The sequence below is a fragment of the Dipodomys spectabilis genome, unplaced genomic scaffold, assembly GCF_019054845.1.
Source record: "Dipodomys spectabilis isolate Male_0828 unplaced genomic scaffold, ASM1905484v1 ptg000006l, whole genome shotgun sequence".
In the NCBI taxonomy this organism is placed as follows: domain Eukaryota; kingdom Metazoa; phylum Chordata; class Mammalia; order Rodentia; family Heteromyidae; genus Dipodomys; species Dipodomys spectabilis.
The window spans coordinates 15,764,896-15,876,587 of NW_024870683.1; the positions used below are offsets into that span (position 1 = coordinate 15,764,896).

Sequence of the window (111,692 nt, forward strand, 5' to 3'; positions counted from 1 at the left end):
ACATAGTTGTGCTGGTACTAGCTCTGCTTTTAAAGTCTTTTTTGAATTATTTTCCCTCATCTGATTTTTTTTCTTGCTTTTACTTATACCTGGCATTTTTCTTGTGGTAATATATTCAGTATATATCTAACATTATGGTTTTTATATATATCATAGCTTTTGTATGTATTTTGACATGAGGCGGGTTTAGTGTTCTATATAATAATTATGCAACTTCAGAAACATCAAATTAAAAAATTAAGGCCATTGCTGGAATTATTAGGAGAGTGCCAGAAAGATGAATCATTTCAGATTGCACAAGCACCAGTGCACATATTGAAATACTACATCTTTTCCAGAAACTAGAATGTGTTGCCTCTTCAGTTTATTTACTATAGATAAAAGTGATTTCATAGTGTGTTATAGATTATAATAGATTTAATAGTCTATTAAGTTTTTAATCTGGGAAAATTTAGACTGATTTATTTAGCATTTCAGGCTGTATTCTTGCTTTCTCTTTTTCTTCTTGTTAAAGGTGTTTTAAAAGTAGACCACTTCTAGATGTTGTACAGGTTAAATATCACTTATCTGAAATGTGTGGGACCTGAAGTGCCTTGGTTATTTCTTCAGGTTTTAGAATACTTGCAAATATATAATGAAATATCCTGAGATTTGGGACCCAAATCTAAACACAAAATCCTTTTTTTTTTTTCATAAGCAATTTGCGTATATCCTGAAGACAATTTTATATAGTGTTTTTGGTTATTGTGTGTTTTGAGTATGACTCATCACATGAAATCCAGTGTGGAATTTTGTACCTGAAGCATTGTGTCAGTTGTCAGAGTTACTCAGATTTCTGGATTAGAGGTGCTCAACCTGTATGCTTAGTCTTAAATTCATCCTTTGCATAAATATTTATTCACTGTAGAGGATATAGATGTTATGGAATTTGTAGGGATAAATACTGTCTTTGCCTTCAAGAAATTTGCTGTGATTCGTGTAGATGAGATATACACAATTAACAATAATGCTTGATGGACATTATCTATAGTTATGTCAGTGAGCTCAAAGGAAGAGAGATATTCAGAGCTGTTAGGTGTTGGGGTGGTTAGAACAGTGCTTCAAATTGATATTAACAGCTAAGCCTTTACTAATTTACTGTGATTAGATAGCCACAAAGGAAAGAGTTTACTCACTCCCACCAGTGTTCTTTATTTCTCAGCCAAATAGCATACAACACAGATCACAGAGGATTTTTCTCATTGCCAAAAGCTCCAAGGACTAGGAAGTGGAAAAGTACTAAGAAAAATTGGAGAAAAGTATTTCTAATATCCCCTGCTGCATAAGGAGGTCTCCATGAAGACAACTGAAAAGCATTTCAGCTTAGGGCATCCCTCCCAAAAGGGACCTCTGATTTAAGATGATTAGGACAGGAATGAAGATATGCCTGAGTTGGTGAGAGGGATAGAACTGCAGCTCTCTTTAAAACTCTAGGATACTAGGGGTGTTGCAAGTCTGTTATAAGCAAGGCAGTTCTCACCCAACTGAAAACCATTAAGGAAAACTTCCCTAACCTCTCTCAAGGCCTGTTAGGTAAAGCCTTTTTAATTGTCTCTGATGGTTTGTAAAAGATCACACAAAAGATTTTGGCCTGAAAGGAGACCCTTCAGATGAGTTATGTAGTGTGTGGCAAGATGTGGAAGGCTTTTTTTGTGTGTATTGGTCCTGGTATTTGAACTCAGGACCTTTTTTGGTAGTTAAGTGGAGATAAGAGTCTCACTGACTTTCCAGGCTGGCTTTGAACCACATTCCTCAAATCTCAGCCTCTTTAGTAGCTAGGATTATAGGCATTAGCTACCAGCACCCAGCTGGAAGGCAAATTTGTTACTGGGGTTTGAACTTAGGCCTAGCACTAACTAGGCAGGCTCACTCCTGTTCAGTCATGCTTTCAGACCTGTTTTTCAGTCATTATTTTTAGGATAGAGCTCACTTCCTACACACCTGAGCCATGCCTACTTTAGGTATGTGGACATTTCTGGGATCACTGCATATACCACTAGGTCCAGCATTCCTTCATGGATACAGAGTCCTTTTCCTCCCACCACTGGCCTTGCTCCATCATCCTCCCAATCATTTTTGGATAAAAGCTTTCAGATGACAAGCCTGTTAGACTTGGCAAAAGGGGGGTTTTAGGAACTTTGTGGTGCAAGGAACTGTGGTTCTTCAGTTCTCAGCCCTCCAAGTAGGTAAGATTATAGACATGAGCCAGCAGCACCCAGCAGGCCTTCATTCTTGGGAGGATGTGTTGTATTTGGACTTACATTAATGGGTGCAAGAAGAAAGATACTGAAGCAGATTCTGTAAGTATGAAGAACACTGGTACATTTAATTGTACAGTGCTTGCTAGGGCTTGGAAGTCCGATTAGGACTCAAATCAATAACCTCAGATGCCCAGCCAAGTGGATTGTGACAGTATTGAAGACATGATTTTAAAATACAGGAATCAGTCTTAGGTTTACTCTGTACTAGTGAACAAGGTGAGAAGTGGATATTAAAGAAATTAAGCTAGGTGCTGGTGACTCACCGCTGTAATCCTAGCTACTTAGGAGGCTGAGATCTGAGAATAGCTTTTGAAGCCAGACTAGGGAAGAAAGTCTGTTATTTCCAATTAACCACAGACAGACTGATGGGGAGAAGGAGAGAGAGAGAAAGAGCAAGAGGAGAGAGAATTTGAGGTAGCAAAGCCTGAATTAAGACAGTTAAATGGATAAAGTATCTTTTAAGAGAAACAAGTGGAAGGTGATCATGTTTTACATATGATAATAGTTGTTCTTGCAAAATGTACTTAAAGTTGGAAGTATGGAAGCTACAATGGAAGTGCTCCTTTTCTCTGAAACTAAATTGCCATTCTCAATAGATATTTCTGTTTTTCTTTTCTTCATGCTTCCCCTTATTTCTTTACTACTGGTAAGTTACACTCTTTTTTCTTTAAAAATTGATTTTGTGACTATCAGATGAGCTCTTAGCATATTTTGAAAAGATGCCAATGAAACGTCTTTATTTATATTGTATGACTTTCTTTTGCTTTTTATTCTAAATTACCTAGGATATATTTTTCAAACTGTATGTTTCTTCCTAACTCACAAATGTGCCTGCCAACAGAGGAAAAGAACAGTGTATTTATATTTATTATAAAATCCTAAAGCATTGTGTTTCTCCAATTTAGGAAGAATATGATTCAGCATTCCTTTTCATATCTTTCCAAAATTGCATCAAATATACTCTTCACACTTCTTTTGGTGCCAGTCCTGGGACTTGAACTCAGGGCCTAGGTGCTATTCCTGAGCTTTTGTGCTTAAGGCTAATGCTCTTCCACTTGAGCCACAGCTCTACTTGTGGTGGTTAATTGCAGATAAGAATCTCATGGAGTTTTCTGCTTGGACTGGTTTCTAACCACAATCCTCAGATCTTAGCTTCTTGAGTAGCTAAGATTACAGGTGTGAGCCACCAGCATCTGATTCACACTTAAGAAATAGAATGATTACTTCAAATGAAATATTTTCAGAAGTCTGATGTAAAAAGTGAAAGAAAGGACTCAGAGCTGGCCTCTTTCTACAGTCCCACAGAAGCCTCTGTGACCTCTGTAGATTTCTCTTGAGTTTAGGACATGATTTGAAAACACCAGTTTCAAATGCCTATCTGTCCTCAAACCACCAGGACAGTGAAAACAGAACTACAGTTCTTTTTGGGTGGGAAAATGCTTGAACTTAGGGCCTGAGTGTTGTCTCTTAGCTTTATTTGCTAAGGCTGGTGCTCTTCCACTTGAGCCCCACACTGCCACTTCCAGCTTTTTGGTGGTTAAGTGGAAATAAGACTTTCATTGATTTTCCTGCCAGGACTAGCTTTGAACCATGATCCTTAGATCTTAGCCTCCTGAGTAGCTAGGATTATAGATATGAGCCCCTGAGACCTAGTTTATTTTTTGTTCTTAGTTTGAGACCACTTTTGATCAGGTTATTAATATTCTTCATCAGCTTTTATAAAAAGAGTTTAAGCTGTGCACTGGTGGCCTGTAATCCTAGCTACTCAGGAGGCTTAAATATGAGGATTGCAATTCAAAGCCAGCCCATGCAGAAAAGTCTGTGAAACTCTTATCTTCAATAAACCACCAGAAAATCAGAAGTGGCACTGTGGCTCAAGTGGTAGAGCACTAGCCTTGAGCTGAAGAGCTGAGGGACAGCACCCAGGCCCAGAGTTCAAGCCCCATGATAGACAAAAAAAAAAAGGGAAAGAGTTTAAAATTGTAATGTAATGTAGAATTTTGTTTTGCTTTTTCTTCTTTTATACTTGTCATTAAGTTGGCTGTAGAATTTTATTTTCTTACTACTTGATGACCCATAAAATGTTGTATATTGTATTGCTTAGAAAACCTTTTAAACCAAATCTTAAAATAACTTTTAAAAAGATTCAAAATCATGAACATACATTTTTCTTCATTTTTACTTATTTTTATCCCCTATTTTGGAGAACGTCTCATAAAACACTTCTAGGTTTTTCCGTTATCACATTTTGTTCTGCTCTTTCCTGTCTGAACATAAATTTCACAGAAATTTTGATCTTCCTATCCTTATTTACCTTTGCTTATACTATCTGTTTAAGGGGAATCCTTAGCTACCTAAGTGTCATTTTAAAGCATTTTTTTCAAAAAGGACCTTTGGCATCCTTTGGAAAAAGATAAACTACATCATGTAAATACTGTAGCTGTGGAATTATATAGAATGGCTTGATATCACACTAGAAAGTGGAGCCTAAACAGTCCTTGAGTTTGTATTTTGAAACTGTCTAATAAATCTGCATGACAGTCTTTATCAGGAATTTTTCTAATATTAGTTGGTAGCTTATTACTAGCTATTAAATTGACCTTTTCTTAGGAAGAACAAGTTTAGTGCAACTATATTTGAGAAGTATTTTATTTCTAATTAGTGATGAGAATATACATAAGCATTATCATTTCTCTTAAGGATAATCTTAACTATAGGATAATCTTAACAAATATTCTTAATTTTTAATGCTCTAATTCAGTATAATTTGTTATTTTTTAAATATCTTCAATTTTCTTGTATTGAAAAGCTTAATATTATCCCCTTTACCATTTTTTTAAATTTTTTATTGTTGAAGTGATGTATAAAGGGGTTACAGTTACCCTTTACCATTTAAATAGTGCAAGTGCTTTATAATACTTCATAGAATCCTGTGTTTGGATATGAATAATTGCTGTTTCTCTTTTCAAGAGGAATGGTACAGGGCAAGAATAAAGTTGCTTAGTTTTGATTATGAGAAATCTAGTTTGCCTTGGCTTTGATGTAAATTTAATTCTAAAATGTAACCCCAAGTCTTCCTTGATTTTTTTTTCTCCTTCAGCAAGTCTGCCTCATTTTTCTATTGCTCCTTATTTTAACTCTGTGTTCTTTGTATAAACTTGCTTGATCTGCATGACATGTTTTCAGCCTGCTTTGCAATGGTAGCCTTCTACATTTGAGTGTTTACAATTGACACCTCTCTAATAATAGCTAAGATCAAGTGATGCTGTTTTTGCAACATAATTAGAAATCTTTCCATGGATTTGTTCTCTATTTGTAATTTTGTTTTATGAACATTCCCAACAAAGAAATAATTTGTTTTTCTTTTTCATTTTGTTTATATAGAAGTGGTACACCATCTCCCAAACGAGCATCCATAGGCTCCAGGCCACCATCAGTAAGAGGCAGCAGAGATCGTTTTACTGGGGAATCATACACAGTTTTAGGTAGGATAAAACACAATATTGTTCATGGCCTCAGATTAAAAGCATCACAGTTACACTGGTGGGGTTTTTAGTAATTCGGAACTAGAGTGGCTGCCTATCTTGAACGAATCTTTGCAGAACTTTCTCCAGATTGAAACCTAATAATTATGAAGTTTTTGTGATTGATTTATTCATACTTTTTAAAACTATTTTACTGATGCCTTACATATATATATATATAACTCTTGATGGAATAGTAGAAAAATAAGTTCTTAAGCATTTTCTATTCAGAAAAAATAAATACAAAAGTAAGATTACAGTAAATTCTTTGTGTTTAGTGTCTATGTTTTAACATAATGATTTTCATAGAAGGAGTAGTTGAATTAGCCAAACATGATGGCACAGACCTGCAATCTAAGCACTTAAGAAGCTAAAAAAGGAAGCTCAGCTTTGAAGTCAGCTTGGGTTATATACAGAGAGAGAAATTAGTCTTTTGTCTAAATAAGTAAATTAAAATGAAATAAATAATTAACTTGTAAAATATAGGTGAATTAAAGTTTGTGTGCTATTTGTAGAATAAATGATAAGTAAAAATTTGTATGATTCATAGGACAAAGTAAGTCTTTTTTTCTAATCTTCTATAGGGGACACTGCTATTGAAAGTGGACAGCATTATTGGGAAGTCAAGGCGCAGAAAGATTGCAAATCCTACAGTGTGGGAGTAGCATACAAAACTTTGGGAAAATTTGATCAGCTGGGAAAGACAAACACTAGTTGGTGTATTCATGTCAACAACTGGCTACAAAACACATTTGCAGCAAAACATAATAATAAAGTCAAAGCTTTGGATGTTTCTGTTCCTGAGAAAATAGGTGTGTTTTGTGATTTTGATGGGGGTAAGTTTACTTATTTTCTCACTAATCATTTCATCACAGTTGCTTATATTTCAGTACTTTTCATAGTTAATTTATATAAAATTTCCTTTAGTCTTGTATAAGAACACCTAGTCTAACTAGGTTTTGATCACAGGTGTAAGTTCAATTATATAATTGAATGGAAGAAAATAGGATATTTGCTTGAAGCTATGGAAAAGGAATCAATTATTATACAGCAAGTCTGGAAGATTTTGCTAATTTTAGATGTGGGCACTAAAATTTCTTCTGTTTTAATGCCTTTCTTATTATATTGTATTACCTACTTGTAAAGAATGGTAAAATCATATTTTTAAAGTGGAAATAGACCTCAGAAATTACCCAGTCTATTTGTTAAATTTAAAATTCTTTTTTGTGGGAGGGGAAAGTGGGTTTGATATCATGAGCCTGGATAGTGTCCCTGAGTTTTTTTGCTCAAGGCTAGCACTCTACCACTTGAGTCAGAGTTCTACATCTGGAGGTTAGAGTCTCCAGACTTTCCTGTCTGGGCTAGCTCCAAAATGCAATCCTCAGATCTCAGCCTCTTGAGTGGCTGGGATTACAGCTGGATTACTGGCACCTGGCTAAAACTGTTAAAGTGCTATCTTTGCAGATAATTTCCATTCATATATTGGAAGAACTTATATGAGGAGTGGGGTGGAGGTGGTACTAGGTACTAGAATTTGAATTCACTGCCTTGGTTGTCACATTCAGCAGGCACATGCTATGACACTCTACTACTAGAACCATATCTCTAGCCCTGCTTTTTGCTGTTTTGGGGCGATGGAGGGGGCAGTGATGAAGTCTTGCAGACATGCTACTCACACTGGCTTCAAAGTGCATTTCTCCAAATCTCATTATCATGAGTAGCCAGGATTACAAGCATGAGGTACTGGGGGCAGCATGGAAAGGCTTTTTAATATGAAATTTACTGTCTTAAAAGGCGTCCTACTTATTAGGCAGCTCTTGGTGAAGCTTTTCTAAAATGGACTCATTTATGTCCCTATAACTTAACAATGTTGCTCTTAAATTTTTCCATTTGAATAAACACAAATTATGGTCTCTAATCTACATTCACAGGATAAACTTCCTGTTAAAAACTACTTACGTTGCCTATCTTGATCTGTTGTTATGGACTATACATATTTTGTTACTAGTTGTTTCTTTTATAATTGAATTATTCTAAACACTTAAAATCATCTATGGTCATTTACTAGGCTAACATATTTCATAAAGATTGGTTCTTAGAGTAGAACACACAACTTTCCTGACTGGCATAAGAACAGTGACGTGGCAGCACTGTTTGTAGTAGTTTTTACTACACTGTTAAATAAATACCTTCTACCTATATTGCTCTTGTAGCCACCTAATCTATTAGATCTCTTCTTGCAGAGTTCCATCAGATTGTCTTTTCTTTCAACAGGAAGCTTAAGAGTTTCCTGAGTTACTATTTATGATTCAAGAAAAGAATTTGTTACTTTTTTAATAGATTTGACTAAACTTGTCCTGTTCAAATCATCTAAAAATTAACTTGATAATTTATCTTTTGAAAAAAGATCTTTAAGGTTTTAGAATTATTTAATAAATATTGTCTCTGAAATGAGAGCTAATCAACAATTATGAAGATCATATAATAATGAACTAAGGAACAAAAATATTTCCATACATGTTTCTAAGTTGACCCTTTAAGTAAATAATCCAAAAATTTATCATTTTAAGTAGCAAATTCTAGGAAGTATCAACTTAATATCAACTTAGTCACTGAAACAAAAAATAAGAAAAGAGTTGATTTATTTCTAGTGTGACACATTAGTTTTGGTGCATTTTTTATTTACCCACTTGGACCTAGATAAACTATTTTCCTTGAAATAAATGACCAATTTATATTCTTTTTTTTTTAACTACCAAGAGAGCAGTTGCTAATTTTCTTCTTTCTTCTCCCATACTCTGATTCCACAAAGAGAATAGGGAGAAGTGATTGGTAGCCTAAAGCAAAAAGAAAATAGTAGGAGAAGCTAATCTGTAGGAGATGAGAGTACACTTATCTTCAGTGGTAGAAAGTAGCTCTGTACATTTTAGAAAACCATAGCCATATTATGAGAATCCAGCATTAGAAATACTGGAGAGTAGCTAGGCACTAATAGCTTGCACCTACATTCCTAGCCACTTAGGAGACTTTGATCTGAGAATTGAGGTTTGAAGTCAGCATAGGCAAACGAAACCAAGAAATCCTCATCTCCAGTTAAACAGCAAAAAGCTGGAACTGGAGGCATGGCTTAAGTTGGAATTCCAGCCTTTAGCAAGAAAGCTGAGCAAAAGTATGAAGCCCAGAGTTCAAGCTTGAGTTCTGGAAAATAAGTATTAGAGTACATGCTTAAAGAGAAGTGACTTGGGTTGGGGAGATAGCGTAGCCTTTTTTGGAGGCAGTCTTTAAATAGCAGGACCATTTCTATTGTAACTACTGAAACTATATTACCTGATAAGTGTTTTTTACATAGGAATGCCTAGTGCTTTTGGGGTGATTGGTAGCAAGGACCTGAGCAGTGGAGAGTCAAGAGGAATGGATCTGTTCTTGTGAAAGTAGAACTTACAGTACTTAGTGACTAAAGATGGATTGTGGATAATAAACAAGAGTTGGAGATGATCCTATCCGTGTCAGAGGATGAAAGGGAGGATAGAGTCTAGGTGGATAGCAGCATAACCAACCATTGACATGCTTAGCAAGCCCTTTGGAGGGGAGCCGAGAGGGAAGGAGGGAGAGTGGGAGAAAAATGAGAGAGGGGTAACAGTGTTCTATAAGAAATGTACTCATTACCTTACTTATGTAACTAGACCTCACAATAAATAAAATAAAACAGTGTTTGACAAGAAATGTACTTACTACCTTACGTATGTAACTGTAACCCCTCTGGACATCACCTTTACAATAAAATTAGATTAAAAAATAAAAAATATAAAGAAAAGAAATTCAATGTTTGACCTCAGAAGTAGAACTGAAGCTATTTGTGATAGCATCATGAAGTGATATTTAAACATTACCGCTCTACAATTTACTTTGTAATCACACATAGGTTACTTAATATTTTAAAGTAATATATTCAAAGTCCTCAGCACTTTAATAGTATGCATAAATGCTAGGTTCTTTATGCTTGTTGTTGCTTTAATAAGTGCAGTGTGGAGAGAAAAAAAGAATTCTGGACAAAGAGGTAAGAACAGGTTTCTGCGGGGATAGGATTCAAATCAGAACAGTCAAGAAGAAACAGCAATTGCAAGGAATGCCATTGGTTGGACATTTACAAGGTCAGACAATTGTTTTAGGAAATGATATTGTTAAAATACAGACCAGAGTAGATTTTGGAAATTAAAAAGCTGGCAGTGATGACTGTACTGTGTGAGTGTGGTTTTAAGTAGTTAGAACACGAGTTAATGGAAGTAAATAAACCTTAGAAGGTGAAAGCATTTGGATAGAGCAGAAATGAGGAGGATGAGAAAACTTTGACTTTTACTAGGCTGATTAAACCTTTAGTTAAATGACGGTTAAACAGTTCAGGCCAGGCTCTGGTGGCTCACACCTGTAATTCTAGCTATTCAGGAGGCTGAGATCTGAGATCTTGGTTCAAAGCCAACCTGGGCAGGAAAGTCCGTGAGACTCTTATTTTCAATTGACCATCAGAAAACCGGAAGTGGCACTCTGGCTCAAGTGGTAGAGAGTTCACCTTGAGCTAAAGGGCTCAGTGACAGCCCCCAAGCCCAGAGTTCAAGCCCCACAACCGCTCCCAAAAAACCTCCACAAAACAACAACAAAAAACAGTTCATACGTGAATAGGTAAAATAGACAGATTATGGAATTCTTCCGGAAATCTTGAAAAAATAGGGAAGAAAATTGGACTTTGGCTTTTCTTTAAGCATGTTTATTGATTTTCAAGTACCAATTATTAAGTCCTTTTGTTTATAGGTTACAGCAAAAAGTAAATGTCAAAATATAATTTATTCTTAGTGGGGTTATATGTTGGGCTTAATTAGATGTTATAAATTTTGTATAATAAATTAGCTACTTTTCTTTCAGGTCAGCTTTCTTTTTATGATGCAAACTCAAAACAGTTGCTGTATTCCTTTAAGACAAAATTTACTCAGCCAGTACTACCTGGTTTCATGGTTAGTACCTAATTTATATTTTATTTGGTTTCATAACTAAGGAGAATAAATGATGCTATATTATTTGGAAAGGCAGAGCGTATTACTTTTTTGTTGTATTCATCTTCCTGTCCCCAAACCACCATCTCCAAAGTCTGTGCTTTCTATGTATTTTTAATATGTTTTATTGAAGCAGGTATTAATACATAAAAGTACGTAAGTCATAAAAGCATGAATTTTCGTAGATTGTACTTTCTTTTCTAATACCTAGAACAAGAAATGGAACCTTAATAGAACCTTAATTGTCTCTGTGCCTACTTCTTTTCTCCTGGCTACTTTCTTTAAGAGTAACTACTATTACAAATTGTAATTCACAAAATTCCTCATCTTCAACTTTATGTAAACAGAATCAGACAATGTTTTTAGCTCCGAATATTTTTGGGGGGAGGGTGGAGTGAAGGTGGAGAACATTACTGGGGCTTGAACTCTGGGCCTTATGTTTGTTAGATGCTCTGCTTGAGTCATGCCCCCAAATCTTTTTACGTTAGTTATAGGGTCTCATGTTTATGTCCAAGCCACATTGGACCATAATTCGCCTATTATACTTCCTGTGTTTCTGGGATTTCAGGCACATACCTCCAGGCCCAGCTGTTACTGGTTGAGGTGAGGTCTTAGGAGCTTTTTGTTTGGACTGACCTTAAACCACTGTCCTACTGAGCACCTAGGATTGTAGATGTAAACTATCCTCTTGAGCTTGGATCAACATTTTGTGAAATTTGTCTGCATTTTAAGTGGTTTTAGTTCATTCAGTTTCATAGGTGAATAGTTTCCCTTTACATGACTATATTGTAATTTGTCCATTCTATAGTTGGGCTTGTGGGTGATACCCATTTGGAGGTTGTATTTACACATGTATCATTCCAGACTCAAAGATTGATTTATATTAAAAAATTAGTTTCTTCACACAAAATGAGACATTTTTATGTAATTCATTTGAACAAAAGTTATTCTTAGCTGGCACTAGTGGTTCTCACCTGTAATACTAGCTTCTCAGGAGACTTATATCTGAGGATCATGTGTGAAGCCAGCCAAGGTAGGAAGTTCATGAGACTCTTGCCTCCAATTAGGCACCAGAAAAGCCAGAAGTGGGGCTCAAGTGGTAGAGCACTTAGCCTCGAGCACAAAAGCTCAAGGAGAGTGCCCAGGCCCTGAGTTCAAGTCCCATGGCTGGCATCAAAACAAAGTACCTTGATTATTGGCATTTCTCTATACCATTGGGCTGCTGTGGGGTGTTCTAGGATCTAGTTAAGGACATTATTCTGAGTAGAAGTTTCCATAATTTGGTACTTCTATAAATTAGGATGTTATATTTCAAATTTAGACTTGGTGGAATGTTTTGTATGTGTGTTTTCTATTATTATTGCTAAGTATAACTCCCCACTATGAAGAAAAAGTACATATGTTTAAAACACATATATTCTTTTAAAATTCACCAACAAAAATTTTCAATCTAGAAAATCTAAAATCTCGAGCATAGAGCAATGCTAATAAACAGTTCTAGTTCATTAAAAATAAAAGTGATGAAGCCAGGTACTGGTGGCTCATGCCTCTAATGCTAGCTACTCCGGGTTGAGATCTGAGTATTGTGGTTCAGAACTAGCCCCAGCAGGAAATTCTGTGAGACTCTTCTCTCCATTAACCACCAGAAAACCAGAAGTGGTGCCATGGCTCTAGAGGTAGAGCGCTAGCCTTGAGCTAAAGAGCTCAGAGACAGTGCCCAGGTCAGAGTTCAAGCCCCATGACCAACCAAAAACAAAATTAATTAAGTTTTGCTTGTTTCAGAATACACTATAAATAGAATTATTTAGCATTTGTCTTTAGATTGTATAGATTAATGCATTTAAATTCACCCATACTATTGTGTGTGCATTTTTTTCCTGGTGCTGGTACCAGGACTTGAACTCAGGACCTCATGCTTTCAGCTTTTTGCTCAGCTTTCTTGCTCATTTGCTCATGGCTGATGTTCCACTACTTGATCCATACTTTCAGTCTGGCCATTTTGCTGGTCAATTGGAGATGGAGTCTCATAGACTTTTCTGCCTTGGCTGATTCCAAACTAAAATCTTCTTAAGTCTCCTGAGTAGCTAGGATTATAGGCACGAATTACCAGTGCCTGGTTAATATTCCTTTTTCTGTTGCTGCATAGTATTTCCTATTTGCATGTACCATAGTTTGGTGGTTGTTTTTTGTTTTTGCTTTCTTAGTGTGCTTTGCAATACTCTGGTTAGAAACTGTGGCCTTATACAGGCAGTGCAAGTTCTCTAACATTGGCTTACATCCCCAGATCTTACTTGTTTGTTTTTTTTCTTTTAAAGACAGGGCTGTACTATGTAGCCCTGGCTGCCCTTGAACATGTATTTTTCCTGCATCCATCTTCAGAGTGCTGGGATTGCAGGTGTGTGCCACCACACCTATTTTATACCACAATTTATGTATGCATTCACCTGTTGAAGGATATTTTGGTCCTTTCTTGTTTGGAGCATTTATGAATAGTCATATTAATAATTATGCTATAAATATCCACATACGAGTTTCTTGTGAACATGTTTCACTTCTCTTGAAAAAATATATGAGTAATAGTGTTCCCAAAGTAGTGTTCATTTGGCTTTATAATAAACTACAAAAACATTTTCCAGAGTGGCTGTTTCTTTCTGCATACTCGCAGCAATCTATAAGCGTTTACACATCTTTCCTATTATTAGGTATATTGCCAGTTGTGCAGATTAGTATCAGAAATGATGGGCAATATCTTCTGCCTAGATTAATCCACTTAAAATTCTACAGTCCTGACTTGTCTTTTGTTGGGTGCAGCTTCAGTTGCTTCTAAAGTAATCCTGAATTGTTCTGTCCCTCCTCCCAGTACAAAAGTGAAGCTTGTTAGCTTGAGATGTTTTGTTATTCATACATATGAAATTTTGTCTTTTTAACAGAAATTTAAGAATCACTGGGGTTACAATTTGATTTGAAATCTGACTGGGACTTTGATTTTTGTCTTTTCTTAGGTTTGGTGTGGTGGACTTTCTTTGAGTACTGGGATGCAGGTTCCAAGTGCTGTGAGAACACTTCAGAAAAGTGAAAATGGAATGACTGGCTCAGCTAGCAGCCTGAACAATGCTACTACACAGTAATGCCTACTCAGACTATGTTTACCCTCCCTTTTGATTGGGTGGCCTTTCCTGTGCAGTAACTAACCACAGGAAGTTGTGAGTGATGGAATTCAGGTTTACTATGCCCTCCTTTAAGGCCTGGAATCTTTTAGCTTAAGCATCTACAACAAAGCATTCACAGTGTTCTGCTATGAAATATAGAGGCACAAGCAGTTATCCCCCCCCCCCAAAGACCAATGTCTTAAATAGTAAATGGGAAAAAGGCAGTGTTTAAGTATTTATTAGGAAATTCATTTTTATGGTTCTTAGATTACTTAGGTTCTTCTGTAGAGTTTTATTATATATTGTGACCCTAGTTGCTGGGCTGCAATGCTTTTAAAGCTTGCCCTTTTTCCTTTCATGTTCTTGTTTCTATTATATCCTGTTACTTAGTTCTTACACTGAAGCTTTAAAAATACACAGTCCCCCAACAATTCATAAAAATGGAAATCATTCATTGGGGATGACAAAAATGTTATCTTGTGGTTTATTTTCCATTTTTTTATAAATAAGTTGTTTGCTAAATTAACTTATTTATTGATTGCATATCATTTTCCTTTCTAATATACTGTGGTATTTCTCTTGTGTTTATAACTCAAAGTACAGTGGAATAAGGGAACACTTAAACAGCTTAAAATTACCCAGATTTCGGTGTTATGCCTTCTATACTAACATAATGGCAGAGGGATATATTTTACATTTTGCTCTGCTTAGATTAGGTAAAAATTTTACAATCTTTGTTTTCTGGTTTTGTTATCTAATTTAATTCTACCTTTAACCATTATCGTTGATAAAATTCACACTCAAATTGGGCACTAATTATAATTGTAACTGATTTTTAGCAGTTAAAGAGTGCCTATTTAGAAGTTAAAGTTATATAAAAGATACCCAACTTTTATCTAAGGAAAGATAGGTTATAAAAGGAGATGCCTAAAATGTTCTTTACTGGAAGAATTTATATCTTCATTGTAATATGAAGTTTAAAAAACTTGAAAAATACATATCTCTGACTTATTCAAGTTTTTCAATCTATTCAGAGGTTAACTTTTTCTGTTCGTTACTCATTTGCTTTCTAGAGGCATAATATACTTATTCCAAGACTTATTCCATAGACAATGTTGAACAATGAGTTAAAAAAAACTATTCCTAAAAAGCCAAGTATTTCAGTAATAATTGTAATTCAAGTTACAAGTTGAACCAAACTAAAAGTTGTAATTACAGTATTTTAAGAATTATTTGAACATTTTTATAAGAATTTCATGGGCTGGGAAGGTTGGCTCAGTAGTAGAGCGCTTGCCTTGCATGCATGAGGCCCTGGGTTCGATTCCTCAGTACCACATAAGCAGAAGAAAAAAAAAGCCGGAAGTGGCGCTCTGGCTCGAGTGGTAGAGCACTAGCCTTGAGCTGAAGAGCTGAGGGACGGTGCCCAGGCCCAGAGTTCAGGCCCCACGATCCGACCCCCCCCCCCCAAAAAAAAAGAATTTCCTTAATATTTGAAACTTAATTTCTCCTGTTGAGTTTCTTTCGTTCTTGTTTTTTAAATCTGCTGACACCTTCCCCCAAGAAGTGACTGGCTGCTTACATTTGAGTGGCTTTCTACATAAGGCCTGTGGAATAGTATATTCCCTCTTAACATTTCCTGTTTACTGATAGATCATTTTGTGCTACTGATAGAACAGATTTGACCTAGGGTATTGTTTATTTCTAGAAGACAAATAGCTGCATTGTGTGATAACATCTTGGTAATTTTAAAAACTATAAACAGTTTAGAGAAATAAGTATGTCACTAGTCAGTCTTTGGTAATCCAAACAAATATTTTGTTTTTGTTTCTCATGTTTTGAAAGAAATATTTGGATGTTCTGCTTCCTTTAGAAGGGCTATTCTAGGACCTTAGGAGACAAGAATGAATTTCTTTTCATAGGCTCAAACCTGAAAGCAGTGATTTAGTGGAATTGCTTTATGCAAGTAGCTACATGACACTAAAAAAAGCCAGATGTTCTTGTACAGAACTGTATTCTGTTATGTCTTACATAATTGTGTCTTCTCATTAAGCCAGTGCCTTTTCCTCTTAAGCATGCTCCTTGCTCCATGTCCAGTATCAACTGACAGTTAATCCAGACAGCATGACATGGCAGTGGTAAGGACCTTCTGTTGAAGGGGTATGGGGAAAGGAAATACTAATCAGGAGCTGGAGGAGTGTGTATGATTTCTTTCTAGTACTCCTACCACCATTTCAAAGTTTTCATAGAAAGTTTTCTAATATTGCTGGGAAGATGGCTCAGTGGTAGAGCGCTTGCCTTGCATGCTTGAGGCCCTGGGTTTGATTCCTTAGCACCACATAAGAAAAAAGAAAAAAGCCGGAAGTGGTGGTGTGGCTCAAGTGGTAGAGCGCTAGCCTTGAGCTGAAGAACTGAGGGACAGTGCCCAGGCCCAGAGTTCAGGCCCCACGACTGGACCCAAAAAAAAGAAAAGAAAAAAGGAAGTTTTCTAATATTAATTTGAAAAATACATTAACTTCACTAGGAAGAAGCTTTGTGGTAATAAATAAATAAATTCAATAAATCCAGAGTCCAAATTTCCTTTACAAGTAATACCTGGTATTGCATGATATGAATATTATGTCAGACTGGGAATTTGAGGGTTTTCTACTCTCTGCTTCTTCCTAAAGTTATCTAAAATTAAACAACCATATGGTATTTTTGTTTTAAGATTTTTAAATTTTATTTGTTAAACTAATCAGAAAGTTTGTTACCCTAATTTTTAACCTAAAAAATAATAAAATATAGTGCCTATTTTTAATAGTTTCAAAATAAGGTAGCCATTAACTTGATCATAATATATGACGTAAAAAATATTGAGCTCCTTTGCTCAACTTTAATGCATTGTGAAAATGTTAGTACATCTTTTTAAACCTTCTTTATTGCTTTATTTACCTTTTTTGGTGGGGAGGGGAGTGAGGTCAAACATGAGTGCTTCCTATAAAGGAACTGCATGAGAGGTTGACTAATGGATATAACACAGGTATAAAAATTATGTTTTATGAAACATGCATTGAGTATTACATTTCTTTTTAGCAAATGAATTCCAAACCAGTTTTATTAAACTGTATATAGAAATGAAGGAGCTGCCTTAAGCACTTTAGAACAAGAATTTAAAATTCATTTTAACTTTTCGGCTGACTATGTCACATGCATCTTTAACTTTTGATCTGTAGATGTATATCAAGCATTTAATCACTAATGCACATAGAAAAAGTGTCTTGTTGAATGTTCCAGGCATAGGTAAATGAATTAAAAGTATTAAGGGCATGTGTGTCTATATATGGGTTTAACTGATGGCATCTGAATTATTTTGACGGTGAACTACTATTACACAGCTAAACTTGGCCTACTTGCTCTGTTTTGCAAATAGTAATTTCCCCTTGTCATATAAGAAGAAATATTGGCTTGAACATACTTATTAACTTATGAAATCAGGGCATCAACAATATCATGCATATTTTTGAATTTTTGGAGCTGGCCATTGGTGGTATAAATATTTGTGATAAAAGCTTTTAATTAGGCTAATATATTCTATTTCATTACTTACCTAAAATGTTAGTTTCTCTCCATATTTTCTCATAAATTATTTATGTATTTTAATTATTTCCTTTAAAAATCATTGGAAAAGTTGCAAAAGGATATATACGTAAAATGAATATTCCAAAGAATATTAATAGTAAGACAGTGTAGACTTTCTACTATAAAATGTATGATTCTAGGCTAACTTTTCAAAACATAAATTCATTTTTACAGCATATTTGTTAGATGGGTGTGTGTTTATTGTCTATTCATATAAAAAAGTAGTTTTTGTGGTCTGGCAGTTAAGATTGAGATTATTTGTATTCACATTTCCAAAACTAGAACAGTTTATTATACACCTCATTCTGCTGCTCATTCTGCTGCTTTTAGGTCATGATAGAAACTGCATTTTTAAAAAAATGTTTTCAGTCAGAAATTTTTTAAAGGTATATTTATTATAGCTTGTAAGAAACACTCAAATTAACTGCATAGAGTAATGGTTTACTTTTTTATAATCACATAAAATAGGTCTGAAAATCTTCTTTCTTGATTTTATTTTTGCACTAACTATATTCTTTCAGAGAAGCATATGATCAGCATAAAATTGCTAAATATCCAGGTACCCATCAAGTTATTTTTAACCAAGATAATGTCATAATTCCAGCAGCACTAAAGTATTATAAGAAACCATAGATACTTCTGTAATCATCACAGCAATATTACCTCACGTTCAGTATGGTTTATTTTGGTTGTATCTGACAGTATTTACATTCTGCAGTCATTTGTGATTCTGATGTCAAATATGACAGCTTTCTTATCTGAGCTGTATGATTAACCTAAATAATTTTAAAGATTGTGATTTTGGAGTTTATGTGGATTGAATTTGGTATGTGTTGTTTTTATTGAAAGATATTTTTGGACAAGTATATACAAGTCATTGTTGGCTTAGTAAATAAATACCAGAAATTGCCATGGTACTTTCATCTTCAGACTACCTTAATTATTAAACTTAAAGAATATTTGTTATTTCTTGGCATAAAGCGCTAACTTACTTCATTATCATTTAAGCTATTTTAATTTAAACTAGTATGCTTTCTTAACATGGTACCCAGTCAAGTAAGCTGGTCCCTAGGAATGGACCGCGTTGAGGATTTTGCAGCATGTAGTGCAGACGGTAGGAGAATGTGTTTGCTTTGGTTAGTAGCTTAGGTTTAAAATAAGTCAGATTGTTATGTGACTGGCAAAACAGCTTCATTAATCCTGGAAAGCACAGGACTATGAGGAGAATATTTTTCAAAAAAAAATTTTTTTTAACATTTCCAATATCTCTAAGGTACCAAAGCAGAGTCTAAGTTCATCTTCTAAGAGAGATTCTTTAAAATCAAATTTGTGGTTAATTCATGCTATATAAGATATATAATACCTAAAGTTTCAAGTCATTTATATTAAGAGCCACTGGTCTTTAAATTTTTCTCTAGATGATATTAAAAAGTCTTGGAATCGTCTCTTCTAATCACCATAGCAGTGTCATATATTAGCTCTGTCACCTGTGTGTAAATCACCCATCACCTGTGGGCCTTTGTTGCCTTACTTGTTACACTTCTAACTTGTTCAGCCTACCTCACAGGGCTGTTGTGGGGGATAAAATGAAATGAACTATGTAATATTGCAGCTTGAACACAGTCAAGTCCTATGTAAATGGAAGGTATTTTTAGATAAGAATGGATTTAAGTGTTTGGATACTTCAAAATGCCGTTTACTTTGATAAAGCATGTTATTCAATGGTATTACCAGTGATTTCAAATGTGATTTTAAAAATAAAACTTCCTATTAAAATGCCCTTTAATATCATTTAGTTCGTGTGTGACTTGTGGTCTTTTTATAGTTTCTCATCTATTTCAAGGCTTTGTAGAGTTGTAACGTTCTCCCACAGCATTAGTGTGGTCATTGTAGAACAGTCATAAATACACAAATTCGGCTACTTTTCCACCCAGGAATTTGCACTTTCAATTTAGGGACTTCCTGTTGCCACATACAAAGAGTAAATTTGTTGTAAATGATAACGTAGTGTTTCCATTGGACATTTGATATCTTTGTCACGTTGAAATTAATAAGATGAACACTTCACAGCCTTGCTGAGTAACCTGCATATCATTTATATCTCCCCTGATTCCTTGTTTAGCTTTAAATGGGATGTTATATTGTTTACAAGTTTTCTTAATCTACAGATTTTAGTGTGTCTGTTATCTGAACATCATTTTGCTATTCAGCTGTGATAATAAAAATTTAATTCCTCAGGTTAACCCTTATACCATGGATTAAAACCATGAATAAACTCCTTAGGAAGGACTAAGTGCTGCAAAGTAGTATTTTCATGAGCACATTGCCTCATTCCCTTAGAAACAAGCGGGAGCTTTTCAAATGGTTTTCAACTTTGATCTAAGGTATCTAAAATAGGGTAATTTGTAAGCTGAGATAATTGTATGTTCTGTTTAGAATGTCCTGGTTAAGTTTTACAAAAATACCTGTATTCTTTCAACTAAAAATTAAACTTTTTCTGCTTTCTTTTGCCTCTGTGCTTTATTTCTTTCAACCTATTTAAAATGTGTGTTTTGGGGAATGAGAATGTCTTATAACATCGTAGTCTCTTTGCCCAAAACATTGTAGAACATTGCTGTTTAACTCCTTACATTTTTGGTGCTCCCAATACTAGTCTTGAACTCAGGGTCTGGTGCTCTTGCTTAGCTTTTTCACTCTACCACTTGAGCCACACCTCTGCATCTGGCTTTTTGCTGGTTAATTGGAGATAAGAGTCTCATGGACTTTTTTGTCCAGGCTGGCTTTGAACTGAGATCCTCAAATCTCAGCCTCCTGAGTAGCTAGGATTACATGCATGGTGCCTGGTTGTTAATTCCTTTTCTCTTGCTTACACTAAAAAATAAGCCAGAATTCACCATAGCATTATGACAGTAAAATATAAGCAATCTTAGTGCCATCTGACAAAAGGCAAATCTTGGTAGCTCTGATGACAAATGTCTTTTCCTGACTAGTCTAAGTTACCTAAACAAAAGAATATGCCACCAGAATTTTGAAGGCTCCTCTTGTCAACAAGTTCCATCAGCAAAACTACCATAATTATTCTACACCTCCCCTGAATAAATATAATATAGGATAAACATGGTCGCCCACACCTCTAATCTCAGCTTCTTGGAAGGCTGAGATCTAAAGAATCTCAATGAGTTCCAGGCTAGCCTATGCAAAAAGTTAATGGGACTCCCATCTAAAGCCAACCAAGCTAGGAAGTCAGGCATGGTAGCATGTACCTGTGTACCCACTGCATAGGAAGCATAGTATAGGTAGGAAGTTCAGGTCCTTGGCCAGGCAGGGCTGAGGGAGGTCGGGAATTGACAACATAGTTTAAAAGCAAAAAGGTTGGAGGTGTGGCTCAAGTACTTGCCCAGCTGGCATGAGGCACTGGATTCAAACCCTGGAATCTAGATACATAAACTATTAAACTTGTTGGCTTCCTTAACTTGAGGGTTTTTTTTTTTTTTTTTTTTTGATGTGCAGCCCATCATGGCAGACTGGGATCTTTGTACACTCTGTCTTGTCCATGTTTTTTCTTATCAGATCACATTCTATGAAACTACATTATACAAGGTCCCCACAAAGGGACTTAAAGTGCTAGCAAGTAACTTCACAGCTATAACATACACTGTTAATGGAAGATAGCTCTTCCATTTTGATAGCTCTTCAGCTAGTGAGACATTTTAAAATATGTCAAGACTGGTCTCCATTTGTAATTATCCCCAGAACTCACAATATGTTTGCATGGACATACCTGAGTAATTTTTGAAAGATGGATGTTTATTATAAGGGACTACTTTCACACATTCTTGTTTATACAGTTGTAATTCCAACTGTCTTAACAAAGGATATAGATTAGAGTGAACTGGTTGGTCCCACAGCTGACCCGCTAGTCACCAACTGACTTGTATTTGACTTTTATGTTTACCTTATTAGCTGTGTGTTTCAAAATGACCATTTGTACCAGTGGCAGACATCGTTAAATAATTCAAATGTATTAACTAATGGAAAGAATGTGTAAAGATACTTACAAGAAAAGCAGAAATGTTGAAGAGAATGAGCTTAGAAAGTTATTGAGAAGTCCAGGAAAATATAGATTTATAGACTTCTCTTTCAAAGTTCAGAATCCTGAATTTAAGTTCCTTCCCTTGTATGGCTAAATTTAGGCCCACTTTACTATTACAGAAATTAGGAAGTACAGATTATGCACTATGTGGTGTATGTAAGAAAAACTTTTTTACTTTTTTATTTTTTTTAATTTTTGCTTATGTGGTGCTGGGGAATCGAACCCAGGGCCTCATGCATGCAAGGCAAGCGCTCTACCACTGAGCCACCTTCCCAGCCCCAAGAAAAACTTTTTTGAGATCCATACTTAAAAATTTGGCAAGTGTAATTCTTCAACTTTTTTTTTCAACTACCTTTTTTAAAGATTAATGCAGGGGCTGGGAAGGTGGCTCAGTGGTCGGGAGCTTGCCTTCCATGCATGAGGCCTGGGTTGGTCCGATTCTTCAGCACCACAAAAACAGAAAAGGCCGGAAGTGGCGCTGTGCCTCAAGCGGTAGGGTGCTAGCCTTGCCTTGAGCTGAAGAGCTAAGGAGAGCGCTCAGGCCCAGAGTTCAAGCCCCATGACTGTCAAAAAAAAAAAAAAAAAGATTAATGCAAACCAAGATTTGCTGTATATTTGAAAAATATCCTAAGAATATTTTTGTACTTTTATAATTTTCTAACAAATGTAAATGATGATGAAAAGTAATTGTTGCTCATCACCAAGATTTATCATTTGCCTTATTTAAACATTTTTCGTATATATCTATATCTATATAGATAGGTTTATACCTATATAGAGACTGCAGTGTGCATAACTGACATTAACAGTCACAGGCACGTGTTTTCTCCCCCCATCTTTCCCCTCCAGCCTCTCCCTCTTTTTTTGGGGGGGGGGGGGGAGGGTTCGGTTGTGGGGCCTGAGCTACCACTTGAACCACAGCGCTACTTCCGGTTTTTTCTTTTTGCTTTTGTGGTGCTGGGGAATCGAACCCAGGGCCTCAGGCATGCAAGGCGAGTGCTCTACCACTGAGCCACCTTCCCAGCCCTCTCCCTCCTTTTTTTTACGGCTGTCTCTACTCACACTAGGATACGGACAAAGCCCAGCGTACAGTATTGGGCAGCCTCTGATCCTGCATCGGTACGCAGACAGAAGGACCACCTTCTGACTTTAGCTGACCGTTCCTCCATTCCCAGTGTTAGATCCAGAATGTCGATGAGCCGCGGCTGCTACGTCCCCCTCTACCGAACACCCCCCCCTCCCTCAGCACGTGCCCCTGGGCGAGGACCGGCCGGGGCCGGGTCTGGGCCGTGGGAACGGCCCCCACGCCCGGCGGGCGGTGCCGCGGCCCGGCGCTTGACGACGCCTTTTGCGGCAGTGGCGGTGAGTGCCGTAAAGCGGGGCTGCCGCCGCTGCGGAGTGAGGTAAGGTGTGGGCGCGCGCCGGGCGCAGCCGGGCGGCCGGGGTTCGAGCCGGCGTCTCGATAGCCCGGGTGCGCTCCGCGGGCGACTTCCTGCCTTGGGGGCACCGGCCTTCCCCTCCGCGGGGAGGAGGCCGAGCTCGGCCTCCGGCTGGCCGGGCTGGGGACGGTTCCGCCCGCCCCGCCCCCAGCATCCCGGGGCGGGCCTCTTCCTGCCCGTCCCCGCCCCGCTCGCGCGTGTCCGCGGGCCGCGACCCACGTGGGGCGCCGGGACCGCAGCGCCGAGCCGGGCCGGGCCGGAGGGCAGGGCCGGAGGGCAGGGCCGGGCCGGAGGGCAGGGCCGGAGGGCAGGGCCGGAGGGCCGGGCCGGAGGGCCGGGCCGGAGCCACCTCGGAGAGGCTTCCAGCAGGTTCCACCTGAAAAGCAAAACTGACATTGATGGAATTTGGTCTCTGTCTTCCTGTTTTGTTTTTGTTACGAAGGTGATGTACAGACGGGTAGCAGTTACGTGAGGCAAAGAATACACGTCTTTCTGCTCAGTGCCCCCCTCCCTCTCCCTCCTCCTCTCCTCCCCTCCTCCCCTCTCCTCCCCCTCCCCTCCCCTGCCCTGCCCTCCCCTTCCTCTCTCCTCCCTTTCCCCTCCCTTCCCCTCCTCCCCTCCCCTCCCCTCCTCCTCCCCTCCTCCTCCCCTCCCCTTTCCCTCCCCTCCCCTCCCTTTCCCCTTCCCCTGTCCTCCCCCTCCCTTATCCTCCCCTCCCTCTCCCCTCCCCTTCCCTCCCTCTCCCCTCCCTCTCCTCTCCCCTTCCCCCTCCCCTCCCCCTACCCTCCTCCTCCCCCCTCCTCCCCTCCCCCCTCCTCCCCTCCCCTCCCTTCCCCTTCCCTGTCCTCCCCCTCCCTTGTTCTCCCCTCCCTCTCCTCTCCCCTTCCCTCCCTCTCCTCTCCCCTTTCCCTCCTCTACCCCTCCCCTACCCCCCCCCCCCCTCGCTTTCAGAGGCAAACAGGAGTCTGTGCTCCGTGTTTTATTTATTCTCTACATGCACCAGAATTTCCTCAGTTAAACTCACTTTACCGAGCCTACCTCGGTTTGCGTGAATGAATTCTATCTTGAAGACCTTTGTTTTGTAGGCAGGCAGTGCCAAACAGTACTTTTGAGCTGGACCTTTAGACTCCGATAAATGAGTTCGTGTTTTCCAGGAGTCCTGTAACAGGTGTTGTATTTTTTCCTCCTCTATTCCCCAGTGTCTGTGTAAAAAGTGGGTTCTTGCCACATTGTTGTAAATGCATCAAATAAAGCATGAATTTGATTTTTTTTAAAAGAAAACTCAGTTTAAGAAATCATGAGTTAGAGACTCCTTCGGCTCACACCTATAATCCTAGTTCTCAGGAAGCTGAGACCTGAGAATCACAGTTCAAAAGCCCGCTCTCACAAGAAAATCTGTACACTCTTATCTACAATTAACCAGTGAAAATATGGAAGTGTGGCTGTGGCTCAAGTGGTAGGCACTAATCTTGAGTGGAAAAACTCAATATCCTCCCGAGTTTAAGCTTCAATACTGGAATGGGTGCACAGGCACCGCCCCCCAACTCCTCCCTACCCAACGGACAGACTTTTGAAAGTAAAAATGAAGGGGAAGGAGACTGTTGAATTGTAGTTCTAGAAACAAGTTCTAGAAATAGAGGCTTCACCGTTAGAAAAGCAGTCAAACATAACTAGGAAGCTTTGCTCGCAAGCAAGAAATCTTTATTCTCCAGTTTGAAAGAATACACAAAGACTAAGGAAGAAACTAATATGCAGTGATGGATAACATTACATAATGTAATTTAACAACTGAATTTCCAAAGGGAAGGAATGTATGTATGTTCAGCTGCTGGTACCTTAAAGTCATCCATCAGTGGTGAATCAGCTATAGTATCAAGGGATACTTACCATTACAAACCTATAAGTTGTTAGGGGAAATAAACTGTGACCTTGGAATCAAACTGTCAGTAAACAACTTTTTGAATAATGCAGAAATTCAAGGTAAGTTCTTTTTGATAAACTGCAGTAAGATGAAAATCAGTCTTCTAAAAATGAGACGGGATTAGCGGTAGAATTTGTAGGGAACATATCAAAGTACCAGATTCATAGTTAGGGGGTAGAATAGATAAAAGTAGAAATAACTAGAAAAAGAACTAAAAGGGGAGGGAAGGCAAAAGGTGTTATAAGTTTGCTGGTATTTTTTTTTTGGGGGGGGGGTTCAGTTGTGGAGCCTGATCTCTGGGCCTGGGTGCTGTCCCTCAGCTCTTCAGCTCAAGGCTACCGCTCTACCACTTGAGCCACAGCGCCACTTCCAGCTTTTTTCTTTTTGCTTATGTGGTGCTGGGGAATCGAACCCATGGCCTCAGGCATGCAAGGCAAGTGCTCTACCACTGAGCCACCTTCCCAGCCCCAGTTTGCTGGTATTTTATAGCTAGAGAACAAAAGATACTCAAAGCTTGGACATGAAATAGTAAAGGTTCTAGTACAAAGATAGAAAGGTAGATCCTAGAAGACTTAATATATTTAACCAAAATCAAATACTAGAGAAAAGAAGTATACCTATATTGTTTCTTATTCTCAACAAATAATCAGATAGGACCTAAGATTAAAAAAACAATGTTTATCATGGCATTCTTTACACTTGAACATATATAAGGGTATTTATAAAAACTGACCACTATTTAGATATCACACCCCCACCTCAAAAAACAAAGAGCTGTCATGTTCCTAGACCAAAAACTTGTGAAGTTTCTTTTGTGGAAATTGTTCTCAGCATAGTCAGAAGGAGGGTCACCTATGAACTTGTCAGACAGGCACCTTCAGAGGCTCCCCCCACCAAGTGTGCTGAATCAAACTTTGGAGAAAATCATCTCTCAATCTTCATAGGAATATTCTGAGAAACTTTAGATCACTTTTCATTTGCGCTATTGTACATTAGAATTTAAGAAGCCCTTTTTCTTCCTTTCCAGACGTATCTGTGTTCACAGAAAACATTTTTTTTTTAATCCAAAAAGATGAAAACAACCAGGCTTCTTTTAGAAGATAACCAAGTCAACACCCCATGAGTAGAATCAACAAGAACGTGATTTTGGCCCTGTTAACACTGACAAGTTCTGCATTTCTGTTGTTTCAGTTGTACTACTACAAGCACTATTTGTCAGCAAAGGTAATTTTCCTTATTATGAGACTTCATTTAGTTATTTTCTTAGTATATTTCTCCTTTGCCAACCCTGGGCAGGAAAGTTAGTGAAACTCTTGCCTCCAATTAACCACTAAAATGCTGATGTGGCTCTGGCTCAAGTGGTAGAACACTAGCCTTGAGCAAAACAGTTCAGGGACAGTGTTCATGCCCCAAGTTCAAGCCCTACTAGTAGCGTAAAACAAAACTTCTTAGCATTTGAAATTATGGTACACATTGGGAAAAGTACAAGTACAGGAAGTACAAATACTAATGCCTGTTTTTCAGAATTACGCTGTAGTTCATATGTGGACATTTAACACTGTACCTAACACTTGGGAGCCACTCAATAGATATTATTTTACCTTCTTACCATTTAGCCAAGATCTATAAACACTAATTCAGAATGTGAAAATAAATGTAGGTTAGAAATATGGAACTAAATGGACAAACTTAATTTCAGAGAGAGAAAGGAGAGTTTGCCATTCATTGGTATACATTAATAGATAGAGATATTGACTATATGAATATTACTGTTTAATAAGTAACTTACTGCTTTCCATCATTGTTTTTCATCTTGGGTTGTTGTATTTTGTATTACTATTTTGTATTACAAAAATTTTAGAGTTATTATCTGTGTGCAAATAAGAATTTAAACAATGTTTTTTAGTGACTATGAGCTAATTTTGTAATTTTCCTTTCATATTCACCCTAAATACTGTGTTGCATGCTGTGCTTTGAATTTACTAAAAAAAATTTTAATCTTCATAGAATGGAGCTGGTTTATCAAAATCCAAAGGAAGCAGAATTGGATTTGATAGCACACAGTGGGTATGTGCAGTAAACAAGAAATTTCAAGTTATAATGTGCATTTTTATGTTTGTATGCTCTTATATGTTTATGTGCTTTTAAGTGTTTGTGGAATGAAGGCCATGGCGATGGCTGTAGTGGAGATGAGGTAGATAGAGCAGAGGAGGGGGTCCATAGGTCAGGGTCTCATTTAGTACTTATAGTAACCTTAGAAGTCACTATATATTGTTATTCTCAACTTGCTTAGCAGAATTAAAGATAGTTAGCTAGTAAGTAACTGAGCCCAGATTCTGACAATCTGTTTCTGGAACTCTTATTCACTGAGCTATGATGTTTTCCAAATGAATAAATCTGAATCGAAATGAAACTGAATATAAGAGAAATCAGCAATCGGGGGAAAAAAAAAAATATATATATATATATATACTTACCATAGTATCTTTATAACCATTAATATAACATGTATATTGTATCCTTATTTTGTTTCACAAATATCAAAGCCTGCACATTTATAAAATATATTACTTTTTTTTTTTTTTTTTTGCCAGTCATGGGGCTTGAACTGGGCCTGTGCCCTGTCCCTGAGCTCTTCAGCTTAAGGCTAGTTCTACCACTTGAGCCATAGGGCCACTTTGGATTTTCTGGTGGTTAATTGCAGATAAGAGTATCAGGGACTTTCCTGCCTGGGCTGGCTTTGAATAGTGATTCTCAGATCTTAGCCTCCTGAGTAGCTAGGATTACAGGCGTGAGCCACCAGCACCTGGCTATATTACCTTTTTATAACTAAATTTAGAATGAGTTACTAAATAAAAATTACATTTATTCTGTTAGTATGGATTAAAGAAAATGACTAGTTATTTCTTATGAATACATTTTAATTTTTGGCTACTTTATAACCAGAAATGTAGAAAGCTTTAGATTACCATTTTTAGGTCACCAAGGAGTGGTTACTTTTTGGGGTTTTTTTTATTTGTTTTTTTATTGGTTGTGGGTCTTGAACTCTAGGCCGGGGTGCGGTCCCTCACCTCTTCAGCTCAAAGCTAGCACTCAACCACTTGAGCCACAACATCACTTCCGGTTTTCTGAGTGGATTGGAAATAAGAGTCCAGTCTCCTGAACTTTTCCTGCCTGGGCTGGCTTTGAACTTCTAGGAGTGGTTATTCTAAACTATTGTTTATACCAGTTGGATTTAAAAACAAAGTTTTTGTGGATGTAGTTTACATGCTTATAATCCCAGACATTCAGGAGGCAGAGATCAAGAAGACTGCAGTTTAAGACCAGTGTGGGCAAAAAGTTAGACTGCATCTCAATCAACAAGTGGAATATGGAATGCATGTTTTTCTGTGATTGAGGCTATTTTATTGTATCTCATCTGATTTAAGCTTTTTAAAAAATATTTTGAGTCACTGTACTTAGGCTGTCTCAAACTTGAGTGTGGCCTTTTTTTTTTTTTAACCAATTCTGTTTCTTTAATAGTATAGAATATTTCAATTTCCTGTCAACTTGTAGTTGTTTTTTTTTTATTGTGAAAATACTGTACAGAGGGGTTACAATTACATAGGCAAGATAATGAGTACATTTCTTATCAGAACTTGTAGTTTCGGTAAGTTCGATTTTTAAAGGAATACATACATTTCATCTAAGTTGTTGAATTTTTTTTTTGGTGTGAGGCAATTCTAATCAGTATTAACATAGCTGTCTCTCCTACTAAGAGATAATAAACTGCATATTATTTAGGAATGATCGAACAATATAGTTTGGTCTAAATCTTTTGCTTAGAAAGTGTTAAGCAGCATTATGACTATGAAGAAAAGTAGCATATACATTTCAGTCTTGAAAGGTTGACATTACTGATTTTTTGAAAGTTGAGAAGTCTGACAGTTATTCATTCACTTTGTCTTGAAAACATTTAGCTAAAACCATCAGAATAATTGGTAAGCTGGAACATTTCATCTCAAATGCCATTTCTCAGTGAAGATTTTTTTTTTAGATATTAATTAGTAGCTTACTGTAATATTACTTTTATTTTAGCATATTTCACACTTCTTGAAGGCAGGAACTATATTATTTGCTTTCTTCCTAATACAGAAGCAAGGTATCTATTATGTACACTGTGTATAGGTTTATAAAGTTAATGAAAAAAATTTAACAAATGTAGTTGTATTGATTTATTGGCATTAAGTATGTTCTCTTCCTTTCAAACAGCGTGCAGTTAAAAAGTTTATTATGCTAACATCTAGCCAAAGTGTACCAGTGTTCCTTATTGATCCTTTGATTCTGGAACTAATTAATAAGAACTATAAACAAGTGAATAATACTTCTCTTGGCTCTGCTTCGGAATGCAAGTTTTTCTGTGTTGCAAGAGACTTCACTGCATTTGCATTGCAGTATCATCTATGGAAGAATGAGGTAGGTCTGTTGCTTCTAGATCATGGAATGTGTCTCCTACAAAGCAGTAGGAATTAAACCAGTTCAAAATGTAAAAATATTTCACTTTTTCAAAGTTTGTACCCATTCAGACTTGATGTGTGTTTGATTCTAGGAAGGCTGGTTTCGCATAGCTGAGAACATGGGGTTTCAGTGCATAAAGATTGAGAGCAAAGATCCCCGGCTAGATGGGATAGACTCGCTGTCTGGAACTGAAGTCCCCCTGCACTACGTCTGCAGGTTGTCCTCTCATGCCATCCACTTGGTAGTCTTCCATGAGAGGAGTGGCAACTACCTCTGGCATGGCCATCTACGACTCAAGGGGCACATTGACAGGAAGTTTGTTCCTTTTCGAAAGCTACGGTTTGGCCGTTATCCTGGAGCTTTTGACAGGTAAATTTAGAGCCAAAAGGGGAAATGTGAAATGAATATTGTCCATTGTCCATAAATTCTTAAGATTTTTTTACTTTTTTTTTTGTCTGTTGTGGAGCCTGAACTCTGGGCTTGGGCGCTGTCCCTGAGCTCTTCAGTTCAAGGCTAGCTTTCTACCACTTAAGCCACAGTGCCACTTCCAGCTTTTTCTGCTTCTGTGGTGCTGAGGAATTGAACCCAGGGCCTCATGCATGCAAGGCAAGCACTCTACCACTGAGCCATCTTTCCAGCCCTGATTTTTTTACATTTTTAAGTGAATATGTGAATGTTAATAGTATTGTTTTTCATAATGCTTCCAAATTAAGAGCAATCCATATATTCTTCAAAAATAAAATGGCATATATGTATATCTTCATAGATATGTTCTCTCTCTATATCCTTTATGTCTTTTATATATATATATACATATATGTATCTATATGTCATATAGAGAGAATATGCATGCACAGAAAATGTAATTGAGCACACACAAACACATTAATGCAATGCAATATTATGCAGTAGGAAAATGAATGAATTGCAGAAAGAATACAGAAGAGTAACAAAGCAAAAAATAATTTAAAATATTATGATTATATGTATAAAAAGTTCAAATAAAAGTTAAATTATGTTTATAGATATACTGTGGAACAGTATAAAGTTAGAATAGAAAAATAAGTAAAAAACAAAAAACGATGTTTATTTCTAAGAGGATGAGGGATGAGCTATATACACAGAGAACTGTGAAGAGGCTGACAAGATTCAATTTCTGTGGTAGAGATATGGGTGTTTGTAACATAGTATTTTGTACCTTTGTATTTTGTGCACTTACACAACATAGACATACACACAAAATGTTTGGGCATTGTGACTCATGCTTGTAAAGAGGTTAAGGCAGGAGGATTATGAATTTAAGAGCCAGCATGGACTATATAGCAAGTTCTAGGTCAGTCTGGGAAACAGTGAGATTCTGCCTCAGAAAAATGAAACACAAGAAGAAAAAGAAATTTAAATAGGTAAATAAACTATGTGTAAAACTATAACCTTAACTCTCAACATAGTAAAAGTATTTCTTGCACAAAGCAATTATTTGAAGGAACTTTGTAAAATTAGCTACAACTTATATTAACAAGTGCAAGTTGAAAAAAAAATTGAAAATGGAGTCAGAACTTTCTAACCTAGTTGTACTTTTCTTCTCTTTTTGAAGCCATTTGTAATGGTGTTACATTCTACTTGAATTAGCACTGTCTGATGTAATGGTAGCAGCAAACGTTTGACTCTTGCCTTACAGTTTACTATCCTTGTAAAAGTGTCCATATTGGCTATGGTTCTTGGCAACTTCTAGAGAGACCATATCCATCTATTGCACTTTAGAACTACTGGAGTGTGCTTATTGTTGCCTTCCTATAGTACTTAAAAATTTAATATTTGAGAAACAATTTATAAAGGTAGTCAGTCCAGGCATTACTGGCTTAACACCTCTAATCTTTCCTACTCTAGAGGCTGAGATTTGAGGATTATGGTTCCAAGCCAATCCCAGCAAGAATTCTGTGGGATGCTTATCTCCAATTAACTACTATCCAAAACACACCAAAAAGCAACCAGAAGTGAAGGTAGGGCTCAATTGTTAGCCTTGAGCTAACATTTAGCCTTGAGCTCAATTTATAGCCTTGAGCTATAAAACTCAGAAACAAATAAGGTGCCAATGGCCCAGGCCTGTAATCCTAGCTACTTAGAGCTGAGGATCATGGTTCCGAGCCAGCCCTGGTAGAAAATGCTGTAAGACTCTTATCTCCAGTTAACCACCAAAAAGCTGAATGTAGAGCTCTGGCTCGAATAATAGAGCTCTTTGTTGTTGTTGTTTTGCTCCATCTTGGGGCTTGAACTTGGGACCCAGGCACTGTCCCTGAGCTATTTTGCTCAAGGCTAGTGCTCTACCACTTGAGTCACAGCTCCACTTCTGGTTTTCTGGTGGTTAATTTGGAGATAAAAGCCTCACAGAATTTCCTGCCCTAGCTGGCTTTGAACAACCATCCTCAGATCTCAGCCTCCTGAGTAGCTAGCATTACAGGTGTGAGCCACCAGTGCCTGGCTAGAGAAAAAAAAGCTACAGGACAGCAAAAGACCCTGAGTTCAAGCCCTAGTAAATACTGGCAAAATCATCAGTCCATCAATCAATAAAGCATTGAAAACTAGAATGGTCTATGTTTTTTGTATATATGAAGTCACACCTTTTCTAAACCAAACCCGGTTTTCAGGAATATAAATGATCAGAAAAGAACTGGTGGGGCTGTGGAAAAATAATGTGTTGTTAATATTGGTCCCTTTTATTATTTTAGTTAAAATCTTAAGCACTGTTCTATTTTTACCACTTTTATGCATATTTTTCTTATTCTGTTTCAAATAAGTTTTTTTTTCAGAAGGACATCCATTTTAAAGCCCTATCCATTTATTTCAAAGTTTAATAATTCAATTCAAAATGGTTAGTCAACAAATGGTTTTTAAGGATAATGTTTGCCATTAGATAGATAAAAGCTATATCTACAATTTATGATTTTATATAAAGAAGTCTAAAAAATTATCAATATTTATACAATAGATTCCAAGCATTTTGCTTGCTAATGAGACTCTTGGGCTATTGTAATTTATTCAGTGTTTCTTAAGTGTTAAAAGTATTTGCTTCTCCAGAAATGAGCATTTAAAATTAAGTCATTTAACTGTCCCTTCTGCTTAAAATACTAAATGTATATGAGCAAGTATAAAAATACTTTAAAACACAGTAACCAAATTCTTGAAATGTTCTCTGTTTGATGTCAGATTTTCAAGGTCTTGTTGAAATTACTAATTGAAAGACAATTGAAGAAAATATATTTGATATTGAGCTATTTTGTTAAAGTTTACTTATTTGAACAGGCTGCTGTTTTTCTGGATTAAGTCCTGTAACAAATCTTAACCTTTGCTTTCAGGCCAGAGTTACAGCAAGTTACTATTGATGGACTGGAAGTTCTCATTCCAAAAGATGTAGGACACTTTCTAGAAGAAATACCACACTCAAGGTTTATTGAGTGTAGGTATAAAGAAGCTCGAGCATTCTTTCAGGTTAGAGACATCCAGATCACATACTTTTTAAATGAAAGAGAATGTTATACAATATTTGAGGAGATAGATGGGAGAATGAAGGAGTGTAAAGCTAGCCAGCACAAAAGTTAGCAATACCTCCATCTCAACCAACAACTCAGACTAATTGGCTCATACCTGTATGACCCCAGCTATGCAGGATGCTCTTAGTAGGTCCAATCTGGCTCCAGAACAAAATAATGAGACTCTTATCTAAAAATTAATGTAAAAACAAAACAGCCTGAAGGTGTGGTACAAGTGGCAGAGTGCATGCTGGGTGCAAGGTCCTAAATTCAAGCCCAGTCTACCCAGTGCAATGGTACATGCCTATAATCTCAGAATTTGGGAGACTAAGGCAGGAAAATTGAATTCCAGGCCAGCCTGGGCTACATAGCAAGACATTATCTCAAAAAACTAAAAATAAAAATCAACTATTTTCTTCCCTAATTGAATATATTGGTATTATTTTTTAATAGAGTTTGATAATGTAAGTAGTTGTCTCTGCCTTCAGTTATGATAGCTTGTAATCTTTATAAAGTAAACTGAATTCTGTCTTTAAAGCAATCTAAGTAGAATAAAGTCCATGTAGAAAATGAGCCATGTAGATTTTGGAAACACTTAGGAAAAAAATGCTCAAAGGTTTGGTACGGAATTTGAATTTTTGCATTTGTGAAAGTTTTTGAAGACTAATGTCATACAAAGACAAAGTGCTTTTTGAACTTTATTTTGCTATTCTAGCTTTCAATTCAATGAACATTTATTGAATGACTTTTCTAGGCTTCTGACCATTGAGCGCTTGTCTTATTATGTAATAATGATTTTGAAGGGCATGAAAATTCAACTTTAAAATGACAAGGAAACAGATGCAGTGAAAACAAATAGACAGTGAGGTTTTGGTACCCTAATCTCAGTTGCTCTTTATTATCTGTGGTTCTCTGCCATAAAAACTTCACATATGAGGACAGGAATGGAATTCGAAAATAAAGTACCAGCTTTATTACTTACACCAAGTGCCCAAGACTCACATTTTACTGACAACCAAGACCTAATCCAAGTGTGCCTTCTTGGCCCTATTTCTTCAAACTTGTGATTGGAGTACTGTAAAGTCTACTGAACCTCATGGATGAGGAACTGGAAGATAGAGTGTGTGGATGGGCTTACTCTAGTAGGCAGTACTGCCTGCTATTTCCTCACCACACTGTAGTAGGAACAAGAGGAGGCGTTTGGTGCTTAAATTAACCCCTCACTCTTACTGCCTGAAGGGCTCTGCTCTGCTTGCTGCCTCTGTCATAACAGTTACGGCCAGTTGTGGATGACAGGCATTGTATTTTATGTTACCTTGTTACACCATTCTGTCACTCTAACTGGTACAAAGAAAAGATCTCATAAATATGGGTAAATTCATTAAGAATTAGGTATTCAAAATCAAATGATTTCTAGAACTACTGTAGCCTAGCAAGGTTGGGGCTATTCAACAAGCATTTCCCCAGATTCATTTGTTGTTCTTATTGTGAAAAGGAATTATTCATGTAAAATGCTTCAAAATGAACATGTATATTTTTAAATTCTATTTTTATTATCTTTGAGTAGTTGTACAAAAGGTTTACCATTCAACATGTCATTTTATGAACAGAATGTATTTTGATCAATATCACCACTTAAGAATATATTAATATTAAGGACAAGCACTTAATCAGTGCTTGAGTAAAGAATATGCACGAAACATGTTCAGAGTGCTAATCCATTTATAGCCTCATAGTTTGGGTGCAAAAAGCACCAGAAATAACAAGACTGTATTGTTCTGTGGAGATTGATATTCACAACATGATCAGGTAGAATTCTGTAATCATCCATCTTGTTTTTATGTATCTTTCACTGGCATTGAGCTAGGCATGGGATTCCTAATTTGTTTTTCTCTATTTCTAGTATATTGTTATTACTAGCATCAAGTGAGTAATACAGTTGATAATGCTTTTTTGTCCTTACTATCTTAATGTTTAATTATTTTATCATTTCATATGTTGGAACTATTTGATCAAAAATGCTCAATGGCTAATGCCTGCAATCCTAGCTACTCAGGAGGCTGAGATCTGAGGATCGAGGTTCAAAGCCAGCTGGAGAGTCCATGAGACTCTTATCTCCTATAAACCACCAGAAAACCAGAAGTGGCACCGTGGCTCAAGTGAAGAGCTGAGGGACAGCGCCCAGGCCCAGAGTTCAAGCCCCACAACCATCCAAAAAAAAAAAGCTAGGAAGGCTGGGCACCGGTGGTGGAAACTCTGTGAGACTCTTACCTCCAGTTAATCACTCAAAATCGGGAAATGGACAGGACCCAGGCCCTGAGTTCAAGTCCCAAGATTGGTAGGCCCCTCACCCCCCCAAAAAAAACCAGGTGGGAGGGCCTGTTTTTAAATTAAACTGAATATACATGTATTTGAACACTTGATGGCGCCAAAACATTTTAAATGCAATCCCTAGTGTAATGCAATGCACTAATAAGCGTGATAAAAGTGTTCTGTGTTTTTTCTTGTTTGTTTTTAATGAGAGTGAGTTTTCTGAGATAAGAACTCAATATGCAGCTCATTCTGGCCTGGAAGTCACTGTATAGGCAGGTTGGCCTTGAGATCATGATGCTTTTGCGGCAGCTTGCAGAGTGCTGGAATTAACACCTAGCAATAAAAAACAATTTCAGACTTAAGTCCTAAGTATAATACAAATGCATTTTTCCCCCAGAATCACTTGGGAGTAGGCTGTATAGCAGATATCCTACAGCCTCAAATAATTCAGTATTTTTTTATTGGGGGAGGGGGGTCCAGTCATGGGGCCTGAACTCTGGGCCTGGGCACTGTCCCTCAGCTCTTCAGCTCAAGGTTAGCGCTCTACCACTTGAGCCACAGTGCCACTTTCGGCTTTTTTTTTCTTTTTGCTTATGTGGTGCTGAGGAATTGAACCCAGGGCCTCATGCATGCAAGGCAAGCGCTCTACCACTGAGCCACCTTCCCAGTCCCCTAATTCAGTATTTTCTAAAATCAAGAACATTCTCTTTCATGTCTTAATACAAAAATTAGGAAATTAATATAATTCATAGGAAATGAGTACATTAATACAAGAAAAAGTATGGCTGAAGGTGTGGCTCCAGTGGAAAAGAACCAGCTAACCAAGCAAACCAAGTGAGTGTGAGGTCCTGCATATAAAATCTAGTACTGCCTAAGTATCTGGTATGAATTTATTTCTATATAAGTATTTTTTCATCATATTTTAGGAAATTCATGGTTCCTGCTTTATCTGATGGGTTGTAGTCTACTATTTTCCATATTTATTTTGATCTTCAGATTATTCCATATTAGTCAGTAGAAATCCCCTATTCAGGCTTTGGCCTTCCACATCAGGGTGGCTCTCATCCTGCTGCTTGGCTAGGCTGCCTATTCTAGACACCCCTTCCAAGTACATGCCTTCCTCATCTGCCCATGCTCTGACCTCATTTATCAGGTCACCCTTACATGCCTTTCTTACAATGCACTACCTAACAGCTCTTATACTGAGAGTTTAGGATGGAGGAAAAGAGTTGTATTCTGACTTTCTATTTGCTTTTACATTACACCTTTGGTACTGCTTCTCAGGACACCACCACTGAGGAAAAACTGAATGTTCCAATTCATAGAGTTCAGTACTAGCTAGGTAATGCACAGGTGGGAATTTAAATTTTGTTTTTGAAATTTCTTTTTTAAATAATGATTATTTATTTTGTCTGCACTTGGTCAGAACTGCAACCAAGAAGTTCAAATCAGAAGACTACACATTTTTCTGAATTTTTGTTTCAGAAAAAAATTCACAAAAATAAATGAGGCTCAGTTCATTGAATTCCAGTGAAAAGCCAGAAGAAAATATGGAAACATCTGGACACTTGGCAAAGGACTCTCTAGACATTTACATTCTTGTTTTCTGTCCCCTAATTCATTCTCTGAAGACTTGGGAAATTTTTGAGCTTTAGTTTTCTTATCTTAGAAAGAGTAGGTACCTTTTATGTTGGGAGACATTGTGTGATTTAGGAACTAGAATTCTTGTCTTATAGATAGTAAAGCATCACTGAAGAGTTTTATTCAGTCTTTCTCAGTTTCAGAATAAAAATGAAAACAAAAGCACGATGACTGGGAAATAATATTTGTATGAAACATTATACTTGGCAAGGCTTAACTCTTGTAGTCCAGCAAAGAGTTGTTATTCTAAATTTACAGATGAGAAGATATAGATCTGCAAGAGATATATTCTTTCATTCACTTATATATTTAACAAATATTGAAGTACCGTTCCAGGCACTAGAGCCGTCTGATAAGTAAAGCTAGGTCACTTGTTTTATAGAGCTTAAGTAGTGGGATATACCTAGGATGATGACTAGATCTAAATTTGAACATAGGTAATCGAAATCAAAACCTCAGCTTTTTTTTTTTTTTTACTGTACTACACAGTCTGTAAAGACTAATAGCATCAATGTGTGATGAAAAGATTTGTTTTATTTCAGCCATGCTTATAGCTCTGTAATTAGCCTTCTTTTCCTGTAACTGCCCAACCTGCTAAACCGTAATATGGAAGAGGAGGTTTATAAAAGTTTAAGTTCCTTTTGTCAGGAATCCTGTCATATTCCTTTTTTTTCAACTGATCTTTCCCAGAATCTATTTTTTAAAGAAGTGTGTGTGTGTGTGTGTGTGTGTGTGTGCGCGCGCAAGCAGTGTGCCCACATGCTTGTGTGCCAACTGGGGCCTGAATTCAGGGCTTCACAGTTGTCTTTAGCTTTTTCACTCCTAGCTGATGCCCTACTACTTGAGCCACTCTTCCACTTACTCCTCTTTGCTGGTGAATTGGAGAGAAAAGTGTCTTATGAATTTGTCTGCCTGTGCTGGCTCTGAACCATATTCTCAGATCTTATTGGGTAGGATTATAGTTATGAGTTGCTGTTGTCCACCTCCTAAAAATCTACTTTTATTTTAATGTGATGACAAGCAGAAAAAAACATATGTGGCTTTTTTTTTTCAAGTTAATTAAGATGTCACATGAATATGTCTAGTGGTTAAGAAATTGCTATAATAGCTTACTGTTTATTAAATCTGCAGCAGTACCTTGATGATAACACTGTGGAAGCCATGTCTTTTCGGAAGAGTGCAAAGGAGTTACTTCAGCTAGCAGCCAAAACTTTAAAGAAATTGGGAGTTCCATTTTGGCTGAGCAGTGGAACTTGTCTAGGTAAAATTCTTAGTGCTTTACATTGGCTTGTCATTTCATCCTTTTCAGCTTTAGGAATGAATGATTGCAGTAACAAAACATTAATGATATTAGAAGCATAACTTCTATATATAAAATAAACATTTGTAAATGAAGCAAGAATGTATTGATTTCTTCAGAGAAATGAACTGCATACATATAAAGTAGACTCTTAGAATGGTGATGTTTGTGATTACCCAAAACTACAAATAATGTGTATAAAACAGAACATCAACTAATTCTCAGATAATCTTTAAATTATCATTTTATTATTTCCATTATTAGCTTTTTAAAAGTTGTATTTTTTACATTTTTATACATTTCTAATGGACTTCATCATAACTCTGTTTCACTTATACACTACACAACCAAGTTGTGCTACACCAAAAATTCTGAAAGGAAGACTCAAAGATGAATCATGGGGGCTTCCACAAACCTTTTCCAGTTCACTGATAGTATCACTGACTGGGCATCAGTGTTCACCTGAGATGGGAAAGAAAAACATTTTGATAGTCCTTAAGCAAGTAGCTTGGAGAATATGAGAAGGATTTATGGACCTCCATCCATTGTTCATTAACTAGATGAAACTTACTTGGAATTTAGAATTATTTAGAATCTTAAATTTAGTTCTGTTTCAGTTTGTTCCCTCGATGATCATGGTAGTTTTTGCTGTTTCACTCTATTTATACAATAGTAAGGTCAGCTTTTATAAAGAGTTACATCCTATAATTTATTGTCTAGTTCAGAATATTATTAAGAGTGAAAGAAAATGTTCTTAATAGTTGAGTTGGTACAGCAAGCATAAACTGGGACCTGTAGTTATCCCAGGTAGCAGGTTATGGAAGATTATGTGCTAATCTACTCTTAGTAAGCTCCACTACGTTAAGGCCCTAAAGGAATTTACCTCACACACTTGTATATTATTTGCTTTAAGATTTAGCTGTTTTAGAGACAGGGTTGTTTATAGCATATCATCAAAAATACTTTTAATAATTTTCATGAATTATTTTGAGTTTTTTAACCTCATGTTTTAGTTCATTTAAATATATTTATGAACAGAGAGTTATTAGATGTTACTGCATTAAATAAGGAGTTTTCCACTTTTAGTCATTTATAATTATTTTATAAAATTATTTTAGAACTCTAATAGTTCCTTATAGTAGTGCCTATTAGGATAATTACAGATGTTAATTTACTTCAATAATCCTTAGTAACATTAGGGTAAAAATTTCTTTAGAATGATTCTGTAGTACCTGATCAAGAAGTAGATAAGTAGTAAATCAAATCTCCTCTTCCCCACCCTCACCCCCCCTACCCTCCCACCCTCAATTTGGATACTGTCCTAGAGCTTTTGTGCTTAAGGTAAATGCTCTACCATTGAACCAGAGCTCCACTTCTTGATTCTTGGTGGTTATATGGACATGAATCTCATGAACTTTTCCTGCCTAGGTTGGCTTTAAACTGCTCTCCTCAGATCTCAACCTCCTGAGTAGCTAGGATTACACGCGTGAGCTACTGTCATCTGACTCAAATCTTTTTTATATAATCCATCGGATGTGAGCTGTTCAGATCTGTTAAGTTCTATCAATTATTGATTCAGAAAAGATATATTAAGTTACATAATTAAATGTTTTAGCACATTTAACAAATACCTTATTACTAAATGTTAATGATTAAACATTTGAACAGCAACTTTTTAAAATGGATGACCCAGTTAATATTATTATTAAAGCAAATAATTTTTAAGAAATTAAAATGTATCATGAAAGTTTAAAGAAAGCAAAATGCTTAGCTCAGTAAAAAAAAAAAGTCAGAAATCACTAACTGCTCCGGAGACTGAGATCTGAAGATTGCGGTTTGAAGCCAAGTCCAGGCAATGAAGTCTGTGCTATCCATAGCTAAGATATAGAACCAACCCAGATGCTCCTCAGTAGATGAATAGATCAAGAAAAATGTGGCATATATATATATATACATATATACACACAAACAATGGAATTCTGTATCTCCATCAGAAAGAATGGCACCGCCCTATTTGTTAGGAAATGGTAAGACTTAAGTGAAGTAAGCCAAACCCAAAGAAACATAAGTCCCATGGTTTCCCTTATTTCCAATAGCTAGGATACATCTAGAATAATCTTACCAGACAAGCAGAAAAGGTCAAAAGCTATGTACATAAGACCACATAAGAGGATGCTAAGCAAAATGAACCCCAAGATATGGACACAAGAGGTCTTTTCTTTGTTGCTTTTGTTTTTAATAGTAGTATGTGATTTTTTTTTGTTTCTTTTGTATGTTCTTCCCTGTATGGTATAACCCCTTTTGTCACTGTATTTGATTCTAGTGCCCTGCATCATGTTTATACATTTTTCTAATTTGGGGAGGAGAAGGGAAATAACAAAATGCTGAAATAAGGATACAGGTTGACCCATTGTAACAATGGGTTGAACAAGACTCTAGGTTGAAAACAAATGAACTTCACAACTTTGGGGGAGGGTAGGGGTGGGAAGGGAAGAGCTAGTAGGGGAAAAACAAAGGAGGAGATAACAATACTCCATAGGAAATGTACTCATTGCCTTACTCATGTAACTATAACCCCTCCCCCATAGTATCTTTACAGTAAAAATATATTTAAAAAAAAAAAAAAGTAGAGCTGTAGCTCTACTTGAGCTCCAGAGCTCCAGGCTTGGGCAAAAAAGTTACGGGATAGTCCCCCGAGTTCAATCCCCAGAACTGGCACACACACACATAAAAAATGCATGCATGAGGCCCTGGGTTCAGTTCCTTAGCACCACATAAGCAAAAAGAAAAAACCCAGAAATGGCGCTGTGACTCAAGTGGTAGAGCACTAGGCTTGAGCTGAAGAGCTGAGGGACAGTGCCCAGGCCCAGAGTTCAGGCCCCATGACCGGACCCCCCCAAATAAAAAGAATCTCAAAAATATCAGGTAGGGGGGGCTGGGAAGGTGGCTCAGTGGTAGAGCACTTGCCTTGCATGCATGAGGCCCTGGGTTCAATTCCTCAGCACCACATAAGCAGAAAAAAAAAAAGCCAGAAGTGGTGCTATGGCTCAAGTGGTAGTGTGCTAGCCTTGAGCTGAAGAGCTGAGGGTCAGCGCCCAGGCCCAGCCAGAGTTCAGGCCCCACGACCAGACCCCTTAAAGATGTGACTGCTATAATCAAAACATTTAATTTGCTATTTGAATAAAAAAAAAATTTTGGTGATGCACCCTATATCTAATTCTGTGAAATAAAATCTATTGTTAAAAGATTATCCATTATGAATTTTTAAATTTTAATTTTTAATTTTATGTCTTTTTTTTAGGATGGTATCGACAGTGCAATATTATTCCTTATAGCAAAGATGTCGACATAGGTGTTTTTATACAAGATTACAAATCTGATATTGTTGTAGCATTTCAGGATGCAGGACTTGCACTCAAACACAAGTTTGGGAAGGTCAGTAACAAGAATCAGCTTAATTTTATAATTCTTGTCTCCAGTGTAAAGTTTACATTACTCAGATATAATTAAGAATGCTACAGGAAAGATGTGATGGTACATGCCTGTAATCCCAGCCCTAGGGAGTCTGAGACAAGAGGATTCCAAGCTGAAGACAGCTTGCACCATGTTGCACGTTCTAGGCTACCTAGGCTTGCACATAGGATGGTGCCTCAAAAACAAATAACAACAAAAATCCTTAGCAACAGTCATAAAAAGACCCCACTGCATACATCACTCAATATTGACTAGGCTGGTTTTAGCAGAAATTCATTACTCTTTATAATTTCTGTACTATTTAAGGAAAAGCTAAACAAAATTGGGTTTTTATTGAAGGTGAGAAAGAAGGATCTTAGTCTCTTGTAAGCAAATTTATTGCCATTATAGGAAATAATATGTAAAATTAATGTGGAATGTTCTAATAGTCATTTAATTCTGTTCATTCAAGAGTAGATGTTATAATTGTCAGCACAAAATTGCTAAGGGGTAGAAATACAAAATCATTTTAGAAATATAAAATCATTTTAAACAAATATGTCAATACTTTGTTTCTAACTTATCCTAAATTATAGAAGTTTTCTCAAAATCAGCTAGGCATAGGTCATTAAGACCTAGATGAAATCTTGCTCTGTGAACATTTGTATTCATATTTCCTAAGCCTGTGATTGCTTGTAATCATCTTGCTCTTAATTTGCTTGTTCCCAAAGAGGTATTCTTCAGTAATGCAAGGAAGACTATGTTTAGTCCCTGAGAACTTATTTCTTCAATCATAAATAATCATTGTAGTTAACTAAAAAAGATGAAAGTCAAAGCAAAGCTTTCAGTCTATTCAGCTAATATTCTCTGTGTATCTGGGCACTGTACTCTGTATCTGAAGCACAAGGATAAATAAATTATAAATTTTCCATCCCAAATAAATAGGAGGGAAAAAATTCACCTAAATTATTATGTGATTTGTGCTGGAACAAGCAGACACACTAAGTTCATTGGAAATGTTTTTAGTTGGATTTTTGTTAGGCAAATGCTCCCATTTTTTTCTGTACCTTAATTTTGTATTTCTTTTTTTTTTCATGTATATAAGATAATGATCTGTGCTATGTATTTCTTATGTATAATTTCATTTACTTATTGATTGATTATTGATTATGACGACTTCCTGAACGATTTTGGGGGGTTCTTAAAGGGAGTTTTTTGTGTGGTGAGTTTTTTTTTTGTTTTGTTTTTGTTTTTGTTTTTTTTGTCGGCCGTGGGGCTTGAACCCTGGGCTTGGGCGCTATCCTCTCAGCTCTTCAGCTCAAGGGGAGCACTCTACCACTTGAGCCACAGTGCCACTTCCAGTTTCTAGTGGTTTTATGGGGCTGAGGATCAAGTGGTAGAGCACTAGTCTACAGCTGAAGAGCTGAGGGACAGTGCCCAGGCCCAGAGTTCAAAAAAACAAAACAAAAAACAAAAAACACAACAGTCCTCTAGTGGTTAATTGGAGATAAGAGTCTCACAGACTTTCCTTCTCCGGCTGGCTTTGAACTGTGATCCTCAGATCTCAGCCTCCTGAGTAGCTAGGATTACAGGTGAGAGCCACTGGCGCCTGGCTCTTTTATTTTTTTATTTTTGTCTGTCATGGGGCTTGAACTCTGGGCTTGGGCGCTGTCCCTCAGCTTTTCAGCTCAAGGGAAGGGCTCTACCACTTGAGACACAGCGCCACTTCTGGTTTTCTAGTGGTTTATTGGAGATAAGAGCCTCACGGACTTTCCTGCCCAGGCGATCCTTAGATCTCAGCCTCCTGAGTAGCTAGGATTATAGGCATGAGCCACCGGTGCCCAGCTGTCTGGGTCTTAAAGGGAGTTAATTTTGTTTGGTTTCTTTCTTTAGTCAGAAAGATAATATGGAACAGAGTGTTTCTGTTTTCTCTGCAGAGTGCTGTTTGGATGTCCTTAAATCATTTGTTCTGAGTTGTCATCAATTGTAAAACACATTTTTTTCTTTTCTAGAGCTTATTATTTGTATTATATGAATTTTTTTACTTATTTATTTGTTGTTGTTGTAAAGGTGATGTACAGAGGGGTTGCAGTTACTAAGTCAGATAAGGAGTACATTTCTTTTTGAACAGTATCACTCCTTCCCTCACTCTCTCCCAGGTTTTCTTTCCTGTCTCCACCCACAAGTTGTATAATTCATTTTCAACATATAGTGTCTTGTGAGTATCACTGCCGCATTTGTGCACTCTTGGCCCACTATTTCTGTGCTCCCTATTACCTTTCCAAAGACAGATACATAAACTAGAGAAAAGGAAAAGAAAACAAAACAGCAACAATGGAAAAAGCCCTCTTATTTCCATTTTCTGGAGTTCATTTTATATAATCAGATGCACATAGGTATTATGCCTTTGTGATCCTTTCCTAAGAATATCCTCCTTTGGTCTCATGCCTACCTAGAAACTTGTGTAATGTATCAAGTTCCAATGTATTTTTTTTCTCTTGCCATCCAGTGTGTTTACTTGTATAAGGGAAACCATGCCACCTGTTTCTTTGGGTCTGGCTTACTTCTCTTAAATTTTTCCAAGTCTTTCTATTTCTTTATGAATGGTACAATATCATTCATTCTGATGGATGAATAGAATTCCATTGTGTGTGTATGTACCATTTTTATTAAGAGCAATAAGGCAAGAGCAAAACATAAAGAGGCTCCAAATAGGGAAAGAAGAAGTAAAACTATCCTATTTGCAGTTTACATAACCCTGTATATAAAGCACCCTATAGATTCTTCCCACAAGTTACCTAAGCTGATTCAAAACTTTGACAAAATCAGTAGCTTTTCTGTATGCCAACAATGAGAAGAGCAAGACTGAAATCAGAAAAGCAATCCATTTGTAATAGCCTGCCCTTCCCCCCCCCAATAAAATACCTAGGAATTAACCAAAGATGTGAGGGTCCTCTACTGTGAAAACTTTAAAAATCTGAAAAAAGAAATTGAAACAGATTTAAGGAAATGGAAAAACCTTTCATGCTCCTGTATTGGAAGAATTAACATTGTGAAAATGGCAGTACTGCCCAAGGAATTTTACACATTCAATACAGTACCCATCAAAATCCCAATAATATTCTTCAAGGAAAAAGTAAAAGCAAAAAATAATTTAGAAAAAAATTCCAGGGGCTGGGAAGGTGGCTCAGTGGTAGAGCGCTTGCCTTGCATGCATGAGACCCTGGGTTCGATTCCCCAGCACCATATAAGCAAAAACAAAAAACGCTGGAAGTGCCGCTGTGACTCAAGTGGTAAAGCGCTAGCCTTGAGCTGAAGAGCTGAGAGACAGCGCCCAGGCCCAGAGTTCAGGCCCCACGACCAGACCCAAAAAAAAAAAACCAAAAACAAATTCCAAAAATTCATATGGACTAATAAAAGACCCCAAAGAGCAAAAACAGTCCTTAGCAGGAAGAATAGTGTTGGCGAAATATCAATACCAAACTGTAAGCTCTATTACAAAGCCATAGTAATAAAAACAGTATTGTATTGGCTTAAGAATAGGACTGAGGACCAATGGAACAGAATAGAAGAACCAGAAATGAACCCATAGACCTATAGCCACCTAATATTCACTAAGGGAGCCAAAAACACAGGTTGGAAGAAAGACAGCCTCTTAACAAATGGTGCTGGCAAAATTGGCTGATCACATACAGAAAACTGAAGCTAGATCCTTATACATATAACCTTGCACAAGAATCCATTCAAAATGGATTTAAGACCTCTCTGTAAGGCTAAATATCATAAAAATATTATGGGAAGGGGTAGGGGAAACACTAGTGCTCCTAGGCATGAGTCAAAACTTCCTAAGATCTAGAATTACAACAAATCAAAGAAAGATGGATAAATGGGATTGCATCAAACGGAAGAGTTTCTGCATGACAAAGGACATAAGTAATAAAATAAATAGGAAGCCCACAGAATGAGATATTTTTCAAAAATATATTTAGAGCTCAAAGAAACATTATTTTATATGCATTTAAGAAAAATTGGTGGCTTTCTACAGATGAACTCCACGTTCAGCACTTTAACTTGAAAAAGTGTAAATCTTAGAATTAATATTCTATGTATATATAACATTAAAATGTTAGAATGTTTTCTTTCTTAAAAATTTTTTAAAGATGTTTATTGTTTGAATTGCTAAAATTTTTTCTTCCTTCTAGGTGGAAGACAGCTTGGAACTATCTTTCCAGGGAAAAGATGATATAAAACTTGACATTTTTTTCTTCTATGAAGAGATGGACCATATGTGGAATGGAGGCACTCAGGCTAAATCAGGAAAAAAGTTTAAGTATGTATCAGATAAGTACTTACTAACCGGTATTATAGAGAAAATTTCAGGAATAGAAATAAGGAAGCATCTGAAAGGGAAAAAATTACATGTCTAGGCTCATAATACTTTCTCAGCTTGCCATAGAGTCTAAAAGTGAGACCTGCCTATGAGGACAGTCTGTGAGGAGGGAGTGTCAATATGTTTGTCAGTCAAAGCAGTCATTATGATCAAGGCCCTTGAGTCATCAGAAAGAAAACATCAAAGCTAGGGACATAAAAATCAAACCGGAGCCTAAACCAGAAAATCAATTTGTCGTAGTCATAGGAGTTTGGTAATCATGAAGAATGGGGAAAGAATAGAAAGGAGATAGTCAAGGTGAGGTGAAGTTTAGATTAAAAAATAGGAATTGAATGGAATTGTGTCCATGAGTGCTGGGCAAGCTTTAGAAAGTGCCTTTAGTGCCGGGTGCTGGTGGCTCACGCCTGTTATCCTAGCTACTCAGGAGGCTGAGATCTGAGGATCGTGGTTCAAAGCCAGCCTGGGCAGGAGAGACCGTGAGACTCCTATCTCCAGTAACCACCAGAAAAACCGGAAGTGGCGCTGTAGCTCAAGTGGTAGAGTGCTCGCCTTGAGCTGAAGAGCTGAGGGACAGTGCCCAGGCCCAGAGTTCAAGCCCCACGGCGGACCATAAAAAAAAAAAAAAAGAAAGTGCCTTTAATGTAGACTAAATGATAATCCTTAAAGAACACATAGGCTTAACAACTACCATATTTATTAATGTAAGATGCACTATTATTTTATGTGCTACTTAGAAAGGAAAACTGTGGCCATTTATAAGACACATGACTCACAGAAGTGCCTCAGAATTGATGATATGTAATATGTTAGATTGATATTATTAACATCTAAAAAAAATTAGTGCTGCCCTATCTAAGAGTTTCACACACTTACATAGGAAAAGATGAAAGAGATCACAAGTATAATGTTCTAGATGATGTAGTTGACTTATCTTCACTTCCAAGAGAGAGAATGAGAATGGAAACCAAAAGAACATGAAGTTAAACACTATTCTTCCTGATAAGGACTGTTTTTGCTCCTTGGGGTCTTTTATTATTCCATATGAATTTTTGGAATTTGTTTTTGTTTTTTTTGGGGGGTCCGGTCGTGGGGCCTGAACTCTGGGCCTGGGCGCTGTCCCTCAGCTCTTCAGCTCAAGGCTAGCGCTCTACCACTTGAGCCACAGCGCCACTTCCGGCTTTTTTTCTTTTTGCTTATGTGGTGCTGAGGAATCGAACCCAGGGCCTCATGCACGCAAGGCAAGCGCTCTACCACTAAGCCACCTTCCCAGCCCCTGGAATTTTTTCTAAATTATTTTTTGCTTTTACTTTTTCCTTGAAGAATATTATTGGGATTTTGATGGGTACTGTATTGAATGTGTAAAATGCCTTGGGCAGTACTGCCATTTTCACAATTTTAATTCTTAGAAAGTAAATACTATTTTTTAAAACAAGTACTGATGCATGAACTCAGGGCTTTATTCTTGTTCATCTTGCTTGGCTAGCACTTTTCCACTTGAGCCTATGGTTTGGCTCTTTGTTGTGTATTTTGGAGATGTAGTCTTGCGGATTTTTCTGCCAGGAAGCTTCAAGCCACAGATCTCCAGATCTCAAACCTCCTGAGTAGCTACAATTACAAGCTTGAGCCATTAGTGTCTGACTAGAAGGTATTCTGTGAGACACTAAGAACTGACTATTTGGGGGCCAGAGTTATATATGTCTCATGCACTGTACCCAGAGTTCAAACTCCAGTACTTTAAAAAGGAAAAAAGTTGTGCAAGATCACACATAATGTAAGGGAAAGAACCAGACAGCAATCTAATCTCTAGAGTTCCTATTTTTTAGCCACAATTTGGTACAGTGCCCTAATAAATCTGAGAGTTTAAAGCACTTAGCATGATGCCTAGCACTTAGTGAGCTAGCAACATGTAAAAAATTATCATTGTTATTTAATATTGTTAGCATATTATTAATATGTGATTACTGTCATTATTGCCATTATTGTAGTCATGGGACCAGTGGTATAAATTTGAGCTGTTGAGCATAAATTGAGAGTGTTTTATAAGCACAGAAGAGGAATTACACACTCATACTTGTTTCTTGCGAGTTCATTGACCTATCCTAGTAGGATCTCTAAAACTTTACCTGAAGGCAAGGAGTCTGCATAAAACTAAATTTATTCTGGAAGGTTGAGAGTTGTCCAAACTTTTTTCTCAAAGGGTCACTGATCCCAGGGCGTGTTCTTTGAACTTTATTGTTTTGCTTTATGACAACAGATTTCCAAAGCTAATACTAGCTTTTTTTACTCTTAATTTTCCTTCTAAATGATGAATATTCCTTCTCACTCATGATCTTCAAGGCACAAACCAAAAAAACTGTTCATTTCCAATCATGACATTGCTGAATAGAGAAAGTGTCTTTTATTCAGCTTCTACTGCTCTTTATAGTAGCAGTGTTTGGGAAGTGTGAAGTGTTCTGACTATTTAACAAGAGAAATGAGCAGTGATCAAACTGCCTGGACAGATGGTGTGAGTCCCAGATTTTCTACCATGTTAGTGTGACCTTAAAAGGCAGAGAAAAGAACTAGCTGCGCAGAATCGCGTCTTTGGAATATTTCCTCAGCCATATGCCATTTTCATTCTTTTCAGCACTATTTACTTTAAGGAAATACAGTATTTTTAACACTGCTGTTCCTAGGGGGAAGGAAAAAGCTAAATCTTTAAAACTAGTGTAAAGTTTCATCTTTATAATACTCTGCTTTTTTTATTCATGTGTAATGCATGTTTAGAAAACATTTAAAATATAGGATAATTACCAATTTTTTTAAGTGGTGAAAGGAACTGAAGAAGAGAGAAGTATCTCTTTTTTCTAAACTATTCACCATGCCCACCAAATGATGTCTTTAACCCTAAGATTAATAATAATTTTAATAGAAATAGTAAGAAAAATAGTTACCACAGTGCCTACTGGCTATCAGGCACTGCTTTAAGTATTTAATGTATATAATTTTAGGTAATTTTTATGTTATCTCTATACGTTAGGTAGTCTCACACCAACTAGATATGAGAAACCTATTGCTCAGAGAAGTGGGAAACTATTCAAAGTCATTGTCCATTAACCTCATTTTACTCAAACTTTCTTCTTCTAAGTGTTAAGTAACTTAATACTTACACTGCATTTAGAACGGGAACCTGGGCCCATTGTAAATACTTTATTAGTACTAGCTGCTGCTGCTGCTGCTGTCATTACTGTGTTATTCCAATCTCTGTTGTTTTAACGATTGCACAAAGCATAGCATCTTCCATACATGTAGATGCGTCATCTTGTTAATTTTCATCACATCATTGTAAGGGAGTTTGTAACATTATTGCCTTTATTTTCTGAATGAGATTAAGGTAGAGTTAAGACTCCAATACTAGGTCTGTATCTCTTCAGAGTCCATGTTCCTGTCTGTATATTCTGTTAGATGTCACCATAGTCTTTTGTCATTGTTAGTAGTTACTTTATAAAAACTTTGTTGTGGTAGTAGACCTAACCTCTAATATGAAACCTTCTGTTCCTTAAGCTAGTATTGTGGTTCTTATACCTTCTTATATTTGCAATTGCTGCCCATTTGATAAACATCAGAGAATTTGATTATCCTCTGTGGACAACATACCCACTCAAGTGTGGAAAGTGTGACTGCTATGTAATTACTTAGTTATTGTTTTTTTTTTTTTTTTTTTTTTGCTAGTCCTGGGGCTTGAACTCAGGGCCTGGGTACTGTCCCTGTGCTACTTTTGCTCAAGGTAGCTCTCTACTACTTGAGCCACCGAGCCACTTCCAGCCTATTTTCTGTTTATGTGGATCTGAGGAATAGAGCCCAGGACTTCATGCATGCTGGGCAAGCACTCTACCACTAAGCCACCTTCCCAGCCCAATTTCTTAGTTTCTACAAAATTTAGTTCTGTTATGTACTAAGGATACTGATGTAGCCATAAATTAGTTTTTTTTGCCTCAAAGTTGTCATAATATAGACTACAAAAAGCAGATGTTAAAGATATAGTACTATCAGTACAGTTACTGAACTGTGCAAACCATAGTTGAGATACCAAATCAACCCTATCTAAAAACAACAGCAAGGAAGTATGGCTTAAAAACAGAGGTTGCTGGGTGCTGGTGGCTCACACCTGTAATCCTAGCTACTTAGGAGGCTGAGATCTGAGGATTGTGGTTTGAAGCCAGCCTGGGCAGGAAAGTCCATGAGACTATTATCTTCAATAAATTACAGGAAGGAAGGAAGGAAGGAAGGAAGGATGGATGGAAGGAAGGAAGGAAGGAAGGAGGGAAGGAAGGAGAGAGGGGGGGGGAGGGGGGGCGGGCAGGCTGGCAGAAGTGGAGCTGTGGCTCAAGTGGTAGAGCGTTAGCCTTGAGCAAAAAAAGCTCAGGGATAACACCCAGATCCCAAGTTCAAGCCCCAGGACTGGCAAAAAACAAAAAGCAGGTTGGTTTGTAGACTTACAAAGAATATGGCAAAAGACTTTGAACTCATTTTTTTAATTAAAAAATTTCAGGTAGCATCTTTACACATAAAATAAAAACTTCATTAGGAAATATTTCCTTGAGTATCTACATGCCCAGAGGTGGAATTATTGAATCAAAAGATGTGAGTGAAAGATATGTGTGTATGTGCATATGTACACACACACACACACACACACACACACATTCTACCTAGAAAGAATGACATCCTGTCATTTGCACCAAAATATATGAATCTAGATTAAGTAAAAGAAGCAGACACTGAAAGACAAGTACTATATGTTCTGTCTTATAAAAATTGACCTGAAACTGGGTGTTGCTAGGTGGAATCCTAGCTACTCAGGATGCTGAGCCAGCAGGTGCAGGAAAGTCCTTGGGACTCTTCTCTCCAATTAACCACCAGAAAACTGGAAATGGAGCTATGAGTCAAGAGTGCTAGCCTCAAATGGAAGAGCTCAGGGACAGTGCCCCCAGGCCCAGACTTCAAGCCCCATGACCAATAAAAAATAAATAATTTTTTTAAAGATTGACCTGAATATAGAATATAAAATAGGGATTGCAGTTTAGCAAGGTCAGGGGGAGGGGATAAGGGAATCCAGATGTAATATGGATGTGTTTGAACTAAACTCCATTAATATATACAATTAATTTAATAAAAACGAAAGAGAAATAAGACCAAGTTGGCTTCATATGGTCATTTTACCATACATAGAAATTTAACAGCCATATATCATTCAGATAACAAGCAATTATGTATTACATTTATTATATATCCTGAATTAAACCTCGTTCTTGACATATATCCATCAAATGAACAAATGAATTAATAACATGAATAAGTTGATATTTAATCATTTTTGTGTGTGTGCTGGTCCTGAGACTAGAACTCAGATCCTGGGCACTTTCTCTGAGTTTATGCTCAAGGCTAGTGCTGTACCACTTGAGCCACAACTCGACTTCTGGCCTTTTCTTTTTGACCAAGGTGGGGGGGAGGGTTGGGCAGGGTTGTTAGTTAATTGGAGATAAGTTTCACAGACTTTACTGCTAGAGCTAGTGTTCTATCACTTAAGCCACAGTTCAACTTCTAGTTTTTGGGGGAGTAAATGGTAGTTAATTGGAGAGAAGAGTTTCACAGGGACTTTCCTGCCCAGGCAGGCTTTGAACTGGGATCCTCAAGTCTTTGCCTCCTTAGTAGTTAGAATTATAAGCATACACTGGTACCTAGCTGATATTTAGTAATTCTGAAAAAGCAAAGATGTGATTCTTTGATTTTTCAGATGGACTTCCTAAAAGTTATGCAAATTTTATATAGCCACCAAGAGTGAGAGAACTACATGTTGCTGACATTTTAATTGTAGTTACTTACAGTCAGTCATGACTTCATGATAGTTCATCAACTCTTTTCCCACCTCTTTTAGTAACTTAGTATGTCTTGTATCATAAAACTGAATTATTGGGCTGGGAAGGTGGCTCAGTGGTAGAGCGCTTGCCTTGCATGCATGAGGCCCTGGGTTCAGTTCCTCAGCACCACATAAGCAAAAAGAAAAAAGCTGTAAGTGGTGCTCTGGCTCAAGTGGTAGAGTGCTAGCCTTGAGCTGAAGAGCTGAGGGACAGTGCCCAGGCCCAGAGTTCAGGCCCCGTGACTGGACCCCCCCCAAAAAAAATAAAATAAATAAAATAAAAATGAATTATTTATTGATGGCAAATTCCCAACTATTATCTATTATCTTTTCTTTTTTCTTTCTTTGTGTGTGTGTGTGTGTGTGTGTGTGTGTGTGTGTGTGTGTGTGTGTGTGTGTGTGTGTGTGTGTGTGTGTGTGTGTGTGTGTGTGTGTGTGTGTGTGTGTGTGTCTTGGGGCTTGGAATCTGTGCCTGGGCTCTGTCCCTGAGCCTCTCTGTGCTCAAGGCTAGTGCTCTACCACTTGAGCCACAGCACCACTTCTGGCTTTTTCTGAGTAGTTTATTGGGGATAAGAGTGTCAGGCTTCCAACTATGATCCTCGGATCTCAGCCTCCTGAATAACTAGAATTACAGGTGTGAGCCACTGGCACCTGTCTATTACTACCTTTCTGTCAACCATTCCAAACATACATTGGCTTCTAGTCCTACCAGACTCCTTCCCCCTACTTTCTAGTTTTCATTTTAAAATTCAACGTCATAGTGTTTTTAGTGTATCATTTCAAATACTTGCTAGAAACTATGTGTAAACTTCTATATCAAAACTTTGATAGAGGTATAGTTTTAGGAGAGTAAACTCAGGAATCAGAGAGCTCTGGCTGCAGATGTGCGTTCTGCTCTTTGTGTTACCTAATCATCTAGCTTCAAAATTCTTCTCCATAAAGAGAAAATAACACTACATCCTCACAACATATTAAATAGTATGAAATCATCTGGTTTACTCATTTGACCATAATAGATTCTCAACTGTTTGTTGATTCTAAATTAGGCATATAGTACGCAGAAGGCTATGGTATGTAGCAATTCAGAAAAGGATCACCTAATAGTGAATTAAAGTATGCTAGTTGTTCCAAGAATAAAACTTTATCTACATATAGTTGCAGAGATACAGATACAGGAACAAAAATAGAGTGCTGTAATAAGGTAGATCCAGCACAATTTGAATTAATGTTGTTGAATAGGGATTGCTATTAAAGTGGGTTCGATTGGCTCTAAGAAAGGAGTTTATTAACCTATTAATTGGCAGGAAATCTTGGTAGTATGCTGCAGAATTTTGGGTTTGACATAATAATTGATAGAGTCCCTCTTAGGGTTTTGGGCAGCAATGTAGTAGAACTTTGAAGCCACATTAAGTGATATTGTACAGTTGACGGAGAACCTCACATGAAAAGCTGTTATAGTGAGCGAGATTTGGATGCATGAGAACCTCAACTAAACAGTAGATAATTAGAAGAAGTAGTGAAAGGTTGTAACAACACATCTGGTATGAACAAGAGAGCCCTGGACCTGAATAGGGGTCCAAGAAAACCCTAAGGTCCAGTATAACTTAGTAGTTCATATTAGAACTGGAGAAAATTGAGAATTAGGGAATAATCATGTATATTTTTAAATTGAAATTTAACAGACATATAAATTACTGCTCCAAGAGTTGTCAAATGATCAAACATATAACCATCATCCCACAACCCTAAAACCTACATTTTTTGCCCTTAAAATCAAAGCTCCTCCTATAAAGTAACAACTACCCTGACTTCTACTATTACAGTTTAGTTATACCATTTTGCATAGATGGAGTCATGTCAGTGCTTTTTTTCCCCACATAACATATGAGAATCCATACGTTTGCTGTTTATGTTATAACTGTGTGGTCATTTTGCTGTACATCTATACCATAAATATTTATCAGGTCTACTTGTCATTGGCTCTTTTGGCTGTTTTCAGTTTGGGACTAATCTACATGATGCTGTAGTGAAGGTTCTGTACATGTCTTCTGGTGTCATGCACATATTTTTCCATTCAAGCTGCTATATTAAATAATAAAACAATAGAAATTGAGTGGCTTATGAACTATGGACGTTTGTTTCTCACAGTCCTGAAGGCTGGGAAGTCCAAAACCAAGATGCCAACCTGACTGGGTTCTAGTGAGGGTGTTCTTCCAGTTTGTACATTGTAGAAAAAGCGAACTTCCTGAGGTTCTTGTATTGTGCACTAATACCATTCATGAGGGCTGTATTCTCATGACCTGATCATCTTCCAAAGGCCTCACCTCTTAGCACAGTAGACTTGATATCAGGATTTCAGCATATGAATTTCAAGGAGGATAAAAACATTCTGATGATAGCAATAGTTTTCTGTTGAGTGTATACATAAAGGGTGGAATTATTTGGCCATACAATATAAGGTATACATTTTTTAACTTCAATATCTTGATTCTAAATAGTTTTCCAAAGATGACTTTACTGTCTTAATAATGTATTATAGGATTTTCTATTGCCTCATGTTCTCACCATCAATTGGTATTGTCAGACCTATGATTTTAACCATTTTGGTGGGTATGTAGTTTAATACATTCCTAATGACTAATGCTTTATTTTTCCTGACCATTCAGATAATCTCTTAAGAGCTGCTAATTGTTGAATGTTTTTTCTGAGTTGTCGATCCTTTTCTTACTATTTGTGGCTTTTATATATTGGAAAAAAAATTGCACTTTGTCATTTAAATTTTTCTCTTAACTTTTTTTTTTGGGGGGGGTCCGGTCGTGGGGCCTGGATTCTGGGCATGGGCACTGTCCCTCAGCTCTTCAGCTCAAGGCTAGCGCTCTACCACTTGAGCCACAATGCCACTTCTGGCTTTTTTCTTTTTGCTTATGTGGTGCTGAGGAATCAAACCCAGGGCCTCATGCATACAAGGCAAGCGCTGTACCACAGCCACCTTCCCAGCCCCTCTCTTAATTTTTTTAATGGTAAATTGTTCTTTAAAAGTTCTTACTTTAAATTGTGGCTCAGTATACCAATACTTTTGTTCAAGGATGGTGCTCTACCACTTAAGTCACTCCTATACTTCCTATGATTACTACTTTCACTGTTCTTTTTATCTTGAGATTGTGAAAGATACTCTAGAAACTTTATTGATTTGCATATAAAATATAAAATAAAGATAGAATTTAAACTCTAGATTGTATTTTGATTCACCTAGCTTGTCCATTAGTGTCCTTTTTCTGGTCCAAGATCCAGTACAATTATATTTAGACACCCTGGCTTTTGAAATTTGATTTTGGTCTAAGACTTTAAGAATATTGCTTGTAGGGGGCTGGGAAGGTGGCTCAGTGGTAGGGTGCTTGCCTTGCATGCCTGAGGCCCTGGGTTCTATCCCTCAGCACCACATAAGCAAAAAGAAAAAAGCCGGAAGTGGCGCTGTGTCTCAAGTGGTAGAGCGCTAGCCTTGAGCTGAAGAGCTGAGGGACAGCACCCAGGCCCAGAGTTCAGGCCCCACGACTGGACCCAAAAAAAAAAAAAATATTGCTTGTAATACTAGATTATCATCCATCATTGCCTGTCTTAGTTCTGTAGGATCAAGGGCATTAAATTATCTTCTCTCTGGAATCACTTCTTAGTTACCTCCATCTGGAAATAATCTCATCCTGTCAATTTCCATATTTTTTCTTAATTTCTTTTATACTTTATCAGAATATCTTAGCCAACTTGTCCTTTCTGAGTGATAGATAAAAATCAGACTTGGCTTGTCTGTTGGGCTGAGTGAGACTTGAAGCCTTTTTGAAATTAAAGCAGGTTCTCTTAATTGTAGTCTACATTGTTTAGTAAGGATGATAGAGATAACAGGTTCATGACTTGATCCAACCTGGCACCTTTTGAGAATTAAAGCCATAAAATTAAATCACTAATTATTTTAAATTACTGTTTCCCAAGAAGTAAAGAGTTTGGTTCAGAACCTTCCTCATGAACTCCCTCAGCATCATAGGTTGATACTACGCTCCTATAGTTGTAGCTCTGTAGAGACACATTTGTCTCTTTAGTACTTACAGCTGTGAAACTAAAAAGGCAAATTTGAATAATTTCTTTAAATGAGTGTATTGAAAACATTGACTTTTCTAAAATGATCTCACATTTCCTGTTCTATTTATGCATTCATATTTTACAACATATAGATTATGTCTTAGGTCTTCTTAATTATACTTCCAAACCATAGTGAGTAGCAGGTGTAAAATTGAGGGGTTGAGGAAAGAACTTTGAATATGTGTTACATGGGAACATTTATAATATAAACTAAAGAAACAGTTACTTAAATAGTAAGCCTTGCTTTTGTGGGGGGGAGTGTACTAGGGATTGAACTCAGGGCCTGTATTTCCTAAACAGGTGCTCTTTATGAGACACTCATCCAGCTGTGATTTTTGCTGGTTCTTTTTCAGATAGGATCTTATTTGATCCATCTGTGTTAGGCTTCCTGTTAGTTAGGATAACAGATGTTCCCCACCAAGTCCAGCCCCTCATTGAAAAGGGGTTGCCTGAAACTCCTGGAGTTCTTTTCTGCCTGGGCTGGCCTCAAATTGTAATCCTAAGGACCTCAGCCCACCCAAGTAGCTAGGATTATAGGCATAAGCCACCTGCACAGACTTGAGCTTTGTTTTGTTTTTTGTTTGTTTGTTTTTGTCAGTCATGGGGCCTGAACTCTGGGCTTGAGTGCTGTCCTTCAGTTCTTCAGCTCAAGGCTTCAGCTCTACCACTTGAGCCACGGCGCCACTTCTGGCTTTTTCTGCTTATGTGGTGCTGAGGAATCAAACCCAGGGCCTCATGCATGCAAGGCAAGCACTCTAGCACTGAGCCACCTTCCCAGCCCCTTGAGCTTTGTTTTTTAAAGACAAGATTCCTTCAGAATGAATAAATAGCAAATACTTTCTTTATGTAAAATAAAAGCTACTGTGTATTTTGTTCTTCCAACATAATTATGTTAGGTAATATCTCATGATAAAAACATATTTGCACTAAAAGACTTGCATACAAATGTTTGTAGTAGTTTTATTTATACTAGCCAAAAAATAAAAACAACTCTAATGCTCATCTTCTTGTGACTAGACATACAAATTATAATGTATACAAACAGTATATTATGCTGAAAAAAGAAGAGGAGTGATCCATTAGCATTCTAAGTAAAAAATGAGTCTGATAGGAAGAGTGCATACGTATTTACATTTATTTGAATTCTAGCACAGACCAAACCAAAGAAGGGTATAGTAAGATGCTTGTTTGCTGGAATCATGGTGGGTTACTCCATGACCAACACAGAGCACAGGGAACTTTGATTAATGTAGTCATTATATAAGTACATACATTTTTCCAAAATTCAGTATTTAAATTGGATGCATTTTGTAGTATGTAAATTATGCCTCAAAAATTGGGACTCAGGGACTGGGGTTGTGACTCAAGTGGTAGAGCATATGTCCAAAAGGCATGAAGCCTCCCTGAGTTCAAACCCCAGTAGAGAAAAGATCTAAGATTATACATTGGGACTGGAAACAATGCATTTAATCAGGGCAGATCTAATAGCAATAATAAAAGCTGACACTTTTGCAACTGATTAGACAAATTGAATAATCTGATATCAAAATAAAAGAAGGCTTTTGTATATAGGATGAAATTTGAAGTCATCATTTTAACCACTTTCAGAAATTAAGAGCTATCGGAAACAAAATAAGTAAGCACCTGATTTTCATTGATAAACTGTAGATCTATTTTTTAATTGCGTAGTAGAAATAAAAATGTCCCAAGACTTTGTTATCTGGCATTAAAGACCAATTTTATACTTTTTTTTTTTTTGTCAATTGTGGCACTAAATTCAAAGCCTGGTGCTGTCCCTGAGCTCGTTTGCTCAAGGTTAGAGCTCTACTACTTTGAACCACAGCAACACTTCCTGTTTTCTGGTGATTAATTGGAGAGAAGAGTCTTAAGCACTTTCCTGCCCAGGCTGGCTTTGAACTGTGATCCTCAGATCTCAGCCTCTTGAGTAACTAGCATTACATGTGTGAGCTACCACCACCTAGCCATATTTTTAATTGATAGCTTTCGATGTAGTTATGTTTGTACATTGTGGTATTAATTGTTATCCTTTTAGATTTTAATTTGTCTATTCATTCTATTCTCTTAAAAAAAAAAGATACAAATTTCAGCTGGGTGCCAGTGGATCATACCTGTAATCCTAGCTACTCAGGAGTCTGAGATCTGAGGATCACCATTTGAGGCCAGCCTGGGCAGGAAAGTCTGTGAGACTCTTATCTCCAATAAACTATTCAGAAAAAGCCAGAAGTTGTATAACGGCTCAAGTAGAATGCAAACCTTGAGCACAGAGAGGCTCAGGGATAAAGTCCAGGCTCTGAGTTCAAGCCCCAAGACTGGCAAAAAAAAAAAAAAGATATAAATTTCTTGGTATTCTTATGGCAAAGATGAGAGCTAGTATTCGAGTAGAGATCCCATGGGGATACAGTGGCAGAGTTCATCTATCAGTAGGTAGATGTGATCACTCAATGTGTCATTGAAAGTCAATGGGAAAATGCAGTTGACTATATAGAAGTTTTCTTTATGAAACGTCGTCTCTATCCCTCTTCCTCGCCTTTCCCCCCTTTCTCTGTATATACTTTTGTATATATGTATATGTGTGATATACATACATATGTAAGGACGAGATTAGAGAGTGGAATCATAAAGTTCTCAGCTACATAGTCAGCCTCTGCTCTGAAAAGTATATTAATAATTTCTGTATATCTTCTTTTGCTACTATAATGTCTGTGGTGTCATTGTGAAAGATTTACTGGGAAATACTATTTTATAAAAAGATTAGATTGCATAATGAAATGGTTTTCAAGAGTTGAATCTAATTCTTATATGACTCTTTAAGAGCAAGAGCAAGATTGATGGCTGGCAGTAGTGGTGCATGGGGCTGAGAGAATTGAATTGAGAATTCATGGCTAGCCGAGGCTACAATGTAAGGCCCTTTTTATTTGAAAAGAAAAAACAAGATTGGTGATGATGAGTTATAATTAATGTGACACAGTAGTACCTCCTTTTGTCATACTTGGCTCAGACAAAGCACTGAGGAACGTCTTAAAGGTGTATCTGAGCTAAAGAAATAGGATAAATGATGAAAAAGCTATTCTTAAAGATAATTTTCATTATTTAGACAGACAGGAAGAATCAGACAATAAATATGAAAGAAACCCAGTACCAAAACACATTGTTTGCAGACTACCAGAGAAAATAGATTGCTCACAAAGTGGCATTATGCATGCCTTAGTATCAATAGAAATCAGAAGATAATGTAGTAACAAACACTGAGGAGAAACACTTGTCAACTCACAATATATATAGTTAAAACTAACATTCAAGAAAAGGTAAAAATAATATCATTTACGTATATGTGAAGATTAAGAAAGAATATGCCTTACCTATCCTTAGCAACAGAACCCAGAGGGAAGATACGATACACATATGTGTGTATAAAATTGTTGTAAAAAAAGTGAATAAAAGTATATCTGTAAAGAGCTGGATATGGTGGCTTAAGTCTGTAATCCTAAGTATTTGGGAGGCAGAGGTTGAGGGATCTGGATTTGAGGCCAACCCAGCCATGGAAGTTCAGAAGACTATATCTCAGTCAGTGACTGAGCAAGGTGGAAAATGCCTGTTATTTCAGCTGTGGGGAAAGCACAATGGCTGCACCTAGTGGCTCTCGCCTGCCCCAGTGACACTGAGAAACACAAGTATGAGGATTGCAGCCCAGGACAATCCAGGGATAAAGTAAGGCCTTACCTTGAAAGTAACCAATGTAAAAAGGCTAGAGGCACGGCTTAAGTTGGTAGAGCACATTATGCCTAACAAGCATGATGCCCTGAGTTCAGTACACAGGCACAACCATACTCATACATAATATCTAAATTTGATAGTCATTGCCTTTTAAAGTCTGATAGTTAATGTATCAAAATGAGAAAGATCAAAGAGGAAAACTTGACAAAACTTGAGGAAGAAATGTTTGAAGAGTCACATATACTAGACTTCACGTGTAGAAAGATGGTAGAGGTTCTGTATAATTTAGTCATTAATAGAAAAATGTAACAGTGAAATAAGTGTGCTTTTTTAAAATGGTAGCTTAAAAGAAATATTACTTAAAATGAATCTTTTAAGAAGCCAAATAAAATAATCATTCTACACTAATACTCCCTCATTTTATAAATGGGTGAACTAACAAAGAAACTGGCTATGGTCATGCAATTAGTTTGGTGAATCAAACTGGAGTCTGGGCAGTGTGGCTCTACACTAGCTCTAAATAAGTCTAATTATTTTACTATCACAACAAATGTAAAAAGATTAAGCTAACCTTCAAAAAGTCAAAGGTTATCAAATAGGAAAACTTTAAAAATTTAACTTTCAAGAGGTACATCTAAAACCCATGGCAAGGTTTCCAAAATTATTAACCAAAGAAAACTGGTGCTTTAATATTAGACTCAGACAAAATAGAATTTGCAAGGGAAAAATGAATTCATTATCTTTCCAAGTAGTCCAAAAAGAAGCAATATGTAAGAACTTTTATGTCTACCAATGTGGCTTTTAAAAACATACCTAAGGGTTGGGAAGGTGGTTCAGTGCTAGAGCGCTTGCCTTGCATGCATGAGGGCCTGGGTTCAATTCCTCAGCACCACATAAGCAGAAAAAGCCAGAAGTGCCACTGTGGCTCAAGTGGTAGAGCACTAGTCTTGAGCTGAAGAGCTTAGGGACACAGACATACTCTCTCTTTCTCTCTCTCTCTCTCTCTCTTTCTCACTCTCTCTCTCTATCTCTCAAAATATTGCTGGTGATGTAGTTCAGGGCTAGGTCATTTGCCTAGCATGGACAAGTCTCTGGGTTCAATCTCCAGCACTAGACTGGAGATTGTTCCTTATAGCTAAAGAACTAAAAAAAAAAAAATTATTTAATAAATATTTGACATGTCCCCAGTTGTGGCAGGAGTTTTGGTATTTTAGTTTTAAAACTCTTGATTTAAGCAAAGAAGAAAATACTGATGATACAAACAAAATTAACATGCTTTCTTCCTTTATTTGGTGTATATATACATAAATATGCATGTGTATGTGTGTATATATTTACGTATATACACATGTATATGTATAGATATAATAACTATACTTACTTATCAACTATAGGGCATTTACAAAAGTTTATCATGTTCTACATCATAAAGGTAATTTTAGTAGATTTCAAAGCATTAATATAAATCTAAATCTTCCTCTATGTGTGAATATATGTATGTATGTAAGTATAATTCTCCACATAAATGAGTTAAAGGGAGAAAACGGTTATATGTCAACAGATGTCATTCTATGCCTACATGAAAATATGTTTAGAAATTGACAGTTAAAAGACATTTTTGTTTGTTTCTGCCATAATAGGGATTGAATGTAGAGCTTCTTGCATGCTAGGAAAGGGCTTAACCACTTGAACCATGTCCTTTATCCCTAAAAGATATCTTTTTTAATCTGTGAAATTTAAAATACCCTTTTTAATATTTAATGAGTTTAAAAGCATATTCTGTTAGAAATTATAAAAGACTAGGACTTAAAGATAATATGGGCACTAAATATTAAAATTTTCAGAATATAGTTGGAAGCATTTAAATAAATGTGTGGCCTTAAAAGTATGAAAAATTACATATTGAAACTTGAGCATTCACCTAAATATTTTTAAGGATAAGTGCAGTTGCTCTAAGAAAATAAAAAAAAGAAGCCAAAATAAGAAATAACAAATTGTCAAATGATAAATCTTTATTATTATATAAATGATAAAATAACACAGAGCCAGCAATTTCGAATGGTAGTTCTTTGAATGGTAGTTGTTTTGGATATTAGGCTTATACTCAAGGCCTCCTCACTCTGCTCTTTTGCTCATGGCTGTCACTCAAGCCATGCCTCCAGTTCCAGCTTTTTGTTCATTAATTGAAGATGAGTCTCTTGTCTGCTCAAGCTGGCATCCAGCAGAGATCCACAGATGTCAGTCTCCTGAGTATCTAGGAAGTACCTGACCCAAATGCTAGTTTAACTTAAACAGGGTTGAAGTGAATAAAATGAACAGACATTTAAAAGGACTGATCAAGGTAAGAAGAAAAAGTGAAGATAACATTCAGTACTCAAACCTAGAATGTCTGGCTCCCTGTGGTTTTAGCTGTGTTGTATTATCAGAAGAAAATACTGTGGAAACTTGAATTCAATCACTGTGCAAATGGGTAAAATGGAAATGATAAAATTTTCTAGGAAAATGTAAACTACAATCAAAGAAGATCCAGGCAGCCTGTAATCATTGAAGAAATTAAACTAGTAATCAGAAATCCTTTTGCTGTTTTTTTTAACACAAAACTTAGTTTACAGGAGCATCTGATCATGTCTGCAGATTACCTTTCTATGATATAACCTGTTTTTAAAAATAGAAAAGGGTGGATTGCTGGTGGCTCATGCCTGTAATCCTACCTACGTAGGAGGCTGAGATCTCAGGATCACAGTTTGAGGCTAAGGCAGGAAAGTCTGTGAGATTTTTATCTCTAATTAACAAAAAAACAAGTGGAGCTGTGGCTCAAGTAGTAGAATGAGAAGTAGAACAAAAAAATCTCAGGGAGGCTGGGAATATGGCTTAATGGTAGAGTGCTCGCCTAGCATGTGTGAAGCCCTGGGTGCAATTCCTCAGTACCACATAAACAAAAAAAGCTGGAAGTAGAGCTGTGGCTCAAGTAAGTGCTAGCCTTGAGAAAAGAATCTCAGAGATAGTGCTCAGGGTCCTGACTTCAAGACCAAAAACAAAAAATCTCAGGGAAAGTGCCCAGACCCTCAGTTCAAGACCCAGGACTGGGTGTGTGTGTGTGTGCGTGCACGAGCGTGTGTATACACACACACACACAGATACAAAAATATATAGAAAAGGGTTAGAGGCTTAGCAGTATAGCACCTGCCTAGCTAGTTAAGGCAAGGTGTTCAAACCACAGAAACACACATACACATACACACTAAGCAATTCTCTTTAAGAGAATAAGCAAAATTAGATGTAGCACTAGAAAATTTAAGAAATGAGTCTCAATGAGCAGATAATATAATTTTGTAGTTTACATGTATTAGAGTAACTCTCCACTTTGACATACAAGAAAAAAAAACGACAATTGTTTATTAAAAGATTTTGGTAAAGAAATAAAAAGACCTTTTAAGCAAATGTACATTAAAGGGGATCTGGAATTTCTTTACCCTTATAAAGGAAATATAACAAAATTCTATAGTAAGCAATCTTAATTGATGAGAAAATTTTAGAAGTCTTCCCATTAAAACCAGGGCAGGAAGGAAAGGAATGTATGCTAGGTCTTGCTTCTATTAAACATATGATACAGGGTTTAGGCACTTGGATAATGGAAGGAAAGACATCAGGAGTTAAAAGAAGAAATAAGATTGCTAGTAGGAATAAACCATGTGTGTTATTTTGCAGAAATTCCTGTGGAAATAAAATGGCCCTCGAGTTTATTGCTAACTTAAATTTTAAAAGTTCAGTTTTAGATGATGGAGTTTCTAATCTCTCTTAGCCTAGCTGATCATTAATAAGCACTGTTTTTCTAAGATGCTGGAAAGTCTTTTTCATTTAGCACGTATGTTCATAGATTGTTATGTACAGTTAAATGATGAAATTAACCACCATCAAGTAGCCCTATAGGTTGAAAGGATATCTTAATTCTAACTTACTTTTAATTACTATTTTAGGCAAAAATAAAATGAGTAAGGAAAAAAGTGGTATAAAGTAGAAATATATGAAGGAGTTTTTCTAATAGTAAAATCTCTGTAATCCTGATTTAGGGTTGCCACAGTCTAAATTTAAATTTGTTCTAGGGCTTTACAGTATATACCTCTCTGCCAAACTTAATCATAGCTTTAAAACCCAGGGTGACATTACAGACCTATAGTGTATTTTAGTCTAGTCATTATTTACTGGCAACCTGGACTTAATACATAAAATGTGCTTCTGTTATTCCCTTGCTCCCTTCCTCTCCACAGTCCTATTTTACAATCAGTTTTCACTTTTTATGGTTTGTTTATCCTTCTCTTTTCCTAGGAAGCTAGAACATTCTTTGTGCTAAAAGGACTAAAAAATAATTAGGGAAAAGAAAATCACAAACTTTAGGGATATTTCTGTTCAGGAAATATAAGTAACACTTGGGTTTAATTGTCTTTGAATTGTTTCACTGTGTGTGTGTGTATGTGTGTGTAGATGTTTGCTCATAAATCCTACACTCTTCAAAACATTTCTTTTGGAAAGTCTCTCTGATTCTTGTGTACCTTGTTTATCCTAGATTTATTCATTTTTCTCTTTCAGCTTTTTGATGAGACTATAATGGCCAATACTTAAAGAGAGAAGTTGCTTGGCCTGGAGTTCTAGATAGACAGTTATTTTTGCCTCAGTTCAGTTTCAGTGTGTCAACCTGATCGACTGAGACAGGTGGACATTCCATGACCAGCACTAGATTGAAGAGGGTGGAGGTGAATGATGGATGGATATGTCTAATGACAAATAAGCAATTCCATGAACATGAGTGTACAGAGTAAAATTAGAATCAGCAGGTGGTGGGCCTAAACTGTATCTTATTTCTTTCTCAACTACAAGATTTACTGTGACCATCTTTTCACAGAAGCCAGCTGGAATTGTCCATTAACTGCCAGCTCCCATTGGTTTTTGTGGCAGGCACTCGTTGCTTTCTTTAGAATTTGTTCAGCTTCTCATTTTCATGTATGGCATTATGTTCACTTGGTGGTAAAATGTGATACTAAAAAGAAGAATATGAGAACTGATCTTTCTGTGGAGAATGTTCCAGTTAGATCCATTCCTTTTAATCCTCTAGTGTTTTACATTCCTGTTTGATCTCTGCTATTGCCACTGCAGGATTGATTACTGAAATTTCTCCCCATGTTTGAAGAGAAGAAAAGTTTCTCTGAAGATACTTAACACAGAATACAGAGCTGTATATAACCTCAAATCAAGCATTCCTACTAGTTTTAGCTTCCCTTTTGAACTTATTTACCTGACCAAATCACCTTGAAAAAAATACATTTTCGTTTTAAATCTTGAAAGTTAACTACTAATCAATGTACTTCTTCAGTAGATGTACTAGATCCATTGTAACTAGTGCTCCTCAGGCCAGTTTGTATATGTTTTTAATATTTGAGTATTAGTATGATACTGGTAGGATCTTGTTAGGTATGGAGCTGAAAGAGAGGTCTGGGATGCAACTGGTAGTCATGCTTTTTCTTCGTCCTTGCAGATCTGGGTTGTTCAAGAAAAGGAAGTGATAAATTTCTCCATCTTTTTGTGACTATATTTGGGCATCTTTTCTTCCAGTAATCCCAACAGAAAAACCAGGGCTAACTGATTTGTATAATTTGAGCATGTTCTCATCTCTGAACTAACCACCAAAACTTATTAATCAAGCTTTGGTTTTTGTTGGTTGATTGGTTTGTTGGTTTCCAGAAGCTTAAATATAGGACTAGCTCCTCTTCAATCATATAGAATAAGAAAGAGGGAAGAGAATTGGGGTGGTGTTAACACTGGAAAAGGAAAAGAATTCTAGACAGTTTAAAGTGTCAGTGTCCACTCTGTTGAAAATTGTTTAGTGGGAAAGGGCTGTCCTACAGCCAAGAATGCTCTAGTAGCTGGATTTCTTAGTTAGACCTTCCACTGTCATAGCCTAATCTTTCCCCACATTGCCTTTATTTTGCTACAGATATCTTTTCCCCAAGTTTACACTCTGTTGGACTGAATTTGCAGACATGAAGGTCCATGTGCCCTGTGAAACAATTGAATACATTGAAGCCAACTATGGTAAGACCTGGAAGATTCCTGTAAAGACATGGGACTGGAAGAGCTCGCCCCCTAATGTGCAGCCCAATGGAATCTGGCCTATTTCTGAGTGGGATGAAGTCATCCAGTTATATTGAGATACTAGGGATAACTGCTTAAAAATCATGTCTTTTGTCACATTTAAGTGGGAGTCAAAGGGGAAAAACGATAAGTTCAAAGACAGAGAAAAGTCCTAAGTCTTGAGCCATCCACTTTAATTGTATCATTCAGTATTTTTTTAGGAGTCTCTACATGCCAGGTAAAATGCTAGGCTACAGTGAAGAAGCAGAGGTGAACTAGCAAATGCTTTCTCTCCTGTCCCTTTGGGAAACAGCAGTTTTTCTCCCCCACCATTTAAAGAGCTGAAGTAGAATGCGATGTATTTTGTAATCAATTTTTTAGATGTTATGTTTAGATTAGAAGAAAAGCTCACTGGGCAAAGCTAAGGAAGGATATACAAGTTAAAAAGAATAATCAGTTTTTGCCTGTCCTTAGCATTTAAGCTGCTGTGTTGTAACATTAAGATTTTGGAGTCTCAGTAAATATTCTAGTAATCAGACTTCAGGTAACATCAAGAAAAAGGTGGTAGCAGATTCAGTTTATAAGCAATCTGGTGTGGAATTGATTGTTCCTTATTCCATAAAAAAAGTGAGAACTTATTTCATACCTTGTCAAGATAAGAAAATTTCCATCTTACTGTTTCCATGTTTGAAGTGAAATGAAAGATGATGCTTAAATTTCCAACCATTGTGAGAATATTTTTACTGACCCCTAAACAATAATTGTTGGCAAATCATTCAAACAAGACCATAGCACCCAAAATGATTTGGAAGAGCTGTGATTTCACCAAATATATTTTTAAAAATTTTTTCTCCCCCACTCTTCTAGGTAAAAATATGAATGATTCATGGATATCTTTCTATCTTCTATTCTGTTGGTCTATATATTAATTTTAAAACCTATCTGTTCTTTTTCTCCCAATACTACTTAACATCTCCAAAATGGAAGGTAAATAGTGAACCTGACTGTTCCTAGATCATAGTGTTTATAAAGCTTCTGTTCATTTCTAGTTGTCCAATCTGCTGAATATTAATGAGGCAAGATTTTGGACTTTCCTACTTTATCAAGGCCCACCCACATTGGAACCCTTTTTTTTTTTTTTCAGTGCTGGTCTTGGGACTTGAACTCAGGGTCTGGATGCTCTTCCTGAGCTTTTGTGCTCAAGGCTAGTGCACTATCACTTGAACCACAGCCCTCCTTCATGCTTCTTGGTGGTTAATTGGAGATAAGATTCTCATAGACTTCTCTGTCCAGGCTGACTGCAAATTACAATCTTCAGATCTTAGCCTTCTAAGTAGCTAGGATTACAGACATGAGCCACCAACACCTGGCTTCCTTCAGTTTCTTTTTTTTTTTTTTTCTTTTTTTCCAGTCATGGTACCTAACTCTGGGCCTGGGCGCTGTCCCTCAGCTCTTCAGCTGAAGGCTCTACAACTTGAGCCACAGTGCCACTTCCGGCTTTTTTTGCTTATGTGGTGCTGAGGAATCGAACCCAGGTCCTCATGCATGTGAAGCAAGTACTCTACCACTGAGCCACCTTTCCAGCCTCCTTCAGTTTCTTTTTTCATCCTCAATATACTTTCCTAAGTGGGCTGAGATGGCTAGTCTTCTCTATTTCTTCATAAGTCATTTGGATAATATATTCTATGTGAGAGATATGGGAAATTCAGTTCTAGTAAGTACTTCTATCTCTTCCTGAGAAAGTTATCTGGATTTTCTGAGACAGCTTGTAGATCTTCCTCCAAAACTAGAGAATCCTCAGAACATCTGAGGAATAAGTTGACAGTAACCTACAATCACCAACCCTTTTAAATTTTGAAGTACTTCTTTTCATAAATAATAGAATCAAGTTTTTAGGGACCTTTACAGATTATTAGCAGACTTGTCACCAAATGACAGATCATTCAACAGTATCTTTTTCTTTGCTAGAAAATAAGCCCGTAGAATGTAAAGCCACATTTTAAATAGCTAACCCCTATTCATTGTTTATGCACCAGAACAATATAGCAGATAATCGTGTTTTTGGATAAAATCCATTCTGCTTGGAGTGGACCATTTGCTTGTGCTCAGCATCCAGAAGTACATACCAGTCATATTTCTGCCCCTGTTACTGTTGTCCAGGAAATCTGACCTACCCACACCTGATCCAAGTTACTTCTCAAATACCTTTCCTTGGAGTACAAAGTTTGAGAGTGTCCAAAATCGAAGATACCTTAACCCCAGTGATGAAGGTTCCAGACTCTTTCCAACGTAAACCACCAGCTGCTAAAATGCCTTTCTTGTTTTCCTTTTGTTTTATCCTGTTTCTGCTCTTGAGTTCCACCAGAATTTGTGGGAAATATAAAGTCTTTCCCCAGAATCTGAAGACTAGGCCTGGCTTTCATAATAACCAGCCGTATTTACTCTTAACTCTGCTCCTTAACATTTGAACTCTGAGTATGCAGAGAGCTTAGATTAGTTGTATATAACTCCAGTACCTTATTAGGTTACTTTTCTTTCACAAAAGTATTCCAACAAGCATTTTCCAAATCTGGCCAGTTTATCTGAAGACATTTTATATATTTTTAAATTATTGTTGCTTTAGTGGTGATATACAATGGGTTACCTTTCACATACATCAGGTAATAAGTACATTTCCTTCCTTTTGCATAGTATCATCTGTTCTCTCCTTCTCTCTCATTCCCTCCCTCCCATCTCTGCCCAGATGTTGTATGGTTCACTTTTATCAATGTCCAGGGCAGCCAGTGGGTCCGCTGCATTTTTTCACCTGTTTTCCACCTTCCTCCCCACCACTGTCCCTCAGATGTGCACATGTATACACCATAAATGAGGTAAAGAATACAAAATCATCAGAAAATGAAAAAACAAATTAAGAAAAGGTCCTTTGTTTCCTTATCTTTGGAGTTCATTTCAGTATGTATATTATTTTATATACATATGAAGAGATGCTTGGGTATTACACCTTGGTGATTTTCTCCTAAGACTATACTCTTTTGGTCTCACTGTACGTATGTAAGACCTTTTATATTAAAATTTGTTGGTCAGGCACCCATTAATATCTCCAGAGAGATCTTGAGTAGCAAAATCTTTCTCAGTTGATAGCCAGGTAGCCTCTCAGGTTTTCTCTACAGAGAAAACAGAGCATTTGTCCTTCATTGTGCTGCAGATTTTGACATTTGGCATTCTTTCCTAAAACAACCTGGGCAAGGGTAGCATGTTCCAATTCCCTAGCTACAAACCCTGAAATTTGACCACTAGGTGGCAGAATATCTGCCAGCATTCACCTCCTAAATAAGTTAACTTAAATCAGCCTATTCTTGAATCTTAAAGGTAGAAGAGGCTTTAACCCTCTTTTTTTATTTAAATTTTATTGCAAGGTGATATACAGAGGGGTTGCAGTTTCATAAGTAAGATGATGAGTATATTTCTTTCTGAACAGTGTTACCCTCTCCCTCATTTTAACCCTCTTAGTTAATAGCTAGTAAATATTTCCAACAAGATCACCTGAAGCTAAAACCTTGAATGTCATGACTTATTGTCCAGTGATTCTTTTATTATTCATATCACAGCACACCATCTTTAACCTTGTTGAGAAGTAAGACTATATTTCATTGTGCCAACCAACCAGCTAACTCCTCATTTCTAAAGACCCCCTTCCCTTTCCAAAGTAGTTTCTGTGAGTCTCTTTCTGCCTCACACTCTTTCCTCCCTGAAAGATCTTTACCTGGTAGTAATTGTCTATTTTACCAAAGAGAATAATAGATGTACCTGAAGTACTTTGTAGTTTTCAGCATTTTTATCTCTTGGCTGGAAAAGAGCTTGAAGAATGTAGTTTTAACCATTTGAGCTACTTTTAATTGTTTATAGTGATATTCTTGTTATGGATGCAAGTAGTTAACAGTACTTTAAATCTTTTTTCTTCAAATCATTGTTCTTTTCTATTCTATTCTACTCTATTCTATTCTATTCAATAAAGCTTGAAGTGACAAATAGCACAGGTAGAATAATGCACAAGTAATCAGGGGATATAGATTGGATACTAGATTTAAATCTGGACAGATCTTGGGAGTAAGCACTCACCTAAAAATCTCATCTAGTATGACAAGGCTAAGGCTTCAAATTTTTCTAAGTTTCTCTGAGTTTTGTCCTCTGGAAAATTAAGAGCTCTTTCATCCTAAATGTAATAAATCCCTAGGGGAAATCCTCCTCTCTGAAAAACATAGAAAAACGTCACATATAAGGAAGGGTGACCTTTTTTTCTGCCAAGGGCCATTTGGAGATTCATAACAACATTCAAGGGCTGTACAAAATTATTAATACGGGCAGATGCTATGGGCGGCCTGATACAGAGCATTTGTCTCCATCCAGTCATGTATCAGACTTTTCCCCACTGCTGTTCTAACATATAATCATAATGTTGCAATAGCTCTAAGACATAGAAAAATTTGTTATTAAGACCCTGAGTTCAAAATTCAGTACCAAAAGAAAAAAAATTCAATTACTGACAAGTCAAAACAGACGCCCCAGCCACTATTTCTACTCCATCCTTGTCTTCCTCTGTCATTAAGACCTGGGCTAGTTCACCTCTAAAATGTCACTTAGGAAAGATAACATGATGGCATAAAAAACACAAGTTTTTGAGGAAAACCTGGTTTGATTTCCAGTTTCATTGTGTAGGATTTATGGTAAGGCCTCTCAGGCTCAATTTCTATAGGAGTGAATTGGGATAATGATGCTTCCAAGGCACTTAGACGTTGGCCTAGGATTAAGTAGATAATCATTAAATATGCCATTTTCTAGTTTCATGTTTCTTTTCTACTTAATACTCAAATGGAATTACAGAAATTGTACTGTACTGCCTTACTCATGTTTTATGACTGAATTTACTTAAGGGGAAACATTTTTTATCAAAATAGTGTGATGTCAAATTGTGTAGTTTATGAATTCAGAGATACTACGACATTGCCTTCTCCAGATACAGCTTTTGTTTTCATTGTGTAGGTCAAGTGGTCCTAAAATTTCCTTATCTCCTCCTTTATTCCTTGGTTGTAAGCTGTTTACTTTCCTAAATGGGTGTCTGCTTTGACCTGGACTTGTTTTTTATATTGTAGTTTCTCCTAGAGGTGAACTCTTACTATACAATATCATTATTTAGACAGTAGAGGAAGTTGGAATCATTGGTTTTCTTTGTCTTTGCCTGCAAATTTGTGTTACTATCTCAGCTAAGAAAGAATCAGCAGGAAACATGATGCTGTTTTAATCTACTGCACATCAGACTGACTTACTAATTGTAGTTTGTAAGTCAAACAGACCAATCTAGTGCTGATGCTCTGGGTTCATGGCCAGTGCTAAATGTATGCAACTGTAAATTTCCTAATGAGAAATCTGTTTCTGTACCCTCAGAACTTCCAGACTAAAATTCTTTACCTCTGTAATTCCTGAACCAGCCATTTATCAACCAAACTTCTATACACTTACGAGTATCTATCAGGCTCACAGAAGAGTTGACAGGAGATATAAGGAAAATAAGTAGTATGTCTTATTGTATTAAGTGTGGTCCTGGATCACGCAGCTTTAAAAACTTATAAAATTTTACAGCCTTCTGGTGATTTCTTCAGCGCATAGAGAATAGTTCATGTATTTGTAAAATAAAAATCCTAAGTAGATCTTTCTGTATCCTTTCTATCTTATGACTAGAAAAACATATATATATATATACATATATATGAATTTTCCAGAAAAAAATAATAGTTTAAATACATTTCAGTGTATGCTTACCAAGTTTAGTATTTGAGTTTGTCTTCAGGTACAGATAGTTTGCGGTACTACTGAAAATACTGTAGTATTATTTTGGTCAAAAGTTTTAATATATTATCCACCTTGGGATCATGAATAAATTTGTTTCTAATCTCTTGTGATATTTTGTGTTTATTTCTAAACTTGAAGTTCAAATAACAGCCATTGACATTCACAATCTGATAAAAATAGTCATCTTTTCCCAGCACAGTATTTCTAGAAGGTCTAGAGGTCTGCACACATACTTGGGAAGCCAAAAATTCTCAGTGATAAAGCCTGTCAGCTAAAGACCATCAGGAAGACACTTATAACCATGAAAGTTTAGTTTACTAGTATTAGCACATAGCATCACACAGAATGCTCACCATGGAAAACTATATTTCAGTAAGAAAGAACTAGGAAGGTTTTTTTTAATAGTATTTGAGCTAAAGTCAGAATTGTGGTAGAGTGAAAATACCACAGGACATGGAATTTTAAAAATCCTAGTTTGGGCCAGGTGCCAGTGGCTCACGCCTATGAATCCTAGCTACTCAGGAGGCTGAGATCTGAGAATTAAGGTTTAAAGGCAGCCTGGGCAGAAAAGTCCTCATGAGACTATTAACTCCAATAAACCACTCAAAACCTAGAAGTGGTGCTATAGCTCAAGTGATAGAGCACTAGCCTCGAGTACAAAGAGGCTCAGAGACAGCGCCCAGGCACTGAGTTCAAGCCCACAACCAACAACAAAACAAAACAAAAAATCCTAGTTTGCATAAACCCAACAATGTCTGAAGAGGAATTATGCACCATAACCAGTGGTATTTATTCCAGATATCCTCTGCTAGTTTATGCTGAAAATCAACCACTGGAATAGAACCGTATCAGCAAACTAAAGAAGAAAATCATGAAAAAAACTGTGCATAAGATCATATACATAGAACAGTTTGACAAAAATCCAACATCCACTTCTAACAAAAGGAAAGAACGGAAGAAAGACTACCAGTTAGGAATACAAGGAAATTACCTCAGCTTCATATAGAAAATCTGTAACTAAGCATTTATTAACTTGATAAATATCTAATGATGAATGAATTTTTCTCTAAGATTAGGAACAAAGCAAGAATATCTGCTTTCACTAATCTTATTCAACTTAATTCTTGAAGTTATAGTAAAGCAAGAAAATGAAATGGATGAAATACAGATTTGGAAGACAGAAAATGTAACTGTACATATATATTATCTCCATCAATAATACCAAAGAGTCTAATGTTTAAAAAGTCACATCAAGATCACATTCTAAACACTCCAAAATTAGTTACATTTATGTAGTCTAACAGTAGCTTTAAAAACTGAAATGACAGGGCTGGGAAGGTGGCTCAGTGATAGAGTGCTTGCCTTGCATGCATGAGGCCCTGTGTTCGATTCCTCAGCACCACATAAACAGAAAAGGCCAGAAGTGGCGCTGTGGCTCAAGCGGTAGAGTACTTGCCTTGAGCTAAAGAGCTGAGAGACAGCACCTAGGCCCAGAGTTCAGGTCCACGACCGGCAAAAAAAAAAAAAACTGAAATGACAGTATAACCACACTGAAGAAAACCAATACAAAATCTACATGCTGAAAATGCTGAGGAAAGAAATCTAAGAGCAGGGTGTCAGTGGCTCTCATCTGTAATACTAGCTACTTTGGAGGTAGAGATTGGGAAAATCATGGTTTGGGGTTAGGCTAGCCATGATCATAAGACCCCCCCATCTCAACCAATAACTAGGTAAGAAGTTTGGAGCGGTACACTCAAATCCAGAATCTATCGTTTTCTAATTTTGTGATCTTAAAGTAGATATTTAACCTTTGAGGGTTTTTTTGTTCAACTAATGGGTCTAAAATTAATACCAATGTTTCAAAATTGCTATAGGAAACCTGCAGTATCCAATATACTGCTTGGTACTTAGTAGACATCAGTAAATGATGGCTTATTGTTAGTATGATTTCAGTCAACTTGCAGTTTCCACATGATCCATGTAGTAATTTTTCAGTAAAATTGGTCTTTCTGAGCAATGATGAGTCAAGGATTGGCAATAAGAAGTGACCCTGGTCTAATGGGCACAGGTATGAGGCTTGCCCTTTGGAGAAAAGACATGGGATTAAGACAATAAACAACATAGGCACAGGCACGAGAAAGCCTCAGGCAGCACAGAAGGCTATTTAAAATTTCAGGAGCTGGCCAATGGTGGCTCATTCCTGTAATCCTAGCTACTTTGGCTCAAAGCCAGCCTGGGTTAACCACCAGAAAACTGGAAGTGGAACTGTGGCTTAAAGTGGTAGAGTGTAGCCTTAGCTCAGGGACAGCGCCCAGACCCTGAGTTCACAACTAACAACAACAAAAAAAAAAAATCAGGAAAGCAGGCAGAAAAAGGCAACAAGGTTCACTTGAGTCTTAAGACTTGGAAAACAGAAATTTTGAATAAATGGAGAAAGGGAAGGAAGCTTTACCTGAAGAAATAGTGTATAAGACCTAACAAGGAGTAGACTATGGGTATACCAAATGGCCTGCTATGAAGTTTGAGTAAGATTGAAATCAGAACATGATACCTTTCAACTTGATTTCTATTCTGTGCCACTGAATGTCAGTGAATGTCCACAAAGCCCTTTCAAGGTCAGAGCCAGGATTTGGAAGAATTCAAGTTTACTGAGACTAACCATAAAAGAAAATTAGGTCACAAGTCCTGAGGAAGGCATGGGTGGCCTAGCTGGTAGAATCCAGACACACAAAAAGAGACATTGTTTCAGAACTTCTTGCCTCTACCACTCCCTAACCCATGCTAGTGTTTTGTTTTTTCTTTCTCCCTCCAACCCACCTTCTAGTTTCAATGACATTCCTAAGACCTGAAGGAGAGTGTTGCAGAAGGGGCCTGATTAGGAATTAAGAGCCAATCAAAACGTTGTGGGATCCACCCAATAAAGTGTTACCTTCTAAAACATGTAATAGGAACAACCAATGAGAGCATTGCCCAAGGTATAATAACCCTTAGATTCAGAGCCGCCACCAGTAGAGACAAGAGATTCAGTGCACTACCTGAAGAACAGAGGATGGACAACTGGCGGAGAGAACACAGAATAGACAGCAGTGGTGACAGCAGATACTTCAAAGTAGATCTTCCTGAGTACGTTCTTTGTCTGCACTCATTCTCCATTGCCTTGACTTTATTCTTTAAACTCCAGAAACACAAACCTGAGAAGGCAACAATGGCTCTGGAAGTAGAATTCCCAACACTGGCAGGCATTTTTAGTTGCAACACAAGACTAAGCAGGCACTGCCTGCTACGGAGTTGCAACCCTAGTGGTCTCTCCTGATTGCTAGCCAAACAGACTATGTGGGCTCTGCACCAACAGTAATAGCAAAAAAAAAAAAAAAAATATATATATATATATATATATATATATATATGGTTTATACCAGAGACTCCGGAATCCCCAGAGGTGCTCTGATAGGTGGACATTAGACCCAATATTTGGTGACTAGAATAAACTTAGTCCCAGGAATATCCCATCTATACCAACCCCAAGCAGAGAGCCCAAGGTTAGAAAGTACCAAAGTTGGCGCGGGGAAGGTGGCTCAGGGGTAGAGCGCTTGCCTTGCATGCCTGAGGCCCTGGGTACGATTCCTCAGCACCACATAAGCAAAAAGAAAAAAAAGCCAGAAGTGGTGTTGTGGCTCAAGTGGTAGAGTGCTAGCCTTGAGCTGAAGAGCTGAGGGACAGCGCCCAAGCCCAGAGTTCAGGCCCCATGACCGGACCCAAAAAAAAAAAAAAAAAAAGAAAGTACCAAAGTCTCAAGGTCAAAGTGAACAAGAGGCACTTTGTTGGTTTTCTGAAAAGTAGAGATCAATATCAGTGCTGCAATTTGCAAACAGCCAAGTTATGGAAAAAGCCCAGATGCAGTACATATGATGAAAGTATCAAGAAAATGTGGTTTATATACACAACAGCATATTATTCAGCTATAAAAAAAAAGGATGAAATTATGTTATTGTTAGGGAAATGGGTGGAGCTAGAAACCATCATACTCTATAAATGTACTCGTTAACATGAAACCCCCTAGCACAACTAACAGATGTTACTTTAAAAAGGGGGGAAAAATCAGTGCTGCAGGCCCCAAAGAGGAAGTATAATAGTTGAAGACCAGGTCTTGTCCAGAGAGTTTCAGGGAATTGAGACAGGCTTTGAAAGCCAAGGCAGCATCTTAGTTAGATGAATTAAAGCAAGAGAGCAAGTAGTGAAGTTCTAGGCTCTGGATAGGATGCAGAGCAATTTTTAGACTGTGAGAAAATGAAGAAGACAGGCATCTCAATGGTCTGTGCTAGTCCAGGGTACCACATAGAAGTCAATGTGAGATATGGAGGAGAGATAAGCTGTTTGTATGCCTGCTGCTTCAATTAGACATGACAGGATGAACTGTCTACATCGAAGTGCCATAGAGGTTTAACTGAGGAGACTGAATAGAGAAGACAAGGAAATGAGCCCAGTAGAGGTTTTAAGTTCTCTACTGTAACTTAGTCATTTCTCAATGGTCTGATCACCTCTGGTTGGTCTAGTTGTACCAGAAGGGGAGCTTGTGTTCACTACCAACCTCATTTCCTCTATCTTTCCTTGTACTCCACAAAAAGGCTGGGGACGTCACTGGCTTTCTGGGCCACAATAAATCATATAGGCCAAGTTCACTGTATTTTTACTGTAACTGTTCTACTAGCCAGAGATTCTTCTGCCTCAATCAGAGAGCCCAAGCAAGTATTGCTGGTAATGAGACTCTAGGCCAGCATAGAATGTCTACAGAGACCATAGGGCATTTGAGTGGACAGGAGGCAAGCACAGGCTATATCTTGTTAAATCAACCTTCTTCAGCTAGTTGGGAACTCAGAAAGGATCTGAATGCCCAGCTGGTAACCTATTTATTTCTGACAATTTGCAAAAAAGTGAAGCCACTGCTTGCTAGAAAGATGTATGCACTCTCAGGTAGTGCAGAAATAACTAGTGTTATAAAAAGCAAAGGTGAGAACGGTGGTGGGAATCAAAGATTCCCCTGTAGGTTTTTTACTGGCTGGATTTAAAGTAATACCCTCTAGTTTTCCTAAGGTTCTACCTGGGAATATTTGCTGGATTTGAAGGATAAGGAAGTGTGTCCTTCATCCCCTGGGGGAGGGGTCTTGGTTTGGGATTTGTCAGTCTGGGAAGCCAAGAGCTTAAGGCAGCCTGATCCTGGCAGATTTCCTCCCACCTGCCTGAAGTGCATCCCGGGGAAGCACAGCAACCCTCACCGCTGCCCCCCCTCCAGCCCCCAGTCCTATACCCCATCCCCATTCTTTGCCACTAGATCTGTGGCCTTTATTTTCAAGGCTGGTTCCCAGGAGGCTACTGTGGGGAATGAGAACAGCTGATAAAGCCTGGCCGTATTGACTCTATGGGGAGCCTTACTTTATGCTAGTAAGCTGCACTCTTATCTGCTGCCCACAGAGCCATCTAATTTCTCATCTAGGATTCAGTGATGAGTCATGTCCTTTAAACAAAGACCTGAGAATAAAGAGGAGAAAGTGGCTACACCCATCCCTTTTTTTTCTCTGGTACCCGATCCTGCCTTGCTTTCCTACTGTCCTTGTATTTATTGCCTGAAAATAGAAGCAATCGCAGCTCTTGGCCAACAGAGTCAAGGCCAAGCCAGCTTAGTCTTGAGAGGCCAGCAGCTGGTCACACCCAGGATTGTGTGTCCCTCTAGTTGGTAACTATGGTTAGCAAAACACACTCACTAGAGGCAGTTTATGTGCCCTGCTTTATGTGTTGATGGTCAACATTTGATCTGGATGGAAATACCCATCTGGCCTCAACAGCAAATGTCATAGAGATGAAATATGTGTGCCTGGATGTGAATTTGTGATAGTGATATCAAGGGAGTCTGGGCCTGAGTACTGGGGAGTGGAGTTACTTATAGGAGAAAGGTCTGATATTAAAAAGTAACTTTCCTTTTAGGCATCTTTCTCATCTGGTCTTGGCTCTATTTGTTCCAAATATTAGGAAGAAAGAAATGCTTCCTAACAGCATATGACCCAAAGAACTCAAAAGGATAGGTAGGAGCCAGGATACTGGACTCAACACATGAAAGATAATTCAATATGCTCTTTGCAGGAAACTGGAGGCATCTACTTAGAGCCACCATCTAGCTTTGGGGTAGGGTTTTCTGTAATAATAATAACTATTTGATAGTCTACTCCAACCATTTCTTAGCATTTTGTATACATTTTTTATACATTAACTCACTGAGTCTTCAGAATAACCCATGACACAACTTCCATTTGGCAGTTAAAATTTTATATCACTCAATCCATAATCAGTATTTATTTGTACTGTTTTATATGAGACAGATTCAAAACAATACCACTACCTGACCAGGGCCAACAGGCAGGCTGGAGGAAGCCTGGAGACAATAAATAGAGCTTTCTTCAACAAATGTCTTCTCAAGAGGTTTTTATGTGTAATGGAGAGAGTAAAAGGAATGCTTTGTAGGACCAAGAGTTACAAACACCCCAGCAAACTAACAGCAATTGAATGGACACATTTTAACTTGGAGAATACAAATTTTAAAACAAGGGGATTTTATGACAAAAAGGAATATAGAGCATCAGAAAATGGGAGGGAGAATGAATGGGTACACAACAGAAGAGCACTTGCACACAGTTATTTATCTAATAGATAAATAACCCCAATCACCCAAGAATATGGATATTAACGGATATGCATAAAACCTTTTTGCCTTTCAAACACGAAATATTCCTAGTACCTATGAAATATTTTAGAAAAGTTGGTTGTATGGTTTTATCAGAGAGAGCATCTCAATGAAAAATCCCAGAGCAGAAAGAATACCACGTACCTCTCTCATCACATTGCAATAAGACTAGAATTAATAGCAAATATTTTACCAAAAAAATCAGGAATTTTTTTTAAAAAAGCACTATCTAAAACAAAACAAAACGCCAAACTTGAGAAATTCTTGGTAAGTGGCTATTCTGGCACACATCTGTTATTCAATCGAGTAGATGCTGATGAAGAATAGTTGAGAGTTCAATGGCAGCGTGGGCTGCACAACAAGACTCCTGTCTCAAAATGAAACCAGTCGTTCTATTCATCTAAAATGTCAAAATTTATCTCAATGAAAAAGTTGACTTAAGAAGAGATGGAGCATATTAAAAAAATACCCAGGAGGAAGTACTATTAGAAACCAACTAATTCATATGATGACTATATTGATGGATATATGCAGAATGGGAGGAAGAAGGGCTGTATAAATGACTGGAGAAATGAAGAGATGTATAGATGCATTGGGGCCTCAATACACAGACTTGGGAACTGAGAAGGATTAAGATGGGAAGGGTGACAAAAGGACTTTTAAGACTGGATAAGGCTGGTGCTGACATAACCTCAGGAAAAATGACCTTGACCCACACCCAACCCACCTAGTTGGCCGAAAGCCCTCCAGAAATTCCCAGGTTTGGTCTTTCCTGATGCAGACAACCCCCTCCATGGGCTAGTATTCACAGGCTAATCCAGACAGATCAATTAAAGCAGCCAGACCCAGGGCCTGACAGCACCCAGGCTCCCCTAGTGAGTGACCTGCCCTTCACTCCCCAGCCTCCTGTTCCCTCCCCACGAGCTCTGCAGGTGCAGTTTCTCTAGGGGGCAGTGAGAGTCATGAATAGTAAGGGTTTTAGCTCAAGCACATAGAGGCATTTAGCCGCCCAAACCTAATCCCCATTAATCGGATTATGTAAATTCATACTTCAACCTCTTCCCCGGCTGGACCTAGCCCCCGAAAGCTCCATACTGAGAGGCTGGGATAGGAGCCAGTTGATCACTGCTAGTGGAATGATGCATCAAAACTGTTTTATAAAGAAGGATTTGAGGGAAAAAAGTAAATCTTGGATCCACTGTGAGGATCCAAGTGTGGCCAACTGTGCCACTTTCTGTGTAATCCTTGTCCTTTCTCTGAACTGTTGTCCACTTGCACAGATCTGATTTTAGTTGTTTCTTTTAGCATAGCACATTTCTGTTCTTGCTATATAGTTCCCACTGTTCTTTTCCCAACTTTAAGATATTCTATGGAGAAAGCCTATCACTTCACAGTTTATATTCTTGGTTTGAAATCTAACATGTACTCTCAGAATTTCAATATTATAGGGCAGGGTTGGAAAACAAAAGCACCATGAGGCAGTGATGCCCTTTTTACCGTACACAAAGAACAGAGAGGTCGAAAGAAGAACACATCAGGGAGGTTTTGATTCTATGCACAAATTGGCTAGCTCTGTCCAACCCACCATTTAATCTATTTTTCTATATTGCCACCAGAATGAATCTAAATGTATTACACTCGTGTTCAGTGCACACAGCTGTCTTCTTGTTCTTGTGTGTCATGTTTGTAATTCCTATCAAACTTTCCAAGTCTTTCCATCAAGCACCAGGCACTGGCCCTGGGTACTGTGCTTTAGATGACCCTGCTCTGGCCTCCTCCACTGTCTACCCCCTGCCCATGTCCTACCTTCTAAATCACAAGTCTGAGTGTCTGAGACCCCTGAATTTTGGTCCAAATGGTCCCAAGAATGTTTTCAAGGCACAGAAAGCCCTTCATAGAAAGGGAAAAAAAGATGGATGGGACGGGGTGAGTAAGGATGGGTTATGAGCCTCCATTTCCATTTATATTCCTGCCTTTGATCCCAAAAATGTCAGAGACAGCCTTGTTTCTGGTCTTCGTTAAATGCCATCCCTTCCAGAGTCATCCCTGGTCCTCCAGCCAGGCTCTTCTATCTTTCTCTTCTAACTCCAATTTCATGCTTTCTAGTGCCCAGGACTGTCTAATGTTTAGTCAACTTGTGTTCTCTTCCTTCCAAAGGCTGTGAGCTTTTTTTTTTTTGGGTCCGGTCATGGGGACTGAACTCTGGGCCTGGGCGCTGTCCCTCAGCTCTTCAGCTCAAGATTAGCACTCTACCACTTGAGCCACAGCGCCACTTCCGGCTTTTTTCTTTTTCTACTTATGTGGTGCTGAGGAATCGAACCCAGGGCCTCAGGCATGCAAGGCAAGCACCCTACCACTGAGCCACCTTCCCAGCCCCCAGGCTGTGAGCTTTTTTGAAGACAGATACATTGCTTTTTGTTTCCTCTTCATCTTCACAACCCTATCCCAGATGTTAGCAATTCAAGCAATACAGGTTTTTTTGGTTTTTTTTTGCTTGTTTTGTCAGTTGTAGGGCTTGAACTCTGGGCCTGGGTGTTATCCCTCAGCTCTTCAGCTTAAGGTGAGCACTCTACCACTTGAGCCACAGCACCACTTCCAGTTTTCTGAGTAGTTTTTTGGAGATAAAAGTCTCTTGAACTCTCCTGCCCAGGCTAGCTTTGAACCACAATCCTCAGATCTCAGCCTCCTGAGTAGCTAAGATTACTGGCATGAGCCACTGACACCCGGCTCAGTTTTTTTTTTTTTCTTTTTCTTTTTTTTTGGGGGGGGGGGGTCCGGTTGTGGGGCCTGAACTCTGGGCCTGGGTGCTGTCCCTCAGCTCTTCAGCTCAAGGCTAGCACTCTACCACTTGAGCCACAGCGCCACTTCTGGCTTTTTTCTTTTTGCTTATGTGGTGCTGAGGAATCGAACCCAGGGCCTCTGGCATGCAAGGCAAGCGCTTGACCACCAGCCACCTTCCCAGCCCTGTTTTGTTCTTTTTAATTGACTATGTGGGTGAGGAGGGACATTGTTATATCTCCACATATTTATACTGTATTTTACTCGATTTCACCCCTGTACCACATTCCCTACATCCTTCCCTTGTTCTGTTTTCAAAATTGGAAATAGTCTTATGTTGACTACAATTTTCTTTATCTTCCCCTCTAGGCACACGCCTTCTTCAGTAGTCTCCACCTGCCACAGAATGTTACATGGTTACTCACCCTCTCTTTCTCCATTCTCTCCTCTCCTCCTCAGTAGTAATCTCTTAGCTTCACTCATGCTCTAGGTTTAACCATCTAAGTAAGTACATGTGTGGATATTTATACTTATATACATGTCCATGAATATGGGTCATTTAGGTCTAGCCTCCACGTATTAGTGAAAGCACAATAGATTGTTTTTTAATCTAGACTTGTCTTGCTCAGTAGAAAGTCCTCTGGTTGTATCCTCTGGGTGATGCAGGAAAGCAGATGGCAGAATGGAAGTGCAGAATCAGATAATTAGGTGGCCCCTGAATTCCCTGCAGTACCCAAGCCTTGTGTTAGGAAAGGTGAAAATGACAACCCTCTTCTGAGATAATTAGGTGGCCCCTGAATTCCCTGCAGTACCCAAGCCTTGTGTTAGAAAAGGTGAAAATGACATCGCTCTTCTGCAGTGATCGTTAAATTTTGCTGTGCACTTCAATCTCTTGGGTTACTTAGTTAAAAACAAACAAAAAAACCCAAAACCAAAATCCTACGGAGATTATGCTTGGCACTGGTGACTCCTGCCTATAATCCTAGCTACTTAGGAGGCTGAGATCTGAGGATCACGGTTTGAAGCCAGCCCGGGCAGGAATGTCCATGGTAAGACTCTTATCTCCAATTAAACACCAAAAAATACAGCAGTGGAGCTGTGACTCAAGTGCTAGAGTGCTGGCCTTAAACACAAAAACTCAGGGACAGCACGCAGGCCCTGAGTTCAAGTCCCAGGACTTGCGCTAGAAACAAAAAAACCCAACAGATTGAGTCCACCCTTAGTCCACCTTTGATGGTGGGCTTTGAGGTTTGCCTTTCCACCCATGACTCTGAAGCTAGAGGTTCTTCTGCTACACACTCTAGTGCTTGAATACACCTGGGATGAATTAAGAAATAGGAGTTTAACTACAGTGGGGAAGGAGCTTGGTATGAGGAACTGTACTCTCGTCCCAAGCCTTAAAACACAGTGATGCCTGCCTTCCTCCCCAGTTTCCTTTCCAGGCTTCCTGGGAGGGCTGGTCCTGGGAAACTAGGGCGGGAAGTGGGGAGGGACTAGCGGGAATCCCCCCGGGAAGGAGCCCCAGGCCCAAACAAAAGGCGTTGTCCTATAAAGGCAGTGGCTGGGGCGTGCAGTCCAGGCGGGGGCGCACAAGGCCGGCCACTGCGTCCGAGACAGCACCGCAGGCTACAGGGAGAGTTCCAGGCTCTTACCAAGGAGAAGGTGTGTGGTCTCTGGGGTGGTGGGGATGTGGGTGGGTGCCTTTCCCCCGCACCCCCCCCCCCGGTTCGGCTCGTCGCCCTTCGGGTCTCTTAGTACCGCCTGACTCTGAGCCACTTTTGTCCTAGAGGGTATATAACGCGACTCTGGGAAGACCTGGGACTTTTCACCGGGCAGAGGCGGTGAGAGGGGACTGGGGCCACCCCCGCTCCCTGTGGTGTGCTGGCTTAGCCGCTTCTGCTTAATGTGTTAGTGTGAGACACAGGGGTACCCTGCCACACCCCAGTGAACCACCCCCACACACTGCAGATGCCACACTTCAACCTCCAGGTGCTTCCTGGACGTCTGAAAGACTTATTCTGTAGGCAAGGCACTTCTTTGCTAGGGGTAAGCAAAAGTTATATCAAAGAAAAGAGGAAAAGCCAGGAAGTAAAGTGGGCAAGGGGCAGCCAGCGGGCGGAAGGAGATGGACGTGCAGGTGTTGTCCACACCTTAGAATAGATGACCCACACCAGGCTCAGGACACGGTGGCAGGTGAAGCATGCCCACTGGCTGGCTTCCCCCAAGCAGTATTCAGTATGTGTGTGGGTTTAGTACATCATGTGGCATCGCCTACGAAAGAAAAGTAGCTTGCAAATAGTATGTATAGTGGTGTGTGTGTGTGTGTGTGTGTGTGTGTGTGTTCATGGAGTGTGCATACCAGACTGGCTGTGACTGGCGAGTGAGAGTAGTCAGGTAGATAGACAGGTGTGGAACCTTTTATGTCTTAACTTTCTGCACTTCTTTACTGCATGGTTTTATTTCTTAAATGAGTTCGTGCTATTTCCATAATACTCTCAAAAGGTAGTGCTGAACAATTTCTCCTTCCTTTCTATTTTCCTGGGGAGTGATTTTAGTTACCTTCTGGAGAAATATGAAAGAAGAAACAAATACACAAAACCCAGTGCAGGAAGAGAAATGGAAAGCCTTGTGAATAAAGCTGTGTGAATGTAAAGGCTGGGATTAGCCGCAGGAATGTGAGCCCTGTGTCCAGGCTGCTTGATTACAGGTCTGTGCCAGGATGGCCACTTACCAAGAATTTCTGAAGTTTGGTGGTTTGTTTTAGAAAGTGCCTTACATATATATATATATATGACCATATATGATCATATGCACATAGGCAGAAAAATATTCAAAGCTTGGCATTAATACTCCAGAACTCTCTTCACAGCCTAACCAGAGCAATTTAAAACAAAAATCATCACTCTGAAGTTTCCACAACTAATTTCTCCATGTGGGAGTGAGTTTTTTTGTGATTTTTCTCCTTGTAGGATTTTTTTTTTTTATCAAACTGTACTTGCTTTAGAGAGTTATGCGATCTCATTCTGATAGATCATAGACTCCATGAAGGCGTATCTATTGCTGCCTGTTTACAGTGCCTTTGAATGGACAATAATAGCAGCTTAAATGGTAAAAGAAAATAATAAACTCATGGGTATAGTGTGAATTATGTTCTCACTTCAGATTTTCAATATTAATGGTGACACAGTAGTGTTTTTTTGTGAATATACATATATATATATATATATACACACATATACACACAGAAAAGGGTGTGCACATTTCTATTTACTATGGTAGTACTATAGCTCATGCATTCTGTGTGTGTGTGTGTGTGTGCGCACGCGGGCACGTGTGTGTTTGAACTCAGGGTCTGGGGGCTTCCTGTAGCTTTTTTGTTAAAATTGGTGCTCTACCACCTGGGCCACAGCTCCACTTCTAGCTTTTGGATGATTAATTGAACATAAAAAATCTCATGGACTTTCTTGCCCATGCTGGCTTTGAACTGAGATCCTCAGATCTCAGCCTCCTGAGTTGCTAAGATTACAGGTATGAGCCATGGTGGCTGGCTCCAGTTATTCTTAAGCAGGATGTGCAACTCCTAGCCACCCAGAGATTTTGTAGATAGATGTTTTGTGAATTTGGATAGGGAAACTTTTTAAATTTTATTAACCTTTCATCTAAATGGAGCATGTCTTGTGTTTATAAATGTGGGTACTAATGTATAGTAGTATCATGCACAGTATAGTATAGTATAATGGTTTTAAATAAAGAGCCTTGGTTTCCTCAGAATAATGATTTTTAAATGCATAACTTAAATACAGAGACATAGAAAATAACCATATATACTTAATTATTAAAACATTGGAATTTAAAATGCTGTCCAGCATTACATGGAGATAATACTGTAGTGGCGAATTCATCACCAACTGAAGTCAAGGATGCTTGCATCTCACTTCATGTCACAGATCGTTTGAAAAATCATTTAAGTGTCACTTTCTGCAAATTGTGGCAATCAGGCTAATTATTAAAAACAATCCACATGCATTTCGATGTTGCATTTTTAATCTCATATTTCAGTAACTACAAGTATGATAGGTTACTTTATGAGTCCATGTGGTTTAAGTTATGCATTTGAAATCATTATGCTGAGGAGGGAATAAAGACTCTGTACTTGATACATTTAAAACCATTATTCTGAGAGGATTGTTAGGCTTCCTCAGACTGCCAAAAGGATTCATAGAACAACAGCAACAAAAAAAAAAAGGGTTATGAACCTTTCCTAGTGGAAGCCCTCAGTAGTGAAATACATACATAAATACCCAGAATTGGGATTCAGGCCCTGCCGCCAACTCCCTGGGTGACCCAAATGCTTCCCTCTTGTTTCCACATCTACCAAATGTGCTCTGATTCTGTGTCATCTGGGTGGCTTTATTTTTAAGCTCTTACATTACTCTGAAAATCAAGATTTTTTCAGCAATCAGTCCTTGCAACTGGAAAAACATTAAACGCAATTTCCTTTGATTTAAGAAGTACTTCAATAATTTTCCAGTGACCTCTACTTTGAGCTTTTCCAGCTTGTTAAATCGCTGATTTCTATTTCCCCCCATGGAGAAGGAGAGTAATACACTTGAAGATAAATCAACAAGTAATTACTAAGCACCCCTAGCATGGCAGGCTACATTTGCGAAGGTAGTCCTCAGTCTGCTCCGAGTACAATAGGCTCAAGCCCTCTTAGAAGAGAATACCACAGTCAGTTTATCCTGCCTAATCTTTTTTCCTCCCAGCTTGAAAAAGACCCCCCACGGGACCATAGTTGACTTAGTGAATGAGCTAAACCCTCTTTTAACAAGAGAACGTTGAAAGTAACTTTTCTCAGCCTGCTCTGGTGTGAACAAAACTGGATCGTTTTCTATCATCAAATTCTCTTGATTCAGGTTCAAACATTCCTACTTTGGCTAGTTTAGTTACGATACAATTCTAACAACTCATATATATATATATATTTGTAGAACCAAAGACCAGAATATCCACAACTCTTAGGGTAGACAAAAAAATAATGGGTAGGACATTGGGCATTTCCAAGTAGAAAGATGATTTCGGGATTGTCTGGTCTGCCCCCCCTCCCCCAGTCCCAGGTCTGGAAGGAGTCAGTCTGGTTAGGCCTACAGACTCTTACAGACTCTGTCTCCCTCTCCCATGTCAGCACATGTATCCAGTTTGTGGCAGATTCAGCAGCCAGCATGATACAGCTGTCCCCCAGTCTTACAATGAGATTATGTCCCAGTAAACCTACTATAAATAGAAAATGTCACAAACTGAAAATGCATTTTATGCCTAACCTGCCAGACACCATAACTTAGCCGATCCTGCCCTAAAGGTGCTCAGAATACTTACATTATCCTACAGTTGGGCAAAAATCATGTGATGCAAAGCTTACTATATAATAAAGTGTCAACTATTTCATTAACTTATTGAATAGCTGTATCCCAAACCACTGGCAACACGTGCTGTACACTGTAGGGTTTGAGCTGTTTCCCTTTTGCTTTTTGTTTTTTTTTTGGGTCCGGTCGTGAGGCCTGAACTCTGGGCCTGGGCGCTGTCCCTCAGCTCTTCAGCTCAAGGCTAGCGCTCTACCACTTGAGCCACAGCGCCACTTCCGGCTTTTTTTTTTCTTTTTGCTTATGTGGTACTGAGGAATCGAACCCAGGGCCTCAGGCATGCAAGGCAAGCACTCTACCACGGAGCCACCTTCCGAGCCCTGGGCTGTTTCCCCTTTTGTGATAGGAATTGTACCTCAGTGCTTTGTCCAGCATTTCCAGAGAGAGCTGTGCAGACTCACAGAGAAGCAGAACTTGATAGAAAAGGAGGAGCAGTCTGTTCTTTAAAGAACATGTAGAAAATTCAAGGAAAAGAAAATGGCCTGGGGAAAAGAGTAGTTAGCAGTACATATTATTCTTCAGAGGATCTTGGAGGGGCCCAGTGCTCAGAGGAGCTGAGGCTCGAGCAAACAACCATCTCATCTAGTGAACCAAGAACAACAAACTGCCCAAGGCTAGACTTCAGCTTATTTGCCAAGGCATCCTAAAGGTTTCCATTAATACACATTAATCCAAGCCACATGGGGAGGGGGGGTCCACATCTCTAAGAAAGATGACCAAATAAGACCGTGATATGCGATGATAAACAGCAGTTCTAGTATTAGAAAGGCTATCCAATGCAACCTCCAGGATGTCCAGGTGTCTCCTACAGCATCCATACTAAAATCTACCCCCCATTATTACCCTTTATCTTTGTCTTTGTCAGACACAATAGCCTACTTCTGTTCCATATACATCAGGCTGTTTAAAAGACCATTCCTTAGCCTGTTCATCCTCTTCCAGATGTGGTCCATGTAGACAAGTTTAGCTTTGCAGAGTAGAGCCTAGTGATCAAGGTAAGTCTTGTTATTAGGAGTTCAAACTTGAGATCATAACTTTTTTCTTCTTTAAAAAACATGTAACACAACTCCGATGTCTATACAGAGTTGGATGGATAAACAATATGTAAATATATATTTTTATATCCACATCCATTCAATCCTAATCAGTCAAGAGGAGTTGTGTTGAAGGACATAAAATAAGTACTAGGGTATGGCAGCCTTACAAATGAGAGCTTCAGATCTGCCTGGTGGAGATGGCTGAGGTCTTTGTTCTTACCCTTCCCTTTCATTGGCCACATTTTTTTCTGAAAAGGAAAGAGTTGGGGCTGGGAAGGTGGCTCAGTGGTACAGTACTTGCCTTTCATGCATGAAGCCCTGAGTTCGATTCCTCAGCACCACATAAGCAGAAAAAAGCCAGAACTGGTGCTGTGGCTTAGGAGATAGAGTGCTAGCCTTGAGATGAAGAGCTGAGGGACAGTGTCCAGGCCCAGAGTTCTGGCCCCACAACCGGTCAAAAAAAAAAGAAAAGAAAAGAAAAGAAAAAAAGGAAAGAGTCTAAAAACAAACAAACAAACAAAAAAGAGGGACTAGAGCTCCTAAATCTGCATTGAGAACACCTGACATACGGCAGGTTCTTGGCGAACATGATAGCAAGCAGGCTTCTAAGGTGCTGGCCTGCAAGGCCCTTTGTCTTTCTTTTTTTTTGTTTTGTTTTTTATTGTGAAAATACTGTACAAAGGGGTTACAGTTACATGAGCAAGGTAATGAGTACATTTCTTACCAAGCATTGTTGCCTCCTCTGTTTTTCCCCTACCATCCCTTCCCTCCCACCTCCTCAGCTACACTCCCCTCATCTCCACCCCCGCCTAAATTGTAAAGTTTGTTTTTCGACATAGCGTCTTGTGCATCTCATTGTTACAATGGGTCCATCTGTATCCCTATTTAAACATTTTGTTTTTTCCTTCCCCTCCCCAAATTATACCAACATCAAATGCAGTGAAAACAGGGGACAGACATACAAAGCAACCAAAACATCACATGGTACCTTATAATTATGTTAGAAACAATAGCAAGGAAGAAAAAACTACTTGTGTCCCTATCTTGGGGTTCATTTTGCTTATCATCATCTTATCTGACCTTTTCTGCTTGTCCCCCTTTGTCTTTCTCAGCAGCTTGGACATGACCAGGAAGATCTTCACAAATACCAGGGAGCGGTGGAGACAGCAGAATGTGAACAGCGCCTTTGCCAAGCTGAGGAAGCTCATCCCCACTCATCCTCCAGACAAAAAACTGAGCAAAAACGAAACACTTCGCCTAGCCATGAGGTATATCAACTTCTTGGTCAAGGTGTTAGGGGAGCAAAGCCTCCAGCAAACAACAGTGGCCGCTCAGGAGGATATCCTGGGGATCTTCCCCCAGGCTCCCCACCTGCCAGGCCTGGAGGACAGGACCCTACTCGATGGCTACCGTGTTTCTTCACCTGGCCCAAGTCACCATGTTCCGTAGTGTGGCTTTAGCTGTCATCCTCTAGGGCAGTTTGGGTTTAGAAGTCACCTGCTGTGGACAGACGGTTCATGTCTCAGCATTAGCCCGATGAATTTCTTGGGAGGCAGGATATAAGGACACTTTAGGGAGCTGCAAAGAGGCTTGGAGAGTTGTTGTCCTGGAGCCTACATTCCCCAAGATTTCAGGCAGAACTTCCTGCTTCTGATGGGTTTATGAATCCAAGTTCTGCAAAACTAGTTTGAATAAAAGCCTGAAAGTGTGAAAACCATCATTTTACTCAAAAGGTTTTCAGTAACAGGAGAGGGGGTTTTTGTATACCAAATCACAGATGAATAAACAGAATGTTTTTGTCAGAAGAAATTTAAAAGACATATTTGATCAAAAGCAGTAAACATTATTGATGATGAATGAAAAGGAGGAATGAAAAGTGATTGATGGGTGAAAAGATAACCTCTGCAGAAATCAACCCAGGAGACCTGTGGGAAAATCTGAGGAAGAAAGTCCCTCTGAAGGAGTAAGAATTACATGTGTGAGGAAGAGCTCTGTATCCTTGAAACTCTACAGAAGAATGAGGTGTTACTTGTGTTGAACCATTTATAATATCTCCAAAGCCAAATGGATTACACCTGTGAAAGATAGAGACTCGGTAATTTATGGAAGAGAGTTCATGGATTTCTTAGGAAAAGAAAGTCAATTAAAATAAGTTAGCAAACCTTTTAGTTTCACACATGTTAGGAATTAAAGCATTTAGCTCAGCCTGAGAACCTGCTGTCTTAAGACCTGTAAAATTCAATTACAATTATGAAAACCCAAACATTAGCATTTAACAACACATTTAGCAAAGAGCTTAGCTTAAACAAAACACTTAAGAGTAAACAATAGAAATGTAATACCAGACTCTAATGAGCTAATAAATTTGTTCTTTCCCTTCCCTGACATAGAGCATTAACTCAATCTTAAGCTGGGAGCAGAGGAATACCCAACAAGTCAGTGCAGTGGCATTTACATAGTACATCACCACATTCCATCATGATGATACTTGGACTCAGATACAAATCATCCAGAATACAATAAGGTCTTTTTATGTCTCCGGGCCATTTTATTTCTCCAAAGTTCTAGAGTATTACATGGGTTTTAAAATCTTCGGAGCTGTATGGTTAGGAATTTCTAGTGCATACCCGGAGGAATTTAAATCTCCTGCCACTCTAGAAGAATTTTATTTATGAGAGGTTGAAATGAGGCCCCTTGATTTTTGTGGTGAGAAGAAAGCCGGTCAAGTCTCTCACAATTTCACACACACTCCAATCCCATAGCCAGGTTTTCGTGTCATGGAGGTCTGTCCAGCCTTTGCATTTGTGACACGAGTTTATTTGAGCCAGCAAGCTTTCCTTCTAGGTTCTTTATTTAACCTGCATTCAATAAGCTTCTCCACGGAACCAGTAAAGTTCAGGAAAACATAGGCACAGAGACAAAGGGATTTATTTTTCCCCCAAATGTGCCTTTCTTTCTCACCAGCTTCTTTTCTCATCAGCCATCCTCCGAATTACTAGGTGATAGTTTATTTCAAAGTTTTGATGACAGTGGTCAATTGGGTAACATTACCCTCTCATCCAGCATTAAAACACCCTCGACAGTATTTTTATAGTAGCTGCAGTTGAACATGTTGCTGAGAAAAGCCCAGAACATCTATGTGCCTGAACATAGCATTCTGCTGCTCAACCAGAATGAGTTCATGCCCCCACTGCTGGTCTCTGTGCCCAAAGAGCATCTTCCCACACACATGTAACAGACCCTCAAAAGCCACAAGGTGACTGAGCTATCATCACCCTACATTAAAGGGACAATTGTTTAAAGAAATCCAGCAGTAAAACCTGTTTTAAATGAATACACCCTTACAATGTTACTCTAAGTTATTTACCTCTTAAGATATTTATTTTGTCATCTCGGACTTTTGTGTATCACGTATCAAATGAAAGTGACTGTCAAAAAAAAATTGTGGGGCTGGGAAGGTGACTCAGTGGTAGAGTGCTTGCCTTGCATGCCTGAGGCCCTGGGTTTGATTCCTCAGTACCACATAAGCAGAAAAAGTCAGAAGTAGCTCTGTGGCTCACTGGTAGAGCATTAGCCTTGAGCTGAAGAGCTGAGGGACAATGCCCAGGCCCAGAGTTCAGGCCCCATGACCAACAAAAAAAAAATTGTCATCACAGGTGAACTAAAACCTTGACAATGTATGTCTGAGACTGGAAGCTAATTCAAAAACTACTCTAACACCTTCTTTGGTATCTGTATTTAAGGCTCAGTGGTTACATTAGTAAGAATTTACAGTTCAAATGCATTATAATTCACTCGGTAGCACATCTGTTTATGGGTCATTTGAATCCAGCAGAAAAGTTTACACTAACTGTCTAGCCTGGTACTTGAACAGAAGTGAGTGATCTGTTACGGACAATAGTGGACATGATCAGAAAGCAGGAATAAACTTAACCATTGATGTATATTGATAATTTGCTTGGTTAGATCAACTCTTCTCATTGTTACAAAGGAGAGAACAGATCTAGAGGGTTTTGAAGTGGAAGCCCAGGTCACAGAGGCTAGGTCTCCTCACCCTAGATCCAGTCTTTCCACAGCTCTGATCAGCTGCCAAATATTTTGGAATTGAAAATGAACAAGCGTCTTATAATTTTGCTCTCACTTTTCCAAAAACTTTCAGTATTCTTCATATGGCTTTTTATTGAAATGGAATTTATTGTGCTGTGTAGAGCATGAGTAGATTGATCAGCCAAAGATTTTTATTTGTCCATGTGTTTTGTAAGTTTTTAACTACTGGTTATTATTGAATATTTAACATTAATTTATTACCAATAAATATTTAAGAAAAGAGATGGTTGTTTCTTTTTTATTTCTTCTTTCCTCCTTCCTTCCTTCCTTCCTTCCTTCCTTCCTTCCTTCCCTTCCTCCTTCCTTCCTTCCTTCCTTCCTTCCTTCCTTCCTTCCTTCCTTCCTTCCTTCCTTCCTTCCTTCCTTCCTTTCTTTCTTTCTTTCTTTCTTTCTTTCTTTCTTTCTTTCTTTCTTTCTTTCTTTCTTTCTTTCTTTCTTTCTTTTGTTTTTTGTTTATTGGTTGTGGGGCTTGAACTTAGGGCCTGCGTGCTGTCTCTGAGCTTTTTTGCTCAAGGTTAGCACTCTACCACTTTGAACCACAGTACCACTTCCATTTTTCTGGTGGTTTATTGGATAAGAGTCTCAGACTTTCCTGCCCTTGCTGGCTTTGAACCCTGCTCCTCAGATCTCAGCTTCCTGAGTGGCCTACTGGTAGCTACCGACATGAGCTGATTGTTTCTTTTTGAAGAATAATTTTATAAATTTACTGGACATATCTTCCTCCTCTAATTGTGTAGTTACTAATCTCTCATTCCCTGTTGTCCAGCGCTCTTAGCTTTTTCTCTTTCTCATTCCCACTGGCACACAGCTTCCTAATTGTCCTTCTAAAATCCCAGTTGTGGTCAAATCAATTCCCTGTCCTGAACCTCATCCACCAGACTGAGACAAGTACCATACTGCAACAACATAGGTTATCTGCAGCCAGGATCCAGGATCCAGCATACCTTTCTCTTTACCTTTCATAAGTCCTACCTGTATTGTCCCATGCCAAGAAAATTAGTTAGCTTGCTTATCCCCAAATGTACCCCTTTCCCTACTTCTGACTTTACTGTTATGTCCAAATGCTTGGGTAATATTTCCATTCTCACTTCTTTAACTTACCCTTCTACCTGTCCTAAATCATTCAGATACTTCATAGGTGATCTGAAACACACACACACACACACACACACACACACACACACACACACACACACACACACACACACACACACACGACTCTAGATGTCTACTCTTCAATCTATTCTTCTCTTCCTTAGATTCCCATATTGGTCTTATGACCCTATTTCTTCTACTACATGTTACAGATGTGTATGCATATTCTCTTCCTCCTGAAAAGCTCAAATTTACTTTGGGACAGGGATAGTTTCTAATGTAATTCCCACCACAGCCATGCAAATTGCTCCTGCTTCAAAATATACAAACTGTGCCAAGATTCTTTGTTAAGAATACTCTTTTGGCTTCCTCTAAAAAATGGCTAGTCATCCTGAATAGGCTGATTTTTCCTGAGAAACCAAAGCCCTGATGTTCTTCTTAAAAGCTTATTTCCCATAATTCTTATTCAAGAATACCCATTATAGGGCCTGCCTTATGAAATCCATCATCTAAGAATGGCTGAGATGGCCAAAATAGTACAAGTTATGCACAACTGCCCTTGTCAAAGGCAAAAGATGAAAGGGACTTGAGAGAATGGACAGCTTAACTGCTGACCTACAGGCCAAAGGTCAGTCAAAAGTCACATCCTTAGATAAAAAGGTCAAAGATAGGGAGGAGTCTGAAAGTCCAATGGCAATGCAAAGTGAGGGATTTAAAGCAGGTGTTAGGAGAAGGAAAGGAATGCCAAATAATCAAAGTCCCTAAAGGATTAGAGGAGGCAGAGGGGGTGGGCAAGTTCTGTGTGCATGTCTACTTCTGTGCCTGTTATTAAAAAGCAAGAAGACAGCATTTTATTTCCTTTTTATTGCAAATATATTACAAATTCTGAACAACACTAGTTTTTTGTGTAAAATTTATAACACCGATTTTAAGAATTCAATTTTTATTTATTTATTTACTTTTTGTCTGTCGTGGGGCCTGAACTCTGGGCCTGGGTGCTGTCCCTCAGCTCTTTAGCGCAAGGCTAGTGCTCTACCACTTGAGCCATAGCACCACTTCTGGCTTTTTCTGCATATGTAGTGCTGAAGAGTAGAACCCAGGGCCTCATGCATGCAAGGCAAATGCTCTACCACTGAGCCACCTTCCCAGCCCAAGAATTTAATTTTTCAAGCTCAACAATTCCCCGATAGACTAAAGAAGGAAACTAATGAATTGTCTTTTATTGATAAATTTACAAATGTTGTAGGATATAGTCAGTGGGATCTCATTCCTCTCAGGGATCTCATTCCTCTCAGGAATCTAACAGGAAGTAAGAATCAGAACGCCAAGTATGGTGGCTCATGCCTATAACCCCAGCTACTTGGGAGATGGGGATCAGAAGGGATCATGGTTTGAGATCAGCCTGGTGAGACTCCCAGTTCAACAAATAAGCCAGACATACAGGTATGTACCTGCAATCCCTGTAATATAGGAGTCCTTAGGTGAGGAGGATCACAGTTTGAGGCTGGTCCCTGGGCAAAAGGTGACACCCTATCTGAAAGATAGCTAAAGCCTAAAATGCTGAGGTTCTGGCTCAAGTGGTGTAGAGTGTCCTTAATCTTGGGGGAATGTCCTTAATGGACACTAAACTCCAATGAGACAAACCCCAGAGATGCCCTTTTCTCTTTGATGGACTAAGGATTGGTGACATTTTGGACAAGCCTGGATCCATGTCCAGCTTCTTCTTTCCTTGTCCTTTTTCTTTTTCTTTCTTTCTTTCCTTATATGTGGCAGTATTAAGATTTGAATTTATGTCCTTGGGCTTGCTAGGCTGGCGCTCTACCATTTGAGCCACACCTCAGCCCTACTTTTTGGTGGTGATTTTGGAGATGAAGTCTAGCTTTTCTGTCCAGTCTGGCCTTGATCCATATTGAGATTTTAAGCATTGTATGAGAGTATAACTCAAAGTGTTCTGATCTCCCTAGATGAGTGCATTTTACAAAGAGGAGGAAGAGAGTAGCTGAGGACAAACCATCAATCAGTGTTTGCCAAATTGGGACCAGAGTCTTTTAAAAACCAGTTCTTTTCTTTCTTTCCTGAGCCCTCTGTGCTTTCTGTATTTGTGCCCTGGGAAAATGTATTATACTTGAGTATAAAAATGCTTTCAGAAGACAGTCACGTTTATACTTGGTAAACGAGATTTTTGAACAAAACCTTAAAGATGTACAATGATGACAAGTGTAAATTGGTGTGATTCTAAAGTTACTTTCCAAGGAAAAATAATTGAGAAGTGATACTGGAATTCATTACAGTAGCATCTTTCTTTTAAAAATATTTGGAGAAAATTCAGAGAGAATCAAAATTCTATTGATTCTGCACATATTGAAGTCTTGCTGCAATCCTTTATCCATCCACCAAACCTTTACCCCTCCTCTCCAGTCTTTTTTGCAAATACAACTATGCATTCTAATTTTTTCCTCTTTCTTAAACTCCTTTTCTCTCTCTCTCTCTTACACACACACACACACACACACACACACACACACACACCTATACACACACATATACTATGGATGGAATTTATTGTCTTGAACCACTAGAGTCGGGCCTTTTGTATTTTTGTACTTGAGATAGGGTCTCCTTAACTATGTTTGGCCTCAAATTTATCATTCTCCTACCTCTGCTGCCAGAGTAGCTGAGATCATATGTGGACACCAATGTGCTCAGCTTTCTTCTTTTATTTTCTTAACATTATACCTAGAGACAGTCTTGAAATCTAGATTACTCTCTCGCTCTTTTTTACCACCTGCCTAACATCGGGTGAACGTGCCACACTTAGCCAGTCCTTCACCGAGAAGCACATAGTGTGTCTCCAGGTTTGCAGATGCTGATACCCTTGAGTTCCTGAGCTTAAAGCTACTGTACATAGGTAACTTGATGCATTCTTAGCAAAGAGGGCATTCTTATTTACACATGAATTTACCTACACAGTATGTTGACAATTGCTGGGATACTTTCCAGTCTGAGAAGTGACGATGTTATCTCACTGTGCTTTTTTTTTTTTTTGGTTGTGGGCTTGAACTCTGGGCCTGGGCACTGTCCCTCAGCTCTTCAGCTCAAGGCTAGTGCTCTACCACTTGGGCCACAGCGCCACTTCTGACTTTTTCTATTTATGTGGTGCTGAGGAATTGAACCCAGGGCCTCATGCATGCGAGGCAAGCACTCTACCACCGAGCCACCTTCTCAGCCCCCTCACTTTGTTTTTAATCTGCATTTTTCTTTTTATGTGTAAGATTGGCACTGTATATTTTTAGGTCATATGTATTTTAGTTTCTGCAGACTTAGCTGTCCTTAGATGTCCTTTGTCTTTTCCTCTGTTTGGTTGTTTGTCTTTTACTTCCTAATTTTCTAAAAGTCCTTCATATATGAAAGAGATTAACACTTTTTCTATAACATGAGTTATGACGTATTGCATTTGTCTTAGAGCTTTGTTTATAGTGCTCCTTTGCCATATATAATAATTTGATTTTAATGTATCAATTTAATGGTTCCATATTTTGAGCCAGAGTTAGAAAGCTTTCTTGCATTCTGAGGATTTTGTGCCTTTGGATTCATTTTAAAACCTTGTGAGACTCCATCCTTGAAGCAAAACCCTGGGGAAGGCCTGGTGCGGAATGTATTCTCCCCTTTAAGAAGAAGAGCTTATGGAGAAATGGAAAAATTAAATCTCTCTCTCACTAAACTCTAAATATGGCTCCACCTAGAGGCCTTTCAAACACATAACTCCCTGATGTTCCGACACAAGGAAGAGGGAAGACCCAGAGTCCACAAGGCCTGAGATAGATCCAGCTCTTCTCCGATCCTTCGCTTATCCAACTGACCTTCGCTTATCCAACTGACCTTCGCTTATCCAACTGACAAAATACACACTTCTGGACTAGATGAAAAAGAAACATCCTCAAAGGGAGGGAGACAACAAAAACAAACAAAATGTGTGTTCATTTCCATTGCTTTGACAAAATTCCTAAGATATTAGAAGAAGGAAGGATCTATTTTGGCAAATGGATTCTAGGGTGTCATTTTAAAGTGCTTTTAAAGACTGTGGTAAAACAGAATATCACCAGGAGCTCATGGCAGATGAAACTTTCTACCTCGTCATGACCAGGAAGCAAAAAAAGCAGGAGAAGACGGCATTAGAGCTCAACTTCCCTCCAAAAGCATGCCCCGCTGGCATGACTTAACCAGGCCCCCTTCGTAAATGGGAAGAGAAAGCCTCTGAATTGAGGTCTACATTCTGTCTTTAAGCGTAAAAACTTCCTAGCCAGGCAAGCAAGGGGTTACATACCTGGAGGTGAAGTGGGAGGATGAGTTGAAGCACACGACTTCAGGATCAACCTGAACCCCATGTTAAAATAGAAACTTCCTGTGAAAGAAATGCTGTAAACTGGGGCTGGGAAGGTGGCTCAGTGGTAGAGCGCTTGCCTTGCATGCATGAGGCCCTGGGTTCGATTCCTTAGCACCACATAAGCAGAAAGAAGAAAGCTGGAAGTGGCGCTGTGGCTCAAGTGGTAGAGTGCTAGTCTTGAGCTGAAGAGCTGAGGGACAGCGCCCAGGCCCAGAGTTCAGGCCCCACGACCAGATCCCCCCCAACACACACACACAAAAGAAATACGGTAAACTGGCACTGGTTGAAAGATTTTTTTTTGTTTGTTTTAAGGAAATAATAAAATAACAAAAACTTCTTTACTTTGGTGGGTGATCTAGATTTTTCTATCAGAAGAATATTTTATTTTTGTGTATGTGTCAGTCTGAGGGTTTGAACTCAGGGCCCAGCATTCTTGTTATGCTTTTTCAGTCAAGGCTGACACTGTGCCACTGGAGCCATACCTCCACTTCCAGCTTTTTGAGGGTTAATTGGGGATGAGTCTCACAGACTTTTCCTAACTGGGCTGGCTTTGAACTTTCTCAGCTTCCAGACTCCTGAGTAATTAGGATTGTAAGCATGAGCTATCAGCACCTGGGTCTATCAGAATAATTTTAGGTGAAAAAAACATTTTCCAGAAGCGATGAGGTTCCCCAGCACTCAGGGTTTAAATTACACTGACAGGCACTCAGGAAGTTATCTCTACAGCAAAGAGCCTTCTCCATATGGAGGTGATTCCTTCTCTTTTGCTCCTGATCTTAACTGCCAATCATGTGATACGCCAGGCACATTTGGATTGCTGTCTAAGAATCATACAAACTGGTGCAGGTGGTGCTCAGCCACCAACAAGTATGTCTCCAAACTCCTCTGAATTTGTAAGAGGAAAAACCTTTCTTCCACTAAGAGGTTTAAAAAAAAAAAAATCAGTTGTGGCTGGGGAGGTGGCTTAGTGGTAGAGTGCTTGATTTGCATGCATGATGCCCTGGGTTGGATTCCTCTGGTCATATGAACAGAAAAGGCTGGAAGTGGTGCTGTGGCTCCAGTGGTAGAGCGCTAGCCTTGAGCAAAAGAAGCTCAGGAACATAGTGCCCAGGCCCTGAATTCAAGCACCAGGACTGGCCAAAAGAAACAAACAAACAAAAAAGATTCATTGAAAAAAATCAGTTGCTTGAAATGTAACATTTATTCACATACACATGCAGTGTATATTAGCAACCCTGAGGAGCAGTCTCGGTGGCTCACACCTGCAATCCTTAAGAGAGCCCACCCTCCTCCAAAGGTTTGCGTGGGGAAGGCTTGGTCCCCCGCTGGTAGCATGACTGGGAGGTGGTAGACGTTTTACGAAGGGGGCCTGGTTGAAATATTGAGCTCTAACTCCATCTTCTCTTGCTTTTTTCTTCCTGGTCCCAGCAACGTGTAAGGTTTCCTCTGCCATGAGCTCCTGGTGATATTCTGTCTTACCACATTTATTCACATATAAGCTCTCACTTATATGAGGCTCGAAGCTGAGAATGGCAGTTCAAAGCCAGCTCAGTCAGGAAAAGTCTGTGAGACTCATCTCCAATTAACCATCAAAAAGCTGGAAGTGGAGGTGTGGTTTCAGTGGTACAGGTCAGCCTTGAGTGCATTACTTTTTCAATATAATGCAAACTGCAATTATACTAACTATGTTAAATTCACACTCCATCAAAAAATTCCCTGTCCTTCCTCTATTACATTGTCATTGTCTTTTGTGGTTGTAAGTACAAATTACCTGAAGGCCTAAAACAAACACCACTACCTAGCTGTATGTGTGCTTGTGTGTGTGTGTGTGTGTGTGTGTGTGTGTGTGTTTTCCAGAAATAAAGAAAACACACAAAAGTTCAATTCAGAAAGTCCTGAAGTCAAACATCCAATGGACTTTGTTCTCTACAAGCAAACCCCTTATCAGTCTCTTGCAGAGATTCGAAGACCTTATCTCAATAGTCCAGATTATGAGGCTGACCACTCTCAATGCTGAGTAGGAATCAAATGGACATTCTCTACTGTCAGCCAGCCCTGCTTTGCCAATCCAGATAAATCAATTAATGGGATGCAGAGCTGCTGTTTTGCCTTTCTCTTCCCCATGCTTACCTCCCTGAGCTCTCCCAGACCCCTTACTCCCCTGTTTAATACCATCTAAGAGTCCTTATTTATAAGAGGGCTACGCAGGTGCAGGCATTCAGGCCTGGGTAGCACAGGGGCACTGGTCCACCCCCCTCCTATCCTCCAGGCTCCTCTCTTTTGTGAGACACTTTTCTTCTCTCTGCCTTTCAGACCAAAGATGCCCCTCAGCAGCTTCATCTAATCGGATTATGCTAATTTGTACTTCATGAACCTAAACAGCATAACCAGATCTGCAGAGGGCTAAGGCCAGGAAGAGAGGGACAATGATTTTGTCACTAAACCTACCCCCCAAAAGTGAAGAAAAGAATGTAGATCCTGTGTTCAGCCGCACAAAGCTGCTCCTCTGGGAAGTCCACAGAGCTCTTGACAATTTAGAGTGCCCAGGAGCGCCTGTGTTTGGATAAACAGGGCAGAGCAAGGACCACAGTGAGGGCACTGTTTCTCCACCTAGTGAAATAAGACTCCTTGTCATCCTCCTTCCCAATTTGTTTGTATTGGCTCTCTTAGCTAATCAGTACATAACATTTGGAACCAGAAGCTATGTGGTAAAAGTCCACTAATAGTATTTTTGGCAACTATTGAAGCAGGATAGCTAGGAGAAAGTGACAGAGGAATTAGAAAATATATCAGAGATGAAGCTGTATTCAGGTGCTGTGACAGAACCAGAAAATGAGGCCAAAAAATCACTAGAACAGGTAGGAATTGAATCAACTGCACAAGAACGAAACAACCTTCCCTTTTCCCCATCATCCTCTCCTCTCTCACGTTAGATGAGATGCAATGTCCCTGGATAAATAATTGGGTCCCAAACCAGGAAGGTTTGCACATCTGTCACCAGGAAGAGGACCTTAAAAGGACCACAAAGAACAGACACCATGTCACAGGACCCTTGGATTGTAAGGTCAGTTCAGACCCATTCACTCCCAGCTTGGGTGTGGTATTAAATCAGGTTAATTGAAAAGGTCCTAGGCGACCATGCATCCAGGTGACCACTTTTGAACTAGAAATCCCTAATCCTCATAGGGAACATAAACATCCTTGGATAAAGACCGCGCCCACTGCTTCTACCTTCTGATTGCTGGTCAGAAGATTCTCCCCTTCTCTCTGTTAGGGAACTGAGTCATGAGGGTATTAGAATGAAAAAAGAGCAGAAAACAAGTTCAACAGACCAGATCACCTTTACTGGAAAGTTGAAGAGGGACGCCATGGTGACCTGAGGGGAGTGGGGAGTGCTGAGGGTCAGGGGTGAAGGTGGCAGGAGGGTACAGAAAGTTTCAGGATAGGCGTTGCACATGAGTGGTTTGGGCCTGAAGCACTGTACACAGGCCTAGTTCCTGGAGCCTGTTGGGCAAACCCACGGAGCAGGTCCCAGGTCAGCCAAGTGTGGCCCTCCTCAGGGAACTCAGGCCCCTGTGACCTGCGGGGAGGGGAGACGGAGAGGGAGTGGACATTTGGGAGGATTACAGATGACTATTACTCTCTGTCTTTCCTTTCTCCTCCTCTGTCTTCCTAATCTAACTAGGAATGGGACTTTGTGTGCTTCTTCATGGATTATTTTGAAATGCATTTTGCTATTATTCCAAGTTCCTGAGGAGCTGAAATTTGAGTTGAGTTTTTTTCTATTCTATTGGAGAAAGCCCTTTTTGGAATACCCTCTGGATGACATTGCTATCCAACAAGGATGACACTAGCTGCTCTGGATGGGTGAGGTTGTCTAGATGAGTTCATTGTTGACCCTCAGAACATATATTCTGGTCAGAAAAAAAAACTTCCAGGTGCAGAAATTAGAAAACAGATCAATGAGGTGATTATAATTCCTCTCTTCCATGTTGGTTGACTCTGCTAGTCAACTTCCACAACCTCCCATAGATTTTGGAAAGATGATAATTTTTGTACATATAAAGCTTTACATTTGACCAGAATACACAGCATAAGTAAATAACTTATTTTTTTTGGGGGGGGGGTCAGGTTGTGGGGTCTGAACTCTGGGCCTGGCGCTGTCCCTCAGCTCTTCAGCTCAAGGCTAGTGCTCTACCACTTGAGCCACAGCGCCACTTCTGGCTTTTTTCTTTTTTCTTATGTGGTGCTGAGGAATCGAACCCAGGGCCTCATGCATGCAAGGCAAGCGCTCTATCACTGAGCCACCTTCCCAGCCCCATAACTTTTTCTTTTTTTTTTTTTTTTTTAATAACAGACTGTGTTATAAAACTGGTAGGTTGTGTTTTCACTGTATTTGATTCTGGTGCCCTGCATTGTATATATACATTTTTCTAATTTGAGGAAGGGAAATAACAAAATGCTGAAATAAGGATACAGGTTGACCCATTGTAGCAATGAGATGTACAAGACACTGCTGAAAACAAACTTTACAACTTGGAAGGGGGGGGGAGGAGTTGGAGAGGTGGGGAGGGAAGGGATGCTAAGGGAAAAAACAAAGGAAATGTACTCATTACTTTACTTGTGTAACTGCACCCCCTCTGTACAGTATTTTTACAATAAAAATATATATACACAAAAACCCTGACAGGTTGAGGATGTAGCTCAGGGGGAAAGTATATCCTCAGCATGCATGAAGCTCTAGGTTCAGCACCCAGCACCTCAATGAAGTAAAATAAAACTGGTGTTTTCAAGCCTGTATTTTCAAGTATTGAAACAGACTCAAGATGTCACAAAGCTCATCCAAGGAGAATACTGCAGTTACTAACAGAGCTTCTGATTCTAAATCCCTTGCTCCCAACACACTCACAGTATGCTCCTCACATAAGGCTAGAAGGGACCTTAGGTCAGCAAACCTGCCCCTCACATTTGAAAGGACCATACACAAAATTTTATATATATATATAAATATATATATATATATATATATATATATATTACTTTAACAGCCTTTTACAAGGTTTTTATGCATTCATATGAAATTGGGAAAACTAATTTGAATTGCCAAATATGTAACTGAAATTGTTCAGCTGGAATGATGTAGACAAGTCTTTGATAAACCTCAGCTCATATTTAGCCTGGAAATTTCCACATGGTTATACCAATTAATGTTTCATCTCTTGGTCAAGACATTAATAAACACTCTGAATTGATGTCTCCCACTCATCCTGCTGTCTGTCCCTCCTCCCCTTTACTGCTTTGGCTGATTGGCACTCAGCGTTTTGCTAATTAGATTCTAAGCTGGTTTTCCCCTGGGGTGATAAAGCCTCAGCAGTTGGAGATACCTTCCCTGGAGACTGCTACACACCTGTCCCTGTCACAGCTCACAGAGGAACTCGTTTCTCCTTTTCCAGAGCTCTCATTCCCTCAGGGATCTTTCACTGAGTTCCTGTGTCTGATCTGAGAGACCCTTGTAATTCACAGTTCATTTACAGAGCTGAAAAGACTAACTATCTGGAAATTAATGAATGATGGAGGCCTTCTCAGTCACTGCACCCTCATTGAACACAGACGCCTCCTCCACAGCTCCCCTCCCCCGAACAGGATAAATACAGAATAGCAGTCTTGCAATGACAGTCCCATGGTGAGAAGAAAAGTGTATTTCATTTCTGCTCTTATTCTTTTCCTCACCCCTCTTTTTAAAGCTTAAAAACATTCTTGTAATTTTATACCTTCAGATTCTGGTTGAAATGAGGACTGGAATTGCAGAGGGTCAAAGATGTAAGATTTCAAATGATCCTACATAAATCCCTACCATAAGCCTGGCCTCTTCAACTTACAGTTGATGGGGGAGAGGTCTATATATAAAATGTTTCCACTTGTAGCTTAGTTTCCTTAGATGGTTGACCACTTTAGGTCAAATTCAGACTTTGTTTTTTGCTACTAGTCTAAGATACAGCAATCTAAACAATAGTAAGCATTTAAAGAGCTTGAACTGGGCTGGGAAGGTGGCTCAGTGGTAGAGCGTTTGCCTTGCATGCATGAGGCCCTGGGTTCGATTCTTCAGCACCACATAAGCAAAAAGAAAAAAGCCAGAAGTGGCGCTGTGGCTCAAGTGGTAGAGTGCTAGCCTTGAGCTGAAGAGCTGAGGGACAGCGCCCAGGCCCAGAGTTCAAAGCCCCACAACCGGACCCCCCCCCCAAAAAAAGAACTTGAACTCATTGTTGGTTTTGCTGTGGATCCTTTTTTTTGCTGTTGTAATGTTACCCCACCAGCTCTGAGCGCTCCCTCCACTTCTTTTTGTCAAATGCTCATCATAAACTCAGAGCTGGGAGTTGATGGGGATGAGGTGCAGTCATGGGAGTTTGATAAATTAATTGCTTTGACTAAATTCAAATCAATTATCACAGACATAGCACTGTGAGAAGGATGTTTCTTTACAAGAACAATAATGATACAGGTTTTTCTAACCTAGAAGCTTAAAGGCGAGGGAAAAAAACAAAATGCTTAAATAGAGATACAGGTTGACCCATTGTAACAAAGAGATATACAAAACACTATGTTGAAAACGAACTTTACAACTTGTGGGGGGGAGGGGGAATTTGGGGAGGAGAGGAGGGAAGGGATGGTAGGGGAAAAACAAAGGAGGGGGTACTCATTACCTTACTCATGTAACTGTAACCCCTCTTTACATTATTTTGACAATAAAAAAGATTGCATATTGAAATAAACAACCTTGTTGAATAGAAAATGTTCATGTTATATATAAGGTGTCATAAGACTAGAAACAGCACCAGGGCCTTGAGTCCAAGCCCCAGGACCAACAAAAACAAGAGCCTCAGAAGGAAATCACTCTACAGATCAGCCCATCAAGCTGGATGTGGTGGTACGAGCCCATCCATAATCCCAGCAATTGAGATTACTTTGGCCAGACAATCATAAATGTGAGGGCAGCCAGACTATACAGCAAGGGGGACTGTTATTTGAATAGTCCATCAAATAATGCCTAGTAGACCAGAGTCAATTTCTGAGTCTTCATTTAGCTGGAAGCTGGCACACTGTGAATTGGGATTGGGGGGAATGTGCACTATTTAGTGGCTACACATTTGCTACACATTTGCTACCACCTCCTGGAAGAAATCTGCTTCAAGTCCAGGGAGGGCAGTTAAACCGTGTGGCATACATAAACAGGATGATAAGTCTAGTGCATTTGCTGGCCAGCTGTTTTTCAGACTTTCTTAAGCCTCTGGTTTGGGTTAATAGCTCAACTTCAATATTTTTTTTGACAATACTCTGGGCCTCCTGCTGTTCTAGCAGTTATTATGCTGTACGCATCCTGTTTATCTGTGTGTTTGCCCAACGTAGAAAAAACATTTCCAGTAGCCTGGAGGTGTTCTTTATTAAGATATAAGCTTATGTATGAACTTGAAGAATTTCCTCACAAGTATCTTACAGGATTCCAATGTAGGAAATAATATTTGTAGTCATTTTTTTCCATATAGCTATTGAATCATTCTTCATTTCATTTCTGGCTTCAGACTGTCAGACATATAACACCATCATGTCCAGTGAAATGTCTTTTGGATAGTAGCTGTTCCCTCATCTGGGAGAAATCCTTGTTTAGCTCTATTCAAGTGTTGGCATCTAAACTGTGTTACTGAGGTATCCTCTTGCTTTATGGGCTTGACTTTTTCTTGCCTGATCTTTCTGCTCTGGTAACCTTTGTCTTTGTTCTGCTTAAGCCATCCGACTATACCTCATTTGTCCCTAGGTCAGTTTGTTTTGTGCCAGTGCTAGGACCTAGGACCTATGAACTCAGGACCTATGCACTGTTCCTGAGCTTTTAGGATCAAAGCTAGTATTCTATCCCTTGAGCCAAAGCTCCACTTCTGGCTTTTTGGTAATTAACAAGATAAGAGTCCTGGCTGTCCTTGAACTGAGATCTGAGGGTCTGTAGCTAGAATTACCTGCATGAGCCACTGGCACTCGGCTCCTAGGTTGGATTTCTTCATCTCAGATGTGATCTAACTGACTGTGCTTGCCAGCCACTGTTCCAATTAGCCAGTCACGTCCTGGTATCTAATTTTATCCCCAGCCTTACTTCTGGTTATGGTATTGCAACAACTTTTGGCCCAGTTTTCCTAAACCTCTGTCTAGTAGGGAACATTCCCATATTTAGAATATGTCTAGGCAAATTCTTTTTTAAAACTTTGGTTTCAAACTTAGGTGAATTTAGAGGATCAGTGGCGCTGTCAAAGATTTTCCTGCACTGATAAGATCATATTCCAATATAAATTATTTCTAACTGAGAGAATGTGGAAAGAGAGCTACTAGAAAAGCTCAGGAAAATGGCTTTAGTAACAGCGTCATCTTCATGCATTTTGTGAAGTATTATTGTTATTTCTGTTTGGACATTCATTACATAGTACTGTGTATAACACTAAAAAACAGAATGAAAAAGGGGATACAAAAAGAAAAACCCCATGGGTTGGGAAGTTGGCTTAGTGGTAGAGTGCTTGCCTTGCATGCCTGAGGCCCTGGGTTCGATTCCTCAGCACCACATAAGCAAAAAGAAAAAAGCTGGAAGTGGCGCTGTGGCTCAAGTGGTAGAGCACTAGCCTTGAGCTGAAGAGCTGAGGGACAGCGCCCAGGCCCAGAGTTCAGGCTCCATGACCGGAACCAAAAAAAAAACAAAAACAAAAACAAAAACCCTTGATATTGTTTTCTTAAGAGTGTCATAGACATTTTTCTAAACTTTCCAACATGCAATAATTTTGTTATTTCATTAAACAGGTCAAATAAGTCAGTATACTAAACACAAATGTAGATCCTTTTATGTGGTAAGTACTTTCTGTGTAGTTAGGTCCAATTCTAATCCTACTGAGAAAATTATTCTAATGTGTTTTATGACGTTGAGTAAATAAATTTTGATTAATCACAATTGACATTTATTGAAGAATCTCTATATACTAAGAACTGTTCTTTATGTGGGTCAACATACTTAAATCTTCACAAAAACCATGAGCTCCAGAATATTACTTTTGCCATTTTAGAAGTGGGAAAGGAAGTTCAGAGAAACTTGCCCAAGGTAACTTAGCTAGTAAATGGAAAAGTCAGGATGGCTGGCTTCTGAATCTCCTCTCTGAACTTCTGTGTCTCAGAAATCCTCTGTACAACATTAGTAGTATGAAAGCAGCAGGAGAGGGACATCTAAGTTAACTTGTGAGACCCAGATATTGTGGAAAAATAATCCTTATAGGCATGATATCTTTATTTTTAAATCTATGCTGTGAAACAATGTTGTTACTCCTATGGGAAGAATAAAAACACAGCTTATATTTAGCAACTGCCTTCTCTAAGGTTACACAGTGAGCAGACTGTGTGTTTGGTCACCACTCGGCCTCCCAAAAGGAGAGAGTTTCCCAAATGAATTTGGTGTTGTCAAGAATGCAATTTGGTATGTGGATAATGTCTGGGTATACCTAACAGGGAGGAGGGTGAAGAGGTGGCTTTGCTATCATGATCAGATGAGCCTCATTTGGAACATGAAATAGTCACTGATTCAACATTGTAAATAAACCCATGGTCCCACTGAAATAATGGAAATAAGAATGGCTTTCCACAGGGCTCTCCCAGTGGCATTTCTAGTTTAATGAAATGGCTGGAGGGGGAAAATGGTTTCCTAAGATTAAATCACATGGAGAAACGATTCCCATCTTAGATAAGCATAATGCCCATAAGAAGTTCTCCTACTATTAAAAATATTTTCGTTCTTTTATTTACTTACTTTTTGACAGGATCTCACCAAGAAGCCCAAGTTAGCCCCAAATTTGTAATCCTTCTGCCTCAGCATCCTAAATGCTGGCATTACATGGGTATTATACAATATCTGGCTCTTTAGCTTTTATTGTATATTATTACTATTATTTATTATTATTATTTGATCAGTAATTTATTACAGGCAGAGTACTGGTGGCTCATTCCTGTAATCCTAGCTACTAAGGAGGCTAAGACCTGACAATTGCCATTCAAAGTCAGCCCAGGCAGGAATGTTGTCCATGAGATTCTGACCTACAACTAACCACCAAAAAGCTGGGAGTGGAGCTGTGGTTCAAGTGGTAAAGCACTAGTCTTGGGCACAGAGATTGTGCCTAAATTCAAGCTCCATGATTAGCACAAAAATTATTACAAACTTCCTGGGTAATAAATATAAATAATATTAATATATAAATATAATTGCAAAGTTTTACATTTTATATTTTATATGAATTACACAGATGTGCAGGGATTTAAAGAATATACAGTGACTGATTGAAGTGCTCCTTGGAATATATCTTCTATCCATGCAGCCATAACTGAATATTGACTTTCCCAGTAGACTGAGAGATGCGTGATTTACACACGTTCTGTATGACAGCTAGCCAACTTTGGGCTCAAGCTACTGAGTACATGTTTATTTGTGGGTTGTCAGTGAAGACAGCTTATGTCAAAATAATTTCCTTCTGTAATTGATATGAGTCAGCATCAACCTGAAATTGCATATCTTCTCCCTATATTTGAGTCCTCATCATGCATTTTGTGTTTTGACTGAGAAGCCTGCATGCACCTGCTGCTGGTCCCAGGACTACTCAGCATTTTGCTCTTCTTGGTCCTTCACTGCTTAACTCTTCGTTCACTTCCATAAGATTTAATAAATTCCACACTTTGCTTAAGCTTCATAGACTGATTCTTATTTCTTGTACCCAAGATACTTTTCAAAAAAGTGTCCAGTCATCTACAAAAGCCTAATATTCTGGGACATAATGGCATCTATCACTCTTACAGAGGTAGATTCTAGCTATGTGTTAACTACAGACAGTTAGTTCATATGGCATTGGTGACTGACTACACTTTTGGCAGTCCTTGAACTAATGAAGGTTAGAGATATTGCTTTGTAACTTTTTTTATTCCTGTAGTGGGATTTGAATTCAGGACCTCACAGTAGCTTGGCTTTCTTGCTTGGCTGACATCTGACTGGACTTGAGCCATGCCTCCAGTCTAGCCTTTCACTGATTATTTTGGAGATGGAGTCTAGCAGACTTTTTTGCCTGGGCTGGCTTTGATCCATGATACTCCAGAGTTCACCTCCTGAAAAGCTGGGCAAAAAGCGGGCCACCAGTGCCCAGCAAAATTGGGGTTTTTATCAGGTAAATTTTTATTTGTTGCACATAGAATTTTTAATGTAATAGTTAAGGTTAGAGGTATGAATGATATGATGGGAAAAGATTTTAGTTTCCAGTGTAGGCAATAAGTGAGCAAAGTCATACTTTCCAAGATACAATGTCAAAGGGCACTATTTTTTCGGGGGGGGGGGGGAGAGTCGGTCGTGGGACTTGAACTCTGGGCTTGGGCGCTGTCCCTGTGCTCTTCAGCTCAAGCCGAGCGTTCTACTGCTTGAGCCACAGTGCCACTTCTGGTTTTCTAGTGGTTTATCGGAGATAAGAGTCTCACGGACTTTCCTGCCAGGGCTGACTTTGAACCGTGATCTTCAGATCTTAGCCTCCTGAATAGCTAGGATTACAGGCGGGAGCCACCAGCGCCCGGCAAAGGGCACTATTATTATATACATGTTGAATTGAAAGAGACAAGTACATACTTGAATTGGCTTATCCTCATGAGCCCGTATCCTACTGTACTAATCTAAATGTGGTGGATATTTTGAGGGCAATTGATGCTTTCCAGTTACTTTTCCTTGATAATTTGGAACATTTGAAAAGATTGAATTCAGAAGTGGCACTGTGGCTCAAGTGGTAGAACACTAGCCTTGAACATAAAGAGGCTCAGGGACAGCACCCAGGCCCTGAGTTCAAGCCCCATAACTGACCAAAAAAAAAAAAATTGAATTAAAAAAATACATGTACTTTGTAAGTCGTTATGTCAAAAACGAACTTTACAACTTTGGTGTGGGGGGGGAAGGGGGAACGGGGAAGATTGGGTAGGGGGGCAGGGGGAGGATGGGAAGGGGAAACAAAGGAGGAGGCTACAATGCTTGATAAGAAATGTACTCATTGTCTTGCCCATGTAGTTGTAACCCCTCTGTACAGTATTTTCACAATAAAAAAATACATGTACATTGTCTTGCATATCATATATTAATATGGTATGATCAGTGCAGTATAGTTTTCAAATGCCTGATAAAATATGTACTTTAGAATGAAGATGCTTCACCAAAATACTAAACATTAGAAATGCAATTGGTCCTTTAATATGGAAGGTCCTTTAAAAAGTTATTGTTGTTGTCAGATGTGGTACATGCCTATATCCCACTGCTTGTGGGATTGATAAGTAGGATTGAAAATTTGAGGTCAGCCTGGCATATGAGTGGATTTAAGGCTTTGTAGCCAGACCCTGTGTCAAAAAGGAAAAAAAAAAATTGATATGGATTTCCAAAGTAAAAGGGATGCCACTTAGTGGATAGAAAGCAGTATTGCAGGAACTGAGTGGCTAGGATTACATTTATGACCCTGGATTTCAGAATGTTACCACTAGAGCCAGGCAGAAGAATGAATAAGCAGAGCCCAAGAAGGAATCTGAGAGTTGTTCTAGAATTAACCTGATGATGAATATTAGCAGCATGATCGCTTGTATTAATAGAGACACACAGCACTAAAGAAAGCATGTAGTTATTTATAACCATAGCTTAGAAGCATGGGTGACTTGTTTTCCCTGTCCATATTTGGCAGTGTCTATAGACATTTTGGTGATCACAATTGGTGTGTGTGTGTGTGTATATACATGTTCATGCACCTCTTGATATTCGTACCACTGCTAAACATTTTACAATGCTTAGGACAGTGCCCCACAAAAAAGAATTGTTAAGCCCCAAATGTCAAAAGGATTGCTACTGAGAAATCTGGCTTATAAAAATTAGTTTCACATATTTTTATTTTTTTATTTTTATTTTTTATTTTTTTGGGTCCGGTCGTGGGGCCTGAACTCTGGGCCTGGGCGCTGTCCCTCAGCTCTTCAGCTCAAGGCTAGCACTCTACCACTTGAGCCACAGCACCACTTCCGGCTTTTTTCTTTTCTTTCTTTTTTTTTTTTGGTTCTGTTGTGGGGCCTGAACTCTGGGCCTGGGCGCTGCCCTCAGCTCTTCAGCTCAAGGCTAGCGCTCTCCCACTTGAGCCACAGCACCACTTCCAGCTTTTTTTCTTTTTGCTTATATGGTGCTGAGGAATCCAACCCAGGGCCTCAGGCATGCAAGGCAAGTGCTCTACCACTGAGCCACCTTCCCAGCCCCAGTTTCACATATTTTTGAACTAAAAATAAAAACCACCTTGAATAGATTTGGTCAAAATTCTTTTTTTCAGATGTTAATACCGTTAGACCAGTTTTGTTTCCTAATGAATATGTTTTGTAATCTGGGTTCATTTTATCAGTGATGAGAGTGTCATTTTGTAAGTCCCTTTCAGAAGTGAAAAAGACTGGATTCTCCTGTGTAACCTGCTTTCAGTCTACATTTCCTTCTGTCATGCCCAACTTATTAGACTAATTGACCTGCCCACTGGCCAGAAGCAAGCACGTAGGCACATTTAAAATTTGGACAAATTATTTTTTTATGTGAATGAAATTACTATTTTCTGTTATATCTTTAAAAAAAAACCCAACCTATTTTTACAGTTCTGTAATGAAACAAGTGTCAAGTCACTTTAATGAATTTCTTTCTGTTGTGATTATTCTGTCTAGGTAAGTGAAATGCTTAATTTATCATCTTAAAAAACCTAGCAATCTCTGGCCTTTCACTGTTGTCCTAGTGGTGATAACTAATGTTACCACCCCTGGGTATGATACAGTATCAATTTATGTCTTAGAGACATATATATATATATATATATATTTTTTTTTTTTTTGGGTCCGGTATTGGGGCCTGAACTCTGGGCCTGGGCACTGTTCCTCAGCTCCTCAGCTCAAGGCTAGCGCTCTACCACTTGAGCCACAGCGCCACTTCCAGCTTTTTTTCTTTTTGCTTATGTGGTGCTGAGGAATTGAACCCAGGGCCTCTGGCATGCAAGGCAAGCACTCTACCACTGAGCCACCTTCCCAGCCCTTAGAAACATATATTTTTAAGTTGAAGGTTGAAACACATATTCTGTGAACTTTAAAGCCCTTCTA

The 111,692-nt window shown here is 38.6% G+C and overlaps 3 protein-coding genes across 6 annotated transcripts in view; all 3 read left to right on the forward strand.

Moving 5' to 3' along the window:
• Fsd1l (fibronectin type III and SPRY domain containing 1 like) overlaps positions 1 to 15,151 on the forward strand; it is a 69,206-nt gene extending 54,055 nt beyond the window's left edge. For both annotated transcript variants that reach the window (XM_042698387.1, XM_042698396.1), the window contains 4 exons: positions 5,685 to 5,785; positions 6,409 to 6,660; positions 10,742 to 10,830; positions 13,872 to 15,151. In XM_042698387.1, coding sequence (XP_042554321.1) covers positions 5,685 to 5,785; positions 6,409 to 6,660; positions 10,742 to 10,830; positions 13,872 to 13,997 — 568 coding nt within the window. In that variant the 3' untranslated portion in view covers positions 13,998 to 15,151. The remainder of the gene's footprint in view (positions 1 to 5,684; positions 5,786 to 6,408; positions 6,661 to 10,741; positions 10,831 to 13,871) is intronic.
• Positions 15,152 to 23,104: 7,953 nt separating this feature from the next.
• On the forward strand, positions 23,105 to 67,261 carry Fktn (fukutin). 3 transcript variants are annotated; one of them, XM_042696679.1, is made up of 10 exons: positions 23,105 to 23,132; positions 26,117 to 26,313; positions 27,097 to 27,156; positions 29,341 to 29,544; positions 29,678 to 29,955; positions 32,940 to 33,072; positions 38,202 to 38,328; positions 41,669 to 41,802; positions 46,023 to 46,150; positions 65,965 to 67,261. In XM_042696679.1, exons 2-10 carry the CDS (start codon positions 26,209 to 26,211, stop codon positions 66,176 to 66,178), a joined length of 1,383 nt encoding a protein of 460 aa, XP_042552613.1. In that variant the 5' UTR covers positions 23,105 to 23,132; positions 26,117 to 26,208; the 3' UTR covers positions 66,179 to 67,261. The 3 variants fall into 3 exon arrangements, with proteins under 3 accessions (XP_042552613.1, XP_042552594.1, XP_042552605.1); XM_042696660.1 differs by having other exon boundaries at positions 38,199 to 38,328; positions 65,965 to 67,260; XM_042696671.1 differs by lacking the exon at positions 23,105 to 23,132 and adding an exon at positions 23,590 to 23,610 and having other exon boundaries at positions 38,199 to 38,328; positions 65,965 to 67,260.
• Positions 67,262 to 89,029: 21,768 nt separating this feature from the next.
• Tal2 (TAL bHLH transcription factor 2) lies at positions 89,030 to 89,422 on the forward strand. The gene has a single exon (XM_042696692.1). It carries the CDS (start codon positions 89,039 to 89,041, stop codon positions 89,363 to 89,365), a length of 327 nt encoding a protein of 108 aa, XP_042552626.1. The 5' UTR covers positions 89,030 to 89,038; the 3' UTR covers positions 89,366 to 89,422.
• The last annotated feature ends 22,270 nt before the right edge of the window (positions 89,423 to 111,692 follow it).

Excerpts from the sequence above, each read along its gene's own strand:
- Fktn (XM_042696660.1), top strand. The coding sequence starts at position 26,209 with ATGAGTAGAATCAACAAGAACGTGATTTTGGCCCTGTTAACACTGACA. Across the intron at positions 27,157-29,340 it reads GATTTGATAGCACACAGTGG|CGTGCAGTTAAAAAGTTTAT; the intron begins GTATGTGCAGTA and ends CCTTTCAAACAG. Across the intron at positions 41,803-46,022 it reads TCAAACACAAGTTTGGGAAG|GTGGAAGACAGCTTGGAACT; the intron begins GTCAGTAACAAG and ends TCTTCCTTCTAG.
- Tal2 (XM_042696692.1), top strand. The coding sequence starts at position 89,039 with ATGACCAGGAAGATCTTCACAAATACCAGGGAGCGGTGGAGACAGCAG.